General features: G+C 39.2%; 3 protein-coding genes across 6 annotated transcripts; 2 read left to right on the top strand and 1 right to left on the bottom strand.

The window, feature by feature from the left end:
- Positions 1-4,730: 4,730 nt before the first annotated feature.
- C2H9orf85 (chromosome 2 C9orf85 homolog) lies at positions 4,731-28,581 on the bottom strand. 2 transcript variants are annotated; one of them, XM_060762209.2, is made up of 4 exons: positions 28,415-28,564; positions 9,342-9,448; positions 6,723-6,836; positions 4,731-5,150 (listed from the first exon to the last, which is right to left on the bottom strand). In XM_060762209.2, exons 1-4 carry the CDS (start codon positions 28,514-28,516, stop codon positions 4,964-4,966), a joined length of 510 nt encoding a protein of 169 aa, XP_060618192.1. In that variant the 5' UTR covers positions 28,517-28,564; the 3' UTR covers positions 4,731-4,963. The 2 variants fall into 2 exon arrangements, with proteins under 2 accessions (XP_060618192.1, XP_067320529.1); XM_067464428.1 differs by lacking the exon at positions 4,731-5,150 and adding an exon at positions 5,861-6,362 and having other exon boundaries at positions 28,415-28,581.
- Positions 28,582-28,728: 147 nt separating this feature from the next.
- On the top strand, positions 28,729-45,635 carry ABHD17B (abhydrolase domain containing 17B, depalmitoylase). 2 transcript variants are annotated; one of them, XM_060762203.2, is made up of 4 exons: positions 28,729-29,132; positions 37,253-37,727; positions 40,527-40,706; positions 41,245-45,635. In XM_060762203.2, the coding sequence occupies exons 2-4, from the start codon at positions 37,261-37,263 to the stop codon at positions 41,462-41,464; spliced, it is 867 nt and encodes a 288-aa protein (XP_060618186.1). In that variant the 5' UTR covers positions 28,729-29,132; positions 37,253-37,260; the 3' UTR covers positions 41,465-45,635. The 2 variants fall into 2 exon arrangements, with proteins under 2 accessions (XP_060618186.1, XP_060618187.1); XM_060762204.2 differs by lacking the exon at positions 28,729-29,132 and adding an exon at positions 29,433-29,732.
- A 14,122-nt stretch (positions 45,636-59,757) lies between these two features.
- CEMIP2 (cell migration inducing hyaluronidase 2) lies at positions 59,758-143,880 on the top strand. 2 transcript variants are annotated; one of them, XM_060762211.2, is made up of 24 exons: positions 59,758-59,855; positions 83,571-83,913; positions 88,268-88,408; positions 92,511-93,072; positions 103,338-103,504; positions 105,390-105,578; positions 113,950-114,119; positions 114,591-114,800; positions 118,382-118,587; positions 119,212-119,281; positions 120,508-120,636; positions 122,063-122,151; positions 123,383-123,514; positions 124,771-124,806; positions 125,829-125,984; positions 128,397-128,574; positions 128,673-128,888; positions 130,809-131,020; positions 132,514-132,696; positions 134,252-134,471; positions 135,317-135,415; positions 137,139-137,287; positions 138,936-139,039; positions 139,289-143,880. In XM_060762211.2, exons 2-24 carry the CDS (start codon positions 83,583-83,585, stop codon positions 139,483-139,485), a joined length of 4,146 nt encoding a protein of 1,381 aa, XP_060618194.2. In that variant the 5' UTR covers positions 59,758-59,855; positions 83,571-83,582; the 3' UTR covers positions 139,486-143,880. The 2 variants fall into 2 exon arrangements, with proteins under 2 accessions (XP_060618194.2, XP_060618193.2); XM_060762210.2 differs by lacking the exon at positions 59,758-59,855 and adding an exon at positions 68,404-68,585.
- The last annotated feature ends 299 nt before the right edge of the window (positions 143,881-144,179 follow it).

Genomic DNA, 144,179 nt, shown 5'->3' with positions numbered 1-144,179 from the left:
ATGCTGACCAAGACCATCCTGAAGAAGTTCTCATCAATTATGCTGATGATGCCTGGCTCTATTCCACTTTTGCATGTGAATCAGGTGAAGTACTGGAAGTGCTGAATCAGGTCCTGGCCTCAGTAAAGTAAGTTAAATCTGAAGGAGACAAAGCTGCTCTTGGTAGAGACGCCATCTGTCTGGCAGACATGTAAACAAGGGATGAAAATGTTCATTCATTTCGTTATTTCACATAAGAATGAGTAATTTCATAAAAAAACTTCTCCCCACTGAAATTACAATCATTTTGGGCACACTTTTCACTTCTATTTTTGCACTTTTAAGACTTCTATTATGAGAATGCCTTGGCACAAAACCCACTTGTTTTGTGCAATGAAAAATTGACATTGTTTGCACTGAAAACTGTGGTTTTCATAAAATCTTATTTTATGTTGAAAAAAACTTGGTCTTTTGCACATACAAAAAGCTTTTTTCACAAGTCCCAGAATTTTTAGTGCAAATGAATTGTATGCAAAAGAAATCCATAAATGATTTTAAAAAATTCTCCCAGCAACTGGCCTCAAGAAACCATCTTTCATTGACAAGAACATAATTGAATCCCTACTAGACTGATTTGTACTCCCCAGTTTTCAGTCTGAAGACACTCAAAATTCAGCTTTGTCACCATAGAGACAAACACTCTCTCATCTGTTTTGTTTCTATAAATTTTGTTAGGTTGCTTGTATGCATGAGGTGGCTGCCTTTGACTATAGTTCAGAAACTTGAATTAATGTAATTAGTTAGTGAATTGGTTTAATCTTATTGGTGTCAGACTCCAGACCAGGAATGGGCACCCTTTCTAACTTGGGGGGTGCTTGGTGGGCCAGAGCAGGGTGCGCAGGTCAGGAGGGAGGGGGTTCTCCTCAAGTCCCCTCCTTGCCCTTTCCTCCCCTTCCTCTTCTCTTTTGGAGGCAGAAAGTGAAGGAAAGATTCGAAACGTTTGGATACCAAAAAGGTTGGCCTTGGTCAGGATGAGATGGTGGACAGAAAAGTGTATCCATTAGACCCCCGTATTGCCTACTCCTGATATAGAATTCTGAATACTAGAGCTGGAAGAGACCCCCAAGGACCATCCAGTCCAACTCCCTGCCATGCAGGAAGTCATAATCAAAGCACTCTTGATAGACAGCTTCTGTGGAAAAGCCTCCAGAAAAGAAGACTCCACCTCACTCTGAGGCAGTCTATGCCATTCTCCAACAACTCTTACTCTCAGGAAGTTCTTACTCTCAGGAATCTCTTTCCTTGCCATTTGAACTCATTGCTCCCTTGTGTCCTGGTCTCTAGAGCAGCAGAAAGTCAGCCCCCCCCCCCCCGCCTCAGTGGGACACCCCTTTAAATCTTGAAACGTGGTACTCATGTTCTCTCTCTATGTTCCCTTCTTCAAGCTAAACATCTCCCAGTAGGAAAAGAGAAAGAAAAAAGAGAAGGAAGGGAGGAAGGGAAGGATGGATGGATGGAAGGGAATGGAGGGAGGGAAGGGAGGAAAGACAAAAGGAAATGGGAGGAAAGGGAAGGGAAGAGAGGGAAGAAGGGAGGAAAAAGGAAAGGAAGGATGAAAGGACAGAAGGGAAGGAAGGAGGGAGAAAGAGGGAGGAAAGGGAGGGAGGGAAGAGAGAAGGAAGGATAGGAAGTTGTGAGAGTGGAGGGCCTGAGAAAAGAGACCAAGGGGCTACATCTGGCCCCTGGGCCTGGGTTTACCCATACCTGCTCTTTGTTGTTGTTGTTCATTCATTCATTCAGTCGCTCCCACGTCAGAGCTCCCTGTCAGCCGTCACCACTCCCAGCTCCTTCAAGGTCAAGCCAGTCACTTCAAGGATACCATCCATCCATTTTGCCCTTGGTTGCCCCCTCTTCCTTTTTCCTCTCATTTTCCCCATCATAATTGTCTTCTCTAAGCTTTCCTGTCTTCTCATTATGTTGCCAAAATACTTCATCTCTGCCTCTAATATCCTTCCCTCCAATGAGCAGTCAGGCTGAAGTATGGACCTGCTCTAGACTCAGGGAATTACCATGGGTCATATGTACGCTATCATGATCCTATGTACACTATCAGCCTCTCCCATAGTTAGGATGAGAAAGGGAGTCTTCCCCTTAAGAGTACATAGAGGCAATTGGAAGATCACTTCATGGAGGAGGAAAATTAACACCCCCCCCCCCCCATACACATAACAGCTTTGTTGAATCAGATAAGGCAGTTTTTAAACTCTAGGTACCAAGTCATGTAACACTTTGAGGAAAAACACTTGACCCAGAAACCAATGCCTATTTCAAGACTGGTGCAGCATACCACAGCTGCTATCCCTAGAAGCATCCTGGCAGGCATATTTTGTACCAACTGTACTTTCTGGATTGCTTTCAAGGGCAGCTCTACATAAAGTACACTGCAATATTCCAAATGAGAGGCTACCAGAGCATGAGTCACTGTCACGTGGGTGCTGTCAACGAACAACCAGAGTTAAAAGCACTCAATTTACAGTTGCCATGGGGTTAATTAGAAATGCTATTGGGAAGTAGTGTTACGTGATTTTCCTAAAATCAGACTAGTCTACTGGTTTCAGATCATTTCATTTTGATGATCATATCCTGTTACTAATAAGGAGGTATAAATCCCTAATAAACAGACATGGTGCAGAAGCAGGGTTAAATAAAGTGCATTTACCCATACTTGAGCAGATGAAGCTTGAAAGCATACTAATCTGGATAATTTCTGACACATTTTCTAGCTCTCAGCTATAAAGCATAATTAATAAGTCAACATATTTGATGTTCCAGTATTAGAAGAAATCAAATGAAATTGTCATATTAATGTTTAATTATTACTTTAAGATGGAGAACCAGGGCGAAGTAGTGGTCTGAGTACTGGTCTATGTCTCTGGAGATCAAGGTATGAAACCTTGTTCAGTATGGGCAAGTCATATTCTCTCAGTTCCAGAGGAAAGCAAAGGCAAACCCACCCTAAACAAATCTTGTTAAGAGAATCCCCGATAGATTTGCCTTAGGGTACCGTAAGTCAGAAACAACTTGGATTGTTATTAAAATTGTTATTAAAAACAATTTTAAGATAAAAAAAGAAAGTCGTGGTTTTGTTGGTATTCATGGCCAGGAACAAAGTTCAAATTAAAGAACTTTTAAATCATTTTGTTAGAGCTTTAAAAGCAATTACTGAAATATGTCACTAGGTGATGCTCTTTCTGTGAGCAAAGTAGTAAACAGTAAAGAAAATATAAAAACATCAATATTCAAGGACTAGACTTTAAACTGCACTGAAAGTAGTTTTGTTGGTGCTAGAGAGATGACAATAAGCTTCTGCTCCTCACTTCTTGGTGGTCCCCTCAAAATATACTTTAAGGCAGTTGGGAGGTACTCCAGGACAGAAGGTGAGATGGTGCCATGCATATGGGCATTGCTTGGTTTAACCTAGGTAACCTCTGAGGTTAAGCTATTTATATTCCACTTCTCTGAGATATAGCCTCGCAAACACAGCCTTAGAAATAATAAAAACCTTGAACACAAACACCTATTAATACATTACAACACCACTATCAAAACTGAGAAAATGAAACACAGTTTGATGTACGAGTAGTTAAGGAAAGAATTCCCAGAGCTTATCTTAAAGCAAAAATTCCAATTGAAATGCACTGAAATACTGATAATCTGTTCTGCCCCCCTTAAACTCCTCCCCCACTACCAATTTCTTTGTTATGTTCTAAAATCAGAAAATGTACTCTATAAATAACAAATAATATATAAATGCACATTAACATAGATCAACTTTAAAATGGTAGAAGCACAAAGTTGTGGCAAGGAAGCACAAAGTGAAGAAACAGAAACATCATTTTCTTCATACTGTACTCATTCTAGTCTCCCTCCCTCTTACTCTCTCTCTCTTCATGAAGCCAAACATACCACAAATAAAAACCACACAAAATCAACTAACCCAAAGTTTCTCAAAGTGGGCAAGACCAAAGCAGACAGCAATCTCCCAAAGCGGACAAAAGCACAAGACATGCCTCAGACTAAAGGCCTGTAGTCTGAGGCTAGTACCCCATTTGATACTAGCTCTTGACAAAAAATGCTGCTCCTATGTCAAAGCAAACCCTGGACCAAGTGAAAGCTTTTAACTTAAATACTCTTAAGTTGATAATCTTAAGTAGAGGTTCCATTGTATATGCCCGAATGCAGTTCTTTAGATAAACAAGACTCAACCATGTAAAGCTTTTGAAGCACAAGTGTGTGACTCCAGCCCCAGATTATTTCTCCTTTGTCCCATGAGAGTTGTTTCCAGATGTTGTCTCCAGCCCAGCAAAGACTGCTCCTACTATTATGAGAACAAACACTACAGTTTCTCATAAGGGTGTGGTCTCAATTGATCTTTTAAAGAAAAAGGTGCAGAAAAATCTGAAGCAAACCTACTTAATTAAGCCAAGTTTAAATGGCACATCACACACACAGAAACAGAAAGGTATGATTTGGTACTGAGGCACAAATGTGGGGGTTTTGGGAGATGTTAAAGGGCAATCTTGGGGGTATCTTTCCTACTCCAGGACAAGGGGAATCTTTAGGCAAATACAACAGGAATTTTGTGAAGTTCTTATGATAAATCTTGAACTTTAAAAAATGATAAAAAGAAGGCTCCTAGAATCAGAAGAAGAGGAAAGAATGACACCTATCAAAATAAATATATAGGTATGTAATTTAAAATACATCTATTAAACTGCAGGATCTTTTTGTAGGATCAGTTCAGAATGGTAAGAAAACACAGTTAAAAAGAGGCTACAGACTCTTCCAAACACTGTCAAACTTACACTGCCAGAGTATTTGATGAAAAGCAGTGATTCCATTATGTATAAAGTCTTCTGGTTAGTAACATAATATAGTATTAATATAGTCTTTTCTTTAGCAAAATCATTATATCCTCTTCTTTTCAGTTTAGGCTTTCAATCTGCTTCACTAGTAAATCTAGAGCTTCATCTTTGTCTTCAGTGTCACTTAGGTCTAATTCAGAGCCTTCCTCCAATTCTCCCCTTCTGTTATTTCTCCTTGGATCAACTTTGGAAGAGTGATTCTCGGTCCTTACATCCAATTTGGAAGGCTGATTCTCACTTTGAATCCTAAGACAAAACATACACAAGATATTGTTCCTAAATTTTCAAAATGGGATGTGTTTGGAAAGAAAATATCTTTTATACAACTATGCATAAATTTAGAACAATGACAAGAATGAAACCTTAAGAGAATAGTACCAATCAGTCAGAATGTGACTAGTCCAGAAACAGCTACTGTATATACAGAGTATATGCCAACCTGAATATAAGCCGAGGCACCTAATTTTACCACAAAAAACTGGGAAAACATATTGACTTGAGTATAAGCCGAGGGTGGGAAATGCAGCAGCTATGGGTAAATTTCAAAATAAAAACAGATACCAATAAAATTACATTGATTGAGGCATCAGAAGATTTAATGTTTTTTAATATTTACATAGAAGTGTAATTCAGGAAAAGACTGTCCAACTCTGATTTAACCATTATTCTAACCTTCTTCAATGTAAATGTGCTTAAGTATCCTTCCATTAATAATAAAGAGAGTAAAATAATGGAAATGTAATTACAGTAATAATAGAGTAAAATAATAAATGTAATAATAATAATAATAATTAGAGTGAAATAACAAGTGCAATAACAATGATCAAGTAAAATAATAAATGTAATAAAAAGAATAATAATAATGGAGTAAAATAATTTAAATGTAATAAAATAAATAGAGTAAAATAATAAATGTAATAATAATAATAGAGTAAAATAATAAATGTAATAATAATAATAGAGTAAAATAATAAATAATCTTGACTTGAGCATAAGCCAAGAAGGGCTTTTTCAGCCTAAAAAAATGGCTGAAAAACTCGACTTATATTTGCGTGTGTGTGTATATATATGGCAATTTATACATGTTGCTGATCAAGTAGCAATTACTTGTACACTAGTGGAAGGAACAATTATTCGCAATAACAAACCATGTTATCAGTTCTGCTTAACATATTAGCTAACAACTATCACTTCACAAATCCAAATCCTCTTATAACATGTTACCCAATCATACTTAGAGTTCAACCTTTCAAAGTCAGTAAAGGTTTTGGTCACAAGCTGTTGACTGAAAGAAAACCACACATTTAATGTGCCTTTACACGCTATTTCTCTCAACAGCTGCAAAAATACTGGTGCCATTAATGCTTTCCTCAACATCATTGAAAATGCTATACTTTGTATTAGCCCTGGTTTGGTGCCAGTAGCAATATTTTCTTTCTTTTTTACTTCTTCAGTCACCTTGGAGAGAAAGGAAAAAACATTTTTAAATGCTGTGAAACAAGAATGAATAATCTTAAGGGAGCAGAGGGCAAAATAACAAAAATATATTATAATTAGAACAGATGGGGATAAGTGTGGCTTTGGGTTGTGACCTCCATTTCTCTTTGACTCAGATATTCCTCCTGTTATTATTTTTCAGAGGTGCAGCAGACAGTAAAATAAAAGATTCTGCACCTTCCAGAGGATTTGAGGTGGTGAGGGGAGGTGGGGGTTGACAACAACACATTTATGATTAGTCACCAAGCCCAGGCTACATTAGATGATTCTCCAAGAAATGCAGAAATAAAATGATACCCAAACAGTAGCTGGCACACTTACGGAATCACAATGTCTTCTCTTTTTCCACATTTGGCACACAGCTCAAGTTCACAAGCACATGGCTTGCAGATAATGTGGTATGAATCCTTTACAGTCTTCTGCAAACATTTTACACTATTAAAAGAAAAAGTAAGTAAAACCGTAAGCATAACCCCTTTTGCATTTTAACCCACAACCAGGACAGTTTCAGAATACAGAAGTACAGAATTCAGAACTTGGCAGAGCTTCTGGAAACTGCAATCTAAAAAAGGAACCTTCTCAAGCTTTGACAAAATTTGCGTATGAAAGACAGACTGACCTTAAAGTGATCAGGGACATACCGTATTTAAAAAAGGAAATAAGCATTTAGAAACACCAATATATAAACCACACCAGTAACAGTAAGAATTACCTTACAGGGCCCAGATACTGACAAGGCCTCTATATAACAAAAGAACAAAATGGGGAGCATGCAATAAAAATGAAGAGGAAAAAGGAAACACGTTTTGAAATCCTGAGAAAATGGTTGAAAAAAATGTCTTTTACTAGCTAATGCATTTATTATAATAATACTTAAGTAGCAGGAGGCTACTTAAAATTGAAATTGCAGCAACTACTGAGCTAGGAATTCCAAAGCCATTTCTTGGCAAAATGGAGATCCCTGTTCAGACATTTCAGCAGGTTTTTATTTTTTAAGCGAATAGATTTTTTTTCAGCATCTTGTGATGTGTCTCCTCTCTCTCTTCCCCTCCACACTCTCCTCCTCTTGGAGGGTATGCACTTTTGTGTTTAATCTTTAGAAGAGCTTCCTATCTCTAGTTCTTGAAGATGTGTTTGTGTCAACTCATATTTTAGTGTTCTGGCTTCATCCCCGCAATTGCCACTCCATTTTCTTTTCAAGAGGAAGCTAGCAATCACTTTGGTCATTAGATTTGTATTTTACCTTTCCTCCACTTAGACCACTTAATTGTTTCCTCTCTTAATTTACTATTTACTCGAATCTAATGCTCACCTTGTTTTGGATAAATTAGCTTCCCAAAATTGGTGTGCACATTAGATTCCAGTAATATCATAATTTTAGTTCTGAGCCAAAGCAAAAGGGGAAGCTACTTCAGGAGCTGTACATGGAGCTCCTCTTTGAGGGATGCTATCTAATTGAATTGCTATGGCTCGGTGCTATACAATGCTGGGATTTGTAGTTTGGTGAGGCATCATCATTCTTTGGCAGCCCCCATGGTACCAAAAAACAGCCCCCATGACCCCATAGAATTGAACCAGGGCAGTTAAAGTGGATTTATTCTACAAGCATTGCTGAAAGCTTTGGTGTTCTAACACTTTTGTTAAGCTATAATTTGTTTTATATGTTTGATTTTTTTTGTTATTATGTGCATATTGGTTGTCATACCCAGTCATTGAATGTTTGCCTTTTTGTGATTGCAATCCGCCCTGAGTCCCTTCGGGGAGATAAGGTGGAATACAAATAAAGTATATCATCATAATCATTATCTGAGAGAGAAATTAAGATAACCCAAAATCAAGCAGAGGAATCTGCCATTCATTAGAAGACATTAAGGCCCCTTCCACACAGCTGACTAAAATTCCACATTATCTGCTTTGAATTGGAATATATGGCAGTGTGGACTCAGATAACCCAGTTCAAAGCAGATATTGTGGGATTTTTTGCTTTGATATTCTGGGTTATATGGCTGTGGAAGGGCCCAGTGTCTGTTTTTTGTTAAGTTGTGAAGAGACTACTAATAGAGATTCACATAATTTTAATGTGCACCTGCACTTTAAAGGACTCTGCCCTTACGGAAATTCAGGTGTTACTCAGGCTGGGTTACTGGTTTACTGAAATTAGGGATGAACTTCTGCATACAGTAAGATTGTGGTCTGTGTCACAGAGCTAGTTTCAAACACACCCTTTCCCCTCACAATGGAGACTTTGAGTAACCCCGATACATCATTTTTTAAACAGAGTTAAGCCCAAAGGCTGTTTACAAGATAAGTACAAGGCGTTCCTCTGCATGAATCACCTAGTGACGCAGTCAAAGTATATTATCCCTTCTGAGAATCAGACTATACATTTAGAGACAAATGCATGTAAAGCAGCCCTGACTTTGTTCTCCTCCAAACTGGTTTCTCCCCAGAGGTCTATGTCTCCCCCGCCTCTGGTCAAGAGTGCCACTTCCTAGGAAAGCTTCTCATTTAAAAAACACATACTAGAATTTGTTACGTGCATTTCCATGAAACTTACTGTTTGTCCCTGAGTGCATGAGAGAAGTGCCAATATTTATTCTCCCAATGCAGGATTTAGACAGTTTAAAGTGCACTTCACAGCCTATTTACCTAAGTTAACATTAAGGAAATGTTTCTTTGCTCTGATTTAATGTCAGTCTTTATTTCAGAACTTTATTACTTCAGGCTTTACTATTTGCAAATCAATACCTCAATCACAAGACGATGAATCCACTTTAGCATTGTGGTCATTTGTAGTACTTTTGCCATGTCAAAAAACAAAGGGAAAAACCAACTAATTTTGCCCAGCTATCATCTCCCTGGCCAACTCACAGAACTCATCTGTTGGAGTAAGCCGAGCAGGTGGAACTTTAACAGTAATCCATAAAACAATTCACTCACCATTTTTTAGACTGTGTTAGTGTTTTGTATTTGTTGAATTTCACACGCCATTCCAGCACCTCCTTACAATGCTGACATAGACCTTCGTGGACCTTTGCATTAATTTTCTAAAAGAAATGTTAGAATTTGATTTTACCAAGATGTCAGACAAATTCTCACAATCAGCAGTGACTTCTCTTTAAGGAACTTTTTTTTAGATTTAATATTGCTCTCAACTGATACAACCAGAAACTAAAATTCATTTTGGCCCACCTCAGAGCTTTCTATATGCCTATCAGTATACTGCTCTAAAGACACAGAATGAAATATAGAACCCCTGACTTTTACAAGTGCTTTGCAATGAAAATTGGGGTGGAGTGGGAAATAGAGAAACAAGATAAGAAACATGATGAATCATACAGACACATGGCCTTAATTTTATTTCTGGATTGTATTTGAAGAAAAAATAATGCCACTAGCAGCTGATGATTTGTGGACTGGCATGGATCCATGGACTGCCACTTTGTATAGGGATTTGATCCAGTGGATTTTTCATTTTAAAAACCTTGTATAGAAAAAATAATGTCCTTATTATCTTTTTTAATGAGAAATCCACTGGGTCAAAACCTTGTGCAAAGTGGTGGTCCATAGATCAGTGCCAGTCCACAAACCATAAGCTGCTAGTCCCTAGACAATTTCCAAGGGAGCCAAAGGAAACAAAACAACAAAAAACTGGAGTCAATTCCACAAATATGTTGGCACAATAGAAAATGATTATTAAACAGGTAGCTTAAGAATACTGCCTTAGAGCAAGTGTGGGTGAAGTGTGTCGCAAAGACTACAATGCTCCACTTCCCAGCAAAAGAAGTGCAAGTAGTCTAAAAAATGACAACTTCTGGGGAACATTAATTAATTTATCAAGGAAATATCCTATGCGTTGTTTTGGGAAGGGGGCCAGAACTTACCCTGCCTTACAAAAAATAAGCTATACAAACAGTAAGATATATATGCTTAGTCAACAGTAGGTCGACTGTTCAATTATTTTCCTTAAATAGGTATGCACTGAATTGCAACTGGGTGCTGTAACTCTCATTTAAAGATATGCAACTGTAAAGAGTTAAAATTGTATAAATTTGCTTTTGCTGGTATGTTTGGTCACCAGATGAGCCTAAAAAGAAAAGATGCGATGTGGCAAAAAAGAGGTCAAATCATGTCAGACCCAGACGTCTTTTAGCCTAATGCTGGCACAAAGTTAGGCCAGAAGGCTGCAAGTAATTCCCAACACCTGTAAGCTGGAAGGTGATTGGACCAGCACAGCTTCAGCTGGCTCATCCTATCCCTTGGTCACCTTCGCAAGACAGGATTGAAATGCTGGCTGACCACAGTATGTCTATGGATTCCACATGCATGGCTTGGGCAGGCCTAGTAAGATTTCTGAATTTTTATTTAAACAGTACACATGAACACACCCAACACATAGTATTGCATGCTACTTTTGACAATTATTTTTGTTTCAAATTGTTTGCTCTAGCATGGAGGGCTACTATGCAAATGGACAAGCTCAAAACTATATTATGAATGCAAAGCAAGTAAGGTCTTTGTCTTTCCAACTGAGTTGATTCAGCTTCCTCGCTCCCCTTTACAAACAGTGTGACTCAGATACTGTCCTTAACATTCCTCCCAGGTAGGTGTGTTGAGAGCTATGGGTGTGCAATGATTGAACTTATGGCTATAATTCTTTACATGACCAGGGGCTCAATGTCATGTAAAGTCACATCCATTGACTGTTGGGCCTCTTCCCCTTTGAGGAAAAGGGAAGAAGCCAGAATGAAGGGGAACAGGTTTCAGCCTTCTCCGTTAAAAAATCATAGTAAATTTTATAGGGATATTTACTCTGGAACTAAATGGAACATATTAATATGACAGCACCAATATGCTAGGTCACATTGCTTTTCCTTAAAGAAAATATATATTAACATGATGCCTTTGAGGATGGCTGTAAGGAGTGACTTGGCTATCCCATGAAGAAACAAATTCCAGTGGAAACTACTCATCCTGCTTTCTCAATTCTGTTTTCAGGAAGAACCCTAGTATTCCTTGCTGGATAGTTAAGATTATTCAAGCTTCCAATTATACACCTGCAAGAACATTCTCTTTCTTAACCCCTACATCTATCATTGAAGATTTATCTCTCGGTTCTCTTTCTAGTCCGAAACACAAAACCAGAAAGAAGCTGTATTTACAGAGATAGATAGAAGTTTGAGTGTACAAGCTCTATCTAGGAACTGACTTGTTGGCTCAGATCAAAGCTGCACCAACTTTTAACTCACATCACAGTTCAGAACTATGGTGGAACTTTACTATGCTTCTGAGAGTGCCATTAACAACAATCAGAACATTAACCTTCACTTCACTTTATTTCTTAATTAGTCGCTCTCCACCAAGGTGCTCCGAGCGACTTACAATCTAAAATAGCATTTACACAATATATAAACATTCAACATAAAAACATTCAACAGTGACTATTTGGCAAATTAGATCTGATTACTTAAATGCACAACCAAACAGCCAAGTCTTGAGTGCCTTTACAAAAGGTCACAACTTCGACATTGCTCTAATGTATGGAGGCAATGAGTTCCACAGAACCTGTATCTATGATCTCCGTGCTTGGGAAAAGCTGCACAAATTTGTAGACATGACAACCTCTAGAAGGGCATGAATATTGTTAAATTTAGGAGAAATAGTGCCTAGTGATTTGTCCAATAGGAGGCTTTTTGTAAGAGTAAGGTTTTGTGAGCATTTTGGCATTTTGCTATGTTGTGTAATCGCTACAGGTAAATACACTGACTGTTTAAGCAACTAAAAGCTTCAGAGGGCACTTAACAACAATTGTTCTTTGTTGAATCCTTCAGGCAGAATGGATAGTCAGGTCCCTTGTCTCAAAGTTGAGAAACTGCACTCATTCTTATCATTTTGCATTCAGAGTAACAATGAAATTGCTTCAAGCATTAAAACTCTCCTCTTTTAAGAAAAGGCATCTTACTCTTTGTTTCCCCAAGAAGGAAATCTGGAACATCACTAGAGCTTTGTTCTAAAGAGCCAAATAAGAGGAGGCTACAGAAGTGTCAAAAGCAGTTCTTCGCCAGCTACAATATCTGGAGCTCCCAATACTGTATGTTCCCAGAAGACTGGGTTGTGGCGCAGCTGGTGGGAGTCAGCTGCATTAAAATCACTACTGACCTAAAGGTCATGAGTTCAAAGCCAGTCTAGATTGGAGTAAGCTCCTGACCATTTGTCTAGCTTGCTGTCGACCTTTGCAGCCCAAAAGAAAGTTGCATCTGTCAAGTAGGAAATGTAGGTGCCACTTATGCGAGGAGGCTAATTTAACTAATTTACATCATTAAAAAAAATCTCCAGTAGCGTGCAAAAGAATGAGGAAGCACTCCATCGGTGTACCAATTGGATGGTGAAGCGACAGCTCCCCCAGTGGCTGGAATTCAAACATACCCTCATGAAGCTGGAAAGTTAAATAGCCTCTTTGTGTCTGTGTATGTGTCTGTGTGTGTGTGTTGTGTGTCTATGGCACTGAATATCTGCCATGTATATGTGCATTATAATCTACCCTAAGTCCTCTGCGGGGTGAGAAGGGAGGATTATAAATATTGTAAATAAAGAAATAAATTCATTTTAGCAGAAAAGTGGTTCTGTGTTCTCCCTGTAGTAGACACAGTCAGGGTCCTGGGTGAACATCTGAATCTCCAAAACAACAAAGTTCACCTTGCCTCTAATTGGAACTTTTCTAAATTTCACTATCATAACTATTTGCCTTGTATTTTGCCTCATTCGAGGCTTTTGCACAACCTTATGTGGTATATCTATGGTACTTGCCAGCTAACACACCACAGTCTTTTGTGCCTTGCTTTATATAACAGCAAAGGGATGAAAAAAGTGAAGGCAGGAAATATCTCCTCGTTTGGCTTGGAGACATGAACATGGATATGTAAAATAGCACTTTTCATCTGAGATTAGTATCTCAGTCTTTATCATTGGCTATATTAAAGTGAAGATACATCTTGTCCCAATTTATGCAAGACTCAGCTCTCACACATGACTGAAAACATGTAAGTGTTATTTAGATAGGCCTTCTAATATGTGCAAGTATATAACTATTTTTCAAAAGGATCTAAATAATTAAAATTTTAGTGGATATTGTGGAAATACATGTGGAGCTGTAGCTCTCGAAACAGAGAGAAAATTCAGTGCTGAATATTAAGATTGGCTTTGCTCACCTACAGCACTGAAAAATTTGATGCAAATGTTTACATGAAACAGCTATTTCAGAATATAAACATGTTTACATTTTATTATCTGGTGTCTAAGGTTCCTTATACAGTTGGTTCTCCTCATCCACAGATTGAACTAGCTAGTTTGATTAAAAAAAATCCTAAAAGCAAACCTTGATTTTGCCAATTTTAATAAGGGACACCATGTAATTACACCACTCTATATAATGGGACTTTAGCATATATTGCAACGACCTGTATGTGGGCCTTCCGATGTCTATGACCCGAAAGCTTCGTATTATTTAGAATGCGGCAGCCAGGTTACTCACAAGAACGCCCATGAAATGCCATATAACACCAGTGCTGCAACATTTACATTGGCTTCCAACTGAGTACCGTGGCCTGTATAAGATGCTAGTTCTGACCTTTAAAACTCTTTACAGCCAGGGTCCATCGTACCTTAGGGACCGCCTCTCCTTCTCCCATCATCGGAGGTCGCAACGACCAGCCCAACGTGACTTACTCAACATACCGGGTCCTAGAGAAGTGCACTTGGAAAGGACCAGACGCAGGGTTTTTTCTATTTCTGCCCCTGCCTTGTAGAATTCCTTGCCGCCCTACATGAGAGCCATGCGTGACTTAGGGCCTTTTACTCTCGCACTTAAGGCCTGGCTTTTTACTAGAGCATTCGATCTCTGTTAATTTTTAATTTTTGTATGTATGTATTTTATCTTTTATAATTTAGCTGTAAATCACCTAGAGCGTTCTCGGATGGAGGGCGATTAATAAGTTATTAAATGATGATGATGATGATGATGATGATGATGATGATGATGAATTGTGATATCCACAAGGAGTCCTGGAACGAAATCCCAGTGGATATCCAACGCCTACTGTATTTATTCTGTGAAAAATCTTTGTGGAGACAGTGTTAAAATTTGAGAAAGCCAAGATGACTTAGAATTCAAGGTCAAATGCCATCATGAAAAACAGTACATTAAACATAAAAGAATGCTTTGCATACGATGAAGATATACCATTAAAACTACAAATGATCTGCATCACAAAAATGCAGCCCAATGAAAAATAATTTGCAAGGCATAAAAATAGTACCAGTACTGAAACAATGTGGAAGAATTTCTTTTAGAAAATCTATTTTAGTTATTTACTTTTTTGCTTATAGCGAGACAGAGAGAGAAATGGATGACCTCAGTTGAACTGCTACAAGTACAAGGCTTTGAGAACAGAGCAAGATTAACTGCAAGCTAATTTATTGCAAAGGCTACTGTGGCAATCATAACAAGAAGATTTTAGATTGGAAATGGTAAAGATATGTTGGCTTTAAAGACATTCAATCTAAGTTCCCCAAATATATTAGCTAGAACGATAAGTTTCTTAAGAAGTGCTCAACCAATTTTAGTTGAACAATCCAAGGAGAGATGACATATGATAAAAACTACCTAATTCCTTTCTAATTAAAACCAGCAACTGTTTGTTACACATTTTTGCCTGCATTACAGCCAGATTCACATAACTAAATACAATTATCTGGAAGAATCTAGTAAGCCAATATTCTGAAAATCATCACTCCTTTGAGAATTCTACAGTATTCGGATTCACTTTGTTCCTTACACAGGCAAATCAATATCCTGTCTGTTATTGATTCAGAAAATTAGAGGCTGGCTATGAAAGATTTCTGTGGAAAGATAGGTTACCAGCCATAACAACAACAAAAAAATTGCAGTGCTTAATGGACACTGACCAAATTCATTCCAAAGAAACATGAGGAGAAACATAATGTCAGCATTTCTGTTACAGTTCTGTTGTCACAGCTGATGAGAAATTTCTAAAAGGGCTCTGCTGCTTCAAAGCAATCCAGTAGTCATGTTACAGCCTTAAATCCATACCAGACAATAGTATCAGAAATATTTCTTCACCTGATCTACTTAGTGACATTTTCTTTGTTTAATCTTTCAGGATCCATTATCTAAGAAGAATTAAAGGAGTAACATGACTACTGGAAAGCAACCGTATCCTGGACGAAGGACTGCACACACCTGTTCTGTACTAGAGGTTTCAACCAAAGTGTTGGTGGTGTTAAGAGTTTGGGGAGAATAGCACGGATGGGGAGAAGCAAATTTCCTGTTTCCACAAACAGTTTGGAATTATATAGGCGTGAACCAATTCGTTTGTGGCTGTTCTCTTTGTCTTTGGGCTCTTTACAGCTACATCCAGGCAGGAATTACAGTTTCAGCTAGACTCCTAGAAGACGTTATTTTTCTAGTCTTTCCACCACCATTCTAATATATCATTACTCATTTATTGCTAAGTGTCACACATATTTGAATATAAATGCCAGTGGCATTGAAAATATAAGTGCCAACAGTATTGAAAAAGCCTTTTCACATTTTTAAGGGGATAAACAATTTAACAGAAATACACAGTGGTAATATTCCAATTTCAATGTTCAAGCTGGCAAGTAAATTTAGCAGTGAAAATCCTAGCTGTTACATATGCAGTGCACTTCTGGCTTGTTTTGAATTATGTGAAGTATTTCAGGTAGTTAGGACTGTCTTTTCATAAGCATACGGCACAATCTTTCTGCTACCTGTCTCATAAGGCACCCTCAGTTGAAATATTCAGAAGGACAGTGACCTGAGATGGCTCGTCTTGTTTAAATGCTAATTTTAGACAGTTAGGTAAGACTATGCAATTTGTGTAGCAGCAGCTTCACGACACTGCACCAAATGTTGGAATATCCTCAAGTTGATCATGTGAAATAGGTGATTAATTCCCATTTAAGGAGGAAAATGTGATTTACACCATAATAAACTTCTAATTTCATAGCAGAATGAGAATGTATAGTATGGTTCAGGTACAAAAAGACTGACTTAATATAATTTTCCACTTTAATGAGATAAAAATGACAGAATTATGATCTTCTGTGATATGAAAAAGAATTTTATCCATTATCCTCTAGAATCAGTTGACATTCATTTTCATAATAAGAAATATATTGTTTAACCACACTATAGTTCAAGAAAAACAAACCAGATAACCCATATGCAATGGGAGTTGTACATTGACGCACAATTTCATGATCATGGTGGCACAGTACACAAGACTAAAGAATTTCATATAATGCTCGGGTGGGCCACGTGAGCATAAACCTTTGTTTGCAATCAAAATGAATGGAGAGCACAGTGGCAAGTCTGTATTTTTAAAACTATCTTCCTTGTGCTATCCTTGATTTATATGTTGTTTGTTTTGATAATACAAACTGTGTACATGTAGGTTTTTGAGTACTCTGCCATGCAAGGCACATCAATATGGAGAAGATCAAATACTGTACAAAGAAAATAAAGAGCTGCAGGAATTTATCAAAATGTTTTATTGATTGGCCTGTCATTGATACAAGAACATTTTGAACGTGATTCCGAAGCAAGAATTTTCCAGACAGCTAAGCCACAAGGGAAATCATTATCCAAGCCAACCCTGACCTCCTCAATATTGATGACAGAGCTGCTTGTTTTATCTCAAGACTTTGGCAGAGTAAAGCTGTCAGGATTCCTATAGGCTACTTTTAAAACACATTCCTTCAAGAGAGTGGAGAGTGATTTAGATGGTAGGGAAGTTTATATTTGGTTCCACTGAGGGCCTCAGGTGAATATATTTAGGCTAGCTTCCCAAGCCAGCATTAACTCAGTCATCCTAACACAGGCTTCTTCTAATAATCAAACATGCAATTTAGAGGCTGGATCTTTAAACATTATTTTGAATGCAACACAAAATAAACCAAACTTAGTCATTTTGAACAATAGCATTTGTGTGACATTTCTAATCTAAAAGATTTTGATCCAAAGCATCCTCACTTTGCTCCAGAATTTACAACCCATTAACACCTTCCTTTTCTCTCCATCCAACATATTTGATTTGTCAATAGAAAATTGAGCAGTATCAAGAACAAGGCACAGAGGTGAAGACTCTGGGGTTAGTCTTTTAACTCATGGATACCAGGCCCACATAGATTCTGGTAGAATTACAATAGAGTCTCGCTTATCCAACATAAACGGGCCGGCAGAACGTTGGATAAGTGAAACTGTTGGATAATAAGGAAGGATTAAGGAAAAGCCTATTAAATGTCAAATTACATTATGATTTTACAAATTAAGCAACAAAACATGTTTTGCAACAAATCGACAGTAAAAGGAGTTCAATACACTGTAGCGTTATGTAGTAATTGCTTTATTTACGAATTTAGCACCAAAACATCGTAATGTATTGAAACAGCTGTGGATCCGGGCAGGAGGCAAACTGTGTTGGATAATACAGAACATTGGATGAGTGAAGGTTGGATAAGCGAGACTCTACTGTAGATGTAACTGGTGCTCCATGTCTGGCTATGCTAAATCCTTGCTTCAGATTAAGGAGTCACTGGGCACTACCTACTTGGTGGAGCACATTTGGAGTGGGCTGCTGCAGATAGAAAGCATGAGCCAGTAATCTGATTTCCAGTCTGCGGAGTTATGCAAACTGTTGTTTCAAAGTGGACCTCAGAGCTTTAGTCATAAAGTGGGAAGCAGCTTTAAACTAAACTTATTTGCATGGGAACAAAGCAATGGAGAAAGGAATGAAGGAATAATAATGGCAGAAAGCTAAATTTGATATTCCTGTGACCAACCCTATGCCTTGTTCTTTTCCTACTCTTTTATAGCTATTGGCTTTCCCCGCAATAGTGAAAGAGGCTCACCGTTAAGACATCAGCCTGTTTATCTTTGCTTGCACTGGCCAGAAGTCCAAATATGGTGCCATTCTGCCTGTGACTACTTCTGTTCTACATGCATAGCTCTGAAGCAGGCACATGCTTTTCCAATGGCTATTTGAAAATCATTCATGACCCACAGCCTGTGAAAATCCAAGGTTCATTAGTTTAATGGCAACAAAGAATGAAATAGTGTAATCACGAAACAGAAGCATGACATCAATTTCCTGTTTAACATACACTTCCTACTGCAGTCTTGCTTCTCCAGAAACCAATAATAACATTCATACATTGTTGATGTATGCCTTCAGATCATTTTGGATATAGGGCAACCCCATTACAGCATGTTTTTGCATGTTCAGAGTAGGTTTTATCTTTACCTTCTTCTAATTCTAAAGAGTTTGACATGCCCAAGGTCACCCAGTAGGTTTCCATGCACAAGAAGAGGTTTAAACTCTGGCTCATCCATGTGTTGGTTTGCATTATTACATATGCATATTTAATTCTCATCTTTTGAAAAATGTGGTTTTTTCTCTATTTACTCTTCCAAAGTTACTATTTAAGTCTTTTTGTTCCAAATAAATTACAGAACTTCAATCTGAATTTTTAAGAAGGATGTTGATGAAAGCATGCAAATTTATAGCAGATAATGCTACCATCCTGCAGAAAGATGAATAGTCTTGCTTGTTAGAAATAAGGATAACCTTTTACTGAGAGCTTTTACAACTAAGCAATATCACAAGTTTTGCTTTCTCCCTAAGGCTGTCTACAGTCAGAAATACCGTTACATTGCAGTACATGAGGAGGACAAAATTATTGTTGGAACCTATTCATTCTTTGCAGATAGGATTTAACACAGAAGCAGTGGAAATATTTCCTGGGGCTTCTCAGTAGGCATTACTCATGGAAATGGATTGCATTTGAAATAGGAAAAAGAGACTTCTAATAAATAAAAGCAGCTAGCAGCTATTGTTCTCCTTCAGCATGGAGTGACAGAAAAGATTAAGGTGACATATTCATGGTAATTTTATTTTGGCTTTTGTCAAATAGTCCCAGTGCAGATTTTGGTAAATACATTATGTACAAAAAAAACAAAACTCTAGTACATATAAAGCAGTAGGTAAAGAGCAATACAAAAAAACAAAACAATCTGTAAATTAAAATAAAACCCAAAATAAAATAGCAGGTAAAGCAATTTATCAGAGGGCCACGTTTAATTTTGAAGCCATGAAATGAAGACAATGTCTGGCATCCTGTTAGCTGTGTTTGTAGACATTATTTATTCATTCTGTTGTTGTGGAAGTTAAAAGAGGCCCCACACCATTCTCTTCCAATGCTATGATTCTGTGACTACAGTCCCCTACAGCTGTCTCACAGCTGGTGAAGGGTGTGTGTCACCATACCTCTTTCTGTGGATTATGTAATTATTCTGCATCTGGCTACAGGTACACCTTTCTAAGCCCCCCCCCCCCCCCGATACTAGAATGGACATGGGAGGGCATTGGCTCAAGACTGAGTCTGGGTGGTGATAAGCAGAAAGCTGTAATTTCAAAGATGATAGGAAAAGTGATTTCTCAAAGAGCATTAAAACCTGTGAAGAAGTCACAGTCCGTGCCCATCTTTTAAACCTTTTCTGAAAAGAGCCAAACTCCTATGAGATATTAAAAATGATGCATTTAGTCAGAGATAATTTCAAAATATCTAACCCCACAGCTGAGTTACAGCCCAGCTCTACTTCACAAACAAGAAAGAATTACGTCACAAGCCTGCTGTTCCAATCACCCAAGACATGTTATCAATGTATGCCACATCACTTACCTATAAGTGGACAATTTCTCTTGTACTTTTTGTTTGGTGCTGATACAGCAAAACAGAAATGGACAATATTCTTGATCAAATGCATCCAAAATACATTATTCATAGCCTGTGTCTTTGCTGTGCGCGACAGACATGAAAAGTGAAAGTTACTTAAGTCTGGGCTGGGTTCAACTGCAGGATAAACAAGGACTGGGACGGATTAGTAGCTAAGATATGCCCATGTGATGAGACACTTGTTTATCACTGGCTTAATCAGCCATATGGCGAGAGCTTTTTCTTACTGATGCTGGTACGTTGTTTTCTGAGCCACAATTACCAGATTTTTAAAAAACACAAAATGAAATATGATATCTTTTTTAGAAGGATAAGCCACAATTCTTGTTCAATGACCTTTCTACATCAACATATTTGTCAAATGAAGGTACTATGCCAGCACGTGGGTACAGTTTGGCAAATGCCATAATTAAAAATAAATTAAAATGTAAAAGCAGAGGTATGTTTAAAGAGCAAGCACTAAGGCATGCCATACTAGTAACAAATGAATCACTGAATCATAACAGGAAACTGAAATGTAAGTATACTCTCAGTCTAAATTCCCTCATAGGATTGTTGTCAGGATAAACAGTCGCGGATCTATAGTACTTGCTTGAGGAGATATAGAATGTAAGTGTAACACCATAATTATTTTAAAAAGGAAAAAAAATCCCAGCTGTCCACCTTTCACACAGTTTAAAATTCTTGTTAATAATGTGATATTTGTCTAGGTTTGATGGTTAAAAATAAAAACAGTATCTTTGAATAAATTTGTCTTCATATGTATTACAATTTGATATTTATTAAATGCTGAAGCACCTGCTGAGGCAAATAAGGAATATTTCATATGTAGGTTTATGAATATCCTTATACTGTACACATCTATTTGGTTGTACAATCAAGCGGCTCAATTTTTCCTTTGCCACATGCAATGACACTCCACCTTTATTGTTCCCAATGTCTAAACCAAACTTGCTTAGGTGTGTGACTTAGTCAGATTACTATCTTTATTTTCTCCCCTCCACCTGAAGCCATGATTTTACACTATCTAGCAATAGAAAAAATGTTATAATTGTTTGACGCTGTATGCAGTGGTGCACATTGTTTATTAATTGTTCATGTTTATTTGAGTACATAAACTGGTTCCCCAAATACATACTGAGAGTTTGAAGTTAGCAATGGCCTTTAGCACTTCCAGAGCAGTGAATATAATTAGGGAGGGCACTCACAAACAACCACAATTGTCTCCACAACTTCACAATTTGAAGCAGGTAGAGAGGGGGAGATTATTACAAGGAAGTTATAATAATTGAAATGTAGAAACCACTGCTAAATATAGTGTAATTGTGGCACACCTTTAGGGAAAGCAAAGGTCTCGTTATTCCAAAAGAAACTGGTGAATCTTAGCCTCTTCTAAAGTTCAGCCTTTCAGGAAACATTTCCTATTTGTAGCCAGTGTCAACCTATTCTTCGATTGCCTGTTCTCCAAAGTGGGGGAAAAGACTTGAAACATGTTTGGTTTTCCATAAAGATGCTATTTTTTCACTCTGCTGTTTGAGTAATTATTTATGGTATATACTATAGTAATAAAAAGTGGTCCAAAATGACTTCTCTCACCCTCCCTTCCTTTCCTCCAGTTTTATGTACAGTAAAGGAATAACCGTATTTTCATTTCTGCCACCTGTTTATTAAATTTGCAAAATCAATATACGACATAACATTGGAGCGCTTCACTTTATTTTTCTTTGAAAACACCTCTACAAATTCTGTCTTCCGGCGCCTAAATGTTATAATAAGGGAAAATCAACAATTTCATTTCGGTGATCAGTGGCCACTTACTATCCGATTCAAAGCAAGATTTTGAAATGTGGCTGCTTAATATTTCAGACCTATTAATTGTATTTGTCCTCACACTAAATGTAATGATTTTCCTGTTGGAAATAGCAATCTTCTTCAAGCCTCCACTAATTTATTTGTATGTGATTATGTTTGCTTACTTTATTGTATATGCATGTTTTCATATGCAGCTTTCTCATTACCTTATGTTTCTTGAGATTGTAAGAGGGGCTGCAGATCACATGATCAGATCTGGGACTACTCAAAGCTCAGACTTCATTTTAGGACACACAGAGACTGAATAGACTTTGGGACTGTTCAGACCAACATTTGCCTGCTGCTAATTATAAGAAAGATGCCCAGTACCATATGCATACGGAAAATATCTCAAACATATCTGTAACTGGACTAATAAGTTTTGAACCTGTGTATGCTGAACACATGAAGTTGTGAGCAAACCAAATATGTTATTTTTACCAAAGTCTACTTCATTTTGTCTCTTAGATGCATGATACAGAAATGGGTTATCTTACGAGAGAGTAAATATATTTTTGGACACTGAAAACATTTCTGAAGCTCTGTTGTTTTTATGCGCTGGCAAATCTCTGTTTTCCTAACAGATCAGAGACAATAGGTTCAGTTTAATAACTAAAGTCAATTGCCTTGCATATTACATCTGGTTGTACACCACTTGAGAAGATTCTACTCAAACAGGTTTTGGTTCTTCTCTGAAAGGTCATGCTTTTCCAAAATTGCCAACATTTTACCAGAATGCTCCTTCACAATTAGTAATTTACATTCCTCATATTATTATTTTTTTCAAATAAGGGATGGCTTTTTGATATGGGAAAGAGAATCTGTACTGATAGATTGTGTGTGTGTGTTTTTTTTTTAGATTGATCTTCTTTATAAAGTCTTTAGATGTGGTTCATTCTTTCCTAAAGGTGCCTCAATTAAAGATCTGAAAGGATTCAGCATTTGTGATAAATCAAAACTAGAACTTGGTATCTAATGCAAGGGTCAGAAGATAAGAGGGAAGATATAAATACTTACTAATCAGACCACTTCCCTGAAGGCTTCTCCCTCTATTGTTACCACAACCAGCCACTTCAGTAAGCTGCAGCAGAAAGAAAAGGGGTGAAAAGAAGGGCCAAGCTCAGCTGAAAAGTTACTTGCTTTCCTCTCCACAATCCTTCCCGCATATTTGTTTTAGGACTGCAGACAGGGACCATTTGTTTTAGGACCTGCAGACAGGGACCATATTTTTTTGATTGCATGTAAAGAGCACTGGGAGTCTTTCTGGCCAAGGACTGGGATAAAAATGCTTTGAAGACATAAATAATTCATCCAGTCTTCAATCAGTGTTTAGGCTTTCAAGAAATATTTCCCATTTTCAGATGGCAGCAATCCACACTTTGACAAATATGACCCTCTTCACAACAACATTAAGCAACTCTAAATCTCACTGAATCCATAGTGATTCAAGCATGTAGTCAAGAACCTACAGCCATATTTTCCAGAATATTTATTGGGAAGAAATTCCATTTGAATATACAAACAACACCTTCAAACATCTTTTTTTTCCCAATTTAAAAAATGTTTACAAATCTGTGTATCTAAGTTATTTGCATGCATAACAAGCATACACCATTATCTCCAGGATTACATTAAATTAAATCAGGAATTTATTTACATTCAGTCCCTATTGACCAGCAGCTGCCATTTTTTTCTTATTCTTAGAATGTTTTTTATGAAAATCTTAATCCTGATTTTAGGGGGGGGGGGGGGAGAGAGAGAAGGATCAAACCCAATTATCACTAATTCATCTTCCTACTAAATGGAAATAATTTCCTACAGATCTTATCTGCTATCCACAAACTACTAGTTATCTGCCATTGAATCCTTTCAGTGTCATGTGATTTGCTGTATAGTACAAGAGAGAATTTGTCTTAAAGCTACCAATCAGCATGAATTACAAGAGGCAACTACGTAATCATGCTCAAATCCATCTTGCTTAAGGCCAAAACAAGAACTATACTTTCTTCTTTCTCTGCCTGAAAACACTAACTGTCACCAGTCTTCTTGTCCTCCTTAAGTCAAGCACAAGGAAAAAAGAAATAAAGTGAGGACTCTTCCACTCAGTCACATAACACAGAATATCAAGACAGAAAATCCCACAATATCTAATTTGAACTGAGTTATCTGAGTCCACACTGCCATATATACCAGTTCAAAACAGATTTTTTTATCATGTCAGAAGCAACTTGAGAAACTGCAATTCACTTCTGGTGTGAGAGAATTAGCCATCTGCAGAGACATTGCCCAGAGGACGCCCGGACATGTTAACATCCTGTGGGAGGCTTCTCTCATGTTCCTGCATGGGAAGCTGGGGCTGACAGATGGGAGCTCATCCCATCTCAGAGATCTGAACGACCAACCTTCAGGTCAGCAGTTCAACCAGCACCCATTGTGCCACTACGCCTCCTTTTTTCAAAACAAATAAAGTGGGATTTTATTCAGCTGTGTGGAAGGGGCCTGAGAGAAACAAGTGGGCTGAGCAGCTTAACTAAATACCCACATCTGCAGAGAAAGGCTGAGTCTACCCTTTTGCTGACACAGTATGTGTGCCTTTCCAAAGCACTGAACGTACAGATTACATATTAAAGAAATTTCCACTCTTAGCACTGTTAAAGCCCATGGAAGCCCATGCACGTTTACTCAGTAAAAAGTAGCACTTTTTGTGGTCACTGTTATATAGTAGCACAGCCCAAGTATCTAAAGAGTCATGGTGAGGCACAAATTTCTGTATATTTCTACAACCTCTACAATGACTTTTTTCCAGATTTTAAAACCCAAGAGGGAAAGTTAGCGGTGCATTTCTTCAGTTAAACTGCAAGATCACATCAATTTCTTTTCTGATAACATCATCATGGAGAAGGCCTTCCACTGAGCTCTAATGTATGTCCAAGCCTATTGATTTGAACTCAGACTAATAACTTGGCTGCCAGTGAAATCAAAGAAACAAGTTGTAATATACTTTAATGTACTTTAATACTCAATTACTTTCAGAACTAAAGTTGCTGCACCAAAGCAGAGAAAGGTGGTAGTAACATCTTTCATTTCAGCAGTCTCAGTACTTGTGACAGTGGGGAACTGCATATGATTCAAAATTAGTTAATCAGTAGGGGGGAAGCCAGATCAGGAAGAGGTTGGAGGTGAAACCAATGTTCAACTAACTTAGGTACATCTACATTGTAGAATGAATAAAGTTTAATACCACTTCAACATTCATGGTTGAATGCTATGGAATCCTGAGCGTTATACTTGTACAAGATCTTTACCCTTCTCTATCAAAGAGTGCCGGTGCCTTGCCAAACCACAATTCCCATGATGCCTCTGTACTGAGCCAAGATAGTTAAAGTAGAATCAAACTGCATTCATTCTACAATGTGAATGCACTCTAAATCTAACTCAATGGTTGAGATACTACACCACTAAGCATAGCATAAATGTTCCTCAAGCTGAGCTATGCCATGTCTCATCTTGCCATCACCCAACATTCAAATGTCCCTTCTCCTGATAGGAGAAGAGTAATATCACCCACCACTATCCATAGGGGTCTTTTTGAAGATCTGGTGAATGACATAACTTTTCTCCCCTGGCTATGGATCGAAAGCCAAACATGTCTCCAACATTCTCCCCATGAACCCCTGAATGGACATGGAGGAATGACTTTCAAGTGAGGAGTCGTGGGGGACTTTGGTCATTATGAAGGAAGAGAACCAACCATTGTAACAACCAAAAACTGTATGTTACTAACAGGATGCCATGCATTATTTTTACTTTGTAGTGGTGACTGCTCTGAGCTGTAGTTACAGTTTTGCTAAAGAAATAAAATTAGCAAAATGTTTTAACATAGATCATTCTGTAGTTTCGTAAGAGTTGGTTTACTGTATCATTCTTGTTTCAATAACTGGTTCAAATGTAAGTGAATATTTTGCTACAAAACAGCCAGTAAAATATATATGGTTAATATTTTTTTCATAAAACAAAAAAATGCATATTCAATTCATTTATAAAACCGAAAAGGTTTGCCATTCTATGCACCCCACCCAAACAGGAACTTCCAGCTTAAAATTAAACCACTGATGCTTCCTAATATGAGATGATTACAATAATGAATATTTAAATTACATTCCTGTAATCCTACTTTCCATGCATGCTCCGCCCTGCCAAGAAAACTAAAATTATTCTAATTAAGCTACTTGTGATACTTGTGCAAGAATTTGTTTCTGCAGTTACATTATTAATGCAGACTGTGCATTCCTTATCCAGAAAAAAATACTGGTTTGTGGTCCATTAACAGGTTTGCAACAGAAATGAAATCAAGACACCTACTATTCTAATTTCTAAACTGCAAGCTACTCCTAAATATCTTGTTCTGCATATCTGTGAAAAAATGCAATAACATGCTGCTCTCTGCTGCATCTTTGGTAGAAAAATAAAAATAAAGGTATAGAAAACAACTTAATAATTCAAAGACATAGCTATATTAGTCAGTAATATCAGTATACAGACGGATGTTGTAGCACCTTAGAGACTGAAAGAACAAAGTTGGTAGCACAAGCATTAGTAAAATAAGGGTGCATCGACACTGTAGAATGAATATGGGTTGATGTCACTTTAAGTGCCACTATTATTATTAAGTTTATTTAAACCCAGCTTTTTCTCGCCACAAAGCGACTCAATGCTATGGAATCATGGGAGTTGGAGTTTGGTGAAGCACCAACATCTCTTTGGCAGAAGAGGATAAAGATCTTGTAAAACCACAACTCCAATGATTCCATAGATTTGATGCTTTGCAGTTAAAGCTGTATTAACTCCACACCTTACGTCTATTTCCTCAGATGCATGCATTCTATACAGAAATCAAGTTTGGTGTATCATTCATCGGGAGGGGAGGTTTTTTTAATGCCTCTGACAGGTATTGTGCAGTATATTGGTGTAGGGTTCTGGAGACAGGAGTGATTGCTATGTCATGGTTCTTGAAATATTCCTGGAGGTAGCAGCAGCAGACCTCTAGATCTGAGCTTCTTAAACTGTGGGTCCCAACCCCAAACTGGGTCCTGTCTGCCCAACGTTGGGATCCTGAAAAATGTGGCAACAGTACATAAAAGCTTTCTGAATACCATCCATTTACACACATCTATTAGCAACAATGTGCAGGGTTTACTGTGGACTCTGCAGAACATGCTTCAGTTGTAGCTCATAAAAAGGAAAATCAGCTTGTTTAGCAAGCCTTGTAAATGCTGATTAATTACCCATAAATTATTGCTTTTCATATATAATTTATATATTTATACCTGGGGTCATGTAAATATTTCTCGGGTGGAAAGGGGTTGTGATTAGAAAAGCTTAAAAAGCCCTACTCTATCTCACTACAGCAATGTGCCTGGGTTTGGAGGGCAGAAGAATAAGCCCAGGATACAAGAGACTCGTCTGCTTGATTCTGGATGATAGATTTGCAATGAAAATGTTGTTGCCTTGGTTTTTGGTACTCTACTGGTCATCTAGTCTCCCAGCAGTGAGAGTTTATTTTCCTTCTTTTTCATCACCAAAGAGAAATGCATCCCATAGATGGGATTTCTCTGCTTTTTCAGAAATTATGTCCACTGATGACTCCTGCAGAGGGCTCGTTCCTTACTTGTGTTTCCAGAATGGAGATTTCTCTCTTGATTTTTTTCTTTTTTATCGTCCAGAATGTGATCAGATGTTTTGGTAGCACCCTGGAGAAAATATTAACTGTTTGGCACTGTTGTCTGTGAGGCATGTAGGTTCTTCACCCACAGGCTTCACACACCTGAAGAAGTAGATTGAAGTCTATCATTTTTTCAGGATGCAACTATGCCGTGGAATTAATTGCTGGCTGTCACCACTTTAACTGCCTTGACTCAGCGTCGTGGGATCTTTGGAGTGGTAGTCTTACAAGGCCCTCTCTGTCAAAGCATCCTGGTTCTTCACCAAACTACAACTCCCATGATTCCATAGTATTGAGCCATAGCAGTTAAAGTGGTGTCAAACCGCTTTAGTGTAGATGCATTCTTAATTGATCTCCACCAAAGGCCTTTGCAATCTGTAAAATGAGTTGGGTTGCTCTGTGGTCATGTTCCAGAAGCATTCTCTCCTGACGTTTCGCCCACATCTATGGCAGGCATCCTCAGAGGTTGTGAGGTAAGTTGGAAACTAGGCAAGGGAGGTTTATATATCTGTGGAATGTCCACGGTAGGAGTTCTGCACGTTCTGAATCTGCCAGAGAAGCGAACCACCAAGCAGCTGGACCCAGCACCCGCAAGCCCACTTACCTTACGCTGGGCACTCGTGTCGTATTTGTCATTTCGGAAGACCTGCGCGTTTTGGTGCCGCTGAGGCCGCGACCGAGACACATTCCCCCTTTGAGAGCTCATCCCTCACGCCTCTGCTTTCATCCGGAAATGAACCCTCTTTCCCTTCCGTCCCCCAGCAACCACGAATCCCAGAAATCCTATTGGGCCGGCGATAAATATGCGCTCTCCCATTGGTCTTCTCTTTCCACCAGGAAAGCTTGGATTGGTTCTGGCAGCGACGGTCCCGCCTCCCAGGCGAGAGCTTTTCATTGGCCAGGTCCGCCGGGCAGGGAGGCTTTGGCTCCGCCCCTTCGCCTCAGTCGGCAGCCTCCTCTAGAGGAGTTCTTCTGTCCTGCTTTCACCCAGGGAGCGAGCGAGCGGGCGGGCGGGCAAGGAGGAAGGTCGCTGCCTTTAGGCCGCATATCCGGCATCCGCTGAGGCATTCGGGCTTCCGTTTCCCACCGAAAGAAAAAAAAAAGAAACAAAAAAAGACCGGCGCGAGCTCCAGCGGTTCGGGTCTTCGCCGGAGGAGCGCGAGCCCTCGGCGGTTCCTCGGCCTGAAGGAGCCCTTGAAGGAGAGGAATTGGTCGGAGCGCGCGCGCTTCTGTGTGTCTGTGTGTGTGTGTGTGCGCGCGCGCTGCCGCCGGCCAGCGAGGCAGTTGGACGCACGCGCACAGGCGCGCGCTCGTAGTTGGAGGTGAGAGAGAGCGCGAGGAAAGGAAGGAAGGAGGGGGAGGCGCGTGGCAAAAGTGGTCGCTGAGGGAGGGGGGGGAGGAGAGAGAGAGAAAAAGAAGAAACAGAAGCCGGCAATGGCGGCGCCGGCTCTGACTCCCAATGGTCTCGGGCCTAATTGGTTGAGGCGGAACTGAAACAACTGGCGGCCTTGGTTGGCCTGTTGGGGGGAAAGAGGGGAGGCCTTCCTTCCCTTCTCGTTGAATCCCCCCCCTCTTAATTCCTCCCCCCCCCCCCCGCGCCATTTTCCCCACATAAAGCTGGCCAGGTTCTAGCGGGGATGCGCGCGCAACCCCGGCAGAGACCACCGACTGGACGTGCTGCCGCAGCCCTTTTACGCCTTCCTCCCCCCCCCCCATTCCCTTGATTTGGACTGGCCCGACCCCTGCGAAGTTGGGGGCGTAGACCCCTCCAAACCTCTCCTCGCAGGGGGAGGCGGCGGACAGAGGACAGGGAGACGCTCCTCCAGAGTCCCTGAGAAGTAGGCTCCCACCCTCGCGTCTTGGGGTTGAGTATCGATAACGTTGCCTGCCTTTCTCCACATCCCGCGGATTGAAAGAAAGGGGTACGTTCTCTACGCCCGGCGATTCCGAAGAAGAGGAGACCAAACCCTTGGTTGGGAATCAGCCAGCCTCATTTGTATGCGAGCCATCGCTTTGAGGAGGGGGATGTGTGCCTCACCAGCATAGCCAAACAGCACAGGCTTTATTTCTGAACAAAGCTTTTTTCCCCCCTTTCCTCCTTCTCCCTTTCCCTTTTTAGCAACCATTTCTAGCCCTTAATATCTAAATAGGAACCTCGTTTACATGATGGGAGGCTTGCTTGCTCCCCCCCCCCCCCCATTTTTTTTTAACTAGCCAGCTAAAACGATCCGGAAAACATGTTGGCAGCTGATGGTAGTTGAGGCTTCCTAAGCTTTCTGCCTTGTGATGGTGGAAAGAGGTACCAGTCTGGGAAAGTAAATTACACACAATGTGGGGTTTCAGTTGTTATGAATGGGGAGATTGTGTTTTGTTTTAATACAAAATGCTATACAGTGGTGCTAGGCTACATGTAAATATTAAATTCTTATTCAGTCATGCTTTAGTTTTGGGTAGTGACTTTCTTCATTCTCTTTTAAAAAACAATCCTGATTGTTTGAAAGAAAACAGATGTTTTAGGGAGTAGCTGGTTGGTGATGGTGCTGCCAAGATCAATGTTTCTTACAGTTTGGCATTACTTTCTACATGTTAGTCCACAAGGTCTTCATAAAACATACTCAGTTTTTGAAGAAAAATGAAAACAAATCATTTCCTAGTATCTCTACCACTGGTTCAAAGATTAGGAGGGTGAATATAGTCATCCAGTGTAATCCTTGACTATAGAATCATAGAGCTGGAACAGACCTCGTGGGCCATCCAGTCCAACCCAAAAGAGCAGGAAAATCACATTCAAAGCATCTAGCCCAGTGGTTCTCAACCTGGGGTCCCTAGATGTTTTTGGCCTACGACTCCCAGAAATCCTAGCCAGTTTACCAGCTGTTAGGATTTCTGAGAGTTGGAGGCCAAAAACATCTGGGGACCCCAGGTTGAGAACCACTGATCTAGCCTCTTTAAAAGTCTCCAAAGATATATTATATTAGTCTAGTAGACAGAGTTCACATTATAACTATATATATTTTTTGTTCATGGATATAGTTTACAGCCTAGGTATTCTTCATTATCTTTCATTTTAAGGTACCCAGTGATAAGCAATAAGTGCTATGGTTGTTTTCCATATTCTCTCTAAAATTACGCTTAATTTAAATAGGGACTTTGAATTATCTTTAGTCTCAAACACCTGTTTTTGGTACCCTTTAACTTCTGTCTTTGGCATTCCATGGTGATGACAGCTTCACTGGTAATTTACAGAATATATATGTGTATGTAAATAGTGCAGTGTACTTCATTAAACCATATAAATATTACTATTAATTACATATGCCTTAGGGGACTCCCAGTGTGGTCTGGTAGAATAATACAAACAATGCAATATTGCAAGACTAATTTGTATTCTACAAATGGAGCTGGCTAAGTTAAAATCTGACTTCATGAACTTTTGAAAATCAAGTAAGATACACATAGTGTGTCGAAACAGTGCATCAAAAATGGTTTGGTCACAAAAATGCTTTATTTACTTAATGTTGTTATCAATGAAGTGTCAAATTCACTCTTGATAGCTAATCCTATGCTTGTATCAGAAATAAATGGAAGAATATTCAGAAAAGAACACTTTTAAGCATGTTCCATCCATTGATTTTATCTGCTTAAGTGAAAAGCTATGCGGACTGTTTTCTATTATGCCAATTAGATCTAAAGGTTTTCTTTTGTCATTCCCCTTGCCATTCATCCACAATTAGTGATCTTCAGGAAGCTGGCAGAATAAAATGAATCAAAGCATCAACACAGATTGAATGCTGCCTATATCCATGCAGGGCTCATCTTGCTGGGTTTGCATGGACACTAGTGTAATAACAAGTGTCCTTCCATCATAGCAACTATGAAAGTAACGAGGATGCTGCTGGAATGGATACAAAATGGAATTGGAATTTCTGTCTCCTGCATCTAAAATAGTTTCCGAAGGCACATCTTCATCTTTGAAAAAACATATGTTTGTGTGCTTTCAAGTTATTCTGATTTATGGTGAACCTAAAGTGAACCATGGGGCTTTGTTAGCAAGATTTGTTCAGAGGTGCTTTGCCTTGCTCTGAGGCTGAGAGTGACTTGCCTAAGGTCACCCATTGGGTTTCCATGGCTGATCGGGAATTTGAACTCTGATCTCTAGAGTTATAATGCACCATGCTAGCTATTCTCTTGAATCACTGCACCATGCTAGCTATTCTCTTGGGCATAATTAATTTGTATTCTTGTGAATTCTTGAGTATAGATCACCTTGAATTTAGATATACTTTCTTTTGATTATACATGAAAGAAATGTATTATGCTGTAATGATGACCTGTAATATCTCAACTTGCTCTTACTTGAACTTTCAAAATATTTTAATTATTATTTTTGAAGGCCACCCTAATGATTGGTAGTTTGGTGTCTGTTCATAATTCAGTTGTTCAAAATTATGGAAATGTTTGTTTTTAACATAAAATTGATTCAGAGCATGGTTCTTCAGCAAACCTTGTTCTGGAGATGATGTAGGTGTCATTGAATTTTGTACAAATGAACTTTCCTTAAACTAGTACCCTCCTGAAACTTGCCCTTCAGCTCCCATGCGCTCTACTGAGCATGACATTAGGAATTATGGGAATTGTAGGTCAAAGCACCAGACTGACATAAGCTTACTCTTGCATTCTTGACCCGTGAAGTAATTGCATGGTGGAAGCAGAATACAGGGAAGTAAAGAATAGTTTCTTACCCCGTGTATGCTCCCACTAGAGCTACTTTTGATATCAACTAACTGGCCCAGAGTGCTGCTTTCTACTTTTGTGTTGCTCAAAACATTGCAATAGATAGAATTGTAGGAGACCACCACAGAATATATAAAGATGTGTAGTTCTATAGCTCAATCAGACAAAATTAAGGTCTGTATCTCAGTTACTATGGTTACCCTAGTATTTCTCAAGAAAAAGGAAACTTGTGATACAAAAGCTATGTTAATACTTTGCAGTGCTGTAAGTGGAGTGCTTTTTATCTTTCATAATGATTATAAAACTTTAAGCTGAAGTTACCTGAAAAACCCACTGTCAGGTAGGTACTGGCACAAATTTTAGTAAAAACAACTTGCATTTTAAAAGTGTATGTTTTGTATATCTAGGTTGAGTGAGCTCTTAGAGTATGAAGTATAGGTTAAATCTCCATTATCAGGAAATCCTAAATATTCCAAAAACTGGACGTTTTGGCTGCCAGCTGCCCACTTTTTGCTTTTAGGGAAAGGAGGCTAGTCACGCATCCATGCTGAATTTTTCCTTAAGAAGACGTGAGAGGGGGAAGGGAGGTGACAATGCATGGCATTGAGGTAGGTTCCCTAGAAACAACCACAAGGCCAAGTGTGGAGTGATTACATTCACTGCTACTTGTATCCAACCTAGAGAAAGAGAGAGAAAGGCTTGCAGGGGAATTTTCCCAGCTACTTTGCTAAAAGGGGAGAAAGTGTGTCCCCTTCCACTACCACCACCACCACCCCCCAATCTGGTCAGGGATCCTTGAAAAATTCTGCAGGCTCTGAACGCATGACTAGCCCTCTTTCCCCCATCCCTTATTAACTCAGTATATAAAAATAATAGTGTTCCAAACTCTGAAAAGATCCAAAGAATGTCTAGTCCCAAGCATTTAGATAAGAGAGGCTCAACCTTTATACATGTATGACCATAATGAAACAATTACATAGAATGATTTCCCCAAGTTATATGAAGCGTATGACACTGGCCATTTAGTGCTGTTGCTTTTCACCAGACAGGTTTTCTGGAAATACTTCTGAGTAAGTGTATTAGTAAGTGTATTAGTGCATAGGTTTATTCATATATTGCCTTAAAATTGCTTCCTGCAACCTATTAACTAATTCCGTTTTAAGAGAGCATACCTTGAGAGATAGGCACAGTGGGTGTAGCCCAGGTTCCTGTTTCTCATGTGGTGATCAGCAGTTTTCAGTTATAGCTATGAGATGTGGACATGATTCTTAGAGCAGTGAGAGTCATCACATGTGTTCTAGATAATTTCCTTTTGGTTTATTGAAAAATCCCAATAAACGCTGTGTAAAGGGAATGATAAACTCCTCTTTACATCAAGACAGGGGTCCAGCCTGCTTGAAGGAAGCTTTTGTGCGATCTCTGTAAAAATGCTTATTCTAGATCTCTCTATGTTGGATAGCTATCAAATGGTTCCTGATATTCCATTAACAGCAAGGTTGGCATGGTTCAACCTCTCAGTTGCATGCATATCTGAAAGAGAGCTTCACAGCTGGTTAGATGACATCTTTGATCATCTTATTAGGTGACATTTACTGGGAACGGGTTTGTCAATGTGGGTTTTGCTGGATTCTCAGTGACTTTACGTGTACTCAACAATAGTATCCTTGTGGGCAGTCTTGCTGGTGAGAGACACTGTTCGTCTGTTTTTTTTCCCTAGAGGGTAGAACCCAGAGTGTGGTGTTCTAAAACTCTTGCTTGAGTCTGTGTCTCTTGACTTGTGGAGTCCCTCGGGGTTCTGCTTTGTCCCATGTTGCTTGACATTTAAATGAAACCAGTGAGCGAGGTTTTACAGAGTTTGAGGCTTAGATGTCAAGCTTTATTTCTCCTTTCCTCCTGTTTCTAAGGAATAGGATTCTATGTTGAGCCAGGATCTGTCATCACTGATAGAATGAATAAAGGCAAACAAATTGAAGCTTTATCAAGGCAAGACTGAGCTGCTCCTGGTTATTAAAAAGGCAGATCTGGACATAGAGATTCAGATTGTGTTGGATGGGATTACACCTCCTGAAGATGCAGGTTTGCAGTTGAATATACTTCTGGGCTTATCGCTGAGTCTAGAGTTCTAGGTTTCACCAGTGACCAGGAGTATATTTGCACAGTTAAATCAAGTCTTATGAGCTTTGCCCATTCCTAGAAATGTCTGATCTGACCATGGTGACACTTTTTTTTTGTTATGTCAGGAGCGACTTGAGAATCTGCAAGTCGCTTCTGGTGTGAGAAAATTGGCCGTCTGCAAGGACGTTGCCGAGGGGACGCCTGGATGATTTGATGTTTTTACCATCCTTGTGGGAGGCTTCTCTCATGTCCCCGCATGAGGAGCTGCCTGAGTTACATGCCATTTGGATTACTGTAACACATTTTGTGGGGGGTTGCCTTTGAAAAAATGCCTGCCTGATCTTTAATTTATAATCTGAATTTGTTTCCAAAGATTATACTGTGAAACTTCTTTACTTTAATTGTATAAAATAGATTCTGGGGCTCTGGCGGCGGTAGCCTCTGGCTCGGAAAAGCAAGGAAGGGTCCAACACTGCCATTCTTGCCCCCTTTCTTTGTCTGACATTAGATGCTTCCATCCTTGCGGGCCCAGGCAACAGGAGGGGATGGCTGGGTTGAAAGAGGAAGGCTTTGAATGGGGTTCTGGCAGCAGCAGCAGCCTCCTCAAGAGTAAGGAAGGAAGGATTCAACATTAGGCAAAAAGAGAGGGGTTTCTTGAGAACCACCTGTGGTCCAAGGACAACTGGTTGGGAAACACTGCTCTAGAATAAAGGTAGATGTCTTCCTGAAGTTATAGATTGAGCACCTAATCTTTTAGTGGTCATACTTTGCCTTTACCGCAGTAGGGTGCAGACAGCTGCCTGCTAGGGATACACTAGCTAGGCTTCCTGATTTGAGTGGGGTGGGGGATTGGCCTTTGCAGCCCCTTCCAGCTCCATGATTCAGTGAAAATTTGGTAGCACTATTAAGGGAAATTGAGAGTATGAGTTCCATTCTAGACATATGTTGCCAGTCCTAGGTTTAGAGAGTGACATACTGGTTTGCCATCTCTTGATTCCATCTCAAATTGGCCTTTCAGGAAAGTTGACAAATTTTGAGACCATGATTTCAAATGGATGTTATTATGGGCAGCTAAACCAAGTCTTTTAACAAAAGATTTTGCAATATTCCTGTAGAAAATCACTTGTGAATGTAAAGACTTGAACAGTTTTTATTGCAAACATAATAGCTCTTTGGTTTTCTTAATACTCTTGATAAGATCACATGCACTCCTGAAGTAATAAATCATATGAGAACTAACAGTTGGTCCTCTATACCAGTGGTCACAGAAGTAAGTGGATGATGTCTACAGTGAATTGAATTAGTTAAAAAGAGGAAAAGTTACTACTACACACACAAGTCAAGTTGCCTCAAACTTTTAAAGGGGATAATTGAAATATTGCCATGAATCAGTTCAGGGACTAACTGAACTATTGCTATGAGGCTCATATGCAGACTTTCAAAATGTTTCTTAGCTAATAGTTTGTTTTACAAATGCATACATGTTTGTTGGGAGCCTCTGGTGGCGCAGCAAGTTCACAACTGGACTTAATGTCAGGGGAAAACCTTTACCTTTTTACATGTTTATTAATGTGGTATACTGGGTTTATTACTGAGGTTTGTTAGTGATATTTTACTCTCAGAGTTGTTGACAGCGTTAGCCAAACTTAGTGAGCTTCAGCCCTCTTCTAAGATTACGTTACCTTCAATTTTTTCACTCTCTGCTTCCCTTGCCCCCAAATCTCTGTAGATAGTTCTAGTGATCTATAACCAGCAATGCAAGTATTTGTTTTTATTGTGTCATTTGGAAAACTCTTTGTGGATCAGGGAAGAAATACCTGATAAATAAAATATAGTGGAGCATCCCATTCAATAAATTCACATTAATTCATAACAGGTGCTCTTCTTGAGTTTTGCTTAATGCATATTGGTGTTAGAGAACATTAAATCCTCTCAAATCCATTGTGGATCAGTGACAATTTTCTCCTTAGTGGCATTAGACCTGCCCAGTTGGTTGATAGACTAAGCTGTCTTCTCTTCATCTGTGTAAAAATCAAACCTTTACTGATGCCAGATTTGCTTCACTTTTGAGAATAGTTTAGCAGGGTAATTATAATGTTTTGGTGAAAATGAAAAACAGTCATAGCATTGGAAGGAGTCTTATGGACCATTGTGCTCAGCCCCTGCTTCATGTAGAAGCATGAGGCAGAACATCCCCATCAAGCAGTTGTCAAGCCTCTTTTTGTAGGCGTACAGAGAGAACTCCACCTCTCTAGGTAATTGCTGAACTGTTCTCAATGTATTTACATTTCCCCTCTACACTAATGCGAATATATGCCATTAACTGTATATACAGTTAAAACATATTTGGAACTCTTCTCAGAAACATTGAAAAATTGATGTATGAAAAAAAGTCTCAAAGTTTAAGAAAGCTCATTAGAAGTTTAGAAATCTTGAATGACCAAATGTAAAATTCTGTTGGTGATGTATGTGCTGTTGTGCTTGATTTTCTCCTCTCAACATGTTAAAATTCCTTTTATATTAGCTTTTTGAAAACATGTTTGTTGTACAGGAATTCACATGAAAGATAATGCATTCTTTCCTCTTGTTTCAGATTGGAAGATGAATAATCTTTCTTTTAGTGAACTTTGCTGCCTATTCTGTTGTCCACCATGTCCAGGAAAAATAGCATCCAAGCTGGCATTTTTGCCCCCAGACCCTACTTATACTTTGATGTGCGATGAGAGTGGGAGTCGTTGGACTCTACATCTTTCCGAACGAGCAGACTGGCAATATTCTTCTAGAGAAAAAGATGCCATTGAATGTTTCATGACTCGAACCAGCAAAGGCAACAGGATTGCCTGTATGTTTGTGCGTTGTTCCCCGAATGCCAAGTATACCTTGCTGTTCTCACATGGGAATGCTGTTGACTTAGGCCAGATGAGCAGCTTTTACATAGGACTTGGTTCACGGATTAATTGCAACATATTTTCCTATGATTATTCTGGATATGGAGCAAGTTCAGGAAAACCAACAGAGAAGAATTTGTATGCTGACATCGATGCTGCTTGGGTAGCTCTTAGAACAAGGTAAATAGATATATTATTGTACTATGTGTAGGAGCTGTTTGTACGCGCATTTAATAGTAAATTTAACTGTGAGAGTGGTCAGTGTATTTTCGTGAAGAAAAAGGGCATTCTCGGTTGAGTGTTAGCAAACATTGTATAGCACCAATAAATTCATGGGTTCATTCAATTAATACACCTCTGTTACCAAGGAGAACCAAGCTAGAGGCTTTCTTCAGAGAAATCTTACTTACTATTTTGTGTGTTCAGAAGATATGTTACTGCCTGTAACTGAAGACTTCACTATCAGGATTTAATGTCTGGATGTTTCCTTTAGTTCAAAGAAGTGGCAGGCTGTAATCCAAATTCTAGATATATCTATCCATTTATAAGGTCTCTGAAAAAACAGGTTTACTAAATAAATGAGGTTGCTGTGCATTCTTGAAAAACAGCGGTTTACTTTATCCAACTTTAAGATAACTTTAGAAATACTGAAAATGTTTCATTATTCTTTTTTCAATTCTGTTAATTGATCTAACCCTGCTTCCTTTTTAAAAGTGGCAATGGTTATCTCTCCTCACTCCTTAAGGGCTGTAGAGACAAATTCCACCATCACCCATGGCTTGATGGTTCCTCTGACACTTAATTGTTAAACGTGATATGCAGATTAATCAGATGGAAGTCTTTTTTTACAGTTGGAAATAGTACTATAGTACTTTGAAAGAACCCTTACCCAAGTTGGCCCCTCATTGGGGCTCCAGTCATTCTCTTTGCCCTTTTACCTGGTGGTGGCTGCCTTTCTAGACAAGTGGCTGTGTTGGTGAGTGAGTTCACTGCAATAAAGTGAAAAGTTCTTGGTTTCAATTTTTAAATGGAAACCATCTGACACAGTTGTAGAAAATAAAACCAGTAAAGTTTTAGTATATAACAGTTAAATGAAACACAAACTCTCTGAACACTCTCCACATTCCTACCTCCCAAAACACCAATCAAATTTCACCAATTCATCACTTCCTAACTGGCCTTCCCTTTCTTTGACTCTCCTAACTTTTTTACAGACAGACTTCTAGATTATAGTCTCTCCTCAGACTCCTCTTTTGTGAGCTGTATTTGGCTGGTTTGCCGAAGTTCCCACTTGAGAAATACTCATTTGGGAAAGGGGTTAGTCAAAACTAACACAAGGTATTCACCTGCTTAGCTGATAGCAATTGTATTTTGGCCCCAGTGAATGGCTTGGTTGTTACTTATGAATTATGAAATCCAGATCTCTCAGAGAGGAGCTAAAGCTTGAGATTTTCTATTCAGATAGTCAGGAAAAAAACCTTTTCTATCTGGTTAACTTGTGTTTTGGTGATATATAAATGAGACTTGCACTGACGCTGGTTGATATTTCTGAGGCACCATGCAGGGATTATCTGGGTTAACCTGTGTTTTGGTGATATATAAATGAGACTTGCACTGAGGCTGGTTGATATTTCTGAGGCACCATGCAGGGATTAACTAATTTCTGCATTCATCATCCGCAGGTGAATTTTTAAGACCTTTCTGCTGCCAGGTATTTATCCTTTGCAGTGTTCTAACACATGTTGATTGCTTGAAAGTACATCTAAGGATAGAAGACAATTGTGACACTATTAACTTTTCCGTTTCCCCCCACCTAATGGAGGGTTTGCCTTTTAAACATTTGACAGATTTAGATTGAGTCAAACTGAATCATCATTTCTTACTGACTGTACTTGGGATTCTGCCTAATATGCAGAATTATATGAATTTGAAAAATTATGAGCTTTTGTTTTCTGACATATTATTGGAAACTGGGTACATGAAGATTGGAAAACACATCACTCTAGAAACAAGACAGGAATGCAGTGGACAAATGATCATTATGTGAAACACTTTCATGATTAAAAGAAAGCAAGTAGTGCTGTCACCAATGAATTTCTGGGTACCTTTTTATTCATAAGTGTAATTTCAGACTGCATGTGGGAGGCATTTCAGAAATTTCTGTTTCGGCAGTAGAAGTGAGTGTTTTAATAGTTGTAAACAGTGCATTCATGATAGGTAAGTGGTGATAATAGAAGAGTACCTTTGATAATGAGGCAAGTTTACATGTGGGAAAAGTTTTCTGTGGATAAGTAAATAGAAGCATGGAAATGTAGAAGAAATATGAATAAAACTGTTATTTGTTTTCTTTTAATTGTGTGTTTTTAACCATTTGATTTTATTGATAATTTAATTATTAATTACATTTTAGCTTTCATGTGACATGTTTTGAGCTGCAACTGTTTTAACTTTTATGAATTGCTTTGTGTCCCTAATTGGGAAAAGGCAGGATATAAATGATGATAGGATTATTAAAAAAAATCAGTTGTGTACATTCCCTAAATTATTTATTTAGTATAACTAAGGATAAGATTTATTAGAAAACTAGGATGCATCTGAGGAATTAAATTGAGGCAGCCAGTGTCTCTAAGCTTACACTGCATGTCACTTGGCAATGTGGTCAGAAAGTGTCTTCTTTCATGCAGCCTCTTCTCCAAAAATGGAGGCCCTCCTAAAAATCTGCGAGATGTGGGATGGAGAATGGGTTGGAAATTATTGAGGTTGGCATGGCTGGCTTATTGGAACAGGGAATATATAACATTTTCTTGCAGGTCCCAAATGTCTGCCTTTCTTTAAAAGTGTAATTTCAAATTAAATGCCATGTGTGTCCCAGGGTGCTTTGATCTACTGGGATTTCTCAGCATGCTCATTCATATAGGTAGTGGCTACTTTATTTTTCTGACATATGTCAAGTTTGAAATATCCTAATTGTTTTTTCAGGTACGGAATTCGCCCTGAAAATGTGATTATATATGGCCAAAGCATTGGAACAGTGCCATCTGTGGATCTTGCTGCTCGTTATGAAAGTGCTGCTGTAATTCTTCATTCTCCTCTGACTTCGGGAATGCGAGTAGCTTTTCCTGATACTAAGAAGACCTACTGCTTTGATGCATTCCCAAAGTAAGATGTAGTATTCTTAAAAGGCCTTAGAGATAAGCTATTTGGCATGTTCTTCACATAAAAGCCAGGCACTAAACAAGAAAATGAGAAGTTTCACCCACAGCCATTTGAATTTGGTTTTACAGTAAATATGTTTGTACAGTATATTAATTTAAGTATATTGGTTGCAGCTAACCCTATCTCTTTGAATGCAAGGATTATTTATGCTCGTGGAGGTCTCAGAGGGACACTTTCTCTAGTTTCCCCTATAGCACTTCTCACTATGTTCCTTTAAGTCTACCTGTTTCCTGAAACCGTATGGGAAGTGGAAGAGGGGATTGCAAAATGCATTGAGCTGCATTGCCTCCTTCCTGGAGCACCAGCAGAATGCTGCAGATTTTTGAAATAATCTCTCTATTTCTATTATGAAATGTAATATACCACCTGAAAAATATTAGTTATTGGGTGATTTAAAAATAACATTTTAAACAAATTGTGTGACAGCTGTTTGTAACATTGTGTATTCTTGCATACTAATTCTTTTTCTATGTTCTTGTAGCATTGACAAGATTTCTAAAATAACATCTCCAGTGTTAATAATCCATGGGACTGAAGATGAAGTGATTGACTTTTCACATGGCTTAGCTTTATTTGAACGCTGCCAAAGGCCTGTAGAACCACTGTGGGTAGAAGGAGCAGGACACAATGATGTTGAGCTTTACGGACAATATCTTGAAAGATTGAAACAGTTTGTGTCACAGGAACTTGTGAATTTGTAAACTGCTTTGTATAGTTACATGCTGGTGAATTTCTTTGCAGAACTGCAGATCTTGATAACCACAGCATGAAACCTGATGGTTTTGTTTTCAAATCAGGTCAGTTGCCTTCATATGTGTACAGGTAATGATTTGTAAACATAAATTAATGAAGGTTTTGATACCAGTATTAACTGGAAAAACAGATAAGGAGGGCAAGCTTGTGTAGTTCACATATTTTGCGCAAGTTTTCTTAAGCTATACATAAGTCAATTTGCAAGTTTTTCTTAAGATGTACAAAAATAAAGTGAAATTTTATGTAAAATCAGATGCTGTAAAAGTGTTGCCAAATGCTTTAGCATATCAGAAAGAAGGTTGTATACAATATTTTTAAAACATCTCAGATTTTACTGTGACCTATTCTGTTGCACAAGTGTAATTGAATCAGTTGTAAAGCAAAAAATAGCCATTACATTTGAAGGAATATGAAAGAAGAATGAAAATAACCACTGGAACTTGCAGTCCCTGTTATAGCAGAGCAAGTCAAAATAAGGGTTTTATAATCTTTCATGTCTTATTCTTAATGTTTCTCTTTTCCCGAACCATTACTGGCTGAAAAAACTATTTGACCATTGTTGCTTTGCAAAACAAAGACCCAAAATCTTGATTCTCTATTAACATTGTCCATATTAAAATAACAAAATACCAACTTCAATGGATCATTGGGAATCAATAAGAAATTTAAAAATCTTTTTATGTGGCTACTTGGCCATTTTGAAATTATGTAAAGAAGGATAAAAATAAAAACTAATATTTGTCTGACTTTTTTTACTGGCAAATGTGCAAAGTTGCAATTTGCCATTTTTGATTTAAATGTTTGTAAATGTAAAACTAATTGTTTCAATTATTCTGAGAACTCAACTAATGTACTCCTCTATAGTGAAAACGAATGTCGACAACTCTAGTAAAATAAGTTGCCTTTCCCTTGAATACATCTTGCTTGAATAAAATATAAACTAGACCTAAAATGTAGCCTAATTTGTTAACAAACTAATACTCAAGTACACACTGTGCTTCTAATTTTAAAGCCTTACATAGTTTACTCATTCTGCTCATTTTTGTGATTGTCCAGGAATATTGTATAATGTATGTATTGTGAATGCTTAGATTTGAATGTGTTCAGCCTGAATAAGAGAAATTCCATACAGTTGATGCTCAGCTTTTCCTGCAAACCTTAACTGTAGGCTCTTGGTCAGCTTATTCTCTGTGACACCAAAGAGCCAGAACGATTCCTAATGTGACTAAAACATCTTGCCAAAATCTGCTGGTTCTACTCATATGGACATGTGCTTCCCTTTTCCAGGTGTCTATCCTATGTTCGTCATCCACATCTACTTAACAGTTGGCTTGATTCAAGGCATTATGTTAGTGTATAGTTTGATTTTTATGCAAACTCAATCTAACTTATTAATCTATTGAGTAACTATGTTTTCTGAATGAAGGACCGAACATGAGTAAAGTGTTTTAAGCCTTGTCATAGTGGATGGCAAATGTTTTCATAGTTACTGGATTGCAGTGTATCCTCTGCATAGAGTTCACTGTAATGAAATGAAATGCCAAGTGTGATGTAATACATTTCATACTCTTCTCTATATCCTGCAGACCCCATGTGGAGAGAGGAGGGAAATCCTACCATTTTCACAATAGCTTTTTTGTACTCTGAAACATATGAAGATTTGTTCACATAGTTCCCAGTGTGGGAGACAATGTGTTGGCAGGGGAGAAGTAAAGAAAGAAATAGCATCTAATAAAAAATCTAGCTTGTTAAATACATTGGTGTGGCTCCACATCTAGTCATAACTAAAGTAGAATCAGTGTTATTATTCTAAATATATAAGACTTATTCCTATTCATTAATACTGTAAACTAAATCTGCACTGATTTTGCTTTACACTCAGTGAGATATTTTGATTTGGCTAACTATCAGTTTGATAGGTTTTTTAAAATGACAGTATAGAGAGAAATCATATCTAGTAGTTTGCACATTGTATTGAGCCTCAAGAACAAGGTTCAGATCTCTGCTCTGCTATGGAAACCCCCACTCTGATCTCAGGAAGACAAAGGCAAACCCCCTGTGAACAAACCTTGCCAGGAAACCCCTATGATAATGTTGCCTTAGGGTCTCCAAAGGTTGGGAACAACTTAAAGGTACACAACAACAGTATAATAGGATAAGCATAGATCCATAACTATGTGTCTATAGAAAGCATCACAGAATTTGATGGAGTGCAAGTAGCATTTTTATAAACTTGATCTATAAAGCTTAAATATTATTTTGTTCTATTAAAGTAAAGTGAGCTGTCCTTTAAGAAAAGACAAAATCTTAAAAATATCTTGCTTCAATTCAGTGTATTTAATTATTCAGTCCTTCCAGAAAGACTGCTAAATTTTCAAAGATCTCTAAGTTGCATCCCTGACATATTGTTTCCAAATCTTTTCGTTACCAAATGACCATAATAAAGGGAACTCAGTTAATACTATTTTTCCAAATAAAAAGCTACTATAGCAAAGGTCAACTCAATTATGTCAGTACACATACACTTACATTCCCTCAATGCACTGTTGAACTGCAATTCTCATCATTCAACCATTTATTAGGCTGGTTAAAGTTTCTTGGATTTGCAGTTCAACAGCAGCTGTTGGTCCAGATTTTAGGGGAAGGAAGGATATCAGGCATGAAAGCAAAACATGTTGTTAGGCAAAGTACTACCTCAGACCAGTCTTGTTACTTTTAGGAAATGTCAGATTCCATATTTGGAAGTGAGTTTCAGAGATTATTATGGATGTGTTGCATTATAACAGCCTAAACCTAAACCAGCCAAGAATACTATAAACAAAACAGTGATGTGAGTAGCAACATATCTGCTATTGGAGGTTGCTTACTGTTATTATCTTGTTCTCTGTAGGTCAAATGTTTGTAGGTTTTACCTATACTACATGCATTTCCAATTTCTTTTGACTTAAAATTTCCATTGGCACCATACTGCATGTTCAGTGGCTGGAGTGATGGAAGTTGTAATCTTCATCTAGAAGCTTCAGGTTGAGGAATATTGCTCTGTTTTGTTTTTGGACACAAATACAATTAGGCAAATCGAAAGATTCCTGTAGGATGGGTCTAGCTGTATCAACACAAGTTAGATGTGATTATGACCATGTTGCAGAATATGAATTTGCCTTGCAGCATTGTTTGAAGTTAGAGGCAAGAGGTCCCCTGATTCTGTCTCACAGATTTTTATCAGCAAGAAAGAGGCAGGCTACAGTTCTTGAACATGGCAGTAATAGTGTCAAAGGCTTTTGTAGTACACATTTTCCCCATTTATATCAGGAGAAACATACCAGGACTAATTCCCAGTAACAGGACCTACTGGCCATCTGTGAGAATTAAATGATGCTTTCTGGTAATTAAGGTACAAATTTTGAAAACAAATTGACTTACAACCAGAGAACCATTTTTAATTTTTGCACAATGCTTTTGGAAGGGTGATATCGAACTTCATGTGGCCTTTTTGTCAAGACCTAAGTATAGTTTTTAATATTTTACTTCCAGTGGAGCTTTGCACGGATATTAAAGTTGAGCCCTGTTAACATCGCAAGATATATAGTTTTATGTATGACCAGATTCTGATTCCCTGGAACACTTTGTAGGGCTGCTAGTGGCAACCAAAATAACTTAGAATACTAATCAAGAAGCCACTGACCAGAAAAGTTGTCATCCTTTGTTTGGGTTTAAGTCTAAAAGGCATGGGGAGGAGGGAAACATCAAGGCTGTCAGGCTTGAGAGCAAAAAGGGCACAGACTGTCGGGCAGTACTACCTCAGACCAGTCTTGTCACCTTTAGGATATTTTGAACTCTGTATGTGGAAGTGTGCTTCAGAGATTATTATGGATGTCTTGCATTATTACAAAGCCTAAGCCAGCCAATGTGAGATCTAGAATATTTACATTATTTCCAACCTTTTTAAATAAAAATATAACACAGTATTGACTAACTTCTTTGCTTCTGTTCCTTCCCTTTTGTTAAGATCGGGTTACTCCAAAATCAGGTCTAAGCATTAGCCGCTGTTAACTCTGTTTAAACATTCTGCTAATCATTGTTCTTTAAGATGATTCAAATAAAGGCTAGCTTTTGACTATACTGTTCCAGCCGTGTTGATGTGACTCAGCTTTGTAGCACTCACTTCTGTATGCCAGGGACAGAGGCAAAAAGATGATTTTATACTGATCTGCAGAAGTGCATTTTACAATATAGAAACACTGCTTTCAGTAACAATTACTCCTTTGGGTTTTCTCTTCAGATAATTTGTAGCATGTGAAGTTGAATTGGTGGCTTATTTTTTTTGCCAACAGCATGTGATGTTTATTAATTTGGTTCAGCATTCATTTAGGGGAAAAAAAACAGAGTATGAACTCTGAAAATGGGGTGGAGATATAATCTTTGATCTCTTTTGTGTGCCCTGTTGGATTCAGGATTTGTGCCTGCTATTTGCAGTTGGAAGAAGGCTCACACTGATGTCATAGGGATCTTCCCTCTCATTGCAAATGGGAGAAATAATTGGGACTGTGACAGAAAAAGGATTAAAGCCACTACTACAAAAGGATTAAAGCTTTCCACTCCAGCAACTTAAGTTTAGAAAATCTATGCCAGATCGGATCCATTACATAATATCATATGCAGTTGGCCAAAAACGTCCACATTAACTCTGAACAATATTTTCGATTTCATGAGATCACAATTTTCAGTCTCATGACCTGCATATAAAAGATGTTTTTGTTCAAAAACACATTTCCTATTTAAAAGTATGAATATGGCATTGAAATATCTGAAACTATCAAATCGGAAGACTATAACAGTATGTTAGATAGGAACAAAACTGAATTATGCGTAAAAGTATATCCTTTGAAATTGGTGGGACATGGCAGTAACAAAATTAATATTTACATGATCTAGAAAACATGCTAAGAAACTCAAATATTTAGAAATTCCAATTCTAAATCTAATTATTTGCTCACAAGACAGTAACAGTAAAGGTTTCCCCTTGACGTTACTTCTAGTCATGTCTGACTCTGGGGGGTGGTGCTCATCTCCATTCCTAAGCTGAAGAACCAGCATTGTCTGTAGACGCCTCCAAGGTCATGTGGCCGGCATGACTGCATGGAGCACCGTTACCTTGCCGCCGAAGCGGTACCTATTGATCTCACATTTGCATCGTTTTGAACTGCTAGATTGGCAGAAGCTGGGGCTAACAGCGGGAGCTCACCCCGCTCCCTGGATTTGAACCGCTGGCTTTTCGGTCAGCAAAATGGTTTAATCTGCTGCAGTACCTGGTGCTCCTAACAAGACAGACAGCTAACATATTACAGTTATTCATGAAGGGTGTCATAAATATGGGCCAATCAAGTTCTGTGCAAATATGTGAAACAGGCCTCATGACTAAATAAATGTGTAGGAGTGCAGCAGGCTTCTATGCTGATCCTAGGAAACAGCACTATGGTAATTTGCAGGATGATACTAAGATTTATAGGATGTATTGGTTAGCTTCAACTCCTTCCTCCTATATTTTGTATCCTAAGAATGCCTACCTTGGGCTGCTGTCTCATGCCTTTGGGCTGCTGTCTCAGAAAATGGGAAGCAAGTGGATTATGCTGGCTATTGTAAGACGTTCTCTATAAAAAGTTAGAACAATGAACTTTTTTTACCCTATTTGAATGTATGGAATGCTACATTCCTCTAATAGTGGCATGCATCTTCTGTTTGTGACCTTTTGTATGCATTTTCTGAGCAGGCTGAATGGTAGATAGTATTAGATTAGCATGCACAACAGGTTTTTTTACTGCTAAAACCAGGCATGCCAAACACATTTTTGGAGCGAATACATTTCTGAAGGAAAACACAATGGCTTAACTCCCCCTCCTAATCACATAGTTACAGTTCTGAGCATCATTCTCAGGTGCAAAAATCTCAGACAACATTTTCAAACCAACTGCCTTCTGCCAAGTAGGATATGTGACCATCCTATCTAAAACCCTTGCCTGGCCAGAATAGCCCAAACGGGTGCAACTACACTGGAATTAACACAATGTTTACACTACTTTAACTGCCATGTCTCAATGCTATGAAATCTGAGAGTTATAATTTTTACTGTAATCTTTACCTTTGCTTGCCAAAGAGTGCTGGTGACCCACCAAAATACAAATCCCAGGAGTCCATAGTACTGAGCCATGGCAATTAAAGTGGTGTCAAACTGCATTACCTCTACAGTGTGGATGCACATTTTGTTGTCCTTGAGAAAATATACCTTTCCTGATCAGCAGCCAAAAACACAGCTCTATGAATAAAAAATAGGGTGACCACCAGCCTCCTTCCAAATTATCTGTATGACGGTTTATATATTCAGTTAGACAATCACAAAAATCTCCAAATGTAATGAAAATCTGTCCAGATATATACATGAGTGTGCAGTAACAAGCAGGCAGAAACTTGATTTTTATTTTAATCCAGGGTGTCTCAAAAGTCGCCATACATAGGGAAAAATGGGAAAATTCAGCCAAATATACCTTTATTAACTAAATATTTTAAACAAAATTTTACAAAATATTGTCCTATGTATGGAGGCTTTTAGGACACCCCGTACTTACGGCAACACATCAAAAGTATAATTGCTAAAATTTAACTCAAATTCTTTTCCATACCTTTGTATAAATAAAAATAAACAGAATCACTAATCCAGGCATGGGCAAACTTTCTAACTTGGAAGCCATATGGTGGGATGGAGCAGGCTGGGAGGGAGGGGGCTCTCCCCAAGTCCCCTCCTTCCCCTTTCCTCCACTATCTCTTCTCTTTTGGAGGCAGAAAGTGAAGACGGGAAATGTTTGGATCCCAAAAGGTTTAGCCTTAGGATGAGATGGTAGACAGGAAAGAAAAAAGTGCCTCCATTAGACTTCTGTAACTCCTGATATAGAATCCTAGAGCTGGAGGAGACCCCCAAGGGCCATCCAGTTCAACTCCTGCCATGCAAGAAGGCACTATCAAAGCACTCCCAATAAAGAAAGAAGGTGGAGGAGACTCCACCACACTCCGAGGCAGCCTACACTACTCTCCAACTGCTCTTATTCTCAGGAAGTGCTTCATCTTTTCAGTCGAATCTCTTTCCCTGCCATTCGAAACCACTGCTTCATTGTGCCCTGGTCTCTAGAGCAGCAGAAAGTCAGTTTTTCCCTCCTCCTTAATAGGACACCCTTTAAAATCTTGAAACATGGCTCTCATGTTCCCTCTCTGCCTTCTCTTCTCCCAGCTAAACATCCCCCAGGAGCAAAAAGAGGAAGGAAAAAGAGAAGGAAGGAAGGGAGGAAGAGAAGATTGAAGGGTGGAAAGGGGAGGGGGTAGGGAGGAAAGGGAAAAGTAAGGAATGGGAAGGAAAGAAAGAAGGAGAAAGAGACACGGAAAGGAGGGAGGAAAGGGAAGGATGAAAGGTAATGAAGGAAGGAGGGGAGGAGGTAGAAAGTGGGAGGTGAGGGAGGAAGGAAGGAAAGAGAAGGAAATGATAGGATGGTAAGAGAGAGGAGCCCCCCCCCCCCACCACCACCACCACCAGTCTGCGTTTGCCTATCCCTGCGCTAATCCCTCAATCCACAGTGAATTTCATGTACATAAAATATTGTCAGTTTTATCTTAAACTGGATTTGGTGAATATCCAGTCCACAGTTTTGAATGATGTAGTCAGAAAGACTAACAGACAAAAATATAACTTTTATTTATAGAACTCTGGTGCATCACACCTTAGCATTAAGTGGCACACTTTTATCATCCATAGAAAGTAGGTCTTCATAACCAGCTTTTTCATGTGCATTTTAAATTAAATGAACTCATGCCCTCTGCTGACACATAACTGTATTGCCAAGATGACTCATGATGGTAACTATTCCAGAAACCTGATATTGGTTATTATATAGGCTTTAGATTTAATGCAAAATAGCTACCCCAAACCAGCTCAAAGCTTCGTACTGGTACATAAAAACCTGAAGGAAGGAGGGAATGCCTCTGTTTAAATCTCAAACAACAAAATACATCAGGTTTATATGTTCTTTAAAATGACCCCATATTCTGTGACACACTAAGGTAAGCTACAGTAGCCATGGATTTGGCAGTGGTAAGCATATGTTCAAATGTATTAACTAAGTATAATATCTAATAACAGCCAATGATTATCCAGTTGGTCCTTTGTTTCCACGGATTCTTGATTTTGCCATTTTATATATGCCACTGTATATAATGGGACCTGAGCTTCAATGGATTTTGGAATCCATAAAGGGGATTCCAAACCCTAGTAGATACCAAGGCACCACTGTACAATACATTCTGTTGGGCTGCAGAGAAAACTCAATGTTCAGACTACACAGAGAAGCCACTGAAATCCACAAGCATGTGAACAATTTCAACAGAAAAGAGAAAACCATGAAAATGAACAAAATAAAAGATTGCCCCAGGCACTGCCAGGCCATCAAATGCTAATCAAGGTGGTCAGTTGAAATATTCACACCTAGCTCCAACAGACAAGAGTTCTTTGCTCCACCTTGGTCATTCCACAGATATATAAACCCATATTCCTAGTTCCAGTAGACCTCACTATCTCTGAGGATGCTTGCCATAGATGCAGGCGAAACGTCAGGAGAAAATGCCTCTAGAACATGGCCATATAGCCCAAAAAAACATACAACAACCCAAGGTTCTTTATCTTTCACATGCTTTTCTGGGCGGTTGTTGAAACTTTATATTGATTAAATACTGAAGCGTGTGTCACAAAATATCTTACAGTGTTTTATGAGTCATGGAATGTGTAATCCATATGTTGACATGAAATATACGAATTCTAGGAATCTATTTTGGTAGTTGCCTGGACAACAGCAATAGTTCTAAACCATTCTATCAAAAGTATAGTGGACCCTTGGAGTTTGGTTTCACCCCCCCCCCCTTTTCCCCAGGTAGCATTATCTGTGGATACTCAAATTCCATTTTATACAATGGCATAGAAAATGGTACCCCTTATATAAAATGGCAACAACCAAGGTTTTATAAAAACATTTTCAAGCTTTAGATCAGTGGTTCTCACCAAGTGTTTTGACCTACAACTCCCAGAAATCCCAGCCAGTTTACCAGCTGTTAGGATTTCTGGGAGTTAAAGGCCAAAACATCTGGGGATCCACAGGTTGAGAACCACTGCTATAGATGGTTGAATCCATAGCTGCAGAATCTGTAGGTATGGAAGTCTCACTATACAGTGACTTTACGCATTAGATAGTCATTCATCATTCATATTAAACCAAAATAGATTCCAATAACATTGCTACACTTCTACGTGGAATAGTAATACACAAATCCTGTCATTAGCCCTAAATAGAATTGGACTCATTCTAATAACTGGGGTTTATCTATCCCATGAACTCATGCATAAGCCTAGACATTTTAATAAATAAACCAACCAAAAATACAGTGTCAACTATCCAAAGGTCACTGTGAATACTGTACATTATATTGTTTCAGATAATGAGCCATCCCCTTCTCTGGGTCTTGGAAAACAAAATCATAGTCCTGAAAAAAACATTAATCCCCTTGACTCTCTTCCCCATAATGCCACTTTCAGCTTTCCTTGGATGCTTGAATGGGAAATGGCAGCAGGGCCCAGGTGGCTGGCTGCCTGAATCAGCATTGGTGCTTTCCTTTCTCTTGGAATGACCCTCGTCTTATCCATAGGCCATATCAAAATCCATTATTTTGCTCCTAAAACATGACCTTGACTTAACAGTGCCTTATTTTCACCTATTTCTTAGGGGTCATTTTCTCCTTTCCCGATGTCTTTACTACTTTATTTGAGAAGGGAGCACCATGAGGTTTCTCTGCCTCAAGATGGGTTACAAACAAACATGAGTGTCAGCATTAGGGACTCTTCTACCAAAGTTAGGTAACTTCCTTTTGTCCATCTACTTATTTATCTGAGATCTATTACCAGCAACAATATAAGTAAGTTTTCACTTTTTAAAAATCAACATCCTTCATATTTTCTCTCCTGTTTCCTACCATAAGCTAAATATGGTACTATGAAAGAGTGAACATGGAATGGCTTAGACAATGCTAATGGAAAATGAGTTTAACTGGAAGACATTGGTGATTATATGTTTTTAATTATTTTTATATGGTTCTTATATGGATTTTTATTATGCTGTGTTAAATGTTTTAATTGTATTCATGACTGTTGTGCTATCAAATTGGTGCCAATTTGTAAGTCGCCTTGAGTTGCCTTCAGGCTGAGAAAGGCGAGATAGAAATACTGTAAATAAATAAATAAATAAATAAATAAATAAATAAGCTTATACGCATAACACTGGCTACATAGCACTCTACTCTGCTATAGGTGACTGTAGCAGAACAGTCCAGAAGGCAAGAGTTCTACATCAGCCTTCCTGTGCTTGCCTTCTAGACTACAAAACCACCAAGGACTGCTGCTGAGCAAGCCTTTGCAAACTGGGGGTGGCTCCCTGCACCTGCTGTGACTACCACTTGAGGGCAGTTGCTGTTGGGGTTGGGTCATTGGACCCTTTAAGAGCTGCCTGCTCTCAGTACTATATTTTTGAATAAAAAGGAAGGACAATGTCAAAGATGGAGGTGGCGGTGGCGACAAAACCCCACATAACAGGGAGGCGCCCCGGCTTGGCCCTGCGTGCCAGCAACAAAACTGAGAGGGAATCCAACCCATTAAACCAGGATTTGTTGGACCTTTTATTCTTGGAGTACGAGTACCTTACTGAAAGTCTAAGTCACCTTGGAGAGTTATTAAATCAATTGAATGACTCACAAACACCAAAAAGGGACTCTATGGACATATCGCAGGCAGAATGCTTGTTTGGTAAATGTTGCCCTTTTGGGGTAAATCACGACGGCACTTGTTCCTGGTCAAACCAGAAACCTGGGAAGGCCACAGAGGCAGACTTGCCTCCGTGGATGGAAGTGGAGTCATTGGACATTTCCACGATCCTGCAGAAGGATCCAAAGACGATCACTGAAACCCAAAAGCCGGAAGATCGCCACAGATGTCAGTTGTCTTCCTTTGTCTGAAAGACAAGCTCAGATTAAGGCCTTGAAAATGGCCCCTGGTGTGGGAATTGTTAAAGGGGAACTGACCTCCCTATGGTTAAGTCCCAAAGAGAAACAGTGCAGGCGTAGATGCCGTCCGAGAAAGAGACAGAAGCACCACCTAGGGAAAGGTCATACTTCCGGTGAGGACATCTCCAAAAGAACTGCTCCTGAGGGGAATCTATCTGAAGCAGCAGCTTCCGGTGAAAGTTCCTCCGGAGGAGATGTCTCCGGCCGAAAAAACTCTGAGGGGGCTGATCCTGAGAAAAATATTGGGGAAGCTCCAACTCAGGATGCCCTAGTGAGTAAGATCGCATCTGAAGGGGTTTCTGCAAAGGGGGAGAACACTTCCGCCAACATACAGAACAAAGAAATGCCCGGAAGTCAACAATTTGAACATGTATCGGAAAGAGCTACAAGCCTTACTCCATCAAAACACAGAGCCCAGCAGAAGGGCTACAAAACCAGAACCTTTTGGGAGGCTGGTTTTGGGGCCAGGGCAAGAATGCCGAAGTCATCTTCAACACAAAGGAGGAATATCTCTCCAGTTAGGGCTACTATTAACACAAACAGGGAAGACAGGGCCACAGAGGAGGGTCATTCTAAAACTCCAGTGGTTAGGGGCTTGTCCCCTCAGTGCAATGGAACACCTGCACACCCTAAACGATGTTTAGGAGACTTAGTTTTTACTCCGGCCCCGCTGTGCCCACAGGTTGGTGCCCAAAATCATACCCACTCGGGCCTTGCGTCATTCCCTTTTTTGGAGGTGTTTTGAACATCGTGCACCTAACTGATATTACAGATGAACCCAGTACTGGGAGGATAATCCCAGTAATCATCGGGAGAGGGATATATGAGAATGATAGCATGCTGGTCTCTAAAAAGAGACAAAGTCAGCGACAGATTCGGCTTCCATCTGTTTTATGTGATATTCCCAAACATGATAACGAGAACCCTTCTCCTTCGTCCCCCTTGACCTTGCAACTGATCAACACTAGGTCAGTGGTGAACAAAACGGCCACGCTTTGAGACTTTATTCTTGATCAGAAGACAGATGTGATATGCATTACAGAAACCTGGATACGAGAACGAGATAATATTCCCTCATATGAGCTAACACCTTCAGGTTTCCAGATGCTTCAAAGATCTCGAAAGGGGGGTCAAGGGGGGGGGGGAAATAGTAGCCCGCGATCATTTCTCCATCAGAACTATCCCTACCCCAGATATTATGGGTATCGAATGTATAGGTTTGACATTGGCTACTAGGGAAAGTGTGACTATCCTCTTAGTTTATCGGGCCCCTGGGGCCCTGAATGAGAGCATCCCCAAGTTATTAGACCTTGTGGCACACTGGGCCCTGAAGTTCCCAAATCTCATCGTATTGGGAGACTTCAATGTACATGCAGATAGGTTGTTGTCTTCTTCGATAGCAAGGGACCTAGTACAATCTATGGAAACAATAGGTTTCTCATTAATGGTGACCGGTCCTACACATCGGGCTGGGCACACCTTGGACTTGATTTTTAGTATCGGAATACAAGTGACTCTATCCTCAGTCTTAGAGATTCCTTGGTCTGCTCACTACATCCTGAACACCCAAATAGAGATTCCACTACCACAGCGTCTGGAGACCGAACAGATTTTCGCACGGCCAAGGAAGCTGATGGATCCTACTAGACTTTCGAATGTCCTTAAAGAACTGGATTACACTGCTGATTCTCTAAGTGAACAAGTGGAAAACTGGAACAAAAATCTATGAACTGCCTTAGACATAGTTGCCCCTAAACGGGCTCTTCGCCCCTGCCAGAGTAGTTCTCCATGGTTCACGGATACATTACGTCAGATGAAACTTGAGCGGAAGAGATTAGAACGTAATTGGCGAAAGAAACCCGATGAAACATCGAAGTCAGCTTTCGAACTATATCGAAAAATCTATGAAGCAGGCACCATAGAGGCCAAAAAAGATCACAATTCCTCATTGATAGCTTCCGCTGTAGCGGGGAGGGGTCCCCAATTCCAAATAATCCAGGAGATCGAAGAAGAAGGAAGAGACAGAGACAGCTTTGCAAGTTCACAGAATTTAATGCTTACCCGGGTAAGGGCACCTCAGCTTCAATCTGGCTGATGTGGTACAAAGCACTAACCCAAAACACCCAGTATTTATAGGCAAAATTATCCAGTTCGCACATGCGTACAAGTCACTTAACATTTACACAATCTAATCAGTTTGTCCTCGAATCGTGGCCAAGAACATTTGTTGGCAAGAACATTTGTTGGCAAAATACTATATTTTCCACAACTTCCCCTTACATCATCTGACCACGCTCCCAGATGATTTACATTAAAGTGAATCTTTAAAATGAATCATAACTTCATATATTTCTTCACACATCATATTATATGATTCCACACATCTTCATATATGTATTTTTAACTCATTCAAAGCAAGCATTTCCCTTATTAATTCTCTTTAATTACCTTCCCAATACATTCACAATACATTAGTTTCCTCAATTGATCATTTAAAAAAAGTATATTAAATTTTGTCTGCTATTTACTTCAACCAGACAGGAGGTGGCGCTGTTATACCATATCTTCAGATGTTTGCTTTTCCTTAGATCAATAATTATCAATTTGTTCTTGGCACCAACTCTTGTAACCTTCCACATATAGCCCAGCTCCGGCCTTGGCTTCCTCAAATATTGACTTAAGATAGGTCTCTTGCCTTCCTGTCCTCTATACCATCTGTTATTCTTCCCTTCCACCAGAATTACTACCAGAATTCCTTCCCCACACTATTAGGAATCCCTTCTAAGGTAAAACTTCATTAATTTCATTAGGTTATAATTATTTTTCTATTTAGCTGCTGCCACACCGCCAGATCTCGACCTCCTCAAATATTTAAAATTGTTTGTTAAATCACAAATCCAACCCATCTGGCCAAAGATGTGGCTAGTCAAGATACTACAGCAGAGACTTTCCAGAGCCACTTCATAAATAAGATCAATCTGCTCCGCGAAGGGCTACCTCCCACAGAGGACACATTGAGGAAACTAGAAGCCTCCTGGCCATTTAGTGGCCAATTTCTCGAACATTTTGTGTCATTAGAAATGGAAGACCTGGAAAAGACTCTAGCTGCAGGAAGACCAACCACCTGCTCCCTCGATCCTTGCCCCTCCCGGTTGGTTAAGGAGTGCTGGGAGGGACTACAAAATCCCTTAAGGAGCATCATCAACAGCTCCTTGGAGCAAGGAATTTTTCCAGATTGCCTTAAAGAAGCAGTGGTCCACCCTCTCCTGAAAAAACTAAGCCTAGATGCCTCCATACCTAGTAACTATCGCCCAGTTTCAAACCTTCCGTTCCTGGGCAAGGTGATTGAACGGACCGTGGCGGGGCAGCTACAGCAATTCTTAGATGAGACTGCAGGTTTGGACCCCTTTCAATCAGGCTTTCATTCAGGTCATGGGACAGAGACTGTCTTGGTAGCTATTACTGACGAAATTCGTCGTCAGTTAGACCGAGGCGGATCAGTGCTATTGGTACTCTTGGACCTCACAGCTGCATTTGACACCGTGGACCATGACTTGCTGATTCATCGATTGGCTCTCTCTGGTGTACGAGGTTTAGCCCTCAAATGGTTCAATTCATTCCTCCGGGACTGGAAACAGAGGGTGGAGTGGTCAGGCCAAAGCTCTGAGAGCTCCTGCCTTTGCTGTGGAGTTCCCCAGGGTGCTATCCTCTCGCCCCTGTTATTTAACATCTGCGTCCGACCACTTGCTGGACTGGTGCGGAGTTTTGGCATAGAGTGCCACCAGTATGCAGATGATACCCAGCTACTCTTGCATCTCGAACCTGGGACAACCGTGATTCCTGAGAACTTTAAGCTGTGTTTGGAAGCAGTGATGAGTTGGCTATGAGCAAGCAGACTAAAAGTGAATCCTGAAAAAACTGAGATACTCTGGCCCGGCCAGCCGCCAGAATTAATCCAGTCTCTGCCTGATTTCGATGGGGAAGCTCTGGTTCCGTCTGCCACTGTTAAAAGCCTTGGGGTTTTGTTGGATTCATCGCTGACGATGGAGGCCCAGATCACTGCCATAAGTAAGCAGGCCTTTTTTCATCTTCGCCAGGCAAGGAAATTGGCATCCTACCTTTCGGTAGAAGCATTGGCAACGGTAATCCACGCAACAGTCACCACTAGGTTGGACTATTGCAATGCCTTATATGCTGGCCTTCCGAAGTCAACGACCCAGAAGATTCGGATGGTCCAAAATGTGGCAGCCAGGCTGCTAGCGGGATCATCTATAAGATCCCATATTACACCGATTTTGCAACAACTGCATTGGCTACCAATAGAACATCGGATCTCTTACAAGATACTGATCCTGACATTTAGAGCTCAAAATGGCCAAGGACCTTTATATCTTAGGGACCGCCTCATTCCTTTTCCCCATCAGTGGTCACCTCGATCCACCCAGGAAAATCTCCTCTACATACCAGGTCCTAGGGAGGCACATTTGGAAGCTACAAGGCGTAGAGCTTTTTCGATCTATGCTCCAATTCTGTGGAACTCATTGCCTCCATATATTAGAGCAATGTCGGAGTTGCGACCTTTTGTAAAGGCGCTCAAGAGTTGGCTGTTTGGTTGTGCATTTAAGTAATCGGATCAAATTTTGCCATAGTCACTGCTGAATGTTTTTATGTTGAATGTTTTTCTGTTGAATGTTTTTATGTTGAATGTTTTATATTGTGTATAAGCTATTTTAAATTGTAAGTCGCTCAGAGCACTCTGGTGGAGAGCGACTAATTAAGAAATAAAGTGATGATGATGATGATATTCCTGCAAAGGATATTCTCAGTTTTTATTTTAAATGTTGTTTCTGAAAAATAGGCAAGCATGTAATTGTCTTCAGAAAACATCTCTAAGGACCCATAAAAAAGACTGCATCATAGGCATTTTAGCTTTCCAGTAATTGTTGGCATAATTGCCAAGGAAGAAAACACATCAAGAATATATTGGGAAGCTCTGAACATATTGGAACTAAATGTTCTGTATTCTTCTAGTCCATAGATCTTTGGAAGAGAGAAAAAAATGTGAAGGGGTGGTTTATATTGTTCTCAGTGTTTGCAGCTCAAAGATCAAGGCTGTTTCCACATATGAAACTAAAAGCACTTTTGAGGCTCATGCTCTTCAGATACGTGTATCAATGTTTTTCATGCAGGAGAGAGACTAGTAGCGTGACAATCCAAAACAGAATAGCTGGTATCTGAACATTTTTTAGTGGAAAGGCAAAAACATATTTGTGCTGTTCAGTGAATTGTGCAAGAATTGGCAAAGATTTCACTTGTCACACAGTGCTACTGTATATTGGATTCATTTCAATTGGAGAGACAATATATAAATGTCCAACCCAATCAGTTCTGTAAGTGAAACAACTTGACTTGGGGGAGGTCACTTTTCTTATTAAAAACATTTTTATGCTCAGTTGCAATGTCTTTTCAGCTACTATGAAAAATTGTTGCCTTGAGGCCTCCATACAGAGTACGTCCTTTGTACCAGGCCCGTAGCCAGGATTTCGATTCGAGGGGGGCTGAGTTTTTTTTTTGGGGGGGGGGCTGAGTTTCAGGAGGGCTGAGTCTGAGTGAAAGAGGGTCTACCCTAGCAAACCTTTTGTATCATTACCCCAATACCCCCATGCATATGGGATATATTGAGTATGGTGATCAGATCATGATATGAATAAACATAACAGTTTAAATAATGCACCAGTAAGGCCTTTTCGCGAACCACCATGAGAATTTCGGGGGGGGGGGGGGCTGAAGCATTCCCCCCCCCCCCCCGGTCCCCTCCACCACCACCAACAACAACTTCCCCAACATCTGGGAATTTTTTAAAATAGTTCTATCTTTTCAAGAAAACATTAGTCAGCTCCTTCCTTTTGTCAGATAAACTGGCTTGGGAAAAAGGCAATAAGTGACTGTTACTTGCCTGGAACTCACTTCCAATTGCCACCAGGAATGATAGCCCTTTGAGGCTCCAGAAGAGGGAAAATGCCAACACTAATTAAAACCAAGGTACTTAAAACTGAAAAAGACTTTGAATTGGAAAGGCAACCCTGAAGAAACTAAATACAATCTTCATGCTTAAAGGTGTAATATTAAATGTTGAAGTCAGGTTCATCTACACATTACAGTTTTTCCAGTTTGTGTGCATGTGGTTGTGAAAGCTGGACAGTGGGAAAAAAAACACAAACTAATAGAATCAACTCACTTAAAATGTGCTGGAAGAGTTTTATGGATATTATGTGCTTCCAAAACCAGAAATCAGTTGTTTCCAAGAGCAAAGAAAGCCTATATTCTCATTGGAAGCTAAAATGAGTTTTCTCTATCATTGATTTTGTTTGCTTTTTGCTAAGATTCAGTCAAGGGAGACGGATTGACTCTGGGGAGTGGAGTGAGCTCCTGCTGTTAAGCCCAGCTTCTGCCAACCTAGCAGTTCAAAAACATGCAAATGTGAATAGATCAATAGGTACCGTCTTGGCAGGAAGGTAACAGCGCTCCATTCAGTCATGCTGGCGACATGACCTAGGAGGCATCTACAGACAACGCCAGCTCTTCAGCTTAGAAATGGAGATGAGCAGCACCTCCAAGAGTTGGACATGACTAGACTTAATGTCAGGGGAAACCTTTACCTTTTTATACTGAAAACCACTGGATTAGTTTTGTCCCTGAGTAACTTCACCTCTCTATGGAGAAAGAGACACATTCATAATCAGCAATAACAAATTGATTACTTTGCGATTTTGCATTTAAGGCTGCAATGTTTATATATATTTACCTGGGAATAAGTCTTAACACAGTGGGGCTTGCCTCTAAGTAGACATGCACAAAAGTGCTGTAATTTTTTAAACACATCACTAATAATTATAGTTAGACTCCTGACTGAACTGGTTGAAAAATCACTTAATATTTGGCTCACATCAATGTGTCATGAGACAATTCCTGTTTTTGTAAGTTAGAAAAATAAGTGTCTGACTTGACATCCTGAACAGAGGTTGTGACAGATAATGCTCTTCCTGCAGTACTGTCAAGCCATTATATTAATTCTTGTCTGAAAACAAAAGCGACATTTGTTCATTTGTTGATCATCTCTATGGACAGAAAACTTCAGGTACAAGAAAAACATTCCTTCAGTTTTTCTGCATTTTCATTGTTTTTGAAACTCCTGAGTAGGTAAGTTTAAAAAGTATCTGATACTATGATTTGCTTTAAAAAATTAAAAAATAATGTATATTCCATGTAGGTAAAATATTTTCATAGATGTCATCCAAAGATACAGGAATTGGACAAATGCTCTACTTTGGATTGTTTAAAGAGTTATTTTGCTTTTTGATGTTAGGGCCTCAATTTCTAGCTCATGTTGATCTTGTTGCATTTTGTTTCACACTTTGCCTACAAACCTCCATTATGTTATTTCCTTTTACAAGGGGCTAGATTTCTCAAGGGTATGGAAATGAGTTATATTTTCAGCGAAACAAATAGCATTGTTTACCAAGAATGGAAAAAAAAGTTAACAACCTACAAAATCAAGATTTCCAGTCACCCATGAGACACATAACTTATTTTCTTTAGCATTTTACAGTGAATTGATATATTTAATGTGCAAACATGTTAAAATATGGTTGTTCTTCTAATTGTAACAGGTTTTTTTCAAATGCAGTATGTGCATGTGCACCTTCAAGAGCAGCCTCCTAAATTATCATTGCTAAAATCACTATAGTGTCTTGATAGTAAAGTTGAAAAAACACTTGTTGCAGACAGAAGACAATTTTCCAATCAAGTTTCAATTTCAGTTATTATCACCAATGATGTAAAGTTGACATATAAAACTCTAAGAACCTGTGGAACAGTGGTTCCCAACCTTTGGTACTCCAGGTGTTTTGGAATTCAACTCCCAGAAATCGCAGCCAATTTATCAGCTGTCAGGAATTATAGGAGCTGAAGTCCAATGCACCTGGAGGAACAAAGGTTGAGAAGCACTGCTGTAGAAGAAGAAGAACAAATTCTATACAAGAAAAAGGAATTCTACTTATTTTAAGCAGAAAATACATCATTTTTTCCAAATCCTTTGTTTTTAGAGTAAGAAATGACAATTATTGAATACTTTGAATAATGTCTTTTGAAATAATTAATATAATAAACATTACAAAATACAAAACTGCATAGCATTTGTTTGAGTGATGATAAATCAGTCAAAACATCATATGAAGTTGCCACTCCAAAAACAACAACAATAACAACAACAACAAGCCAATCAGAATTATTAAACCTTTCTTAAATTGCCATTTAAACATATAAAACATGCTCAGCACATCAAATTATAGTCTGGATTTCCTTATTGTCAATCACACAGCTAGACAAGACAACTTATGAACTCAGTGGAAAGATACTGATTCTGAAGGCCTGAAGAAAATGTTTATGGAAAGATCGTCATCTCCAGCTCATCAGTATTGGGCAACAAATAAATGTTCCTAACTCTGCACTGAGAGAAGCCAACGATATGCCCATGGAAGATATATACTGTTTTATTAGGGTACTTCTGTTAGCTGGGTTTCACTCGCAGTGGAGTGTCACCAGAAGAAATTGTTGACAAAGGAGTGAAGTTGGCAAAGCTGGAAAAGGCGTGGAGAAGGAAGAGTGGAGCTTTATGAAATATTCTATGCTTAGTCCCATATCTTTTTGTTGTTGTAGTGGTTGTGCCTTCAGATCATTTCAGACATAAGGAAATTCTAAGGAGAACAAATTACAGGGTTTTCTGGAGCTCAGAATATGTAACTTGCCCAGTGTCACCCAGTGGGTTTTCAAGGCCAAATGGGGGTTCAAACCTTGATCTCCAGTTTCATGGCCAAATGGGGTTTCAAACCATGATCTCCACACTGGATCTTGTGCAAGAGGTGGCATACAAGAGCTCCAGGGACTCTTCCTGTACCTTCCTCCTCTTTACTCCACAACCAAAGCCCGATTTTGTATCCAGCTCTGTGGCCAGGCACACAAGACTCCCAGGGGTAATCAGACCAAGCAAGGGAAAACAGATCCTATATATCCCAGCAAGGGATTCAGTGCACTGGTGAGTATAGTACTTGATGATTGAAACTTTGCTAAAGGGTGCATTGCCCAAATAAACACAAGTCTCCACAAACCAGGAAGGGCAGACTTCTAACATGTTTCAAAACGTTTGTGGGGTCCCAAGGATCAGAGAGTGGAAAAGAGTCCTCTTTTCCAGTCCGCACAATCACTGAGAGCTATCATTCCAAAAGCAACTTTCCCAAGTTCTGATCAGCACAAATCAACCTACACTGTTGAGTCTGGAAGGGAAAGCCTGTATCTCAAGATACTCCAGTCTATCCTGTTTGTCTTCTGCTTGTATCATTGTTGAGTCCCCCCCCCCCCCAAAAAAAAAAAAGACGATGGGGAAAGAAGGGAACCTGATACCTCTGAAGTGCTATCCTACTGGATCTCTCCGGTTATGTTCTAGATAGCTTTGTTCCTAAGCCCCAGTAAATTGAGCTGGAAACGGAGAAAGCTGAATCCCTGTGTGTCCACAAAAGGATAGCAAAATGAAGAACAAGATGGGCTTCATTCTTTTTGTGTTGCTGAAGGCTTTCATTCTTTTTCTCCGATAACCTTTTCCCCCTTTAGAATATTATTCGTTCTATCCAGTTTTTGTTTTTCTCTAGTTCAGTTTGTTGCACAGAAAGATGCCTTCTGTTTCTGAATTTCATGAAAACATAACAACAGTAAGTCTAATGGTAATCATTGGGAGCCAATTTCTAACAAACTGTCAAAACACCTGAATAAAATCATTATAAAAAGAGTGCTGTAACACAATTTCAAAAAGGAACGCTTACTGGGACATGCTACGTTATCCAGTGATGTCTCACGGCGGCATAGATTCTTGGATAGTATCCAAGCCTCTTAATGAACTCTGAAAGCAAGAATGTTAATAATAATACAGTGGGCTCCTGTGATCAGCTTATGTTTGGTTCAAGGACCCACTTGGATATAAAAAACCATAAATATTCAAACCTCACAATGTACAATGATGTTCCTTATATAAAATGGCAAAGTCAAGGTTTCGGACCTTTTCTTGGAGAGGGGTTACAGGTTGAGAACCCTTTATCCAAAATGCTTGAGGCCCGAAATATTCCCACACTCAGATTTTGAAATGCTTGCATATACATAATGAGATATCTTGGAGATGGGACCCAAGTCTAAACATGCATACCATTTATGTTTTTATACACCTTATACACATAGTGTGAAGGTAATGTTATACATCATAATTTAATAATTGTGTGCATGGAAAAGCTGTATGCACTAAACCATTAGAAAGTAAAGGTTTTACAGTAGGTTCTCAGTTAACCAGCAACCATAGGGATTGGTAAGGTAAAGGTAGTCCCCTGACATTAAGTCCAGTCATGTCTGACTCTGGGGTGTGGTGCTCATCTCCATTTCTAAGCCGAAGAGCCAGCGTTGTCCGTAGACACTTCCAAGGTCATGTGGCCGGCATGACTGCATGGAGCGCCGTTACCTTCCCACCGAAGTGGTACCTATTGATCTACTCACATTTGCATGTTTTCGAACTGCTAGGTTGGCAGAAGCTAGGGCTGACAGCGGAAGCTCACGCCGCTCCCTGGAATCGAACCTGCGACCTTTCAATCAACAAGCTCAGCAGCTCAGTGCTTTAACCCACTGCGCCACCGGGGGCTCCGGTGATTGGTAGATACCAGATTGGTAGATACCAGATAAATGTAGTTTCTGGTTGCTTGAGAGTTACTATTAAAATAGGCCTAACTATACCCCATATTATATCATACCATAAACTTTGCATTGATTTGATACTAATATTGAGATACAGTAATTAAAAGCAAATAAAGGCAAACTTTATGTAACAGTTTTGTATAAAAACAACTTTGTAAATGAAGTATGCAGCTTTAGTCAAATGGCAGTCAATACTTTTCAACTCAATGAACTTCAGTAACATTATTTAAAGTTTAACATAATTTAAGCTTAAACTTACATTTCTGCTAAAAATAGTTTATTTTAATTTCTTATTTGAAGTATTATTTCTTTGAGGTGTTTGCCAGTTGCTTAAGAATTTTGGCTGCTTGAGTTCCAGTTAACTGAGAGTCTTCTGCATTATCTCAACTACCCACATGGCAAATTTTGGAGTATTCCAATAAGGGATGCTCTCAACCTGTATTTTCAAGCCTGGATGGTTGAATTTGTGGATATGGGAACCATAGATAAGGAGGATCGACTATAGTTCTAATTACATGATGTAATACGATTTTTGTTCCTGGGTACAAATGTTATTTCCTAATTGGTTTTATCATAAAAACATGGAAAAATGTGTATTGTCAAAGGCTTTCATGGCTGGAATCACTGGGTTATTGTAGGTTTTTCGGGCTATATGGCCATGTTCTAGAAGCATTCTCTCCTGCCAGGCCATCAAATGCTCATCAAGGTGGCCAATTGAAACATTCACACCTAGCTCCAACAGACAAGAGTTCTTTGTCCCACCCTGGACCATCCACAGATATATAAATCCAATTTTCCTAGTTCCAACAGACCTTACAGCCTCTGAAGATGCTTGCCATAGATGCAGGCGAAACGTCAGGAGAGAATGCTTCTAGAACATGGCCATATAGCCCGCAAAACCTACAACAACCCATGGAATTTTTTTAAATTATGCTTTTTATTAAGAATTATGCCTAAAGTAAAACTGCGATTTGAAGAAGGTACATCGAAAGTGGGAGAACATTAAAGTCAAAGAAAAATTTGAAACTTAATGGAGGAAAGAGAAAAAAAGTGTTTAGAGAAAAAGGGAGGAAAAAACACAAAAACAAAAACAAAAAGGCAAAGAGGAAAAAATTGAAAGAAAGAGAAAAGAGTAGACAGGGTAAAGCAAAACTATTTTCACTGTGAATTACTTCCAGGTTCAGTTTTGCCGAAGTTCTATTTTTTTTTTGTCTAAAATTCTTTTTTATTTGCATAGCATTGTTTTCTTATTTTTCATCCTGTCCTTTAAGTTTCTTTTAACTTTCCTTTATATAAAGTCCATTGTATTCCTTTCTTAGAAATTCTGCCCATGGAAAATTTTATTAAACTGCAAATCCTTTGTTTTGCGATTTGCACAAAAGGTAAAAAAAAAAAAAGGTATATTGAAAGGTTAAAAATGGCAAAGTTTCTGGCGTATAACAACTACCATATATTCTGGCATATAAGACTACTTTTTAACCCAAGAAAATCTTCTCAGTAGTCAGGGGTTGTCTTATACGCGGGGTTGTCTTATAGGCTGGAGTAGTCTTATATACGGGAGTAGTCTCATACACAGGAGTAGTCTTATGCACGGGAGTAGTCTTATGCACGGGATTAGTCTTATATACGGGAGTAGTCTTATAGAGCATGTGCTGAAACTTCCAATCGGATTGGAGAATCTGTGGTTGCCACATATGGTGGGGGGAGCTCAAAAATGGCAATGGCCGTGTCCCTGCCGTATTCAGCGACTGTATGAAAGCATTAAGGGTGGCGCTGCACAAGTACGGTAGAAGAAAATCCACTCATCAGGATTCGTGGACTTAATGCGGTCCCCATGGTAAGGTGAAGGGGCGCCTCACCAGGAAGGTGTAAGTGAAGGGCGGAGCAAGCTCAGGCATTCGGGGCATCCGGGGTATGGAAAAAAGAGATAGAGTGGCTCTGGGCACAGACAAACACACCTCTTTTACCTGTCTGACCTCCTCCTCTGCCTCTCAGATCTCGCTCCTGAAGACTGCAGTGAAGCGGTGCAAGTGCACATGTGCGAGATCTGAGAGGCAGAGAATTTATTTATTTATTTACTTTATTTATATACCGCTTTTCTCAGCCCTCGGGCGACTCAAAGCGGTGAACAACATCGATACAAAACAGTACAGTAATAGGAAAATTACCATATTGAAATCAAATCTGATGCTTTTTTAAAAAAATTGGTGTGCGTTCAAAGAGGGGTAGTCTTATATGGCGAATATATCCCAAACTCTATATTTTAACTGGAAAAGTTGGGGGTCATTTTATACACCCAGTTATCTTATATGCTGGAATATACGGTACTTTAAAAGTAAGTACCACACAATTAAACAGGAAATAACACTTTCAAACCAGGAACAGAATTTTTTCCCAATTTTGTTACCTTGTGTTATTTAACGGCATGGACAGCGTTTCCCCCTTTTGGCCACTAGAGGGGGATGGGGAGAAACAATGTATTTTGGTAGGTATGCAATAAACACCACTGGCAATTTAACTTGTGAGTAGTTCCAAAACAGGGGTTTGGAGAGCACCATATCTGAATGTAGTTGGCTCACTTGCCCCTGGAAGAAGATATGGGGCAGCTGAGAGAAATAAAAAAAGGGAAGATCAATTTTGGATAAATGGTTAATTTTAAACTATGAATTTTAAATTAGCATTTATTGGTATGAATGATTTTAATGAGTTTAAGTCTTATATTTGTGTCTTTTAATATATGTGTTTTAATGGTTTTATGTTTTTAATCTATGTATCTTAGCTATTTGAGCCTTGCCTTGGGCTTTGAGATGAGGCCAATAAGAAATATTATTATTGCAGTTTCTCAAGTTACTCCTGACACAAAAAAGAATAATATTAATATTAATATTAATAATTAGAAACACAACAAGATGAGTCCACAGCAGGCAAGATCACTCTGCTGGCTGTTGTATTGGGTCACATCGGACACTTCCCAAGTGTCTAGGTCTGTGTGATGTATCGGCGAATAATGCATGCAGATCCCAGTAAGGTAGCCTTCTGCAGCTGTCAGATGGTAATTTTGTCAGGCTTGTGATACCACCTGTTCTTTGTCGCAGACAGATGGTATTTGTGGCACAAGTTCATCTGAGCAACGGAGTTATGCCTCTGCTTGTAGTCTGTCTGCGCAATCTTCTTGCAGCAGCTGAGGATGTGATCTATTGTTTCATCTGCTTCCTTGCAGAGGAACGACATTTGGGATCTGTCGTTGACAATTCTGGCTTTGATGGGATCTGTCGTTGGCAATTCTGGCTTTGATGGCATTTGTTCTAATGGCTTGTTCTTGGGTTGCCTAATCAGGCCCTCCATCTCCTTTTTCAAAGTTATTATTATTATTTTACTTGAAACACAACAAGATGAGTCCACAGCAGACACTCTGTTGGCTGTTGTATTGGATCAGACGTCGGACACTTCCTAAGTGTCTAGGACTGTGTGATGTATCGGCGAATAATGAGTCCAGATCCCAGTAAGGTGGCCTTTTGTAGCTGGCAGATAGTAATCTTGTCAGCACTGATTGTTTTTAAAGGCAGGCCAAGGTCTTTAGGCACTGCACCCAGTGTGCCGATCACCAAAGGGACCACTTTACTGGTTTGTGCCAGAGTCTTTGCAGTTTGATCTTTAAATCCTCATATCCTGTCAGCTTTTCCAGTTGTTTCTCTTCAATCCTGCTGTCACCTGGGATTGCAACATCGGCAATCCATACTTTGCTTTTTAACACGAATGTGAGGTCAGGAGTATTGTTCTCCAAAACTCTGTCTGAATCCGGAAGTCCCAGAGTAGTTTGATGTGTTCATTCTCTGTAACTTTTTCTGGCATGTGATCCCAGCAGTTCTTTGTCGCAGGCAAATGATATTATTATTATTATTATTATTATTATTATTATTATTATTTAACCCCTCCCAGTACTGTCACTGCATGAAGTTATCAAAACTTTGCCCAAGGGAGGGAGGACAGAAAAGTCCATAGTCTTCTCTGCCAAAGAGTGCTGGTCATCAAACTACAACTCCCAGGATTTCATGGCATTGAGCCTACTGCATCGAGTCATGGCAGTAAAAGTGATGTCAAACTGCATTCATTCTGCAGTGTATATGCCTACCCCCCCCCCCTCTGTAGAAGACAAAAGAGTCCCATGATGCAGTGGAAGCTTAACCAGTGCCAATTAACGTTGTAGAATGAATGCAGCTTAATATCATTTTAGCTTCCATGGGTCAGTGCTATGGAATCATGTGGGTTGTAGTTTGATGAGGCACCAGCCCACTTTGGTAGAAAAGGCCAAAAAGAGGTTGTAAAACTACAGCTTCCATGATATATCATTCCTATATTTTATATATATATGTGTGTGTGTGCCATGCAGGAAAACACAATCAAAGCACTCCTAAAAGATGCCCATCCAGCTTCTGCTTAAGAACCTCCAGAGAAGGAGAGAATAAATGAAGATACAGGACCTTCAGTGAGTTTTCTTGCAATGGAAATGAATCCACCTTAAATCTGGTTTCTGCCTCCTCCTGTTAAAGGCTCCCCCCTAAACTACAAACCCCAGAATAATGCAGGAAGCAGCAACTTAATTTAAAGTGGATTCATTCCCTAGTGCAGTGGTTCCCCAGGAGTTTTGGCCTACAACTCCCAGAAATCCCAGCCACTTTACCAGCTGTTAGGATTTCTGGGAATTGAAGGCCAAAACATCTGGGGACCCACAGGTTGAGAATCACTGCCTAGTGTGGTGAGGTCCATTCATGAGTGTGACCCTCTTTGGTGTAGACGTTGCCTTCCAAAAGGCGTCACTCCAGTGGGAAAAACTTTCTCGGGCGCCCTGCAAAAGGGAGGCCAGGTCCCGACATGCTCCTCCCCGCGAGGCTCCAGCCAAGCCCGGCCTCGAAGGGGGCGAGAAAGGGGGCGGAGAAGGAGGAGGCGCTTGGAAGCAGGCGCTGTGGGGCGGAGCAGCAGGGAGAGGGCCGGGCAGAGGGGCAGCCGAGTCCTTTCTGGGAGGAAGGCAGGCAGGCAGGAAAGAAGGGAGCGAGGAAGCGGCCGAGCACCATGCCTCAGCCCCCTCCGCCTTGAGCAAGCCTCCCTTTCTCGCTCGCCCCCAGACCTCCTCGGGAGGCCACGGTGAGTGCCTCCTCCTCCTCCTCTTCCCCCTTCTTCTTCTTCCATGGCGAGCCTTGCTCCTCTCCCTTCTTTCTTCGTCTGTCCCGCCTTTTGTTTTGTCCCCTTTCTTCCCTGCGCGGCTCACTCACTGCCTCTCTTCACTGAGGCGAGGGAAAGTTTGGAAAGGCGGACAGGCAGGCAGGCAGGCGGGGGTCCGGCAGGAGCGCCTCCCACGCCCCCTTCGCTTTGTTTTGGCCAAGGACAGGCAGGGCAGGGTCTCCTCCCCCTCCCCTCTCCCAATTCTCTTCCCCACAAGGTGCTCCCGAGGGTCGGTCTCCTTCATTGTTGTCCCCCCCCTCTCTTTCCATCTCTATGTCCGTCCCCCCCTCTTTCTGTGTCTCCCTTTCTTTCTCTCCTGTCTGCCTTTCTCTCTGTGTCTCTTTCTCTCTGTGCCGCCTTCTTCTCTCTCCCATTCTGTCTCGCTTTCTTTTTCTGTGTCTTCCTCCTCTCTTTGTGTCTCTGAGTCTTCTCCAATGTCTCTCTCTCTGTGTTTCTTTGTGCCTCCCTCTCTTTGTATCTCTGTGCCTTTCTTTGTATCTCTGTGTCTCTGTGGTGTTGACTCCTTCTACGCTGTTCTGTAATGCAGTCTGAACTTCATGATATGGTCAGCGTGGACTCATAGAATTACATGAGTCTACATTACCTTATAATACAGTTCAACTGTGGTGTTGACCCCTTCTACGCTGCCCTATAATGCAGGTTGGATGTCATGATATGGTCAATGTGGACTCAAAGAATCACACGAGTCTACATTGCCATATAATCCAGTTCAACTGTGGCTTTGACACCTTGTATGCTGCTCTATAAGGCAGTTTGAGCTTCATGGTATGGTCAGCGTGGACTCGTAGAATTACATGAGTCTACATTGCCTTATAATACAGTTCAACTGTGGTGTTGACCCCTTCTACGCTGCCCTATAATGCAGGTTGGATGTCATGATATGGTCAATGTGGACTCATAGAATTACATGAGTCTACATTGCCTTATAATCCAGTTCAGCTGTGGCATTGACCCCTTCTACGCTGCTCTATAATGCAGTTTGAACTTCATGAAATGGTCAATGTGGACTCATAGAATTACATGCGTTTACATTGCCATATAATCCAGTCCAACTGTGGCGTTGACCCCTTCTACGCTGTCCTTTAATGCAGTTTGAGCTGCATTATATGGTCAATGTGGACTCATATCATGCAGACTGAACTGAATTACATGCAGGCCTGTAGCGAGGGGGTGGTTTTAGGGGTTCAACCCCCCCCCCGAAATGTTTCAGATTTTTTTTTTAAACCTGGTTTACTCATGAATTTTAACTGGTTAACCAAATCCCTCTGCTAAGTCTATGAGATGTAAAAAATTAAGAGTTCCTCCAGAACTGTAAGCACTATCTCAAGCAAATATTGACAATTTATTTACACTGTCATTACTTGCAGCAATAGCCGATGTAGTGAAGCAACCAAGTTGGGGGTGTGTGTGTTGAATGCTCTCATTAAGGAGGCCAGACTTGGTGGAGGTGGTTGTCAGGGGCAGAGCTGCAGGCTATTGAAGGTTGCTCTGCCCCCTGCTGTGCTCTTTGCTTCAGCGTGAGCTAGGAGGCAGGTTTCAACCCCTCCCCCCCCCGAAATTTTCAACCCTCCCCGAAATTTTTTTCTGGCTACGGCCCTGATTACATGAATCTACATTGCCATATAACCCAGTTCAAATGTGGCTTTGACCCCTTCTACGATGCCCTATAAGGCAGTTTGAACTGCAATTTATGGTCAATGTGGACGCATGTCATGCAGATTGAAATGCATTGTACTGAATTACACGAGTCAGTCCACATTACCATATAATCCAGTTCAATCTGCATTATAATGCAGTGTAGATGGGTCATTCTATCTAACTTCCTCTCTATGTGCTTCTCTCTCTCTTTGCCTTTCTCTCAGTCTTTCTGTCCCTCTCTTTTTCCTCTGTTCCTGTATCTCCGTCCCTTTCTCTCTGTGTCTCTGGGCCCTTCCAGACTGGCCCTCTATCCCAGAATCTGATCCCAGGTTTTCTGCTTTAAACTGGATTATACAAGTCTGCACTGCCAGATAATCTGGGATAAACAGAATATCTGGGATATGTGGCCTGTCTGGAAGGGCCCTCTCTCTAGGCGCACCTAGTCCGTAGAATGGATTCAGTTTGGCCTCACACTCATTGCCACAGCTCAATGCTATGAAAGCTTGGCAACTGTGGTTTGACAAGGTCTTGGGACTTCCTTGGCCAAGAAGTGCTGGTGCCTTCCCAAACTACAAAGTCCCAGGATTTCCTAGCACTGAGGAAGGGTAGTTCAAGTAATGTTCAACTGCATTCATCCCCCCAAAGGAAGAGAATTGTTCTGGTTCAAAAAGTTTTGCTAGGTCTTTATCCCTTTCTGCTAAAGGGTGCTGGTGCCTCACTAAACTGCAACTCCCAGGATACCATAGCATTGAGCCATCAAGGTTAAAGCGGTATTGAACTGCATTTATTCTATGAAGGAGATGCTCTCTCTGTGTGTGTCTGATCCAGAACTGTCTCCTTCTCAGTCTTTTAAAGGGAAGGCACGCCCTAAGATGTGGTCTGCTTCTGCCTCTTTCTTCTTAGCCAGAAGAAACATGCCTTGCAAGGAGTGCATGTGCCTGCCTGCATGCCTATGCACCTTTAGATTGCTTGTCAATTTATGGTGACCTTCTACATTGCATAGGGTTTTCTTAGGCAAGGAATACTCTGAGGTGTCTTCCTCTGATTGGCACCAAGTTTTCCTTGGTGAATTCCCCCCCACCCCCCAAATCCAGGTTTTAACCAAACCTGACTTAGCTTATAGTTTCTTTGATCAGGCAAAATCTGGTGCCTCTTGGATACTATGGGCCCTTCCACACAGCCCTATATCCCAGAATATCAAGGCAGAAAATCCCACAAAATCTGCTTTGAACTGGGTTATCTGATTCCACACTCAGATAATGTGGGATTTTCTGCCTTGATATTCTGGGATATAGGGCTGTGTGGAAGGGCCCTATGGTAGCTTTTGAGAAGATGTGTGTGTGTGTATGTGTGTGTTGTAATTTCATATGGTATTCTTAAAGGGGGGGGGGGTTGCTAGCCCTCCCACTGCAACATAGGTTACAGTCCCTGGTATTTGTTGGCAGTCTTTTGTTCAAGCGCTAACCAGAGCTGATCCTGCTTAGCTGTTTAGCCTTATTTAAATGGTTTGTTAAGATCTACCAAGTAGCCATGATTAGCCTTATTTAAATGGTTTTTAGGATTTCCTCTTTTCTGATCTCTCTCCCTCTCTCTCTCTCTACCCCCCCCCCCCCCCCCCCATGAAGACCTGTTGGGAAGTGGAAGCAGGCTGCAATTTGTTAAACTAGGAAGAAAGTCTACTGTCTTCATGCTTTGGTGTTGTTAGGAATGTACACTGCAATTATAATGCAGATTGAAGTGCATTATATGGTCAGTGTAGATACATAAAATGACCATATAATGCAATTCAGTCTTCATTAAAATGGGTTGTAGACGGGGCATGAGAGTGGTTTGCTTTTGGAATAGGAAACTATGATATACTTTTGGAGTTGTTGTATCAGGGCTCATATTGTTCTGGACCAGTGATCATATTGCCAGTGGCTGATGGGAATTGGAGTCAAACATGCTCTGGAAGGCCACAGACTCCATATATTTGGACTGTATGAATTGACAGCAGTGCTCATTAGTTTCAAGTAAGAGGCTTTCTTGGCCTTGGCGAGAGAGATGTTGGGTATTAAATTTGGCAACATTTGAATATAAAGAATTTACTCTATCATGGTGCAGAGGGCCTTTCCTTGTTATAGGTAGTAGTAGTGCCATAGCAAAGAGCACCTTACAGCACTTTAAAAAAAGCTGGACCAACCCACCCAAGCTCTGTGATTTGCACAACTCTCCCATTTACACTTTTGTTTGAAACTCATCCGTCCTTTCAGAAACGGTCCTCCCAAGATAAAAGTGGGATGGAGTAATTATGATTTCTCCATATCTAATCCTTCCTCCACCACCACCATATGAAACATATCCACTGAGTTTGGATAGTATCATATAAAAGGTTAATGCTGATACTTCTGTGAGTCATAAAAGTAAGCCTAGTTGGAAATTCCCACCTCCCTATTAATAACATCTTGAATTCTTAAGTTACCAGTAAGCCTCCAGTTCATTATTGCTTCTTCATGCCAAGTTTGTGTACTTCTTTCTGGTGAATGAATTCTTGCTGAAATTAAATGACATCCTCGTTTTTAAAAAGTCAAGAAGTAGAATTATGTTTTGGAAAATGTGTGCCTTCAGGTTGTTTCAGACTTATGGCTACCTTAAAGCAAATCTGTCAGAGTTTTCTTGGCAAGGTTTGTTCAAAGTTGCAGAGCTTTTGCAACTCAGACTGGAAGAGTAACTTGCTGAAGGTCACCCAGTGAGTTGTCATGGTTAAACAGGGATTCAAACTCTGGCCTTCAGAGTCCTAGTTCAATACCCAAACCATACTGGCAGTCATAGGAAAGGCTTTACAAAAGCTATTGTACTAAATAAAAGGCAATTTAATATATGTGCTTTTGAATTACTTTTCCAGAGCAAAGTATGAGCGTGCTCAGTATGACACATGGATTGAAAACTCTACTAGCATTGATTTAATCTCAATGTTTATCATGTTCAGTCTACTGCACAGAATACTATTGGCAGCATGGATGAAGGAATGAGCTTTACAATGTTCATGCCATATGCTCTATAGTCTGTTTAATATTAAAAGAGCTAGCATAAAGCCATTTTGAATGGGAAAACTGTGGCTAAAGTCAGCAAACTAAAAATAGAGATTATAGTGGACTCAATCCTTATTAAGATATTCAGATGACTCCCCCATCCCAAAAGTATGGAATTATTTGAAATGGGGTGTAATAAAGATGGAATTTATTTATTGGAAGTGAATTGTATCTAGGACAGCAGTGCTTAACTGGTCAGTTAAAATTTGCTTTGAAGATACTCTGATTCTTTAAAAACTATATATTTTTAAGAAAATCTGTTCCTGGTTTGAAAATGTTATTTCCTGTTTAATTGTGTGATACTTACTTTGAAAGTAGTTTTTATACTCCAGAAACTTTGTTTTGGTGGCTGCTGCAAACTATGTTGAATGGATTGAGACTCTACTCATTGAAAAATTATAGTAGAATCAAAAATGTGCTGCAGGATGTCCCACAAAAACAAAGTTTTGCAGTTGATAATATTTTTTCATGTTTGTATTATAGAACCAATTAGGAAATGGTATTTATAACCCAGGAACAAAAAATGTTAAAGGTGATTTATGTCATCCAAAGAGATACTGTCCCTTCTTTCTCTTCAGCTGGAGAGAATGCCTTCTCCTGTCTGTCTGTCGATCGATCGTTCGATAGGTAGGCAGACAGACAGACAGACAGATATTGTAGATGGTGGCACACAACCACTATTTTAAAACATGCTTCTTCAAATTGAATCTCCAGGTATAATAGGACTTCATCCTCCATTATCCTTGATGATTGGTAATATTGCATTGATATTAGGGAGGGGCTTGTAATCCAACATCATTTGAAATCTGAGAACAGCAGAGCTGCTATTTTGTTTCACAAATATTGATTTAATTAAATTGATTGACAGAAATCAAACTGATGATTAATCAACTAGGATTTCTTCTGTTCTGTGTTAGGTCCATCGCAGCACTGTCGTAATTACATACCCCATTACTACCAGCAAAGAAGGGGGTTTTTTTAGTTCTGTAGTTGTTACTACACATGGGAATTCTTTCTCCTGCTGTGTTAAATTTGCTAATAGGCTAGTGCATTTCTGTGGGAGTAAATTAGTCATTGGATTTCTGCAGCTGCTCTTGCCTTTTTGTTGTGATATTCCTGATTAAAAACCTGATACGGATAAACCCACAGGGATTTTCGCATACCAGATAAGGTTTTGTGGTTGATCTCCCTCCCTTCCCCTTCATGACCATGACTTGGGATAATGATCTACCCATGTTAATAGTTATGGGAGACTCATTAGCTTGAACTTGTAGCTTCTACCAGCTTTCATGCCTGATTTCTCAAATAATAAGGCAGTTAGTTGACTGTGGCTATTATTTAAAGGGAAAATATACTTTTTCATTTCTATCTGCTAAGCACAAGTCCCGGCACCTCTTAAATACCAATACTTTTTTTTACTGAAGAGTGGGAAATGAGCATGAAATAAAAATTTGTTGTTGACCATGCATTTAGTTAGTATTCCCACTTGTACTGAATTGAAATCAATAGATCATATTATCTACAAATCACACACACTTCTATACATGGTAATGCTTGCCCAATGATGCATTAAATGTACATTTTCCAACCACTGAAACCACATCATATGCATGAAAGCTGCTTCAGTGCAGTGCCATGTCCTCTTGACCATTTGATATAGGAAAACAGCAATTATATTTTTCCCCCAATGCGCCACTGTCTGGCATAATATTTATGCCCATTTACTACAATAGTTTCCTTCTTTCCTCTAAACTCACGGGAGGCCTATGGCTTGGCAACTGGTATTGGACCATTACTTTGAGTAGAACTGTTGTGGCCTAAGAATGGTTGTTCTTAAAAGTACATACTACTCAAGCTTGAAAGTTCAGTATAATATTGGATAGATCCCTATCCTTGGCCATCAGCTATGGTTGAACTCTTTAAATGAGAATAATGGTAATAGAACTATTGAGAGATTGAATTATATAGCTACCTAAACAAAACAATCATTTTTGATAAACAACAGCAACAACACCAAACCCCTGATAGTTTTGTGTGGTGTCCCTAGATAAGATCAGAGAGTGACACTAAGCATCTATTCTTTTGGTTCAATTTCTCTTAAAACCCAGTTCAATACTATAACAATTGAACCATGCTGTTTCATTGACTGTACCCACAATCAGTCATGATCCAAATGATTTTAATTTGTGAATTTTGTTGGCTTGAAGTGCAGATACATGAAATATCACATAAACTATTTTTGATCTATTATTCCGTGAGTCAAAATAATGGTGTGTTATATGGCCGAGTGAAGGAAGATAGATGCTTTTCAACTGTAGTGTTGGAGGAAAATTCTAAGATTCCTTAGACCTTGAGAAGCAGTCCATACTCCAGGAAATAAAGTCTGGCTGCTCATTGGAGGCAAATATATTAGAGGCAAAGATGAAGTACTTTGGCCCCATCATGAGAAGACAGGAAAGCTTGGAGAAGACAATGATGATGGGGAAAATAGAAGGAAAAAAAGAAGAGGGGCCAACCAAGGGCAAGATGGATGGATGGTATCCTTGAAGTGACTGGCTTGACCTTGAAGGAGCTGGGGGTGGCCACGGCCAACAGGGAGCTCTTGCGTGGGCTGGTCCATGAGGTCACAAAGAGTCGGATGTGACTGAACGAATAAACAACAAAATGTCAGTGGAGTACTGAATTAATTGAGGGTTTTAACCTGAACTTTAAGAGCGCTATCCAAGGTTCCAACTTCCTTTAGAAATGGGTTGTTTTAGGTTTTTCCGGGCTATATGGCCATATTCTGGAGGCAATTTTTCTCCTGACGTTTCACCTGCATCTATGGCAAGCATCCTCAGAGGTAGTGAGGTCTGTTGGAAGTAGGAAAAATGGGTTTATATATCTGTGGAATAACCAGGGTGAGACAAAGGACTTTTGTCTGGGGCTAGGTGTGAAAGTTTCAGCTGATCACCTTGATTAGCAAACAATGGCTTGCAAGTGCCTGGAGGGAATCTTTTGTTGAGAGTGATTTTATGTGCCTGTTTGTTTCCCCTCTGTTGTTTTGCTGTTGTAATTTTTGAGTTTTTTAATACTGGTAGCCAGATTTTGTTCATTTTCATGGTTTCTTCCTTTCTGTTAAAATTGTCCACATGCTTGTGGATTTCAATGGCTTCTCTGTGTAGTCTGACATGGTGGTTGTGAGAGTGGTCCAGCACTTCCGTGTTCTCAAATAATATGCTGTGTCCAGGTTGGTTCATCAGGTGCTCTGCTATGGCTGATTTCTCTGGATGGAGTAGTTTGCAGTGCCTTTCATGTTCCTTTATGCGTGTCTGGGCACTGCGTTTGGTGGTCCCTATGTAGACTTGTCCACAGGTGCATGGTACACGGTAGACTCCTGCAGAGGTGAGAGGATCCCTCTTGTCTTTTGCTGAACGTAGCATTTGTTGGATTTTCTTGGTGGGTTTGTAGATTGTTTATATGTTGTGTTTCCTCATCAGTTTCCCTATGCGGTCAGTGGTTCCCTTGATGTATGGCAAGAACACTTTTCCTCTGGGTGGATCTTCAGCTTTACTCTCGTGGCTTGTTCTCGGTCTTGCAGCTATTCTGATGTCTGAGGTGGTGTATCCATTGGCCTGTAGAGCTCAGTTTAGGTGGTTCAGTTCATCTTGGAGAAGGTGGGGTTTGCAGATTCTTTAGAAATGCCTTTTAACACCTTGGATATGTCCTCTGAAGTTCAGGTTGAAACCCAAAGCAAAGTCTCATTAACATGGAAGGCACCAGCTACCACTTTCTGAGACATGTTCTGAAATATCAAGCATTTTATTGGGTTTCTGCCCTTCCTCCTCATTCTAACACCTTGATGTTATCCTAACATAGCTTACTTTTTATTCTTTTTGCTTCCATTGATTTTGATGTCTCATGTGCTTGAGAGCAAGTGAAATATTTTGCCACTTCAAGTGAAATAAAACCCTCTACCCGAACCACACACTCGGAGTAAAGCAGAGGTTAGTGTTAGCTTGACGTGAAGTGCCTCTTCATATCACTCCTCCTTTAGGGAACCCTCCTGTGGTCTTTGTCCTCACATGTTTTGAGTTTCAAACTTCAAGTAAAAGACATTTAGTTTGCCCAGGTGTCTTAGTTCAGCTTATGTTGTTTTTATTGCTGATACTTTCAAGACTTTTTTTATGGTGTGAAGGTTTTAGTGGCAGCTGTTTTTTTATGGTTTTAGGCTTTTTAGCACTCTACTGTTTGTTTGATTTTCAAATTGGTAATGGCAGTTTTCAGATTTGAAAGTCACACTGAATGCTCTCTTGAGAAGAAACGTATTATTAATTTTTCAGCTAAAACATAAATTTTCAGTCAAAGCAGCTGAAAAGGACACTGGGCATTGCTTCTTAATGCTTAGAGTTCATGTTTTATATGTAAATATATTACAGTATTGATTGACAAAAGTATAATTGCATAAGACCTTACATAATTAAATTTGTGATGGACGAAAAGCTTTATTTACATGCAGTTCTATGCATATCAGAAGTTTGTTTTATTTTGTACAATGGAGTTTGCTTCCATGTCAGAATATATGCAGTCCTTGCATATTCTAAAAGTAGTACTTCTGAGAAGAAAATGTATGTATGGGATATATAAGGTTTTATCTTCAGATAAGCTTCCTTGTGTTACAAAATGCAATGACTAACCTCTAGGGAATTCTTCCCAAACTGAAGAAGTTCAAAACTTTCTTTAATAGACCATCCTCTGTCCTTCTTTGGTGGCATTTTCCTTGCCAAATGTATCTTTAATTTTGGTCCTATAGTGTGACATAGTGGTTTGGCTATGATTGGAGACCAGGGTTCATATGCCCACATAGCCATGAATATCCACTGGGTGACCTTGGGCATGTTCTGTCCAATAAAACCAAGGATATAGTCACCTTAGGATTGCCATAAGTTGGAAACAACTTGAAACCACCCAGTAACAACAACACATCAGGTCCTGATTTGCATCTTAAGAAATTCTTTCATTCAATAATGAAATCAATATATTTTGTTGGCTGGGACAGTGGACAACATTGTGCCATCATTCCATTTATAAAAGCTGAAGAACTGACAGATGTATCTTACTTTAACACCTGTAACCAGATAGTGTCTTCTACTACTACTCATTGCAAAGTATCAAGATGGGCTATGTAGTACATAAAATCATAGAACAATAGAGTTCGAAGAGACCACGTGGGCTGTCTAGTCCAACTCCCTGCCATACAGGAAAAGTACATTCAAAGTACCCCTGTTAGATGGCTATCTAGCCTCTGTTTAAAAGCCTTCAAGGAAGAGGCTTCCACCACACTCTGAGACAGAGAGTTCCACTACTGATCAGCTCTTACAGCCAGGAAGTTCTTCTTAATGTTCAGGTGGAATCTCCTTTCCTGTAATTTGAACCCATTGCTACAAATCCTAGTTTCCAGGGCAGCAGAAAAAAAAGCCTGCTCCCTCTTCCTTATGACTTATTCACATTTACATGGCTATAATGTCTCCTTTCAAATTTCTCTTCAGCAGACCAAACATGCCCAGTTCTTTAAGATGCTCCTCATAGGGCATGTTCTCTAGACCTTTAATCAATTTAGTTGCCCTCCTCTGGACTCCTTCCAATTGTCAATATCTCTTTTTGAACTATAGTGCTCAGAATTGGACACAGTACTCCAGGTGAGGTCTGACCAAAGCAGAATAGAGAGGCATCATGACATCCCTTGATCTAGGCACTATACTCCTGATGCAGCCCAAAATCCCATTGGCTTTTTAGCTGCTGCATCACACTGTTGACTCATGTTCAACTTGTTGTCCATGAAGATTCCAATATCTTTTTCACATGTACTGTTGTTTAGCCAGGCGTCACCCTTTCTGTATCTTTGTATTTCATTTTTTCTGCCTAAGTTTGTCCTTTCATTTTGTTAATTTTGGCCCAGCTCTTTAATCTGTTAAGGTCATTTTGAATTCTGATTCTGTCCTCTGGAGTATTAGCTAACCCTCCTAATTTGGTTTCATCTGAGAACTTGATAAGCATGTCCTCTAAATCTTCATGTAAGTCATTAATAAAGATGTTGTACAGTACTGATACCAGGACCAAACCCTGCAGCACTCCACTAGTCACTTCTTTCCAGAATGAAGATGAACCATTGGTAAGCAGCCTTTGGGTTTGGTCACTTAACCAATTACAGATCCACCTAACAGTAGCATTGCTTTGCCCACATTGGACTAGTTTGTTTACAAGAAGGTCATGGAGACCTTGTTGAAGGCCTTACTGAAAACAAGATATGCTGCATCCATTGCATTCCCTGCATCTACCAAGCTTGTAACTCTATCATACATACCACTTTGCTCTCTGATGGTGGCTCCCCCTTCTCTATCTTTTCCTTTCTGAGGCAGTCTCCTCCATCTAATGACAAGATGAGTCTTCATTTTTCTATAAAGGACATGGAAACTAATAATTTTCCCAGAGCTGAAACCCAGCATAAAATATGCCCCATCTTCTGTTAACAATCAATAGCAGAGCTTCAGCTATGTTAATACCTTAACATTTTATAGCATTCAGTCTATATGTGACTAGTCCATTTTACAGACATCTGAAAATAACAATACCAAGTCTGGGCTTCAAATATTTGGATGGGAATACTGGTAACACTATAAGATATTGTCACAGGCTAAAACATTATTTGTTTACATTATTCAGACATCTGGAAACTGTGTAAAATCCAGCACAAGTTTAAGTGGGATTTATGTCAAAATATGAGCCAAGATTTGAAAGCAGTTTGATACCACTGCACATTATCAACCCCACTATGTTTTCATGACCTCTTGAGAAATGAAATACTTTTATTTGGATACTTGCTCATTTGGAACAGTGAGCCAATATTGAGCTGCTTGTACCCCATGCACCAGAATTAGAACAACAGAAGGAAGAAATAAATAAATAAATGCCAAAACAACTAATCTGTCAACAAAAGAAACATCATTTGCTATCCGTGGATTTGGCTCCCTATCATAAAGCTCCAGAACAGCAACAGCAATTAAAAGGAAATGATAAATGTTCAAAAAAATTTCTGAGTATAAAACTATTCTAAGTTGTTCTGTGGATGCCAGCTGCACTGTACCTTTAAAAGTGCTGAATTCGAATCAAGTTTCGTTAGCTGTCTACTCCATCATTTGTGTTAGTTTTTTTCCTATTTAGAACAAAGGAAAAATAACCCAATGCTCCATGTTCTTGGATTTTTCTTTGTCTCAAGTATTTTAACTGATATTTTGACTTGACATAGAAAACAGGATCAAAGAACATTAACTTCTTTTCAGTGTTACCTGGCTGTCTTGCATGGTATTGTCTTATCTGAAAAGGTGGAGCTTTAATGATCTTATCACTCTGAAACAATGAGGTACAGTAACAGGCTTTGCAGCTTTGGAAATTATAGACCACATGTTCTTGCACTCTTTCTGCATGTGGCTGAAAAGTAGTAGTTGGAACAATAGAATCCTATAGTTGAAAGAGACCACCAGGGCCATCCAGTCCAACCCTTTTCTGCAATGCAGAAACACACAATCAGTGCACTTCCTGAGAGATGACCAGCTAGCCTCTGTTTAAAAACCTCCAGAAAAGAAGACTTCACTATACTCTCAGGCAGCATATTCCACCGTCGAACAGCTTTTACTATCAGGATGTTCTTCATAATGTTTAGGTAGAATCTCTTTTCCTGTAATTTTGATTCATTGCTTCATGTCCTGGTCTCCAGAGCAGCCGAAAACATGCTTGTTCCCTCCTCATTGTGACATCCTTTCAGATATTTAATCATGGCTATCATGTTTCCTCTCAACTTTCTCTTTGTGTAGTAGTTGTCTCATAAACTTTTTTCCACATGTTTACCATGTTTCGATTTTTGTTGTTTTGGACACTTCCTGCTTTGTTAAGTGAACGGGTTTTCAGTTTATCTAAGCTCTGCATTGTCCTAGTATTTTTATCAGCACATACTGCTTTGGCCTCTTTATCTGTTTTTAAATCCAAATTTCCTGTTTGTACAAGAGTCAGATCTTTGTGTAAGTGTTCCAAGGTTTAAAGGTAGTTGAGATTAGTTGAAAATCTAAGAATCACTATTCCATCCAGCAGTTATACCCAGAGTTAAACTGACTGGTGGAACTTGCTGATAACTAGGAGAACAAACTACCCTGAATGGAAGGAGCTATACAGAAAATCTGGCGCTTCTGTAGGGTTAGGACATAAGATGCCCACAAGTGAAAAAAACCCCCATAAATTTTAAAACTGTTTGTCACCTTGGAGGAGACTGGCCATTGAATGGCACTGGAGAACCTAGAGGTTGCTAGATGTGTGTATAGGCATTTCAGTGCTCTCCAGAAGGACTCCTATGATCTTCCATTAACTTTCATGAAGACTGAAAAAGTAAAATAGGAGAGAATGTGTTGTTTTGTAAGCTCAGGTTACCTTGATTTTCATTACAAATCAATTGAATTCTTTTGTTGGGAGAGAAGTATGTATATAGTTCTGGTGCTATAGGTTTAAAATGCAATCATTCATCCTAGAATAAACTCACAGAATCCATAAATATTGACCCTGTTGTTGCATGCCTTCAATTCATTTCCAAGTTATGGCGACCCTAAAGTGAATCCATCATGGGGTTTCTTGGCAGGATTTGTTTACTATTCCCCAACCGATTCATTGTCAGTAAGATCTAGCCTGTTTGGGACTCTTATTGGATTTGGGCTTCAGTATTTGCCTTAGCTTGCATTAGCTTGCATTAGCAGAAGGTGTTGTTGGGGGATACCTGCTCAGACCTGCAGCCATTGTCTTGTGGGGCCCCGCAGGGTTCAGTATTGTCCCTCATGCTGTTTAACATCTACATGAAGCTATAGGGAGAGATCATCTGGAATTTTGGAGTTCAATGTCATCTGTACGCAGATGACGTACAATGCTATCACTCCTTTCCACCTGCTAGTAAGAAGGTTGTTCAGGTCCTGAACCAGTGCTTGGTAGCTGGTATGGATGAGGGTGAAAAAATTGAAATTGAATCCAGACAAGAAAAAGGAATTCCTAGTCAGTCGAAAGGCTGAACAGGATATATGGTTACAGTCTGTGCTGGATGGGGTTACAATCCCTCTGACGGCACAGGTTTGCAGCTTGGAAGTGATCCTGGACTCATCACTGAGCCTGGAACCCCAGGTTTCAGTGGTGTCCAGGGGAGCTGTCACACAATTAAAACTTGTGCGCCAGTTGGGCCGTACCTCAGGAAGTCAGACTTGGCCACGGTGGTCCACGTTCTTGTTACATCGAGAATAGACTACTGCAATGTGCTCTATGTGGGGTTGCCTTTGAAGACTATTTGGAAGGTTCAAGTGGTACAATGAGCAGCAGCCAGATTTCTCACCAGAGCAGGATACATGGAGCACATGACCTCCTGTTGCGTCAGCTGCAGTAGCTGCCAGTCTGCTTCCGAGCACAATTCAAAATGCTAGCTTTAGCCTATAAAGCCCTAAACAGTTCTGGCCCAGCTTACCTGTCTGAACGAATATCTCTCTATGAACCATCACAGAGGTTAAGATATTCTGGGGAGGCCCTGCTCTCAGTCCCACCTCTTTTACAAGTGCAGTCGGTGGGGACGAGAGACAGGGCCTTCTCAGTGGTGGCTCCTCTGCTCTGGAACTCTCTCCCCTCTGAGATTAGATCAGTACCCTCCCTCTTGGCCTTCAGAAAGAAAACAAAGACATGGTAAAGTAAAGTAATGCAGTATAAAGTAATGCAGTATAAAAATAATTAGGAAATATGTGCAATTTGACAATTTGGAATGGCTACTACGGCTTACGAATTTGGGATCATGTGATTTTAATGTTTATACTAGGATGTTTTAATGCTATGTTTTAATGTTGCTTATGTTTTATGTTTAATGGTCTTAATTGATTTTAACTCATAGTTACATGTTATTGTTTAGATATTATGAATGTTTGACATTGAGTTTTGCTATTATGTTTTAAACTGCTTTGAGTCCTCCCAGGGGTGAGAAAAGTGGTATATAAATACAATAAATAAATAATAGCTTTGGACTATGCCTGTAGGATTCATAGTCCCAAGTAAGCAACAGAATATCAATAAAAGTGATTCTCCCCACAGTTTAGCAGTGTAAAATTAATATCTTCTGTTCTTACTTTAGTGACTGTGTAACATGCAAGCCATTGATCCCAGAGGGAACTCTCCTGCCTTCTACCAGCCTCAGAATGGCAGCAGCCATAAATCTTCTGGATATGTTCCAGGAAGAATTGCTCCATTCCGTCCTCCACCTCCTCCAAAGAGCCAAGCTTCAGCCAAATTTACCTCTGCAAGACAAGAAGCTCGAGCAACAATAGCCTCTTCGGCAGATGAGCAGCGCCATCAAGCAGAAGCCAGCAGAAAGAAGCGGCACAAAAACACACTCATTTGCTTTGCTATGTCTAGTTTTTCATTTTTTCTTGCACTTGGAATTATTTTGGGGATTGCATCAAAATATGCTCCTGATGGTGAGTTATATCAACATGTTTTATGCTTTCTTTTTTCACCTGTACAAATGGGACAGGGAGGAGGAATCTCAAAATTTCTCAGTTTCATTCTGGAAGGGAAAAAAAAGTCATATATGATTTATGTGAATACAACATGACTTTCCCTGTGCATCAACAAAGGAAATAACATTTCTCATGTTAGCATTGCTAATTGTGATAAGCACTGAAAGTTACACACAATTAAACTCCTTTATGTTGCTACGATATGCAGCAGTGTCGCACCATGTCTGTGGGTGGTCCTGGTAGAACTATTGTTGACATCTATATAGTTCTGCCCTAAACATTAAATTATCACCCAGAACAATTATCTCTTGTGAAGTGCCTAAGCACATTATGTATTTTCCAGCAACACAATGACTACCAAGAGCTTTGGAAGGAACACCTAGTAAGCAGGATTTGCAGATTAACTCTCCTGAAACAAGCAGTCCCTGAGTTACAAACATCTAATTTGCTAATGACTCATAGTTAAGAACGGGGGTTAGACAACAGGAAATAAGAGAAATCTACCCCCTGGAAGGGAAATTCACTCCTGAAAGAGTTATCATGGGGAAAAGCTGTCTCAACTGAAGCTTTTTCACCAATCCCTGTTTCCATAGCAATCTATTTTTTTTTCAAAATCCAATTATCACAGAGACAGAAAATGAGGTGAAATCTTCTGAATAGGGGCACAGACAGCAAAGCTAACCCTTCCCTATGCTATCCAAAGCGCATATATATATGGCTGGAGTTACTCTTTAAAAAAATACCTGTTCTGATGTATATACACATTCAGTTTAAGAACCTACAGAACCTATCTTGTTCCTAACTTGGAGACTGCCTATTTATGATAGTAATAGAATGTAGACATGGCATCTAGATAATTTATTCAACATCTTTAAAAGAGTGGAAACAGAAAGGATATCCAGTTCAATCTGAAGAGTTTAAAGGGAAAATAAAGAATAGATTGAATGTGTGTGTGGAATTGTGCCATCCCACCAACCCAGCCCTAGGGGTTCCTTGAAGCATACCGAGGGACTCTGTGGTTCATTTTTCCTCCTCCTTTTCTCCCTCCAAGCTTTCTCTCCTCTTTCCTGCTCCTCTCCCTTCCTCCACCTCCCTTGCTCCCAAAAGCTTTCTTTCTCCACCTCTCCTGTCACCAAAAGCCTTTTTTTTTCCTTGGCTTCCTTACCGGCCAGATTTTTTTCCTTTGCCTTGCTTGCTTCCCAAACCCTATCTACCTCCCACCACTCATGGGGTGCTTTGATTGTGCATTTCCTGCATGGCTGAAGGAGGCTGGACTGAATAGCCTCTGGAGTTTCTGTTGTTGTTGTTGTTTTACAAAGGCTGAGTGGACATCTGTTAGGGTGTTTTGATTGTGCTTTTCCTGCATGGCTGAAGGGGATTGAACCAATCAGGTGGCCCCTGGAGTTTCTGTTGTTGTTGTTGTTGTTGTTGTTGTTGTTGTTGTTGTTGAGGTTTCTGTTGTTGTTGTTGTTATGGTTGTTACTATTACAAAGACTGGGTGACCATCTTGGGGGTACTTTGGGGGTACTTTGTGTTTTTCCTGCATGGCAGAAGGGGATTGGGCTGGATGGCCCCTGAGGTCTTCAACTGAAATACTCTTTATGTTGGTCAAAAGGTTTGCCCATGCCTGATATATATACATTATATATAATATATATAATGCCATATAAACACATTTCTTGGGGCTCCACGGGAAACTTTTGCTTCAAAAAGGGCTCCACTACTGAAAAAGTTTGAGAACCCCTGCTTCAACCCCATTCACATCTGTGTGCCATAGAGAACTGCAGCTAATGTAGGTAGGAGAGCCAATTTTGATTTGCACCCTACCCATCCTATTATCTACTGAATTCTACATAGTTTATCAGATATTTTGGTTAGGCTCAGTTTTCATTGTGCAATCAACACAAATGAAATCCAGTGGTGAATTCATTTTGAGTTGGCAGCACCAGAGGTTCACAGACCTGACATAGCTTCCATGTGTTATTCTGTTCAAATAATTATTTATGAAAACATTATGATAATATCATGTGAAGTTACAATGTATGGATTTCCCCCTATAAAATCTGACTTTCAACAGACCCCCAAAGACTGTAGAGTCCTTGCTACATGTGCAGATTGTATTTAAGAACCAAATTGGTGTTTATTTGACTTACAAAGACCTAAATGGTTTAGGGTGGGGTGGTAACACCTTAGTTGTATTGTTTTATATGACATTTGGCCATTAAATGTTTTAATTGTGCATGTGTGTGCATTTTAAGTTAACTTGTTTTGTTATTTATAAGTGTTTTTATCAATTGTATATTGTTTTAGGAACTGGTAGGCTGATAGTGATAATGTTATTCCAAATGATAAGTTCTTACATGGACGTCTTACTTGACCAGACCAATGTTAATTATTTCTTAAAGTATCTGCTATCCTTTAGTTTGTATCAGATCTGGGCTGTATTTGGAATTTAATCCAAGCAGAGAGAGAAAGACTTTCCAACAGTTTGAAATCAATCTTTTGTTTAGTTTTAAGTAAATATTTTTGGTTTCTAGTTGATGCAATTACAACTGCTATCTTTTTGTGGCAGAGTAATAGTACTGATCCTCAATGATAGGAGACATTATTTTCAATTTTTCAATAAATTTCATTCAAGCGGACCTTGGATCTCCCACATCTGAATCCAGTATTGTGAGCCACTGCTTTAATTCTGAGTAAACAACAAACAATTTGAGAATCAGCAGGAGGAAAACTCTACTGGTTCAGTCAAAGGTTCATCTAATTTTGCATTCTGTTTCTAACAAAGATCTGTCATGAATCTGAATGTAGCACGTTTTTAAAAGCCTGTGAAATTGTGCCACTGTCTGATGCATTTATATGGGGCTGTAAGCTGCTTTGTGAAGTCTTTACACTGAAGAGTGTGGTATTGAATCTTCAGAATAAATAATGTAGCCAAATTATTTCTTTGCAGATTGTGCCTTGAAGAATTGGGGCTAAATTCCACATTACTGATGGATTTGCATATTTTAACTTAAGAGGCTCTATACCAAGAAACTAAACTGCCTAAAAGCTCTTGCAATGAAAGGGGGAATAGAGCTAAGCAGCCCAAAGTAATTCTTTCAGCCAGCATGACTCAAATACGCATAATAACAGGAAGCAATTTCTAAAAATCAGCTAGAACCAATTGCAAAACTGGCTGTAAAGGAAGCAAATCCAACAGTAGCTTGCCATTCACTGTTGAAATGATTCAAAGTGAAGTATCCCTGATGGAATCATTGAATTGGTGATGAGGAGGGGTGAAAAGCAGAGAAATCCTTAAGATCCTGTAATAAATCAATACATTTTTCACAGGGGTTTTTTTTGTGTGTGTGTGTGTCAGGAGGACACCTGGATGTTTTGATGTTTTATCATCCTTGTGGGAGTCTTCTCTCATGTCCCCGCATGGGGAGCTGGAGTTGATAGAGGGAGCTCATCTGCGCTCTCCCCTTTTTCGAACCTCTGACCTGTCAGCCTTAAGTTCTGCTGGCTCAAGAGTTATTGATAGCCTATTTTGATAGGACCCACCACAGAAATTATTTAAATGAATAGCCTCTATACTTCCTCGGAAAAAATACCAAAAATAAAGAACAGACGCTCCTGAAATTTTCAGTGACATTACCACAGTTGCCATATGTGGAAGACAGAGCTGCTGACAAAGATAACACTAATTGGGGACCTTTGTGGGGCTGTCTCTGAAGGCCTGATTGTGACCTTGTCAGAGTCTAAATTGGTGTCACTGAAACCTCTGCTGAACTGCTGCTCGGTGATAACTGCTGAAGCTGTCAAGAAAGGGGAAGAAGGGCAGGAGAGTCAATTGATTTGCATGGAAGGAGACATTCAACTTACTTTAATTTAAATTCAGTGGAAGCAAGAGGAGGGAAGTTTCTCCATGAATATCTGCCAGTATTACATGGCAGTCGGGCTTCTGATGATATTTAGAAAGCCAGATTTGTGAAGATGGGGTGCCAAGAATATGCTTTATTCCTTGCATAAGTGCAGATTTTTTATTTTTCAAGCATTGCCAATTTCTGTCTTTGGTCTGTAAGTATATTTTTAAAATGTATTAGTTCAGACACAGGCTGGGAAAGATACAACTTTAAAATATCTTTTCTTATGTGTTTCTTATGTGTTTAAGTGTCTGAAGACACTTAAACAAAAACTTGATACATTTGATAAAGGCTGTTGTTTAGATTTAGGGAACTATGACTGGTCCACAAGCCTTGAGATGCCAATCCTTGCTCTAAATCATTTCTACCATAATACTTTCATTGTAATCATTTTTATGTCCTAGAAAACTGTCCTGATCAGAATCCTCGCCTTAAGAATTGGAATCCTGGACAAGATAAAGAGAAGAAAATTGTACTCCGGAATGGAGATCTCTTTCGGCTGAACATGGATGCTACAGTGCACTCTATAGTCATACAGGATGGGGGTAGGTGCCATAATGAATCCCCTCCTCCTCCTTCCTTTCCTGCCTTTTTCCTGTTTCAAAGTGACTTAGAACAAGTTAAAAAATATGGGCAGTAATAACCCCACATTCATAGTGAATATGTTACTTGAAACCATGGAAATGATTGAACGCCATTAAATCACCTGGCATACAGTAAGAGTTGCGTTGAAGGACCAAGAGATTCCCAGGTTCTTCAACACAACTTTATGGTAGTTTCTTGGAAAGGTATATTATGGCATCACCAGGAGGACCTAGCAAGTTCTTAGAGAGACAATTTTTCTCTGGGCGTGGGTAAGTAAAACCAAACCAACTGAAACTGTTGCTGTGAACCACTCTGAGTCGCCTAAGGGCTGAGAAGAGCGGTATACAAATGAGGTAAATAAATAAAGGTATAGGTTTTGAGGTTATTGGGGGAGGGGGGAAGCTTCCTATTGTTAAAAATTCACAAAAGTTAAAAAAGATTGAATGATTTAAAAAGTGAAACCAGTTAAAAATATACACCATTAAACACCCCACCACACACACACACACACACACACCCCAGCACAATGTTTCGCAAGATCCAGCATGACCTTTAAGGGAGATGGGTCTTATACAGTCAGTCATTAAATGCCGGTCTAAACAGGCATATCTTTGTTCTGGAATAGAGAATTTGTCACCCATTAGATTTTACTGTACTTCACTTTTGGTTGTACCTGATTATTAGCTATGTTTGCTGGCTGTCACTTTTGCAGTTGACCAACATTACATAGTCTCCCTCTTATCTTAGGCCAAACTGAACATGACAAGGCACACTACCTGTGTCAGCTTCATTCATGTACAGCGTCCCACATAAAACTTGCATCTGAATGAAGGAACAAGAATTCTGCCCATTCTTGCCTTAGGGCATTAAGTTATCTCAAGCACTCTTTTGCCCAGCTTCATTCACGTTTAGGATCAGAACTGGACCTCCAAGGAACAAGAGTGTGGGAGGGAGGAGGCGGGGTTCAGAAACCCTCACATTTGCTCTTTTAAAACCTTTTACCTTTTCCATCCCAACTCCACTTACTATCCAACTGGGACAGGCACCAAGAGTGACTGATGACTCCCATGTCATGGGAATAAGTCCCACCAGTTTTAATCTGAAATTTAAATGAGCTATCTAAGATACTGAATCTAAGTTTCTCTAAAGTCTGGAATATGATTTATATAGGATTTACTATCCCACTACCATGGAGGTGTGCTTGTGGCATGCACATGAACTACAAATGTGGATGCCCTCAGCAAATATGGATGCCAGCATCATAGCAATTTGACCAATAAAGCATATTTTTCTTTCACTATAACTGTCACGTTTTTTTTTGTGTGTCAGAAGAGACTTGAGAAACTGCACGTCACTTCTAGTGTGAGAGAATTGGCTGTCTGCAAAGACGTTGCCCAGGGGGTGGCCAAATGTTTTACTATCCTTGTGGAAGGCTTCTCTCATGTCCTCGCTTGGGAAGCTGGAGTTGACAGAGGGAGCTCACCCCATCTCGCAGATTTGAACCACCAACCTTCAGGTCAGCAGTTCAGCTGGCATAAGGGTTTAACCCATTTTGCCACCATGGCTCCACCAAGTGTATAGTTATGTTGAATTGCATTGAATTGATGACCAGAGTAATCAACACTTGAAAAATAGTAACTAATAACTTTCATTTTGTAACTGCCTATCCATATTAAATTATTTGTATTTTAAAGTGTTGGACATATATTAACTGTTTTTATAAGTGCAACCTAAAATACTACATTTTTTAAAAAAGCAAAAGTCCATTTGACTTGTGTGGCATAGTCTCCATTAGACTAAAATGGTTTTATAAACAGACTCATTGCCAAACTGCCATTCTGTCATCATATTCCGGTAATTTTTCTTGCAGTAAATGCTGTCTGGAACATTTGGGTGGACTGTATTCTCAACATGGAAGTTGTATTATTATAGTTTAACAAGGTTCCAAGAAATGACAACTATTGTCCTGCAAATGACGTCCACACTATTAAAGATAGCTGTGCAACTTGGGAGTTTTTTTATTTAATGCAAGTGATAGTGGAACACAGGAACAGGCAAAATTGAATCACAAGAACAAAACAGCTCTTCCAAAAGGAAGTTTCCTCCCAGATTACTTCCTGTGCAGTAAAGGGGGAAATCAGAATTTAAAAAGAGTATTTTGAGAAAAGAACAAAGGAGAAGAGTATGTACTGCCTGTGACCAAAATGTGATCCTAGTTTAAGAGAGTTGGCATCCTTGCAATATGGAGGAAGGATTTCTCCCCAAGGATTATTTCACTGAGCAGCCCCTTCCATCAGTTCTTCAGTTTCACGAAACTGAAAAAATAGATGTGAAATCTCCTGTAGCACCATGTCAGCAGTTGTTTTTCTTAACGTTTTGACTATTCTTATAGTGCCTGCTGATCTTAGAGGAAAGAAAACATGACCATGTTACTTTTAAAACGGTCATATTTCTCCCTTCCTCTGTTAAAAGAAGCCTATACCTCTGCACAGCTTTCCTGTCTCACTGTCTTGATTATTTTGTTACCTTGTTGATGTAGACCGTTTTCAGCTTTTATTACCGTCTGGATTCCTTTGTACATTTCCTGCCACTGCGCCAAGTGTATCAAATATAAACAAATTAAAAATACTGCCCAGTCATCAACATTTTAGGAGCCTGACTCAGCAGGATTTAGTTGGGAGCTTGGGAAGGACATGACTAGGCCTGTGGGAAGCAATGCAGAATGTTTCATTTGGCTTCTCAGATATTCTCTTTGTTTTTTTGTATTTCTATTTGACCTAGAATCCCAAATTATATTGAGTACAATGGGTTACATTATACATTATTCTGTTTAGAGCAGATCCATTAAAATGAATGGAACTTATCAGTCATAATGTAATCTCTTTAATTTCAGTGAGTCTACTCAAAATTGTACTACCATTAGATTTAGCTCACTGAGAATGCATCTGTATCTGTAGAATTAATGGGAGGGCTGACTTGGCCACAGTAGTACACGCTTTGGTTACATCCCGCTTAGATTACTGCAACGCTCTCTACGTGGGGTTGCCTTTGAAGACTGCCCGGAAGCTGCAGCAAGTCCAACGCACGGCAGCCAGATTACTAACGGGGGCTGGATACAGGGAGCACACCACTCCGCTGTTACGCCAGCTCCACTGGCTGCCAATTAGCTTCCGAGCACAATTCAAAGTGCTGGTGTTGACCTATAAAGCCCTAAAAGACTCCGGCCCTGTTTACCTCTCCGAACGTATTCTCCCCTACGAACCATCAAGATTACTAAGATCATCTGGAGAGGCCCTGCTCTCGGTCCCACCAGCCTCGCAAGCGCGGCTGGTGGGGACGAGGGACAGGGCCTTCTCGGTGGTGGCCCCACGACTCTGGAACTCTCTCCCTCTGGAGGCCAGAACCGCCCCATCCATCCTAACATTTAGGAAACGGGTGAAGATGTGGCTGTGGAGTCAGGCCTTCGAGAAATGAGACAACACCATAGGACTCTGGATGGAAGTGGATATAGATCCATATTATTAGGACAACTGACCACTGTAGTTTTATATTTAGTGTTTTTAAAGTTGTTTTGTAATTTGTGATATATGATATTTTAATGAATGTATATGTTTTTATGGCTGTAAACCGGGCTGAGTCCCTCAACGAGGTTGAGAAGCTCGGTATACAAAACTGTGAAATAAATAAATAAAAATAAATAATGCCGTTTGACACCACTTTAATGCATTTTGATACCATTTTAATCATGGGAGTTGAAGTTTGGTAAGGCATCAGCACTCTGGCAGAGAATGGTGAAAACTTTGTAAAACTACAGCCCTCAGATTTCCATAGCATTGACCCATGATAGTTAAAGTGGTGTCAAACTGCATTTATTCTACAGTATAGATATACACCATGATGGTTTTCATCTGAAAATAGTTATGTTTTGAGATCTAGCATTAACTCAATAGCCTTCTTGGAACACTGGTTTGTATTTTACATCACAACAAAATGTTATTCCACAAAATATATTCAAATGCTCCTTCAGAGATTGCTTACTACCCAAATTATTGTTTCTTGCAGGATTACTTGTCTTTGGTGACGATGAGAAAGGATCCAGAAATATTACCCTGCAATCACGTTTTATCCTGATAAAGGATGGTGGAGCGCTTCATATTGGAGCAGAGAAATGCCGTTATAAATCCAAAGCAACTATCATTTTGTATGGCAAAAAGGATGACGGTGGTTATGTGCCAACATTTGGCGAAAAATTTGTGGGTGTGGGCCCTGGTGGAACACTGGAATTGCATGGATCTCAGACGTTAGCGTGGACTTCTCTATCAAGGACTGTATATTCTTCAGGGCTGGCCTCTGGGTCATATACTTTTGAAAAGGAGTTTTTTCGAGGTCTAAATGTGAGAGTCATCGACCAAGACACAGCACAAGTTTTGGCAGCGGACAGGTTTGATACTCATGAATCTCAAGATGATAGCAGGAAACTTCAAGATTTTCTAAAAGCCCAAGATACTGGTCGTATTGTGGCGATCGCTGTGGGAGATTCAGCTGTAAAAAATCTATTGGATGAAACCAAGACAACCATACAGAATCTCCTGGGAAGTAAATTGATCAATGGATTGAGTTACAGGTAAAAAGGGAAAAGATTACTTATTTCTTTGCTTTTGAAACTTAAAAGTCTTGTTTGAAAATTTGCATTCAAAGGTCGGTTCGGCTCTTCTCAATTCATGCAAAAGTATATGCATGGTGAATCAAACTCATTTGCTTCTTATTATCTTTTGTGCAGAAGTATTACAGGAAAGGCTTTTTAATTTGGCATTTTTGAAGTTCTAAACCTTTGTGACAAGTTAAAAGTGAACCCTGCAACTTCTTATAAATAGTAATAATAATAATTTTATTCTTATACATACAACAAAACAATCCATAAAACAAAACACATTAAAATAGGAGCATCATAAAATACAACATTCCAGATAAAAACATATTAAACATAAAAAGTAAAGCAAATTGTATTGGAGGGCCATCAGACCAAGTTCAACAAAACAATGGCCAAAATTTCTAAAATGGGCAAGACCAAACCATAAAAGGGCTGGGCAGGGGATAGTGCAAGCAGCATAACATAGGGCCGGGGAAGTGGATAAAGTGCAAAACAGAGTACTATCTGGCAACCTAAAAACTGGGCATATACAACTAGGGACTAATCCACCTTGTAAGCGATCTTGAGTCCCCCTCTGGGGTAGAGAAAGGTGGGGTATAAATAAGATAAATAAATACATAAATAATAATTCTTAAATGCTTTCTGAAACATCCAGGTTTTCAAATCCCTATGGAAGGAGGACAGTATGGGGGCTTTCCTAATCTCCCTGGGGAGGGTGTTCCAAAGTCGGGGGCACCACCGAGAAGGCCCTCTCTCTCGTCCCCATCAGCCGTGCTTGTGACCGTGGTGGAAGTCAGAGGAGGGCCTCCCCAGCAGATCTTAGAGCCCACACTCTTGCCAAAGATACTTACTACCCTAATGGTGGTTTTATCATAACCAGTATCATAACAGTGAAAAACTTTTGAATCATATTTTGAATCAAAGGGAGGGAGGAACAAGAGTTTTGTGGTACATACCGTAAGTTTAACCATTTCATTTCAGCAAAAAAGCTTGTGCATTACAACTCAATTTATGAAAGTGGCCTATAATCCATTAAATTTTATTCTGAAATAAATTTGTTGTTTCAAAGATGCCAGAAGATTTCCTTTCTCTTGCCTCCCCTTTTTATACTGAACGAAGGCTATTACCATCTCTTTAAAAATGTTACAGTGAAAGGCAATGTATTTTGGAAATGTGTCACAGGAAGATAACATTTTCATCTCCTTCCTGCCAGGGAGCAAAGCTGCAACAAGGACTAGCAACATGAGTCCTGCTTCTGGTTGTTCTGGTGGCAGGAGTTTCTTTTAATATCATGAATGTTAAATGCTGCGTAGTACTGAGGCATGTCTGATACAACACTGGTCATCTTAGATTATATCTGGATGTCTAGTATGTGAAATCAGAAACTACAAAATAACCATAGAAAGACAAACCTAACAGTAGAATTTTTGACAGGATGTGGGGACTTAAGACCAGTAGCTATGGGAAACTTCTACTGGATATTGGTGTTTCTGCTAGAATTAGCAACCAACCCACCCTTCTGCACCCCCCCCCCTTTCCATCTCCAGAATTGTTCCAGAGGGTTACAAAATCCACTTGAACAAGTTTTTATTATTGTAAGAAGAGGAAAAGTCTGACTGGTGTTGGATACTGAAATATGTGACAATTTGCAAGGAAAAACAAACTCTCAGTCCTATTTTTAAAAGTATATTATTTTCCAATCTCAGTTCTTTGGCAGTACATTTTAACAACTAATGCTATAAAATTAAATTCTTTCCCCATAGAACATGAGGCAACCAGTACTACCTTAGTTGGTCTTCAGTTCCCCTCTGAACATATACCTGCACAGCCGAAAATGGCAGATCAATTTGTGACATGTGATTGTATCCATGCAGTCTCAGAAAAGTACTTGCATAAACCCTTCATAAACCCTTTTAGAATTACATTCCTTTCATGAAGGATCTTGAAAGTGTGCTGTACCTGTTGAAATTCCTTGGTTGGCTTGCATTGTGTTCTGAAATGGCATTAAAGGTAATTGTGAGAGAGGAAAGAAGGGAATGGAATCCAAGCCTATAGATGAAACATGCTGAGATTGATTTACATTCAGCTTTCAGAGATCATCTTGGGAAAGCTTTATTTAAAGTATATTTGTGATTCCAGTGGCGCAGGAGGTTAAACCACTGAGTTGCTGAGCTTGCTGACTGAAAGGTCAGCAGTTCGAATCCAGGAGTGGGGCGAGCTCCTGCTGTTAACCCCAGCTCCTGCCAACCTAGCAGTTCAAAAACGTGCAAATGTGAGTAGATCAATAGATATTGCTTCGGCGGGAAAGTAATGGCGCTCCATGCAGTCATGCCAGCCACATGACCTTGGAGGTGTCTACAGACATCACTGGCTCTTTGGCTTAGAAATTGAGATTAGCACTACCCCCTAGAGTCAGACTCTATTAGACCTAATTTGAAGGGGAAACCTTTACCTTTTTTATTTGTGCTTAAATGGCAGGTTGCATCCAGTTGTATTGGTTTACCAACCGAACTGGCCTCACTTGAAAATGTATTCTCCTCCTATGCAGCACCTGTAAATATACCCAAAGGATTGGGGAGGAGGGCATAGAGGCAAATGGAGGTGAATGGAGTGAGAGAAGGAAAATTCTAGTTGCATGAATGCAAGTCTGCTGATGTGACCTTAATTGTCATCTTTCCATATTTCTCCTTGTTTCCGAAAGAAAGAAAGAAAGAAAGAAATTCCCCCTTGTTTAAAAAAGAAACCATTTTAGTACAATAAAAATATACATACAATGAAATGACATCCACAAAATGCATTACTCAGAAAATACCAGTGACCAAAAGTCTTCATCATCTACTTAGTTATGCATTTATAATAAAGTAGTATCACCTGGCTTGACCCCCACAATCTAATTTATTGGCCATCAGCTACACTGAAGGAAGGAGACCTGCTCTGCTAGTGATCGAGACACAGTAAAATGACATTTCCATATCTTTCCTGCCACCGAACAAACCTGTAAAGGGAGCTTGAAACAGAGGTTATGCCTCTGATAAGCCCACCCTTGACTTGAGGAGGTGGAAATGGATTGCAAGTATTGTGTGGCTGATGTCTGGTAAAGTAGGGTTGGGAGGGCAGTTAGATTCATGGCAATAGTACTGTAATTGTGACTACATAGTGATCATGAATATGAAGCAGTTCTGGATGGATAACCAGGTTGCACATCTGTAATTATGATGCTGAATTCCAGCCAATACCATAAAAACAGAATGAAAAAAGATTCCAAAATCAACAACCCATAAAACCCACAGAACCAAGAGAGAAGCCACAGTGAAAGAAAAACAACTTTTAAGATATTCATAATTAGGGGACTGAGTGTGTGTGTGTTCAACTAAAGGCCTTCTGAAACAGCCCGGCCTTGGCGCAATGCCTAAAACTATAAAGCTTGCTTCAAAAGGCATGGTGTTTCTTTACATAACCTTTATGTAACATTTCCTTAGCTACCCATGGTTTCGGAAGATGGATAAACTCATTTTTTATTATTATTTCAAACGTTTTATTTTAATGTGTGTATTAACATTTTATTTGGCATCTCTGGATTTTACCAAAAGGTTCTGATGCTCTATTTTAGCAGAGTGTTGTGTTTTAGGATTCTTGTTTATTGAATACTCCTTTTTTACAGTGGAAAGGCAGGGTAAAAATGGTTCACATATGTGTTTGTTTATCATATTTGAAGCATAAGGAGACAGAACTATATGAACATAAATGGGACTACTAGTACAGAGATGTTGCATTATGTTGAGTAGAGTTGTCTTCTATGATCTCAAGCTTTCTAAATTCTTAAGAACCAAAAAAAGAACCTGGAGACAGAACTGTTTTTATGTTTTTGCAAATAAAGATGAGACATAGCCACCATATCTCATAATTTTATGTATAGGAATTCTGTACTTGCTGCACTTAGAAGATTTAGCCAGCCAGTTTGCATTGTCTGTCTTTGAACTTACTCTAAAAGTAAACCATAGGGTTACAACATAAAGGCTTGATATTTTTTACCCTCTCTTTTCTGTCCCCGCTTTAATTTCTATTTTCCTTCCACTATTTTTAATTAAGCTTTTTCTTTCTCAGAGAATTAGAAACTCCCATTCAATATCCTATCCTATTAATTCAGTTCCTGTTCCTATAGCCACTCCACCCACCTCCCCAAACACAGGCTCTCCAGTATCCAGTGCTGCTTCTCAAATGCCAGGTTGTCCTTTTTGAGATGTTTTCTGATTCTTCAGGAGACTAGCAAAGAACATGCTCTGAAGCTCCATTTGTTTTCACAGTGCCCCTATTAATTTGTTATGTGATGTTTTCATACAAAGGTATTTGCAATGTCAATGAATAAAGTGCAATATTCCCATTATTTACAATGAATCAAGCAGATGAAGTCAAGAGCAATTATAGGACAAGGAGGAGGACTTTGAAAGGTCACATGTGTTTTACCACTTTGTTTATAGGAAGATCACATGTTACATGTGTGACAAAATCATCCCTTTTAATTATTCTAATATCCTGTATCATATTATGGTTAATTGGAATGGAGCAAATGGACCTTAGAACAGCCATTACTGGTCAATCACTTCTCCTTTATTTCTTCAAAATACAATATTCAAGAGGGGAAACACCACATACACGTATTCACCATGCATTTTAACCAAATGTGGGTTGATTAGTTTGAAAAAGGCAATTGGACGGACCGGAGTGAACTGCAGCTTCAGTCCTGCTGTAAAGGTTCATTGGAAATCCTTTACTTATATAAGGTTGTTTTTGTACACACCTCTCCTATCTCACAGTCACCTTTGCCCAATATTCCTGTGTTTACAACATTCCTTTTTGTTTACAACATTCCTGTGTGTATGCCAGAAAGATCCCGACTTAGCAGTTTTCTTTGCTTCACTTGCCAAGTCTTCAACCCCATAATGCATTTTGTTCAATTCCATCTTCTATTGCAGTGGTTCTCAACCTGTGGGTCCCCAGGTGTTTTGGCCTACAACTCCTAGAAGTCCCAGCCAGTTTACCATCTGTTAGGAGTTCTGGGAGTTGAAGGCCCAAACATCTGGGGACCCACAGGTTGAGAATCATAGTTCATAGTTATTAGTTTTTTTTTCCAATGCCACTAAGTAGCTGTGTGGGAACATATGTTTTTTTTAATGGTTGTAGATGTGCATGTTGAAAATTCCCAAGAAAGGTAGCAGACTAACCACCCCCATTATCAAAAGGGATAAATGGAGGGTAACCGCATGTTTGCTGTCTGCCAGTCTTTTCTTCCTACACTTGGGGTCAAGTTGAAGGTGTGGAAGAATGTTACAAGGTGCATTCTACAACATTTTAAAAACTCACACTTAAATCCATGTTGCTGAAATGGTGATAAAGAAACAAAGCCATAAAGATGGTCTGTAAAGTACTAGGATATAGCTATAAAATAAATTTGAGGACAACAAAATGGCAAGCAAGCATATTATGTTACATATAAGTGATCCAAAATTTGCAGTAACGGGTTGAAAGCAGCGTAGGTTGGTGTGAAGGATGTGAGCGTGCAAAGAAAAAGGATCAGAAGCCACAGTAACAGCTCTGTGCACATTTACATTTCCTCTCTTTACAGTTGTCTGCCTCTTTAGCTTTTCGTTATTGCTCTTCTTTTTCCTCTCCATTTTGGTCTCAGCTCATTGCTTTTGCCACCCGTCTTCAGTTCCACCCGTGAGGCAACCCTACTTTACAAGCCATTTTTTTCATGTCAGGAATGACTTGAGAAAGTGCAAGTTGCTTCCGGTGTGAGATAATTGGCTGCCTGCAAGGACGTTGTGCAAGGGACACCTGGCTGTTTTATGTTTTTACCATCCTTGTGGGAGGGTTCTCTCATGTCCCTGCAATGGGAGCTGGAGCTGACAGAGGGAGCTCAACCTACTCTCCCTGGATTCGAACCGCTGACCTGTCGATCAGTAGTCCTGCCGGGCACAAGGGTTTAACCCACTGCACCACCTGGGGCTCTAAAGCCATTGACAAAAAGCACTCTGGAATGGGACTGATATAACCTGGTTAGGATTTATCTGGAGCGCTTATCATTTAGACATTTGATAGGAGAACCAACCTGGGCTAAATGAATAGGAAATCTAAAAGGTTCAAATGAATAGGCAATAACAAGTTTGTAACTCAGTGCTAGACTGTTTCCCATGCTTTTATTCTCAGCTGTGAAGGCTCCCCCCCAAACTGAAGCTTTGTCTGTTTCCATATAAGCTCATCTTTAACAGTGCAAGGTTGGGAAATCAGGCTCATCAGATTTTCTTGGGTTGCAACTCCCATAATTCTTCACAGTTGGCTATGCTAGTTAGGACTGTTGGCAGTCATAGTCCAATATCAGTGATACCTCACATTCCCTAGTCTTGTATAGTGGAATTGGGACTGGAGTTTCTATGTTTGTATCCATACTATGCTGTGCCCATATCTTCCTAGAACTAGGAGAATTTAAAATGCAAAACAGAAATAATTATGTCTCTGGTAAGCATATCTTTGAAGTACTTAATCATGATTTCTAAATGATATGGTGTTGAGTAAAGCCTTATTCAAGGCTGCCAGTCTGTTCAACTGATGATAGGTTTCCTGGTATTAATAGAAGTAAGAGTAATTGGTTTTTTAAAAACCATGACTGCTTTTAATAAGGTGAGGTAAGCCTCAATCTTGAATCTGGAGAAATTGCCTCGAAGCTCCCACTTGCAGCCTCCCCCTTCTTTCCTATTAAAGAAGAAAATATGATAACGATGGCAGAATTAATATTTTTTGCCCTGAAAAAACCCCCGCTGCAATACAGAAAATGTGCATTTAAATCATTTAAATTATTTTTGAATATCTTAAATAGAATCAGTGTTGCATGAACCTTTCCATGGCCACTGTCTTAAACTGCAGTTTAACTGATAAGTTGCAGCTGACAGAATCTGGGATTTGTAGTTTGGTGGGGTACTAGAGCATTCTAGAGCACTAAATGTAGCCATAGCTACATTGTAGCCATAGCAGTTAAGTGGGATCAAATTGCATAATATATAAAAAAAGACTTGTTTCTTTCTGTCTGAACCAGTGGGTAACCACCCATGCTATTCGTCCTTTCTTGTTGAAAATTGTTTGCTGACCTTCCCTTGTATTCCTGTTTTGTGGGAGTATGACATAGGAGCTGCTGGTAGGAGGCAGAGCTTGGACTAAGACCACTGTAACTGGAAAATTCTTTTGAAATCTCGAAAGTAATTCTTTCAAGCTCTGGATAGTAGGTACCATTTCCCTGCCCATTTTCATGTGGAATGTTGTGAATTTGCTGCTGTGGTGTTCATTTAAGTAACTGTGTTTTTGGAGCTCAGCCTTCCACAATTTTTATTGCTTTCCTCTTGAACAAGAAGAAAACTAACACCATCAATTGTATGTCCTTTCCACACAACAATCCTATATCATGTTTACTGTATAATTAAGTGCAGGAAGTGACGGGTGAATCTTGCTCTTCCCAGTAGACCAGTGGTTCTCAGCCTGGGGGTCCCCAGGTGTTCTGGTGTACAACTCCCAGAAATCCCAGCCAGTTTACCAGCTGTTAAGATTTCTGGGAGTTGAAGGCCAAAACATCTGGGGACCCACAGGTTGAGAATCATTTCAGTAGACTAAAGATACACCTACACCAGTGGTTCTCAACCTGTGGGTCTCCAGATGTTTTGGTTTTCAACTCCCAGAAATCCTAAGAGTTGATAAACTATATTGCCGAAGGTTTTCATGGCTGGAATCATTGGGTTGTTGTAGGTTTTTCGGGCTGTATGGCCATGTTTTAGAAGCATTCTCTCCTGATGTTTTGCCTGCATCTATGAGCCACCTACAACAACCCAGCTGGTTAACTAGTTGGGATTTCTGAGAGTTGTAGGTCACAACTCCTGGGGACCCACAGGTTAAGAACCATTGACCTACACTGTAGGAATAATGCAGTTTGACACCACTGTCATGGCTCAATGTTATGGAATCATGGGATTTGTAGTTTGGTACCAGCACTCTTTTGTAGAGAAGGCTAAAGATTTTGTAAAACTACAACTCCTGTGATTCCATAATACAGGGTCATGGCAATTAAAATGGTATCAATCTTCACTAGTTTTAGTGTATGCTCCATGAAAATAAACAGTATTTCCTAGATTGTCCTCATTAATATTTTTTCAAATTTGATCACACTGTAAGGTTACTTGACTATGTTGGAGTATGTGCAAGGCATCTGGATCAACATCCTATCAAAAACTATTGAGAGCATTGGCCTGTATGTGATACAGCTGTAGTTGGCATTTCAGAAAGAACTTTGTCCAAACTATGTATGTGCTGGGTTTTTTCTCAAAGCTTGCACACAACAGAATGCTTACTAAAATATAGCAAGCAACAGTTTTCTTGGATCTGCCTGTGCTCCTTAAGTTTAGCTCACCCATTTTGGAAGTCCGAAATGAAATAATTGCTGGAAATGTTGATACCATTTGGCATGCGACTTGAAGGAAAAGAAGGGTAGTAGGAAGAGAATGAAATCCCTTGACTTTGGTACTGTCAAGTCCTGTCTGGTTTAGATTAGAGTATGAGGAGGGAAATGGGGAGTAGCCAAGAAGGCATGAATCGCAATATCAGAGCAGTATAGTTTTTCAAAGCAGGAGTTACTGAAGAGAGTGCAGGGGTGGATCTTGGCTTGTTTTCTGACCTTGAGTAAGTGATTTATGGAGTGTCTTAAATGAAGGCTTTATGCCAGCCTACTTAAATAACCAGCTGCAGCCCTGGCAGTCTGTTGTCAGCAAGTCTGTATGCACTGTAACTATCCCCTTCCCATCACTTATCCTCATTTCAAGCCTATCTAAGACCTTTCTTAAATATACAAAGACCCACATTTTAATTCTACCATGGAAGGAAATTTTGAAGTAATTTTTCATAAGTGTGGCACAATAAATACTATATATTCTCATGTATAAGCCAACCTCATATATGACTTATACATAAGGGCATTTGGGGCCTGTATATGTTTGGTCTGTTGACATATGGCATGAATTTCATATGAGGAATACACAGAAGTTGTTTGGTCAGTTCCTTCCTCAGAAATATATCCTACAGCACCTGTTACTCATTGATGGTCTCCCACCCAAGTGTTGGAAATAGCAACCTTCTCAAGCCTCCGCTAGTTATTTGTTATGTATATAATTCAAATAGCTTACTGTATTGCATACGTGTATATTGGTTTGCAATTTTACCTTAACTCTTTGTTGTGGGAGGGGCTGCAGACCATGTTATCAAAACTGGGATTGTTAAGGACTCAGACTCCATTTTAGAAACAGTTTAGACTTAAACAGTAGAGAAGTATGCTTAGAGACTTCAGTAGCAACAGAAGTTTGCTTTCAGATGCCAGCAGGAACAGTATGCTTTTAAGAAGATAGTAGAAACAGTACAGTTTAGCAGTTAGTTGAAACAGACTACAGAGATTTAAAGGTAAATATATTTTAAGGGAGAGTAGATATTTTGAAGCAATTAAAAAGAACACTTCTAAAACTCTGCTGAATATGCATGCATTGGCATATCTTTGTCCCTAACAGTTCAAAGACATGCCTAGGTACATCAGTTTAACAGCTGAGAGGCCTAATTGCCTTGCATGAATGCCATTTTCTCAAACGGTTATCTCTCTTAACAGGTCATGCTTTTACCAAGAGGTTATGGCATCATTTTTCAAAAGGTTATGACTCCTTACAAGGTCATGCCTTTCCAAAGATCAGAAAACCTCCAAAAGGTTATGGAGATTTCCATTTTTCAAAACCCAAGTAGTTACCAGGGCTGACCCCGCTTACGTTCCAAGATTAGCCAGCATCTGGTGCCTTTAGGTTGTGTATTTTGGCATATCCATATTGGAGTGTACTAATTGCAATACCTTCTTTTTACTTCTTAGAGAAACCTGTGTAATATAATGGTTTGAATGTTGTACTAGGACTCTGGGACTGAGGTTCAAATGTCCACTCAGGTATGGAAACCCCCTGGTTTACTTTTGACTAATCATGCTCTCTCAACCTAAGAGGAATGAAATGGCAAACCTCCTCTGTATAAATCCTGCTAGGAAAACCCGTAGGAGAGGTTCACCAAAAATTGGAATAGACTTAAAACCCCATAACAAAAACAATTTGCTCCTTTGAAAAAAACTCTACTCTAGGGAGGGCTTTGTGTTTATTCTTGTGTTTTATTCTTTACAGGCAGGCCTGGGCTTTAGTTGGTGTAATTGGTGATGAAGAGTCATCTTGTAATGAGTCGGTGAGAGACTATGTGAACCACAACACGGGGAAAGCTCTTGCTCAAAAAGAATTTGTTACACTGGATGGTCAGAGGTTTGCTGTGAGAGCTTTCAGTGAGTGGCTGGATGGTAAGAGCATAGTTTTTTCTTTCTTTCAAATTTTCATCTGTCTTCTGCAGCTGGAACTGCTTAACTCTGAATGTATCTTACTGCAGTGCATTTGTGTTTTTCATAGTATGCTTACAATCTGGTTTGAAGCCAGAGGTTCAGGGACCTCCAAAAATATCCAGAAAAAATGTAGACTATATTTTTTTTATACCTGTGTTTATAGGCCAAGACAATAAAGGATAGAAAGTAGAAAGCATATACTGGCTTGCTGCTAATGAAAAAGAAAATTCTCCTGCTTTGTACATGCTACAGTTTTGCATTAATTCCCTTTTTGGTTTCTCCATTAAATAAAACATCAGCATTTTAAAAATATACCTTAGAAAAGAGTTTCTCTAGGAACTGCCTAGTAACTCAGATAGACTGAAAAAAATATGTCCTTGCTCTGAAGTGTTTACTAGCCACAGCAACTGGAGTTGGTTAAGAAATACTTTTCTGTGTACATAAGAGTATAGCAATTGCAGCGTGTCCTTAGCCACCTTCTTAGCTTTGAGCAGGAAAAGGAAACTGTGGTCTTGGCAACTCTGCCATTAATGTACTGGAAGAGTAATTACCTGGCACCAAATCTGTTTTAGCAAGAGGTACATTCCTATTCTAGTCCATCTAATTTGGAAAAAAAAAGGTTGTTGCACTGCTGCCTGGTAGACACAAGCAAACTAGAGGTTCATCCCTTAACGGTGTTTCATATCTGGCCACGGTCTAGAATTTGTTTAGGTATAGTCATGCTGGATGATTGGCATGACTATAATTCTCTTTGATAATTTTCTAGTTCTTCCAGTGCAATTCTGTGGGAATCTTGTGATATTTTTACAATGTGTATGTGTTTTAATTATTCTCTAACCCGCCTTGAGCCACAAGGAGAGATGGGTAAGAAATAAAATTATCATCATCATCCAGGAGAAGTTGACCACAGAGTTATGCTGGTAGACCTAGAAATTCTATATAATTGCTTTTTCGAGTAGAAAGAAAAAGCAGAATTTTTATTTGCGGTTTTTCACTTTTCATGTGCCCCTAACTCTAGTGGATGTGAAGGGTTGACTATAATTGTTTCTATGCAGTCTTATCGAGGGAAAATAGTCTGGTCCCTCTCCTGTTGTGCCCAGCCTGTCAAGAGGAAGGTGAGATATAAATTACTTAAACAAATGTGTTCTTTCTGGTTTATTTAAATTTTGTTCTTCATGTTTGGGGAGTCACCTAAGCATGAAGAAAAGCCTCCATGTTCTCCATTTTTTGGCACTGGATGCTAAATTTACTATTACAATAATTAGTTTTTGGGAAGGTGACATCAGTGAAGGTCCAGGTCATGAGGCAGAGATAAATGATATACTTTCATTTCCAGCACTATGCCATTATTTTGATCTTGTAAATTTGGTTTGAATGTGTACTTAATCATTTTAAGGGAGCTGGGTATCTTTTTAGGCCAAAGAGGAAAAGGTGATGTGACAGCCATGTTTAAATATTTGAAAGATGTCATATTGAAGATGGAGCTAGCTTGTTTTCTGCTGCTCCAAAAATTAGAATATGAAGCAATAGGCTTACACTATAGAAAACGAAATTCTACGTAAAACTTCTTGATGGCAAGAGCTGTTTGGAATATGTTGCCTTGGAGGGTGGTAGAGGTTTCCTCTGGAGAATTTTGAACAGGGACTGGATGGCCATTTGTTGGGAGTGTTTTGATTGTGTGTACCTGCATGGCAGAGTGGAGCTGGGTTGGATGGCCCTTAGTGTCTCTTCCAGTTCTACTATTCTGTGTAAACTACTGAGCATTTGTTAAAGCTGTGTCAAAACACAGGTCCTAAATATATAAAATCACAAGAGCATTATATATGTATATATGTATTGGTTTAAGGTGTTCCAAAGTGGGGTTTTCAGATTGAAGCAGTGGATGGAGTGATACTAGATCTCTCAGAGGATGTTAGCAGCTGGAAGCCAGAAGACCAGATTGTTGTTGCAAGCACTGATTATTCTATGTACCAGGCAGAAGAATTTAGCCTCCTTCCTTGTCCAGAATGCAGCAAGTACCAAGTCAAAGTTAGAGGTAAGTACTGAAAGAGAAGCAAAGGTAAACAAAAGGAGAAAGCTTTGTATTATGATTTGTGGTCCTGCCACTTAGTGTTGATGCATTATATTTCTAGTCCATTGACTTTCTAACTATGAGAGCCTTTTCAGCAGCGGTAGCATCTAAAATTGACATTTGGCCCAGACATTGTGTACACCATTGTCTATCAGCGGGTACTTATGAAAGAAAGCTTCTGATCCCATGTTGTGTAAGAAATGTCATTTGATTCCAATCTGTTGGGTTCATCTTTTTGTAGGGTCATTAACAATGGCTTTCCTTTATACTGAGCAATTTTCTAAATACTTTACTTGCACTGTTTTGGGGTACTTACATTTCTGTACTACACAATATTTCCAGACCATTCACAAAATAAATCTTCAATGAGTCAAAGGGTGAAAAAATGCAGCAGTTGAAGAAACAAAAAAGCACCTCAATGACTGCACAGTGCCCATTGACCTCAGTTTTAGCCACTTTATGGAAATCAAGGGACCTCCTCAGTTCTGCCCATTGGGATAGCTGGAATAGGACTGTTTGAATTGTCATGAAGTGGACAGGGCTTTGACAAGAGAACCTGCCACATTAATAAGGAAGTCTTCCGCAGCACTCTGGAATCAGAAGGAATCCTGCACCCTCTAAAGCTTTAATAAATTTCTCATTTTTTGGAAATAAAGACTTGGTAGAAAGTATTCTCACTGTGACAAGGTGATAGATGTAAATTCCCCCACCTACAGAACACAGTGTTCCTGTCACAGATACTGAAAAATCAAAATCAGTTGTGTCCCCTGTTGCAAATGTTGGACTGAGGTTGCGTTTTGAACATCCTGATAGTTCTTGTGACAACCATGAAGTTTTGTGAAGTCTCAGGTATATCATTCTAAGCATAGCATAGGATTGGGAACTCTTTGAATTGCAATAATGAGTGTGCTCAACGCCAAACATGAAGACATTGCTGTCAGCTCATGCAAGCATACTGATAAGTAGTTATGAGGTGGGCATTACAACAGCATACTCCCTAGTCTGTTTTGGATATCAAATCAAGATACCTAGGCTCAAGATTAGCATTCAGTTGGACAGAAAAGTGGGAAGAGATTGAAAAAGAGAACACCAACATTGACCCTTGAGTCTATCTTTCTGATGCTTCTCTGAGTGTCAAGGAAGGTACAGCTGGAAGAGTCTAATCTCCCATTTACATCTCAGAAATGTATTCAGATTGAGTATCCCTCAATGGGATGCTGTATTATTCATTTTTATGCCAATTTGTACTGTGTTTTATTGATTTTTAAATTGGACTTTTTTTGTAATTTGTTGTTTTTATCTTAACTGATGTTGTCATTGTTTAATATGTGGTGTAATTTTAGCTCTCTTTTTATGTGTTATGACACCTGTATGTGCTTCCGTAAGCCGCCCTGAGTCCTTCTGGGAGATGGTGGCAGGGTATAAATAAAGTTATTATTGTTATTATTAGTAGTAGTATGATTATTATTTACCCATATTCCAAAATGCACCAAAATTCAAAACCGTCCATAAGGATACCTGAGATAACTTTGCTTACTGGCAGTATAATGTATGCAAACTTGGTTTCATGCACAAAACTGTTAAAATATTGAATATAAAATTATCTTAAGGCTATGTGAGATGAGGGGTAAATGAAATATAAATAAAACTGTCTACACATGGGTTCCATTTGCAAGATATCTAATTATATATACAAATATGGGGATTGTATAATCTGAAAAGCAATGTGAAATCCAAAGCACTTTTGGTCCCAAAAACATTTCAGATAAGGAATACTCAGTCATATTGCCCTGCCAACTGAAGTGCAATCATGAATTATAGTTATTTTGTTTTGTACCAAGCTTTCATTCAACAACAGTTCCTGCAGACCCAAGAACAAGCTGGTAATGCAACCAAGAAGCATGATCTGTTCACACTACGCAAGTTGTTCAATAAATTTCCAGGATGTGTATGATCCCTAGATTAAGAAATATCTACCTATCCATAAATCTTAATTAGGTGCTAACAGGTTATAAGGATGGGGGAGAATGCTATTCTATCAGGCAAGGCATTGGTTCTGGCCTTCTCTGTTGCCTTGGTATAACATATAGCAGGGAACAAGTACTTAACAGGTTTACATGCCCCACTTGATCTTCTGGTTGTTGATCTTTTCCTTTTAGAATTACTATCCAATCTTAACCCTAAAAATATTTTTCGGGGTCACTGTTTTGGCCATAAAGTAAAATAAAACAAAATCTACAAAGGAGCAATACCTCTGGTGACCAGCCAAATGCACAAAACAAAATATATTCAGGGGTATTGGCCACGCAGAAAAATAAAACAAAATCTACAAAGGAGTGATACCTTTAGTGGCCAACCAGATGCACAAAACATGTTATGCAAGTTTTTTTAACTGCATTTCATCAAGAAGAAAATATTAATTTTAATGTCTTTCTCTTTATAGCTTGCATGATCTGTTTTGTGCATTTTTGTTGGCATCACTCCTTTGATGATAAAGATATTGCTCCTTTGTGGATTTTGGATTTTCATTTACTTTATCCACTGTTGAGACTAAGTAAACTTGGAAGCAGATTGTGATTCAGATGCTTGATATGTTACATTTCTTCTTAGGTTATGGCTTAAAGACTTCGTCTGAGAAATAGAAGTATGATGCAGCATGGTAATGAGATAAATCACTTGGAAAAAGTCAAAGGGGAAATTTCCCCGATGATTTGTCTGTGCATTCCAGTGTTGTTGAGTGGAAAGGGGCTGCCCTCTGAAAAAACCAAGTTTGAAGCAAAACAATCCCCTTATGACTTTGCATCATAGATCACTATGCTTTGGACCTTTAAAATGTGGCTGTTTGTTTAAATTAATGATATTTTAAACTTAGGAGATCCATTGGGGGTGGGTGGAGGGTGAAATCAGAATGATGTTAACTGAGGATAGCCACAATGCACACTGTGATATGTTGAAGCCTGGAGTTATTTGAATACAAAAACTAGATGGGAAAGTTGCCATGGAAATAAGAAATATTCTAAATAATTAAGTGGGCTGGTGAATATCCAAAAGGGGATTTGATTACATTGACATTGAAGTACTGCTTAATTACTATTGAGAAAGAATGGTAGAATTATCTTGCAAGAAGTTGGGCATAATTTGTGTAGTCTTATGAGATAGTCTCATGTTTCAATAACTACTTAAGATATGTCCTCTTTCTTGTCAAAAATATACATTTATATAAAACAGATTTATTCTAACTTCACAATTATGCTTGTTCTAAGTACACAATGGCTAAGTAAGCTATCCTAGCAAGCCAGAGATGTTGCATTCCTGGAGCAGATGATCTAATGTTTTGAAAGAAGAGATGTAGTAATGAGCGATTTTATCTCTCCTAATACTGGTAGGGTTAAACTCTGCCAAGAATGCGAAGTCCAACAAATTCTTCACTTGCCTTCCAGGTAATTTCATTGTCCTGATAGTAAATAAGGCAACAAGATGATTGGCTGTTTTAGAGCTGATCCTAACAAGCAGTGATGGCTTGGTTAAAGGGATGGAAGTGTTGAGATCCCAAGGTGGAAGTAACTATGTTCTCCTGGAGTTTACTGCACAATAGAAAAGGGAAGCCAAGCAGAGACTTTGAGAAAACTGATTTCAATAAATTTTGGATGCATTTACACTGTAGCATTAATGCAGTTTGACACCACTTTTAACTGCCATGGCTGAATTGTACCACTGCCCTAGAGAGAAGGTATGAGAAGAGAACTATTGTCTTGGTAGCAGTTGGCTACTTCTCAGAAATCATTTCATTAGAGACTGGTGGAAACTTGTGACTAGTCATGTTAAGGGACTCTAGTGAATGCAACTGAGAGTACATGGTTGAGTGTCAGGGAGGAATCTGACTGCCCAAATGTGAGTGGTGGCTAAGGAGAGCTAACTGACAGAGGCAGGGACAGGCTGGTGTAGCACAGGAATTCAAGTTTATGTGGAGGATTCAGAGTTCTGAGCTCTGTTATTGGGGAGTAAGGTACAACTCCTAGAATCCACGAAGTGCTGGCTGGAGGATTCTGGAAGCTATAGCCAGAAAAGTAACTTTTCCATGATTTGAAAGGAGTACATAGCATACTGGTCTGAGAACTGCTTGCATAGAAATTCTTCTTCTTCTCAAGGTCTGTGCCTTTAGTACCATATGAATCCTGAGTATTCTCCAAGGGGAACCTTTATGTATGTTGCCCCTTCTGCTTGAAATACAGCCTCTTCATCTTACTTGTGAAATGTTATTCTCTGCTTCTTTTAGTCCTCTGACTTTAGCATCTGCAGATAACTTGTGCCAACTCTCTCCCATGAACAAGGAAAGGCAAGCAAATTATTCCCATATGGCAGCAGTTCCTCAGCTTTCTATTCCTTTAATATCCAGTTTCCTTCAGTGTTCCAAAAATCTGTCAAGAGCCTCATCTTTTCCTACTTCTCAGGCATGAACAGTCTTGCTGGGCTTTGATGCAAGGAATCAACTTCCCTTGAGCTGTGAAAACATGCAGGGTTTTCCTTGTTATCCTTGTATGGGTTGCATGCTACTCGCAGCTAATGAAGTACAGATTGAGGAACCCTTATCTGAAATGCTTGGAACCATAAGCGTTTTGGATTCCCCCCCCCCCCCCCCCATATTTTTGAATATCTGTATTTGAACATACGTCCATAATGAGGTATCTTGGGACCTACATCTAAGCACAAAATTCATTGATGTTTCATATGTACCTTATACACATTGTTTGATCAAAGGTGAATCTATCACAGGAATTGTTTTTGGAAGGAATTGTTTGGATGAGTTTTTCCTTTGCCTTTGTCAGAGGCTGAGAGAGACTGACTTTGTCAAGGTTTCCATCAATAGGAACCCTGTTCTCCAGAGCCTAGTTCAACACTCAAACCACTATAACATGCTATACCAACACCTACATGGCTACATAGGTCTCATGGGACCACTGTAGCAATGTTGTTGTTGCTGTTGTTCATTCATTCAATCGCTTCCAACTCTTTGTGACTCATGGACCATCCCAAGCCAGAGCAGCCTGTCGGCCATCACCTCCCCCAGCTCCTTCAAAGTCAAGCCAGGCACTTCATGGATACCATCCATCCCTGTAATCCATCCATCCATGTAACAATGGAAAGTGCTAAATTCATGCTTTTAGGAATAATTATTTGGAAACTAAAGTGTTTGCAAAAACTAGAATGAAGAGCACAATTTCTTCTTTTGGATGCACCATCTGACTGTTCTTTTCCATACCTTGAAGCCAGTATGCTAGTAAAAGGAATGTTTACTATGGCATATGCAAATGTCGATGGAAAATGTTTCATTATGTAGAAGAAAGATGAACAGAGTCCTCTGAGGATAGAAGCAGTTTGCATTTTTAATATGGAGGGGAAAGTAAGAGAATTCATGAAAACAATACAGACTAGAAATATGGTGCAGAAATAATTACACACTTAAATATCATAATATTTAGCTCAAAATTATTACTAAATACAGCTATGAGACTTATAAATCTGTTTAATTTTTTCAGCTATTGAATAGATTAATGGTATTAACTTACCCTCCTTCCGAGTGTCCTGTTCTAGCTTCCAGAATTAATTTTAATGTGCATAAATTAGGAATTGGAAAGACAGTAATTTATGGTGCCATATACATTTAACTTCAACTAGTAATACAATATAATTTTAGATGATATGTTTGTTTTGTTTTATATACATAATACACCTACCGTCTCTGCCTCTATCATATTTCTTCTTAGTTACTCTGGTTTCTCTTTAGAGTGTATTTATTATTTATTTATTTCCTTCATTTCTACCCCGCCCTTCTCCCACAAAGGGACTCTTTTGCCTTTTACTAACTAAGGAAGGGGAAAATACAAATGGAATATAGTCCTCAGCCAGTTGTTTCTCTCCAGATCCCATATTTTTCATAAAAGGGAAATGCAAAATCACCCTTAAAATTCTCCATAGTGCCAGCAAGAACAGGGCTATGCAGTAAAATGCTACTAGCGCAACACCTGGACTAAGTGAAAAACTGAAAATTGACAGAAGGGAAACCTTGAAACATATGAGTGCAAACCAGAAGTAACTTCCATTCACTTCCAGTCTCATTTTTAGATGAAAATGCAATAGTAAGACTCATTGGCAGGGTGAAATTTTCCCTTTGCTCCTGCTGTTGCCCATCCCAATCTAAAGTTATATAAAACAAAAATGGTGCAGGTTTTCTCTATTTTTATCTAGTTCTAAAAGGGTGTGTTTCACCCAGAATGAAGAGAGTTCTAAGGAACAACTGAATTTAATATTTTTAAATGGGAGAATAGCCCATGTCTATTCAATCCTCCAAAACTTAGTTTTGTCATTGTCATCAAATCATCACAGTACCTCGTAGCACCTAATTTAAATGTTTGTAATAACAGGTAAGGGTTTCCACTTGACATTAAATCTACTTGTGTCCAACTTTGGAGGGTGGTGCTAATCTCCATTTCTAAGTTGAAGAACTGGCATTGTCTATAGACACCTCCTAGGTCATGTGGCCGGCATGACTGCATGGAGTGCTGTTGCCTTCCAATCTATTGATCTCACATTTGCATGTTTTCGAACTGCTAGGTTGGCAGAAGCTGGGCCTAACAGCAAGAGCTCACCCCACTCCTCAGATTTGATCTGCCAACTTTTCAGTCAGCAAGTTCAGCAGTTCAGTGATTTAACTTGTTCTGCCACCAGGGGCACCCTAAAAATGTTTGCAATGGGGACCTAAATACGAGTTTATTTAGTTATGCATGAAAGAGTGAATAATTTTAGCATTTTCTTCTCTACTTTGTGACTAATTTTGTAGAATTTCGAGCTCTAACAGCTTGTTTGGGAAAAATTCATTTGAGCAAAAAACGTGTGGGTTTTTGGGTAGAAAATGTGGTTTCAGGCTAATATCACACATTTTGAACACTTACATTTTTCAGAAAACATATAAAGGCAAGTTGTGTAGAAATCTGTGAAATTTTGCCAATTGTGTAAAGTTGCACAGATTGCATGAAACTTCTGCAATTTTCCCATATGGAAATGCCATGTGTAGTTTTGCTGCATCTCAATGGCTGAGATCCTGCATTGTCATATGATTTTAGAGCTGTACTGTCATTCTAGCTTTGAAGCATTTTCCTGGTACTTAGATTTTGGTGCTTCCCTTCAACAAAAATTGTAAATTGTAAATTTAGTACAGATACAGTATATGTGAGTGAGAGTTGGCATATCACAGTATCTGGTTAAAATTTTGCCTCTGCTATGATCTTATGATGGCTTTAGGAAAGCCCTCTCTGTTTCTCTCTTTCCTCTTTTCAGCCCTGGGGCTTTGAAGTCCCCCCCCCCCCCCATCCCAACCTTATTTCTCACATAGGTAATGTGGAGGACAATAGTACATTTTTTCTTCCAAAATTGTTATGATTGCAGCTCATAGGAATTGCTTAAGTGCTCTATGCAGATGTTGTTCATGATGATGATATGCTTAAAAGAGACAGCTCTGAGTGATTATATGGAACTGTAGGAATTGAAAGGAGAGAAAACCAAACAAACCTATTGCTTGTTATTCACCTAATGATTCTATATCTAATTTTAGTAATTTTTTAATGACTTGAAAATTGCCATTCATTGTTCGTATGCTATTGTTGCATAATTAGTAGGGGGGGAAAATCAACATTGTCATTACAGCCTTTCCAGACTCCCCTGTACATTTTGTTTTTCCCCAAGTCTCCTGCTTCAGCAGTGAGTTTCCTCTGTTCTTTTTAGTCTGCTCTCTCTCAAGGTTGTTGCTGTAATATCCGGAGAAAGTTTCCTTTTTGGGAAAAAAATGTTGTGTGTGTGTTAGAGGGAGAGAAAGCATAAAGAGATTTTTTGGTAATTTTTCAAGGACAGTTTTAAGGATAAATAAAAAAAATGGCATAGAAGTGCATCTTGCCATATAAAAATGCATACAGCAAAACTTAGTATGAATAAACAGAAAACTTTAACAATATTGATAGGCCAAGCAGCTTATAAAGTAAATGTAAAACAATTGCTATCCAAAATGATAAATGAGTTGCTTCAGGATGACTCTACAGCTCTCCTTTTTGATGTGAAAGATGGAAGGAAACTGGGTTTTAGGGGAGAAATTGTTTCTTCCCTGTCACAGCTGTCTGACAATATTTTTTTTCAGATCACCAAATCCTTATGAGCCAGTTAATTAACCAATTCTGTATTAAATAGAAGCCAGAGTAATTATTGAAAGTTGGCAGATTGTCTATATATGTGATAGAGAAGTATTGACCTTCTTGTCTTCCTTTCATGTATTTTCTTTTTGAAATAGAAACTCCTCAGTTCCACCATATCGGAGAAATCATTGATGGAGTGGACATGAGGGCTGAGGTTGGACTTCTCACCAGGAATATCGTAATAAAGGGAGAGGTAGAAGATTCCTGTTATACAGGAAAAGAGTGCAGATTCTTTAATTACGATACTTTTGGTGGACACATTAAGGTAGGAGTAATTCACTAATAGCTTCCTCTCAATTTCCTGTTGTGTGTGTCCCATAGCTGCTGTAGACATGTGGTGGCCTTCCTGCCTTTCCTTTATATGCAGTCAATGTGTAAGATACTAATCCCATGAGGGTTTGTGTGTCAAGCTATTTAACATTACTACTGTTTGATGGATTGTGAATACGTGAAGCTGCTTTTATACCAAATTCCCATTCTAACCCACTTTGATTGGCAACAGGTCTTCTGGAATCTCTTGCCTGACATCCTTTTTATTAGAGCTCATGGGGATCAAACTTGGAACTTTGCTCACCTACGGCATGTGATCTGCCTATTGTTCTGGTTTTCAACACAGGATTTCAACACTTTCCCCATTGTATCTATGAAATGGTTGCTATAGAGTTTGTTGAATACACAACAGCTTGTCAGTCTGCAATTAAGCACTTGGTTGAATTACTCATTTCTTCTCTTCCAGATTACGAAGAACTTCACATCTGTTCATCTGTCCTATGTGGAACTTAAACAAATGGGTCAGCAGGTGTATGGTGCTTACCCTGTTCATTTTCACCGTTGTGACGATGTGGATGAGAAAGGAGGGTATAACTACAGGACTTACATAGAAGGCCTCTCAATTCATCATTGTTTCTCCAGATGTGTTACTGTCCATGCAACAAATGGCTTGTTGGTAGGAATAATAAATAATGTGAAATTACTGTTTAGAAATGGGAGTTGGAAAGAACAAGCATACTTTTGGTTGGATCCATTGAAAGGCCAAAATAGAGTTTCCTAGACCATTCTCCCATATCAACTCATCAAGCCACAAGAGATCTTGAGGTCCTGCTAAATAGAGTTAGATGTGGGAAAGAGTGAGAACATCTTTCAAACACTGGGTAGAACTATGCAAGATAGAGCTCCTTCCATTCCTTGAAGGCAGATCTTGGATCCAACCCATTATTTTTCAGTATCCTTTTGTAAAAATTGGGGATTTCTGGAACCTTGGCAGAATTATTTTGACTAAGACATGCATTGAGGTTGTATTAACAGCAGTCTACCAGAGATGAGAACTTTTATGACAAAAATAATAGATGTTTTGATTACGAAGAAGACAGCAAAGACAGGGTAGGAAGCATTAGTTAGGGCTTTCTATTTTCCATTTCTCAACTTTTCTATCTCCTTTTTCCAAAACACTGTATACCTTCTTTTCTATTATTCTGTTTTCTTTTCTCTCTCCTTTCTCTTTTTACATCATAAAAATTAGACAGCAATGGAAGACGAAGATGTAATATGTTAGAAATTCCTGTGTTCTATATTCACTCTTGTACCCATGATGCAGACTGTGGCCAGGAAATCAGAAGACGCTTACTTCTTGGGAGGAGAGCAATGTCCAGTCTCGATAAAATAGTGAAGAGTAGAGACATCAGACTGGCAACAAAGATCCGCCTAGTCAAAGCCATGGTATTCCCTGTTGTCACCTACGGATGTGAGAGCTGGACCTTAGGGAAGGCTGAGCGAAGGAAAATCGATGCTTTTGAGCTGTGGTGCTGGAGGAAAGTGCTGAGAGTGCCTTGGACTGCGAGAAGATCCAACCAGTCCATCCTCCAGGAAATAAAGCCCGACTGCTCACTGGAGGGAAAGATACTAGAGACAAAGTTGAAGTACTTTGGCCACATCATGAGGAGACAGGAAAGCCTAGAGAAGACAATTATGCTGGGGAAAGTGGAAGGCAAAAGGAGGAGGGGCCGACCAAGGACAAGATGGATGGATGGCATCCTTGAAGTGACTGGACTGACCTTGAGGGAGCTGGGAGTGGTAACGGCCGACAGGGAGCTCTGGCGTGGGCTGGTCCATGAGGTCACGAAGAGTCGGAGACGACTGAACGAATGAACAACAAAACCCATCTCTTATACATTTGCAATAAATTATATGGGGAAAAGAGTCTGTTAACAGTGGCCTTGAATTAAAACCTTACAGAATGAGTTGAAGGCATGATAACACTTCATAGTCTAATTTTGAAGAATAATGGCTACAGTATCTCTTTCCTGTTTTTTCTGTTTCCTCTTCCTTCCTCAAATACAAGAAACTTCTTCAATCTGCATCATGATTAGCATTGTCTTTGCACCAATGTTATGCTTGCCAGGATTAGCTCCAAACTGCAGTATTGAACCATGGTTAAAAATAAAATTACAGATCCCTTGGGCAGGCAGTATTAATCAGGCTTACCACTGAGCAGGAATCATTTGCACATTTGGGAAAAAGCTAGTGAGGCACTTCTGACCACTTTTTTTTCTAAATAGAGCATTCATGTTGAGTTATTAATCCTTATCTCTGATATTAGATGTAATTATCATGACTGCATAGCCATTGTTGTTCCCTCTGAATCGGGAGAATTAAGTTGAGAATTAACTTTGTCTAAGCAGATCTCTCTCAGTTTCTGGAAGTATTATGACTGTGACTTTTGAAGTTAGCTATTGCTGTCTGGTTCTGATGCCCACTGTCCTTCTTACCCTGATAGTTGGTTGCCCTTAGGAATCTTAAACCTTCAGGGCACCTCTCTATTTCATTCGCTTGCTTATATGAAGTAATGGGCTGAGTATTGTAAGAAGATGTTAACCATTTTAGAATTTTCCTTATGGGATTAAGCTTTGAATAGCATCCTTAAAATCAAGCAAACTGCATGATCACCACTAGTTTATAAGACTGCATATATGGGAAGGGCACCAGTTTGGGTTGCTGAGGCAGTTTTGTTCCCACATTCACTACTGATAATAGAGTTAGAATGACATGAGGTTAGTATTTGAGCTTTGGCCATTTTTTCCTTTATGTTAATTGTTCTGGAAGAATATTCAAAATAAATTCCTCTGATTATTGCCAGATATCTATAGATAGGGAGCCCCCAGTGGCACAGTGGGTTAAAGTGCCGAGCTGCTGAACTTGCTGACCGAAAGGTCACAGGTTCAAATCTAGGGAGTGACATGAGCTCCTGCTGTTAGCCCCAGCTTCTGCCAACCTAGCAGTTCATAAACATGCAAATGTGAGTAGATCGATAGGTACTCTCCCGGCGAGAAGGTAACAGCGCTCCATGAAGTCATGCTGGCCACATGATCTTGGAGATTAATGCTAGCTCTTCGGCTCAAAAATAGAGATGGGTACTGTACAGAAGTGTTTATTATAATGGTGTGATTATAATTGTATTTATGTTTTACATTGGTTGCCTATGGCTGGAGCGGCCTAGCTGTGAGATATATGTTGCCATGGAAACAAGGCAGAAGAGGAGGTGGGAGGAGCTTAGAGAGAAAAAGGTTTAGAAAGTGACACTTAAGTTCAGTCAGGAGGAAGAGACCCTGAGAGAGTAGCAGAGTCAGATAGGGACTCTGAGAGAGTAGCAGAGTCAGGGAAGAGACTCTGAGGAGTGAAGAAGTGTAAAGTCAAGTGTTAGTGTTCGTGAATATTTCTTCAGCTAGGGAGCTGAAGGGGAAAACCTCGTTAGATTGCTTTAGGTAGAAAGAGCTAACAGAGGCTTTTTAGGATCGCCAGTCGGTGGAAGACTGGAGATCAGTGATTTGATCCAGTATAGATCAAACAGTGAGAATATTCACAGCAGGGAACACTGAATAATAAAGCACTTCACTACAGCAAGAGTTTATAAGTTGTAACATCCAAAGTCTGAACTGTATCGCAACCAAGTCATATTGTAATCATCAAGTATATGCCAAGCTTAACCTCTTCATATTGTAACCATCAAGTATATGCCAAGCTTAACATCTTTATATTGCAACCATAAGCTTTGTTTAAAAATAAACTTGTTCTCTTTCGTTTTCAAATCTGCCTCATCTCCATTAATTTTTACGTTCTGTGCATCCACTCTACCAAAATTACCTCACAACACAAACAGAGACTTTAATATCAGAGTCTCTTTACATTTTGGTGGCAGTATCATTAGCATAGTCGGAGGTTCTTTACAGGTACCAACTCCCAGAGTTGGACACGACTGGATTTAATGTCAGGGGAAAACCTTTACCTTTTATCTATAGATAGACACACATGTTAATGTATATAATATACTTTTGCACTGTGCCAGAATTTGAACCTCATCTCAAAAGGCTTTGCATTGAGTGTCTGTATGGGTCATTATTTAACAGTACCATTGGTAACATTTAGGTCTCTTGTCTTACTGCAGCTGTGCAAAGTTAGTAAAAAAAGTAATGCATTTTTCAAGTATGTATTATAGGCATTTAGGAATGACTTAACAAAAATGTATTTCTGCAGATAAAAGACACAATTGGCTATGACACACTGGGCCATTGTTTTTTCTTGGAGGATGGCATTGAACAGAGAAATACGCTGTTTCATAATCTGGGGCTCGTCACCAAACCAGGCACACTGCTTCCAACAGACAGAAATAACACGATGTGCATAGCCATCAAGGACCATGTCTATGGGAACTATGAGCCAGTACCAGCCACAGATTGCATGTGAGTAGTACACTGGATTCTCTGGAGTCAAAACATTATTTCTACTTCAGAGGTAAAATATTTAGTGTTCTGAACACTCTTTTAAAATACTATTAATGTATAGAGCAGTGATGCTCAACCTGTGGGTCCCCAGATGTTTTGGCCTTCAACTCCCAGAAATCCTAACCGCTGGTAAACTGGCTGGGATTTCTGGAATTTTTTGGACAAAACACCTGGGGGCCCACAGGTTGAGAACCACTGCTATAGAGAAAAAATTTCATCCACCTATAAAGAAACCCTATGAAAATCATGGGGTGACCACAACCTGACAGGCAACATGAAGGCATATGCAAACACATATCAAAATGACTATCCTTTTTGTCAGTGATGTTTCAATTTCTGTGTAATTTCTTTTTCATTTCCTTTATCATCATAAAAGTCAGTATCCTTATGAACACCAGATGTTTGTTGACAGAATATGAATTGTGTGTTCATGCAGTTTTAGACATTGCAGATGAATGCATAGAAAACTTCCCTCACCTTCTAAGAACACCTTATAACATGAATAAAAATATTTTCTTCCTCCCTCCCAAACTGAAGAATTTTGAAATATTTTCACATGTGCATTTCACTTATTCGTTGCAGGGCTGTTTCAACATTTTGGATTGCTCATCCCAACAACCACCTTATAAATAATGTAGCTGCAGGATCACAGGTGAGGCTCCTGGTGCACTGCCTTAGCAATGTTCTTTTCTTTTCTCTTTTTTAAAAGACAACAATGTATAGTCAACCCTTCACATTTGCTAGTTTGACTTTGCAGGTTTAAGTAAAATTATCTCTAGGGATTTCTAGGTCCTCCAGCATGATTATGTGGTCAACTTCCAGCAGAAATTAACCATACAGTCATAATAGAGAACATAAAGAAGTGTTCTCTTAGATAAAAAAAACCTTTTTTTTTTTTAAAAAAAGTGGCTTTTCATTTGTGCATCTGTCCTTAAACCCAACAAATGTGGAGAGCTGAATGTACTTTAAAGATGATTGAGGGGAGGGTTGTTTTTTCTTAGAGATTTTTTTTGGTTCAGAAATTTAAATCGGCATGTGATGCAAAAAATTAACCTTATAGACAAGCACAAAATAATGTGTACATGAAAGGATCTGAATTCTCTGTTCAGAAAATTTTACATTAGAAATATTGTCCCTTACAAAACAGGTATTTATAAATGTTTTAAACTGAATATTATAGAATGGTAGTATTTGGTCTTATGGGTGGTATGTATTGACAGCTTTCTGGGGCCCCTGACTTTTGGTCTTGGAATGGAACAGGAAATTAGTTTCAGAGCTTTGGTTCTCAGAAAGAGAACCAAAGGATATATATTAAAAAGCTTACAAATTCCAGAAAATGGTGATCTGCTTGATTACATCTACACACAATTTTGAGTAGTCAACCAAAGAAAGTCACAAAAGCAGTAGGCCTTTTGGATCAAATATATCATGCATTGGTTTTGGAGGGGATACCTACCAGGGACTTGGGATGTGTGATGGGAGGTCTTGTCCAGCTATTGGCAAATGTGTTGACCACACTGGTGGCTGAGAGGCCAGGTTTGGGAATCTTCCTGGCTGGTCCTTTTTGGATCATTCATGTGGGATCTGACAGTGGGCATGACCAGGGGCCTCACTGATCAACTGGCAGGTTGGTCAGTGCATGGTTCCAGACCCATGCATGTACCAATCCTGTCTGCAGCTGTAACCAAATACAGCTGTAACAACAAATAAAGTTGTGACCATCTTCTATCCAATTTTCTGTGTTTGTCTAATCTGTGCAATTGCTGTGGATTGGTTCTCAACCTTAAACATGCAATTAGCTCTTTGTGAATATGATATCACTGAATTAGCTCCCAAAATCATCCATCCCTAAGGTTCTTTGTCTTTTCTTATTTCAAGGATACTGGAATATGGTATATTTTTCACAAGGTGCCTACAGGAGAGTCTCATGGATTATTTCCTGAAACCAAAGCTGAACTTACACCGCTAGGAATTTTTTATAACAACAAGGTTCACTCAAATTTTAAGGTAAAACAGTCAAGGCCATGAGCTGTGAATTATGTATGCTTACAGTTTAATTAAAATGTATGACGCTTACATTAGGCAATCACCAATGGTAAGTCACAGTTTAACCCATACAACATTCCTATTCCTGTTTAGGCATAAGAAAATCCTGCTGCTTCAATGGAACTTACTCTCTACTAAATACGTATAGGTTTGCAGTCACATTCTGCTGTTCAAGCAGCTGTGCTACTGAAACTATTTGAGTAGTAATTTTGTAGCTATATGTATATTGATAAAAATCTGTGTAGCTGAAGATAACACATACTTGGAAAAAGGTTTTTGGGATTATAACTTCCAGAATCTCCCAAACAGAATAGTCATTACTAGCTGGGGAATTTTGAGCGTTTTGGTCTAAATAAAAAATAAAACTTCCCCAAGCTCTGATTTGAACATAGGTTTTGATTACTATTATCTGAAGCTTTTATTTGAACAGAATTGAAAGCAGAATGGAAGAAAGAAGAAAGACATTTGTTAAACCTTGTGGCTTCTATTAATACAGATTTGTAATACAATTTGATGCCATTGTGAACTGTTAGATGAGAACCTCAAGACTGACTGGTCAGGTAGTCAAAGATGCAAAAGAGCCACACAAAACCAAGAGAACAAAAATGTTTTTATCCCCTTCCTCCTTAATTGTTGCTACTGTTATTATTTTAAAACTCATTTAAAATTAATTCATTTTTATTGTAACTTGGCACTGGAATAATTCTTTGTAGTTATTGTCATCTTTCCAGTTCATTTTTGATGTTCTTCCAGAACTTTTTGGTGTCCTTCCAACTGCAGTATTTCTAAATAATGGTTGCATGCATAAGTAGGTCTTGAATATAGGAAAAAATAGATGCTGACCTTCTCTAAATGTGTCCATTGTCCCTTGCTTGGAATGTTAAATAAAATGTTATACCCCCAAGAGCCAGCCTGGTGTTGCAGTCTGAACATTGGGCTCCAACTCTGGATGGCAGAGTTTAAATCCCCATTTGGTCATGAAACTGATCTGGATGACCAACTCTTACCAAATCTTGCCAAGAAAACCCTGTAATCTCAAGGATGGCATAAGTATGATGTTGGAGACATCCAACAACAACAACAACAACAACAACAAATATTTGTCCTATCCTTCAACCAAAAAACCTGCCACAATGTTGTTGTTGTTGTTGCTGTTTTTGTTGTTGTTGTCTTTGTCCTATGACAGCCATATGGCATATCTGTCACAGGGTTTTGTTGGCAATATTTGTTTAGAGGAGGTTTGCTTCTGTGTTCTGCAGACGTTGAGAGTGTGTGACTTTCCCAAGGAGATGGCAGATAAACAGATGATGGTTCGATGGCGTTACAAGGTGTATGCACACACTCCTGATTACAGGGAGGGCTAATTTGTCCTCTTTCATTATTACAGGCTGGTTTGTTCATTGACAAGGGTGTTAAAACAACCAATGCAAGTGCTGCAGATAAAAGGGAGTATCTGTCATTGGACAATAATGCAAGGTAAACAACACATTCTGCATGGTTGTTGTGGGTAGACATTGTCAATATGCTCCTCATAGTGTCCAGAATTTCAATACAAGCATCTCCTGTTTTTCAGTTACTTGTTTTCCAACATGCTGCTGTTTGAACAAATCTAAATTATAGCCATATACCGTACTGTGGACCCCTGGTTGACTCTTTTCGGCAGACTGATTTTTCCCTCTCATCAAATCATTTATTTATTTCAGTCATTGACCTCTCACAGTCTACTAAACATGCTGTGTTTTTTTCTTTAGGTCTACTCAGCACACCTTTCTCTCTCTCAGTAGGCTCAGTGCCATCTTGTGTCCTAGCTTGCATTTGCAAGCTAAAAAATCACTAGGTTCCACTTTTCAATCATTTCCACTTCTAACAGCACCATGGTCCCTAATCCATAAAATAATCAGGGGATGCTTGTCTTGTTTGTTGGCTGCCTTCAAACAATACAGATATCAACAGGTTTCATGATCCTGCTGTACCCATCTCAAAATTGCTGTTAAAGTGCATTTGTAGGTCTGGCATCTCCTGTTTCATTCCATTTTGGACTGATCTGCCTGTTGAATTGTAATTGCTGTTGATTGAAATATGTATAAAAGTGGTCAGTGTTCCAACTGCTTCCATTGTCAAGGACTTAAATTCTGCATTAGGTCACATTGTGTTATGTCTCTGCACATTCATTTGCCATGGTATAGTTATGAAAAGCCAATACAATGACTGCTGAACACTCTGCAGAGGAGTTAGCTGGCAATCAATTACTTTGAGCTCTCTTATTTCTTGTATGAAAAAGGTAGAAGGCTAAAAGGAAGGAAGTGAATGTGGAAGACTCTCAGGAACTGAAACACCACTCTGTGTATGTTTTTTGCTTTTTCCTTTGGAAATGACTGCAGGATCTCTTTGTGATAAGGAAATTAGTCATACCTTAAGTCAGGATAGGGAATGTTGCTGTTGGATTCCAGCTCCTAGTAGCCCTAGCTTGCATGATTAGTGTCCAGGAAACATGAGAATCAAGAAACACCTGGAAGGCTACATGTTGCCATCTATGGCAAAGCCTGAGTCCAGTGTGAACACACACCACAACCTTATGATTCATACTTTTCTGGAGCTGATTTATTTTTATATGTGTGCTTGCTCAGCAGTAGCTTTAATACCTTAAATGCATATAAAGGTTTGCACATGTGCAGTCATTTCTTTCTTTCTTTTTTTCCATTACAAGGTTTCGACCTCACCAGGATGCAAATCCAGAGAAACCCCGGGTTGCTGCTGTCATAGACAGGCTAATTGCTTATAAAAACAATGACCACGGTGCCTGGGTCAGAGGAGGAGATATCATCATCCAGAACTCAGGGTGAGTGCCCAAATACAAATACCATCTTTGTGTTGTTGTTTTTTCAATGGACCTGCAAAAGCTGACCGTACTGGGGAAAACTTTGTAATTCTACCTTGGGGTAATGTACAGATAACAAGTATTGAAGCTTAGTGTGAGTCATTGGTTTGTGCAAAGAAATTGAATGACATCGATGGGAGTTTCACATCCCATACAATCTGCCCTAATTTAGAGCTTCATTGTAACTGCTTTTAGACCTCTTAAACAAACTCCCGTAAAGTATTTTTTATTGTTTTCTTTTGTTCTTGAACTTCCCCTCTCATTTTGCAAGCAATATTATCTAATGCATATTTCCCCATGAGTGATGCCTGCTGTGCTAACTCATAAGTAAATCTGTATAGAGTTGGAATCTGAGAGATTGGCTTTCAATCCTGAACACACATACCTGGGAATACCTCCTGCTGACCTCAGTGATACTTACTTCTGAGAAGGCAAGCTCAGCTACATTCCTGTGCATAAAGCAAAATGAAACAAAATAAAGCAACAAAATGAATAATAAATATGAGTTGGTCTTAAGTGCCAGTTAATTCAAAGGGACATCTTCCTCAGTAAACATACATCAGTTCAGGATATTAAGGACTGCTTTACCTTGAAAAGAAGCATTCATATTGCTTTCAACAAAGAAGATGTTGTATGAATTGTAACTGCAGTTTAAGGCATAGAAAAATGTCCATGACTCATGCATGCGCCAGCCCACATCCTTAGTCCCTGACCCCTGTCGAGTAAGCAAAAAAGATTCTCAGAATGAAGAGAAGATCTATTCTTCAACATGTGATGGCAGTCAAAGTCTGTGTGTGTGTGTGTGTGTGTGTGTGTGTGACATGGAGGCTCATTCCTTAATTTCAACCATCACCAAGTGCTGGCAAACATCTGACTAAGGTTTCCAGCCGTCCCTAAAGATTTGCTCTACTCTGATGTCACCACAATGTCATGGCTTGCAATATATTAGCTGTGCTATAACTGGTATGTCCCATCCAAATAAAATATTTGCTCTGTGGCTCATTTGAGAACATGGTGTAATAAACACGCAGTATAATTTTAAAGTGGTTGGGAAGAATAACCAAGGCCCTGATTTCTTTCCTGTCCAGATCAGGGCCCTGCAACTATGTTTTTTCTTTGAAATATAAGTGAGTAGTTTGAAGGATAGGTGTGTGTTTTCCCTTGATGTTTAGGTAATCAAAACCTCTTTCTGAAATGTGTTTTTCCCTCTGTTCTAGGTTTGCTGACAATGGAATAGGTTTAACTTTTGCCAGGTTAGTCTTGCTTGATCTTAATTGTTTGACGTGAGTCATGCTTATGTCAGAGCATTGATAACACATCTATTTACATATGATGATAATATTTATATCTCTACTTTCACCAAGGGAGATTGAGGCAGAGTACATGGTCTCATTTTTATCCTCACCACAAGTTCTGAAGTAGGTTCTGAGAGGCAATAACTGGCCCAATGTCAACCTTTGTGATTGTGTGGATATTTATATCCAGGTTGCCCCAGTTGTAGTATTACTCAGAGTGTTTTGACAGCTTTGGAAGTGGCAAAGTATAATACAAGCTGTAGAAGTCTTTTTGTGCGTGGAAGCTGTATAAAGTGCAGCTGCACAACTAGAGCCTTCACAAGCACAGCTCAGGAACAATATCTCCCTTTGTGAACCAGTTCAAGTGTTAAGATCAGCCGGGGAGGTCCTGCTCTCAGTCACACCACCTTCGCAAGCGTGATTGGTGGGGATGAGAGACAGGGCTTTCTCGGTGGTGGCCCCTCAGCTGTGGAACTCACTCCTCAGCAAGATTACATCAACCCCCTCCCTCCTGGTGGAAAACAACTCAAAATTTGGCTATGCAAGGAGGTGTTTGGGAGTGATAGTACTACTGAAGCAGCTACATGAAAACCACAGGATTGGTGCAATGCCAAAAATGTCTAATATGTTTTATGCTCATGTTTGATGTGTCTTTTGTTTAGTTTTTAATTCTTAGTTGTGTGTTATAATTTTAGATATATTATGTAATGCATATGTGTGTGTGTGTCTGGCATTGAATTTTTGCCATTTATTATGTTGTACAGCACTTTGAGTCCTCCCAGGGGTGAGAAAAGTGGTACAGAAATGCAGTAAATAAATAATAAATTGATACATCTGCAAAAAAAAAAAAAAAAAAAAAAAAAGCTCTGGTAAAAAAATGACAAAAATCTTCACCCCATCTGGAATGACTTCACAATCACAACTGCAGTTACTGTTTCACCATTACTACTGTAAGTGATCCCTGGGTTTATTTTCAATAGTGATGGAAGCTTCCCAAGTGATGAAGGATCCAGCCAGCAAGTCTCAGACTCTCTCTTTGTCGGAGAAAGCAAGAATTATGGCTATCCAGGAGGCCAAAACAAATATTGGGGCACTGGAGGAGTAAACAACAAAACACGCACTCTGCCTAGAAATCGGTAGGTAGTGTCTGAATAGGCTTTTCAAGTCTAAATTCTTTTGAGTCCTTTATATCAGCTTTGATGTATAACACTGGTGATGACTCCATTACAAAAGAAACAGCTCCCTAGTTAGCCACACTTCCATTGGGATTACTGCAATGTGTTTTACATCAGAGTGTATTTGAAAATGATCTGGAGTCTTCAGTTAGTCCAGACCAAGGTTGTTATGGCTGATCTAGCCCTATTATTTTGTAAAGGGATCTTTTATCACCTTAGAAAATAACTGAGAGAACAAAGTTGGTAGCATACGCTTTTATAGACTAAGCCTATTTTTTCAGGTCCACAAAACCTTATGCTTTCAACTTAGTTCCCTGTTAGTTTGTAAGATGTTACAAGATCTCTCTGCAAACTGATGTTCTGAAGTGACACAGCCATGTCTTTGAATGATCTTATTATGCCAGTACTTTCCAGTCCATTTCCATGCTGAGTTCTAAATGCTGCAATTTACCTTTAAGTTCTAAATAACTTGAGCCCATGTAGCTTGAAGGATTGCCTCATGGGTATTTCCTTCACCATGCTTTAAGGTAATCTTCTGAATCATGAAGTACAATAAGCGAACATTATAAACAGGGGCTTTATAGTAGACACACTCTTTTTATCAGGTGCTACCCAGAAGGTTTGTCTGCTGCTTACATTGCAGACAGTGACCACAGAACCTCAGGGGGTGTAGTTTGTCATTTAAAGACTGACTCAAAATGGCTGAGATAGCCTTCAAACCATTATTGATTTTTCTGTTTCCAAAATTAGTTTATTTCTAGCCTGAAACAGATTTACGTGTGTGTGCAATATTTAATTCACAAAATAAGTACATTTGAGGCTTTCAGCCATCATGGTTGAAAGCAAAAAAATTAAATAAAATCAGCATGGTAGGGGGAATCAGATTATGGTCCTTCAGAACCCAGAAAAGGGTGAAAATGCCTCCCAGACGCTCAGAAGAAACAGTTCCCCTCCCACTTTCGTATCAAGTGAATTTCTTTGGACTTAAAAAAAATCCCAGTGTTTTTAGACTTGTACTGATTTATTTTTATTTTACACTGGTGTGTACCATGCTATTGATTTCTCTTCTCTCTTTATGCTTCTATTGATCTTACACCTCATTTCTGTAGTAGTCCACATTATAGTTGTACCTTTTCCTTTCAAATGCCACTAGTGCCTGGCTGTTGTGAGTTGTATAAATATTGTATGTAAATAAATATTAGCAGTACTAAAAGCCCTGTGTTGATCTGAATGGCAGACTGAATGTGACTAATGTCGGACAGGAAAATATAGGCCAAAACCTACCTACTAATTGATACCTTTTACCTTCATTATTTTTCTCTGCTTTCCAATTTAACCAGCTGAAGGGATTCAGCTGTGAGCTCTTGCCCTTAAGGCAATTGGAGTGGAAAGAATAAAGGCAGAATTCATTAACAAGTCAGAGGGAATTTTTACTCTTACATAAAGATTTTGTGAAGTAGTTTCATTAAAATATCATGCTGTCAGTTTTGAAGTTTGCATAAAGCAGGAATAGAATTTGAATACAGTCTGGTCATAGTAAATTATTATATATGTTTTTTAATCTCTCATTAAAAATATAGTACCTGAATAGTATCCTCATAGTATAATATTTATTATAATATAAAAACTATCATACTGCTTTCAAGACATCACTTTTTAACAGTTTGATCATATGCCTTTACTCAAAAATAACTTACTGATTATTGAGTACTGTTTTATTGAGTTTAAAGTTGTTGTTTAAATGTTTTTATCCTATTGTATTTTTGTGTGTGTTTTATTTCATGTTCTGTTTTTAGGCACCTAGTGCCGTGTGTAAGCTGCCCTGAGTCCCTTTGGGGAGATGGTGGTGGGATACAAGAATGTTGTTGTTGTTGTTGTTGTTGTTGTTGTTGTTGTTAATACTTTATTCAGTAGGACTTTCTCTTTAGTAATTTTGTATTTATTTTATCAGAGCATTTTTCTTTCATTTATTAAAAGAAAGGTAGTAATAGCTTATATTAAAAATCATAACAATTTATGGAGTACTAAAAATAGCAAAGAAGTAAAACTATACCATTATTAAAAATAGTCAGTTTAAAATAAAAAAAGTATTGATAATGCCAACAACTAAGAAAATAATTTAAAATAGTGACTAGGTAAAACAGGTCTTTCACTCATGCTTAGAATCTCCAGTACTGGAAACTCATCTAATGCTTGTTGCACAGCTGTTCTGTATGGCGGATGTCACAGAAGAGATCATAACATTTCGTTTTTGTCTGCTTAGTCTGTAAATATCTCTGTTAGCAAAAATATTTCAGATGCTAAAACAGTATTCTTAAATATAGATATATGCTTTTCATAGAACTTATCCTTGCAAATATTATATTTTCACAGGACATTTCCAATTCGAGGTTTTCAGATTTATGATGGACCTATTTGTCTCACCAAATGCACTTTCAGCAATTTTGTGCCTACTCCAGACAGATTCACTAGTGCAATTGCGTTCCTGATGAAAAACACCTGGCAAATTACACCTCAAAACAATATATCTCTAATAAAATTTGGTGAAAATGTAAGTTTTTTGGCTTGAATTTCTGCCCAGATGGGAAAAGGATATCTGCTTGAAAACAAATTAATGTGAAGATACTGATCATCTTCTTTCTTTTCAAGGTTTCCCTGAAAGTGTTTTTTGGCAAGCCTGGCCCTTGGTTTGAGGAGGCTGATCTGGATGGTGACAAGAACTCAATATTTCATGATGTGGATGGATCTGTGACTGGATACAAGGACACCTACGTTGGTAGAATGGATAACTACCTGATTCGACATCCAGACTGTGTTAATGTTACCATGTGGAATGGTGTGGTCTGCAGTGGGACTTATGCACAGGTTAAAAAAGATGCCTTTGTTTGTTTGATTTTTCTGCAATATGCATAAAGGTTGTTGAATAGCAGGTGTTTTTTCACTTTTCTTTTGCTATTTGTAAAATAGAACTTTACAGTAGACTTCCAAAAATGGGTTAACTGTTTCTGATCAGTGCACCATTTGGCGCCATCTAAAGCTATTATGCAAACCTTTTGGTGGTAACCCTTGCCTCTCCAGTACTATAGTACCTTTCCTGTCTAAGCCCCCAGTTCCTTTTTTGTATGCCATGTCAACAGCATGAAAGGAACATCTCTTGTGCACTGTTTCTTTCACCCTGATTTTTTTTTCTGGCAATGTTTTTTCCCCCTGATATTAGCTCCATATTTCAGCTTTGATCCATTGGCCTTAAGTCTCCGAAATGCACACATGAAAATGACTCCCTAGGTTATTTTAAAAAATAATTGTCACAAAAAGCATGGCAGATTCAGATTTCTAAAATGGAATGCAGAGGAAACTGCACCACTGCTGAAAAATAGTGAGTCCTAAGGGTTTGACAGGAAGAGAACAAATGTATGATTAGGTACGTAAAGGTGGAATGAACCCCCATTTTATATTGAATAGTCTAGTGAAACATAGCTTTCTTTATAATGTTTCCACTTCTTAGAGACAGGAAACTCTGAATTCCTTTTCCTATGTTCATTTTCGTTAATTAGAAAGAGAGAAAATGGGTTTATGATTATGTTTTTCCTTTCCTCCATTTTTTCTTACCAGCTTTATCTATCATAAATGAGTGAATGAATTATTGTGGAACTAATGTAATGGTGTATGAAGCGTACAATGCAGTTTTAAACCTAAGGAAGATGCTCTACTTCTCCTGGTTTGGTGATTGGGAAACAAACCCATGAAACACAGTGACTCTCTTTTCCATCTGCATTGTTGGCTTCCTTCTCTACTTTCCGTTTTCGCATTAAATGTGGTTTGCCATGGTAGTGGAGGTGATATTGGCAGTAGCTGCTTTTGTGCTTCAAACCAGAAATAAATTGTGGTTTCTAGTTTTGGTTCCGAGTTCAGAAATCATAGAAAATTATGACTAGTTCTTAACAAGTAACGGGAATGAAGCCATCTATAAAGTTTTCCCCAAATTCCACCAGTGTTCACATTTGGGCATATTGAGTGTCTGTGCCAAGTCTGGTCCAGATCCATCATTGTTTGAGTCCACAGTGCTCTCTGGATGTAGCTTAATTACAACTCCAAAACTCAAGGTCAATGCCCACCAAACCCTTCCAGTATTTTCTGCTGGTCATGGGAGCTCTGTGTGCCAAGTTTGGTTCAATTCCATCATTGGTGGAATTGGCTCTTTAATTGCAGGTTAACTATAAATGGCAGCACCTGCAACTCCTAGATGACAAAATCAATCCCCCTCGCCAACCCCACCAGTATTTAAATTTGAGCGTATTGGGTATTTATGCCAAATTTGGTCCAGTGAATGAAAATCATCCTGCATATCAGATATTTACATTAAAATTCATAACAGTAGCAAAATGACAGTTATGAAGCAGCAATGAAAATAATGTTATGGTTGGGGGTCACCACACATAAGGAACTGTATTAAGGGGTCACTGCATGAGGAAGGTTGAGAACCACTGGTCTAGGTCATGCTGGCTGAGAGATTGTGATAGCCATCATTTTAAAAGGTAACTTTTTCAAGCTCTGATTCTAGTCAACCCACTGTTGTTTTATCAAAAGCTTATTTTCATTATATCATGTCTGGTAATTCATTATTATTTATCCTAATTTTATTTAATGAGACCTAAGGTGTTTTGGATTTGTTTCAGACTATTCAAACACATGAGAGCAGGCAGTTTCTCTCTTATGTTGGCATTTCTACTCAAGAAAATCGTAACCTATACTTTGGATTTTCATGTTTTTCTCTATGTGTTTTAGGTATATATCCAGACACGAAATCCACAGAATCTCACCATGACTATGGTGCGGGATGAATATCCTTCAAGCCCTATGGTCTTACGGGGCATTAATAATCAGAAAGCTGACTTCCAGCAGTACCAGCCAGTTGTGATGCTTCAGAAGGGCTATACAATACACTGGAATGGACAGGCCCCACAGACAACATTCCTTTACCTCATTAACTTCAACAAGTATGTTCCTATTCAACATCCAGTTGTCTTTCAAAGCAAATCTGTGGTTGTGTGATAGAATTAGTGTGTTTTTATTCAAACAACGAGTTCTCCATAGTATTCTGGTTTGGTGTTCATAAGCACTAGGTTTGTACATACAGTCTATTTACTCTTCCTGGGCCCCTCCCACCAGGACTTTAAAGTTTAGGGTGTCATCTTATCTATGGCTCATGGTTTGCTGCACCTTTTCCAAGCCAAAGGAAGTCTTGTATGTTCTCCTGAAAGTGTCCCCAGTTGTGCAGTGGGTTAAAGGACTGAGCTGCTGAATTTGGTGACCGAAAGGTTGTCGGTTGGAATCCAGGAAGCGGCGTGAGCTCCCGCTGTTAGCCCCAGCTTCTGCCAATCTAGCAGTTCGAAAACATGCAAATGTGAATAGATCAATAGGTACTACTCCAGCGGGAAGGTAATGGCGCTCCATGCAGTCATGCCGGCCACATGACCTTAGAGGCATCTACGAACAACACTGGCTCTTGGGCTTAGAAATGAAGATGAGCACCAACCCCCGGAGTCTGACACAACTCAACTTAATGTCAGGGGAAATCCTTTACCTTTTACTATGTTCCCCTGAGTTCCTTGCCTATTGTGGGGGGGGGGGGGGGGAGGCGGGGGGATATAAATAATATAAAAATAACATTGGTTTGAGGAACATCTTAAGCATTCAGTTGTCACCTTAGTCCTTTTATTAGGAAAAGGTGCTAAGTTGGAATAGACAGATCATTGGCATGAGAATGTAGCTCATGAATGTTGAGCTATGTTTTTCTGGAATTTTTTTCTGATTTGCCATTGTATGTGAATGTGTCTGCTGATTGAACTACCCATAACAATTAAAATACTGATGCTGTGATTTTAAAGAAAAGCTAGGTTGTTTCAAGGGAGGAACAAGCCCACTTGGAAGATATTGTGCATAAGCCATACTAAAGGCTCTTGTGCCCTTCCCACCTCATTTATGTCAGTGTGGTTTGTGGAAAAAGAATAAGAACTATGTCCTTGGGTTGCTGTGAGTTTTTTGGCTCACAACCTCTGAGGATGCCTGCCATAGATAAGGGCGAAACATCAGGAGAGAATGCTACTGGAAGATGGCCATACAGCCCAAAAAACTCACAGCAACCCGGTGATTCCAACCATGAAAGCCTCCGACAATACAGCTACCAGAGTGCAGAACAGGAATTGTTACTATGTATGTTTTGGTATTGCAGTAAAATCTTTTGTTTAGATTATATCTCAGATAATAGTTGGTGAACCTTATTCATTCACTTACAGTTTGTTCCTCATGAAAACAGGCAAATTTTAGTCACTTTTGCAAGACTGTGCTGAGAGTGGCTGTGATCCAGTATTAGACAGGTTTTAGTATTGTGTAGGACTGTGATAAAGAACAGTAGTAATGGGAGTACCCATAAATGAAAATGCTTATAGTACAAATGAATTGTAATTGTTTTGTCTTGCTCGTCTTTCAGGAATGACTGGATTCAAGTTGGTCTCTGTTACCCACCAGACACCTCATTTCAAGTAACCTTTGATGTATTCCAAAGGCAGGCATCTGCTTATCATAATGTGGAAGACTATGTTCCTGTATCTTCAATGGCAGAACTACAGAAGAGCCGAACAGAAAAAATATTTTATTTTGATAACAGCACTGGGTAGATAATTTACTATAAAATAACAATATACTATAGAATTATAGCTCATACTGTCTGTAAAAACAGATTGCCTTGGTTCTTTGGGAGTAAAGAGTTATATCATTAATGTGATTCTAAGAGCAATTTACATGATTCATCATTATGAATGCAGTAGTTTATCAAGTTGTCATTTTCCCAAAGGTTACTGTTCTGATGGAGGCTGTTCACAGTACTTGGAAAAATTGAAGTGTCTGTTCACCAATTAATTGTGTCATCCATCTTAAGGCATTTTGCATGGGGCTCAGCTCTCTCAGAACATGGCATTCACCACTCTCTATAAGACTGGACTACATGCTGTTTTTGTTGGGACCAGTGATCCAGTGTGGACTTTGTGATGCATGCAGATCCTGCACCAGTGTCATGAACTCCCCCCGTTTCTCCCACCAAGAATTTTACCCCCCCCCCCCAAAAAAAAGCAGCATCTCTGCAGTGTCTGAAAATGTTGTTTTGAGGGTTTTCCACCCAAAACAGCACACAAACTCAAGCAGCACCAAGAGTGATACAGCATTACATCTGGTCGCCCATAATGGAAGTTGCCATGTGGCCTCCCAGAGTATGCCCACTCCTTTAAAAATCAAATCCTGCCAACTTACTGCATCAATCTGTAAAATAACCATTGCAAATGACGTGGTTTGTACAGGGGAATAATTGTAGATTGCACTTTCCCCCCTTCTTTTTCAAGAATCCTTTCTGCGCATGTTGTTATGCATGTCAGAAGTTCATTTGCAGATGTTCCCCCAGAAATCCAACTTTTCAAAATGTCCTCTGGTGGGTTCATGCATACTTTGATGGTGAACATGGTTATTTTCTTTTCTTATTAGATAGAGGTATTTGAAGCATAATCTAGATTATGAATGGGGAATTAACTGAAACCCACGAGCTGCTCACACTTCCTACCAGAATTCATTTAATTGTCTTCCACTTCTATTTTCCCCTTTGTTTTTATTCATAATTTTGCCTTATTTTTTCCTCCCTGAGACAAACTGTTTCAGGCCCAGGTGGGAAATCTTTTAGCATCTGTAATATTTGACAGTGAGAGCCAGTGTGGTGTAGTGGTTTAAGCATTGATTTAGGACTTTGGAGACCAGAGTTTGAAATCCCTACTTGGCCATGGAAACCTACTGGGTGACTCTTGGAAAATTATACTCTCTTAGCTTCAGAGGAAGGAAAAGGCAAACCCTCTCTGGAGCAATCTTGCCACCAGAGGTTGGAAATGACTTGACAAATATTTGACAAACCTGCTTTCCATATTGGAACTACATTGCTCCACTATCAAACTGTCACTTGTGTGGGTAATGGGGGAAGATAATGAGACCCCTTAGGATGGACACAGTTCATCGTTAACACAGCCCTACTGGAGAATTGCCTCAGGAAGGTAACATGTTTCTTAAAAAATGTTAGAGGGGAGATTGTGCAAAATAAACAACAGTGGAACTAACTATAGTTAGTTTTGCAATAATGTGTGTTTTGTCTTGTATTTGTATTTTCCCCACCCCATTTCTGCATTTGTGCACAGGTTGCTGTTTTTGTTCCTTCAAGCCAAATATCACAGGGATGGCCACAGTTACTGTTCATCTCAGGGATGTGAAAGAGTCAAGATTCAGGCCAGTTTTCAGTCATGGCCTGTTAGTAACTGCTTGACGAAAGCTTATCCAAAGTATTTTCAGAAGCCAACAGTTGTAAAAAGGATGCCCACAAAAATGACTAGTTCTTGTCAAAAATGTGGCTCTTCTCAGGTGAGAAAATGCATAGTAACTAGTATATGTGGATAGGTCTTGTCTTTACCTTCAGACGAGCCCTGCCTTTTCCTATGACACCAGTTTCCTCAGTTGGAGAACAAAACTATGTATGCCACTGAGCTTGCCCTAATCATTCTAAACTAGCTGCTAATATAGATGCTGTGTAGGGTACCATCCTATCCAAACTGAAAACATCCCAACTAGGTGGTTATAGTAAATGGAATTTGAAGGGGCGCCACCTTGTCAATTGCCTTAGGCAGCCAAATATCAGAGAAATTTACTCATTTCTAGGCTGAATGAGCAAACTTTTCTCTTTTATATTACTAAAGCATTATCCTTGTGCTGCACTCCAGGAAGCATAGAAATGAATAAAAAGAGTAATAATTAAGTATGATTACATTATTCTTATTTAATATAATCTCTGGTATTTTTCTGTTTGTAGCTCTAAAGGTTTTTGCCAATTTTCCTCATGTTTTTGAAGCTTACGTTTCATCCTTTCATAGGAGGGGCAGGGGTTATTTGGCTTAAATCCAGTTATTAGTCTCAGCTAGGCAAGACCTATTAGATCACTAACTTGATAAGTAAACTCTTACACAAGTTCCATTTAATTGCACTAACAATACAATGCAGACCTTAATAACCTTTCTGCGCATTAAAAGCAATATAAGATATACCATTTAGCCTGTTATATTGTGGAGGTGGATAGACTTGTCTTTTGCCTTTTCCTGTTTTTAGTATAATTTCTTCAGAGTGATAGCTTCCGCAATCTTATATATTAATTGTAAGGAGAGCTGTGGAATTACCTCTGCTTTCATAACATGATCTGTATCCTTTCTATTCAGATGGTTTTTAGCAACGATCCTGATAAAACCTACCTCCTTGTGAAAATACAGTCCCCAGATAAGATAGAATTACAAAGTAACCAAGAATCTTTTATCTCAGTAAGTGTCTTTTTGCTTTGCCTGTATCACAAAGGTTTCTTTTTTACTTTATGCAAGAATACCACTTTTAACAATGTTGTAGAACTATCCCTTCATCATTTGTTTAGGTGTTCAAAAAGAAAAGAAATTCTTTATGAGCAAACATTTAAACATTTCTGTTAAAAGGAGGAAGAATTTCTTTACTAATTTCTGCTAGTTGCTGCATATTTGTATGTCGCCCTTGCCCAGAATTCTAGGCTCAGTCCAGCATTCTACTGGAACAATGGTTCCCCACCAGTGGTTTCCAAGAAGTAAAATATGGTCCGCAACCCTGTTCCTGGGGTTATTTGGGGTGCTTATTCAGAAAATTGCATTGGATAGACGACATCAGGTCTAGATAATTAAAATGGTTTTCTGTGGACAAGCAGATGGCAACTACTGGATGGCATATGTTCTGTATTAGAAACTAGAGCTGATGTGGTCTACCCAATGCAGTTTTCTGAATCAGCACCTCACATCACCAAACTGAATCGATAGTTGACCAAAACATGATTCGTAACACTTTTGGTACTGATACTGGATAGTCGTCCCTGGTCCAAAAAAGGTTGGGATGAATGTTCAGGATGTTCTTCTTCTCTGTTGCCATTATAAACCCTTCACACTACCCAGAAACCGGCTCTGAAGGAGTTGACTTCTATGCATGTCAATATTGTGGTCACCCCCTCCTGATTCTGCCATTCCTGCATGGCTTTGCCCACCTTTATCTAGTTTTGAGAGAGAGAGAGACTTCCCCCCATATCTGCGGGGGGATACTTCACATGGATGCATGAAACCATGGCTAATAGTCAATCCTATTGTTTTCAAAAGGATGAACTAAGGAGGTTCTGAGAAGAGGATATAGCTTGTGCAGGAGGACCTAAATGAATAAGTGAAATTGTGGATATATCAGTTCTGTGGATATAAGAGTCATACTGTACCCCTTAAGGCTATGATTAGAGAAGTAGCAGCGGTTTGATTTTGATGTTTCCTTTAGCTATGATGTGTCGAATCTGTTGAAGTATTATTAGCTCTTGGCATGTTGCAACTTTCTGCTTTGGGACAAGTTGGGAACTTACTTGGAAGTGAAAGAATGCAGGCATCCAATAGAGCTTGAGGCTAGGAGTTGTATGTATGTCCTATAGTTTAATGCATGTTTTGTGCCATTGGACCAGTAAAAGTTTTTGAATTCTTTAAGGCTAAAAAAAGCAAGTTGACAGTGGAATTGTGATTGCCCCCCCCCCCCCCCCCACACACACACACTCTAAAATGTCCCTGAGGAAATAATTAAAGGGGCTTCCTAGGCTGGGTAGTTTTGTGACCTCCCTTTTGTAGGGCTAAATAAAAAGGTTAGAGCTTTGTAATAAATGGATGCCACCCATCTCAGGGCTCAAAGAGTATTTGATGTACCGGCATGTTTACCTGACTGTGGCTTCAGTGACATGAAAAGAAGAGAAAGGTTCTGACCCAAGTTCCTTGAGGGTCATGAGAATAATCAACAGCGAGGGCCATATTTTGTTTTTTAGAAAAAGACACATTTATAGCAAATGGGGTTGGGGTTTTTTTTTTGCCAGAAAGGAATTATTGCCATTTGTACTAAAATGATGATAAATGCTGGAGAACCTCTAGTAACAACAGCCCATTATTGTATTACAAATTACTGCTGCAAGAGAAGGGAGAGTATGATTTATGATGCCTCTCATTTCAGGTCAATGGTGATAAGTTTCCATTGAAAGGTGTGGGTGTGCTCACTGTGGTCATTGATGCCTGTTCTGGAAGAGTAACAAAAGAAACATTTTTCACAGAAGCAAACATCCAGAACCTCGAAGATTATATAAAAACTCAAATTCCCCAAAGGTATAGTAATACAATATAAACCAATCAGCTTTTTAATTGTATTTTTTTCTGGGAATATTGCATTAGAATATTTGCATTTTACATTTGTACATTTTACAATGTACAAAGGTACTTTGTCATAATAGTTAAATGTTTTTCATGCAATACCAGTTAAGGGACTTTAGCTGTTTCTGTGCATAGCTAAAACCATTCACTTTATATTTGAAACTATGGGAGATGTTCCACTGCTCTAGTATAAAATTTCGATGGACACAAACATCACATGCTAGGAAAAGATCTAAACTTTGCTTAAACATTTTTGATGTTGACATAAGCTAGCAAATCAGGAATGGGCATCTTTGTTTTAATTTGCTCTGTTAGCTTCTGCTGGCCAACTCAGAGAGGCAAAGAATGGGGCAGAGGCATTTCAGTCCTACCACCAGTATCTTCCCTCAAATTCCTGAGATTTCAGCATATGTTTCAAGAGTACATATGCAACATAAGAACTAAGAAGCAGTTATTAGAAGAACAAAAATACGGAGCTGAATACTTAATATTAAATGCAGTACTTCAGTTTATATATCCACGAGGGATATATTCCGGGACTTGCCATGGAAACCTGAAACCACAGATAAAAGTGAACGCTATTGCAATGAACAACTTCTAGAGAAAGCAGTCCATAGAATCATGCTGGAGGGCCTAGAAAATGGCTAGAGAAAACAGCTCTCTACCATTTCTAGGTCCTCCAGCACAACTCTTTGGTCAATTGCTTGCAAAAAATATACAATAAAATCACAGTGGAGAACCTATAAAATTCCTAGAGAGAACATATTTTTTCAGACAGAAAAGTGACATAATGTGTACTAGTCTTGTGATATGGAAGTCATATTGTATACTGTGACAATAAGACCATAGAATGTACACAACTGTGGCTGCATTTATTATTTTACTAGTAATAGATTAGGTTACACAGATATGGTGCAGTCCATGTTTTGTACTGTGACTCCAAGAATTCTCACTATTGGCCATGTTGACAAGGGCTGATGGGAGTTTCAGTTCATCAACATCTGGAATATCATACAACCTGCTCCCTCATAACACCCCATATTAAGAAGTTTCCCAAGAGAGCTAAGAGATGAAGCTGCCAGATTATTGCATTTTAAGTGAACAACTTTGCAGAAGATGAAAAATATGACTCTTAATAGTTTAAATGAAGAGCTGAAGATATTAATGTAAGCCATGTTCATGTGTTGCACTGAACTGTAGTAAACTTTGTTTACATTGTAGTTGCACTGTAGTAAACTTTCAGAATCTAGCACATAAAATTCAATTCTATAAAACATAGTACAATACGTACTTGTGAGAGAGCTAGCATAGTATAGTGGTTGAGCACTGAACTATGACTCTGGAGACCAGCTTTCCCACTCAGCTTTCCCTCTCAGCCATGGAGCCCACTGTGTGATTTCAGGCATGTTGCACTCTCTCCGCCTCAAAAGAAGGCAATAGCAAATCTCTGAACAAATGTTGCCAAAAAAAATCCCTGTGATCAGGCCAAATTAGGGTCGGAAACAACTTGAATTTACACAACAACAACAACAAATGTACTGGTGATAGTAAATCAATGCTCTTCTCTATTTCTCCCCTTAATTCCTGATTATCTTTCCCTCAGATCTATCGTCCTATTGAGCACCAGAGGGAATATAAAGAGCCTTAACATTTCTCAAGCCCTGATGACACTGGGAGCAGCAAAACCAGCGAGTCTTCAAAGATTAGGTTTGTTTTCCTTTACATATAAAAGTACATTTCTCTTTATTAGAAATTGTATTTTAAAGACGTTTTAAATCGGTTTTGTAACAAGTTTGGAACATTAATTAAAACCAAGTTAACTGTAGACTTTTAAAATATTCAGTAGTATGATCATTGCATGGTTGTTTTTTAAAAATATTGATTATGGCTATTCTGTTCTGTAACACCCCTATTCTCTCTCTCTTTTCCTCTCTCTGTCTTGATTTTCTGTTTCAGGGTCCATAAGCTTTATGGGTTTTAGAGGAAACTTTAAACCATCTTGGATAAAGCTCTTTACCAGTCCTGCGGGGCAGGGCCTCGGTCCTATAGAAAAATATATCCCTCTACAGTTGGAAGAATATGGTTGCACCAGGGTGAACACCAGCCGACGGAAAGATTTGGAACTTTTAAAACAGGCTCTAAGAACGCAATAGAAATGTAAGGTGCAGATGAGCACTGAAGACAATGTGAACTAATTTATTTATTTGATGAGATTTTAAAATGTACTATTATCTCAAGTACATCACTTTGCTGTTTTGATATGGACATATGCCTTCGTCGAATGCTTGAATGCCAGTCTGTGCACCTTTGGATTGTACAAAATATTAAAGAAGTAAAGTATTTGTTAAAATGCAGGTTTTTAGGGGAGGAAGCTTCTAATGTTTGTACTTATTATAAAAAAGCCTTTTGTCTGTTAGTCTTTTTGGTGTTGTATTCTTGAGAAGGTGAGGATACTAGAATTATATTACCTACTTTGGAGAGATTTGATGAGAAAATACAGCATTGCCCCTTGGTTACCTGAAAGTCTTTAATGACACACATACATATCTTTTGTGAAGTCTAGTTTGTACAATTTGTTATTTTTTCTCCTTTCTTTCTAACTTACATAGTTTGTGCACATGAATAGGGACTAATATAAGCCAGAAAATGAGAGGACAAGAATGTCCCTGTCAGAACAAGTTTAGGTCTCATAATAGTAAGATGGAAAGATAGTTACTGTATATTCTCGAGTATACGCCTAGTTTTTCAGCACATTTTTTATACTGAAAAAGGCCCCCTCGGCTTATACTCGAGTGAGGGTTGTGGTGGGTAAGTGTGGGGCTGAAAGAAGTCCTTTGCAGGGCTTCTACCAGCTGTGTGCCTTTTGGCACAGCAACCCAGCTGGATCTCTGTGCTGAGAGAGGAGGAGAGGAAGGTGTGCGGCCTCTCCTCTTGGCATAGCCACCCACCTGGGTTGCTGTACCGAGAGGAGAGAAGAAGCCATATGCCTCAATTAATGCAATTTTATTGGTTTCTGTTTTTATTTTGAAATTTACCGATAGCTGCTGCATATCCCACCCTAGGCTTATACTCGAGTCAGTAAGTTTTCCAAGCTTTTTGTGGTAAAATTAGGTGCCTCGGCTTATATTCGGGTCAGCTTGTACTCAAGTATGCACAGTATATAATTCCCACCTAAATTTTCATAACTATTAATGTGCTGGTAATTGATGTTCCCTTCACAAATATTAGAATGCATCTGCTCTCTCCTCAGATGATGAAGAGCCCCGTGGTCCCTTAGCATTTACCACTTTGAAATGTCTTATGTGGTTACATCAAACATTTGAGATGCCAGTCTTTACTGAAGCAGTAATGAACCCCTTACCACAGCTCTGATTGTTTCCCTACAGTTTTAGATGGTTTGTGTGACCAGTGAGATCAGCATTATGTTTTGTTGCCATAGACATCATGAAACAAATCAAGCCTAAACATATCCCCAAACTAGCAAAAGCCAAAAGATGATTTCTCAGTTGTTCATTCTGAGAGATGTCTCTACATTTGAGTGATGTCATCAGCTAACTGGTAGATGGAGTCAAATCTTCTGACTTTACCAGAGAAAAGGCAACTGTGCCTTCCACTTATACCCCAATGCTATCTTTTTAGACTCCATACTGCTCCTACAAGCTCCATCTTCATTTTAGATTTATTCCTGCTAGGATTCCCTTTCTTAGCGTGGCACACAGGTCAATGAGATTAAAAAGCTTGAGAACTTGACTCCGTGAAATTTCCCCTGAGTGTGTCTGTACTCTAAGAATAGAAGTTTGATGCTACTTTAATTTCCATGGCTCCATTCTAGAGACTAGTGAATTAATTGGAATTCTGAGTTCATCACCAAACTAAAAAAAAAAAACCCCAGCATTCTGTAGGATATACTAATGGCAGCTATTGCAACATCATGTTTCTATATCTGCTAGAGCAGATACAATCATCATCATGTCTCTTGCTAATCTAGTGAAGCTTTTTTTATTTATTTGTCATGTCAGGACGACCAGTCAAATTATATTACATTTCTAACAGAACAAAGCAAACAAACAGACAAAATACAAAATTTGCGGGTTTGGTATTTGATTAAATGTCCTTTGACCAGTATCTGGCCACTTGGAGTGCTTCTGGTGTTGCTGCAAGAAGGTCCTCCATTGTGCATGTGGAAGGGCTCAGGTTGCATTGCAGCAGGTGGTCAGTGGTTTGCTCTTCTCCACACTCGCATGTCGAGGATTCCACTTTGTAGCCCCATTTCTGAAGGTTGGCTCTGCATCTCGTGGTGCCAGAACGCAGTCTGTTGAGCGCCTTCCAAGTTGCCCAGTCCTCTGTGTGCCCAGAGGGGAGTCTCTCATTTGGTATCAGTCATTGGTTGAGGTTCTGGGTTTGAGCCTGCCACTTTTGGACTCTCGCTTGCTGAGGTGTTCCAACGAGTGTCTCTGTAGATAGTGAAGCTCTGAGAAGAAATCCTCATTTCATGAGGAAACTCACTTAGCAATTTGAAATCCAGCAATTCTTTCTTCTCAGAGCTTCTCAGAGCTAGTGAAGCTCTAAGAAGAAAGAATTGCTGGATTTCAAATTGCTAAGTGAGTTTCCTCATGAAATTTAGACTATGGAGCTTTGGACAAAACAGGATACTTTAACTTCTTTTCCTTCACATGAGTGGGGAGGAAAGGATGGAAAATAATGAATGAGAAAATGTGTTAACTACCAGAAGGCAGTTCCTACCCAAGCAGGTTGTGCCAGCATGTCATTGGAAACAGACTGCATGCAACACTCCTTATGCCTTTTCTAATTACTTGAATAAGCACTTTTGTGGGAACATGAGACCATAAGCACTCCATTAAAAAAGGTTTTAAGTACTTGATGTAACCGAAGGAGGCAAAGCTTGACTTAAAGCTGAACACTTCTTTTTGAAAGATGGTCTGCTATAAGTTATAACTGAAGACTGATACAGCAAAGAGAGCGGGATTGGCACAACCTACTAGGCAACAGGAGAAAAGGAACCTCTTCTCACATATGAATAAATCATGATTTTCAAAAACCTCTTAAATTGAATTTTATTTTTATAACAATACAGACTGAAATTTTTTGCATCATTAGAGAGAGTAGGAAAAGTGAGTAATTGCAATATTCTTACATCACAGTCTCTTCTTAGTTTCCTTATTTTAAAGAGATCCCTATGTGAAACAGAGTTTTCCTGTCTTTCCCGTGCCTTCCAAAGTCATCTCCAGATATTTGAGAGGGAAGGTAATGGCTACAGGGAGACAAAGTTAAAAGCAAAGTTGATGTGAATCATTCCCCACCATCATCACCACCACCATCTCATGAACAGAAAGTCTGCTCTGTGACCTTGGGGAAAGACATTTTTAATTTTTGTGTTCTAGGGACAGTCTAGTCATTGGGGTATATGCAAGGGGAAAAATGAGTTTTATCCTAGTCTATGAGGGGAAGCAATTCTTTTCCATGGGAAAAACCAGCCCATGACTTTTGAGAAACAGATATGGACTATTCCAAGATACCTAGAACCAAAGTTTTCAACTTTTGACTCATGTGATGTTTTGGATATGGGTTTGCACAATCCCCACACATTGGCAATTCTCCTTTGGGCTTCAACGAGTTGAAACCCAAAATATGTGGAAAGGTAAATATTAGAACCACTGGGTTATGCTAAATTTCCAATAGGTATTTTTTCCCATTCTTTTATTTATATCCAAATTCTCTAAATACCCACAAGGATCTCCAGAACAGGAAAAACAACTGTTTTAAGCTTTGCTAACTTTGCATACTATAAAAAACACATGTACATGCTGCCTGTGTTGTAACAAAAATTATTTGTCACTGGGGTGCCACATGCCTTAGTCTCTTGCAGCAAAAGCAGCATACATATCTGTACTTCTGGAAATTATTGTGTGCAGGTAGAAATTTTTAATGTAATCGTAATGGGGAAGTGTTGGTAACTAGATACCAAGGCTGCATGTTTCTTTTCATATGCACAGATATTTATTAATTTATAGTGGAATTTTAGTCAAGAAGTTTTCTCAACTTTTTCTTTCATGTGGAGCTTTTGTTCATTGCAACAAAGAAACGTAGGCTGAAAATCACCAGAAAAATGCATATGGAACAACTGTAACCCATGAACACAGGGATTCCCAGTTCACACAGTTCCTTTTAATCCTCAGTTAATATTTAGATATTTGTGAATACAAAACATCATACAAGGATGCATTAGGGAGAGCACTAATTTACAACCAGGAGTCCTGGAAAGAAATATGAAGATTAATCTTAGTTAATTTCCTCACTGGTTATCATGATTCCATATTTACTGTCTTTTTAGTCAGATAGTCTTCCTATGGGTATTGTATATGAATACAGAGTTTAAAATAAGCTTTTACAGATACGTATAAAATATGTATTTTTCCCCACAAACATGCCTTTTGTGCAAGAAATACAGAGGAACTGGGCTGGTTCATCATGTTGCCTTACACAATATGCTACCTCAGTCATTGCCAATAAATCATTCATGGTAATAACATCCATTTGTGTTGCAAATCTTTTAAAACAGTTTATGCGTTACCAAGCAGTTGCTTATGTTATGAAAATAAAATGTTTGAACAAGTTACTAACTCACAAAATGAGCTTTAGGACTTTCTGTTAAGAGCAATTTGTCAAAGTTGCCTTTTAAGGTTTACGTGGTCAACATCTGCACAAGACACCCATTTCTAGCAATAGAAAGTCCATCATCCTGTTGAGCATGTAAAATATGATAGAAACTAATGGGGGGGGGGGGAAGAGGCACCCATTTCCTTACCACTACTGGTGAAACGAGGGG

This window comes from Anolis sagrei, chromosome 2 (assembly GCF_037176765.1).
Source record: "Anolis sagrei isolate rAnoSag1 chromosome 2, rAnoSag1.mat, whole genome shotgun sequence".
Lineage (NCBI taxonomy): Eukaryota > Metazoa > Chordata > Lepidosauria > Squamata > Dactyloidae > Anolis > Anolis sagrei.
The sequence above is the reverse complement of the archived record's forward strand: the minus strand, read 5'-3'. Positions and strand labels throughout refer to the sequence as shown.

Bases quoted from the DNA above. Each gene is read 5' to 3' on its own strand.
- CEMIP2 (XM_060762211.2), top strand. From the start codon at position 83,583: ATGCAAGCCATTGATCCCAGAGGGAACTCTCCTGCCTTCTACCAGCCT. The intron at 128,575-128,672 runs GTAAGTTTTTTG...TTTCTTTTCAAG, and splicing joins TAATAAAATTTGGTGAAAAT to GTTTCCCTGAAAGTGTTTTT. The intron at 139,040-139,288 runs GTTTGTTTTCCT...TTTCTGTTTCAG, and splicing joins AGCGAGTCTTCAAAGATTAG to GGTCCATAAGCTTTATGGGT.
- ABHD17B (XM_060762203.2), top strand. From the start codon at position 37,261: ATGAATAATCTTTCTTTTAGTGAACTTTGCTGCCTATTCTGTTGTCCA. The intron at 37,728-40,526 runs GTAAATAGATAT...TTGTTTTTTCAG, and splicing joins TGGGTAGCTCTTAGAACAAG to GTACGGAATTCGCCCTGAAA. The intron at 40,707-41,244 runs GTAAGATGTAGT...ATGTTCTTGTAG, and splicing joins TGCTTTGATGCATTCCCAAA to CATTGACAAGATTTCTAAAA.
- C2H9orf85 (XM_060762209.2), bottom strand. From the start codon at position 28,516: ATGAGCTCTCAAAGGGGGAATGTGTCTCGGTCGCGGCCTCAGCGGCAC. The intron at 6,837-9,341 runs GTGAGTGAATTG...TTCTTTTAATAG, and splicing joins CTAACACAGTCTAAAAAATG to TGTAAAATGTTTGCAGAAGA. The intron at 5,151-6,722 runs GTAAGTGTGCCA...GTTTTGTCTTAG, and splicing joins AGAGAAGACATTGTGATTCC to GATTCAAAGTGAGAATCAGC.